Source organism: Ornithorhynchus anatinus, chromosome 4 (genome assembly GCF_004115215.2).
Source record: "Ornithorhynchus anatinus isolate Pmale09 chromosome 4, mOrnAna1.pri.v4, whole genome shotgun sequence".
NCBI lineage: Eukaryota > Metazoa > Chordata > Mammalia > Monotremata > Ornithorhynchidae > Ornithorhynchus > Ornithorhynchus anatinus.
In genome coordinates this window covers 43,648,605-43,778,592 of record NC_041731.1, presented here as the reverse complement: position 1 = coordinate 43,778,592, position 129,988 = coordinate 43,648,605, and the positions used below count along the sequence as shown (strand labels likewise).

The 129,988-nt window shown below is 48.7% G+C and overlaps 3 protein-coding genes and 1 non-coding gene across 10 annotated transcripts; 2 read left to right on the top strand and 2 right to left on the bottom strand.

The window, feature by feature from the left end:
• The first annotated feature begins 14,883 nt into the window (after positions 1 to 14,883).
• Positions 14,884 to 64,026, top strand: LHX6 (LIM homeobox 6). 2 transcript variants are annotated; one of them, XM_029063731.2, is made up of 9 exons: positions 14,884 to 15,033; positions 15,609 to 15,794; positions 16,473 to 16,594; positions 37,113 to 37,333; positions 51,305 to 51,405; positions 51,507 to 51,602; positions 52,121 to 52,295; positions 55,363 to 55,466; positions 61,032 to 64,026. In XM_029063731.2, the coding sequence occupies exons 1-9, from the start codon at positions 14,965 to 14,967 to the stop codon at positions 61,050 to 61,052; spliced, it is 1,095 nt and encodes a 364-aa protein (XP_028919564.1). In that variant the 5' UTR covers positions 14,884 to 14,964; the 3' UTR covers positions 61,053 to 64,026. The 2 variants fall into 2 exon arrangements, with proteins under 2 accessions (XP_028919564.1, XP_039767732.1); XM_039911798.1 differs by lacking the exon at positions 55,363 to 55,466.
• MORN5 (MORN repeat containing 5) lies at positions 61,222 to 99,027 on the bottom strand. Of its 4 annotated transcripts, XM_029063735.2 has the most exons (6): positions 98,927 to 99,026; positions 95,783 to 95,930; positions 93,172 to 93,283; positions 91,693 to 91,824; positions 77,715 to 77,810; positions 67,817 to 67,901 (listed from the first exon to the last, which is right to left on the bottom strand). In XM_029063735.2, the coding sequence occupies exons 1-5, from the start codon at positions 99,001 to 99,003 to the stop codon at positions 77,725 to 77,727; spliced, it is 555 nt and encodes a 184-aa protein (XP_028919568.1). In that variant the 5' UTR covers positions 99,004 to 99,026; the 3' UTR covers positions 67,817 to 67,901; positions 77,715 to 77,724. The 4 variants fall into 4 exon arrangements, with proteins under 4 accessions (XP_028919567.1, XP_028919570.1, XP_028919568.1 ...); XM_029063734.2 differs by lacking the exons at positions 67,817 to 67,901; positions 77,715 to 77,810 and adding an exon at positions 61,222 to 61,328 and having other exon boundaries at positions 98,927 to 99,027; XM_029063737.2 differs by lacking the exon at positions 77,715 to 77,810 and having other exon boundaries at positions 67,699 to 67,901; positions 98,927 to 99,022.
• Positions 99,028 to 99,214: 187 nt separating this feature from the next.
• NDUFA8 (NADH:ubiquinone oxidoreductase subunit A8) lies at positions 99,215 to 108,151 on the top strand. Of its 3 annotated transcripts, none has more exons than XM_029063950.2 (4): positions 99,215 to 99,369; positions 103,357 to 103,520; positions 104,816 to 104,981; positions 107,881 to 108,151. In XM_029063950.2, exons 1-4 carry the CDS (start codon positions 99,319 to 99,321, stop codon positions 108,016 to 108,018), a joined length of 519 nt encoding a protein of 172 aa, XP_028919783.1. In that variant the 5' UTR covers positions 99,215 to 99,318; the 3' UTR covers positions 108,019 to 108,151. The 3 variants fall into 3 exon arrangements, with proteins under 3 accessions (XP_028919783.1, XP_028919782.1, XP_007670800.1); XM_029063949.1 differs by lacking the exon at positions 99,215 to 99,369 and adding an exon at positions 100,343 to 100,364; XM_007672610.3 differs by lacking the exon at positions 99,215 to 99,369 and adding an exon at positions 102,354 to 102,532.
• A 5,571-nt stretch (positions 108,152 to 113,722) lies between these two features.
• On the bottom strand, positions 113,723 to 113,860 carry LOC114811458. The gene has a single exon (XR_003759161.1). It is a non-coding gene; the product is annotated as a small nucleolar RNA SNORA7 (small nucleolar RNA).
• Positions 113,861 to 129,988: the final 16,128 nt, after the last annotated feature.

Here is a 129,988-nt window from a genome sequence, read left to right as displayed (position 1 = left end):
GACGATTGAGACTGTGACACTCACGTGGGACGGGGACTGCGTCCAAACCGATTTGCTTGTATCTGGCCCTCAGCTTAGAACGATGCCTAGCACATAGTAAGGGCTTAACAAATACCACTATTATTATAAGAATGTATACCATTGATTGATTGATTGGTTCCTTCTGAACAATTGAAACCCAGCCTCCTATTAAATTTAAAGACATATTTACCCTCACCCCCAGCCAGTCAGTCAAACCAGTTGTTTCTCCTGCTATCTGCTGTTAACTGCCACGTGGCTACCTGCAAACACTGGCCAACACAGCATATTAAGAGTGTGAGCCCCATGTAGGTCAGGGACTGGATCCAACCTGATTAACTTAGAACATTGCTTGGCACATAGTAAGCACATAACCAAGTACCAAGTACAAGTCCACAAATAAAGGAGATAATGTGACTCCGGTCAAGGAAGCATCCAATTATTCTGATTAGTTTGTTTTTTTCCCAACACTTTTAAGATGGTAGCATTGACTGCCAGCCTTGGTGCTTGTTGGGATAACATTTGTTTGGGAGCTTTCTAGATGTTGAGAGGCGTCGAATATTTTTCCGTGAAAGGCTCCAGGGGGCCTCCTTTTTAGATCAAGCCACAGAAAAGAGAAGAGAGGAGCAGTTTGCTGCCATCCTGGGTGTTGTTCAGAGCCCTAATTCCGGCTCTGCCAAATGTCAACTGGGTGACTTTGGGCAAGTCACTTAACTTCTCTGTGCCTCAGTTACCTCATCTGTAAAATGGGAATTAAGACTGTGAGCCCCATCTGGGACATTCTGATTAACTTGTATCTACCCCAGCGCTTAGAACAGTGTTTGGCACAGAGTAAGTGCTTAACAAATACCATTATTATTATTATTATCATTATCCCCATGTCTGTCCTCAGTCTGAAAGTCTCAGATCCGCTACAGAAAAGGAGGGATGTTATAGAGGAGAATTATTTGGCAGCGGCGTTTGAACAGGCATGCATCCGTAGCAGAGTGGGGATGGGTATGTCTCGAAAGGATTCTTCCTTCCTTGAAAATGAAGGATTTCTCTGTAAATGTCTCTTAAATCCAGTCTGCCCGGACAGATGAAAGTGGGGAATTGAGAGGATTACCTGGGTAATTGGCCACTCCCTGCCACCCCTCCTCCTCTAACTCTCTTCCCATCTAGAAAACCCTGAAATTGTGAGCCCCATTTGGAATAGAAACCCCAGTGCTTTGCACAGCTTGATGATGGTTTCTCCCATCAAGAATGGACATCGTAGGTGGTTCCTTGGTTCAGAAACCTTCTCCTCTGATGGAAAGATGACACTGAGAAGCAGGGTGGCCTAACGGATAGATCACAGACCTGGGAATCAGAGGATCTGGTTTCTAAATCTGGCTCCACCACTTGTCTGCTGTGTGAACTGGGTCGTCACTCATTCATTCATTCATTCAATCGTTTATATTGAGCACTTACTGTGTGCAGAGCACCGTACTAAGTGCTTGGAATGTACAATTCGGCAACAGAGACAATCCCTGCCCAACAATGAGCTCGGTTGCTTCATCTATAAAATAGGGATTGAGACTGTGAGCCCCATGTAGGACAGAGACTGTGTCCAACCTGATTGGCTTGTATCTACCCCAGAATGTAGTACAGAGCCTGGCAGATAGTAATCACTTAACAAATACCCTAAAAGTAGTATGAGCTCATGGAAAGAATTCAGCACTGAGAGGGCAACTGGTTCTAAATCCAGCTCAACCACTCATCTGCTGTGTGACTTTGGGCAATTCATTTTGTTTCTCTGAGCCAATTTCCACATGGGTAAAATGGGTCTAAGATATCTCCTCCCTTCACTTCTTAGATTTTGAGCCCCTTGTGGGACAGGGACTGAGTCCAGTGTGATTATCTGTGTCTACTCCAGTGCTTAATATGACACTCAGGAAGTCCTTAATGTCATTAATACCTTAGCAGACATTATCCTACTTGAAAAGTCTTCTGATTCCCATGGTCAGGCTGTTTCCGTTGGACCAACTCTGGGAAACATAGTCAGCACTTTAAAAATGCCATTACTTCAATTTTGGTGAGATCGCAAGAGGGCTAAATTAACTGGGGATCGTTAACTTACTTATTATCTTCATTTGGCAAGTGTAGGTTTGGTCTCAAAAAAGGATAGGTCAGTCAATCTATCAGTGGCTTTTATTGATAGGAAGCAGTGTCGCTCAGTGGAAAGAGCCCAAGCTTGGGAGTCAGAGGTCATGGGTTCTAATCCCAACCACCATTTGTCAGCTGTGTGACTTTGGGCAAGTTGCTTAACATCTCTGGGCCTCAGTTACCTCATCTGTAAAATGGAGATTGCAACTGTGAGCCCCACGTGGGACAGGGATTGTGTCCAACCTGATCTGCTTGTATCCACCCCAGCGCTTAGTACAGTGCCTGGCACATAGTTCGGCGCTTAACGAATGCCATAATAAATAAATAAATATTGAGCACTTACTTTGTGCAGAGCACTGTAGTAAGCTCTTGGTAGAGTACAATACAACAGAATTAGGCAGACGAGAGAGAAAGAGAGAGAGAATGTGAGTGTATGTGTGTGTTCTTACAAAGACGTTTCTCTTGGAAGAGCTGTGGTTCAATGTCTCAATGAAATTTGCTGCTTGGGGCACAGCCAACATGGGCTCTCTGTCTGCGTGTGAATCTGCTTTCTGACCACAGCTATTTGTTGTTCTCCTGGTGTAAAGACACCCCAAGCCACAGTGAGGTTTCCTGTGGGGTAGAGAGCCTTTGACAGACTGAAGGAGCAGTCACGCCCGGTTCCCACAGGCTGGGATGAGTCGTGGCGAGGGCTCTGCCTCTTCGCCTGGAGCTTGGAGGCTTCTATCGGTTACCATCGCGAAACTGTGCTCCGGTGGAGAGTGTTGAGGCTAAAGATGCACTGGGATCATCCCCTTTGCTTTGAGCATTCTGAATGCGTGTAGGACTACGCGAGGGGTAGCCTGTGGAAAGAGGGCAGGGACAGTCCTCCCTGCTTTCCTCCCGATGAAAAAATGGATCTGGCCCAGCTCCCAAAATGTCAGGGCTTTGGGTGTGGGGCTTGGAGCCCCGCAATGGAAAGTTTAGCTCCCAGTGTGTACGCAACTGAAGTTGCAAGACTGTAAGTTACAGGGGTACGTGGAACCTTAAACCTGGCTTCTCCCTCTTCCCTTCCTTCCCCTTTAAACACACATATACACACACACATCAGAGAGAGAGCGAGAGAGCACCCCGTTACTGATGGATACTTCTAAGGAGTTTCTTCTCGCCTCAACGTCTTCTGGTTAGCGGCCTAAAGAAGCCCTGGTACCTTGTCAAGTTGTTCCTTGACCAAATGTGGTTCTGAGAAATAGAGGCTTTTTATGAGACAACCCACCCACACACCTGACCCACAAGTCCAGTCTTGGAAGAAATCAGATGGTAGAGGGAGAATTGGAACATCGGTGGAAAATTGTCCTTTCCTTCTCCTTGTCCTTTCTCCCAACCTCCCATTTTTCCAGCCCTGTTTCTTCCAGTGCCCAGTGGCATCATCATCAGAGACATCCTCACTACCAGCCTGGCATGGAGGTAAAGGAAGCTTTTGATAGACTACTGTTTTCGAAGATTTATAAATGAGGCCATTTATAAGGGCCAGCTGTATATACAGCCTAGGATAGATTGTCTGAGTGTCGATTTTCTGATTGCCTTGGTGTCCAAACGGATTCTAGGAAAATACTTTTCTAACCTACACCACTCTAATTTCTCTTCCCTCTCCCAGACAACAAGCATGGATAAAAATCAAGTAAGAATCTGGTTGTAAAGAATCAAAAGCAATTATGTTTGGTTATCTGAGCCTCTCTGCTCTGGGCATCACTAACCCCCTCTCCCCCACCCCCACCCCCACCACCATCATGGTTCAGATAATCCTCTCATCCTCTCTCATAAATATTCATTCAATCATATTTATTTATTTATTTGTTCAATCGTATTTATTGAGCATGTACTGTGTGCAGAACGCTGTACTAAGCCCTTGGAAAGTACAATTTGGCAACAGTTAGAGATCATCCCTACCCAACAACAGGCTCACAGTCTAGAAGGGTCTCGGAGGTCCCTGCTCAGTTCCGTGATGAAGGCACCTGGGGACCAACCCGCAACTATAGCGCAGGGGTGGAAAGCTGAGCCGAGGCACAGGCCACAAGGCCGGGGGTGACGGGGCCTCCCAGTGGGGCGGTCTCTGTGTCAGAACCGTTTCTCATTCCGGGAGGAATGCTTGGGCCACCGGCATTGCTGAGAGCGAAGTGGCGAGTGGGTGGGATGCTGCTTGTGCCTGTGTCAATGGATATGGGTTTGAATGGGCAAGAGGTAAATGTGTGCATGTGTATCCGAGTGTGTGTGTCTGCGTGTGGGTTTGGAAGCAGAGGGAGAGTCTGGGGTGTTTGGGTCTGAGAGCGTGTGTCTGGGAAGTGTGCTTCTGGGAGCACACGTCTGTGGAACATGTGTCTGTGGAGTGCGTGTCTAGGAGACATGCATCTGGGCTTGGGGTTGGGAGCGTCGTGGAATGTATGTTTGGGGAACTTGTGTTGGGGGAGTGTGTTTCTGGGGTGTAGGTGTCTGGGGGTGTCTGGGAGTGTGTATTGGGAGGCGTCTGTCTGGGAAGTATTTCAGGGAGCGTGTTTCTGGAGAGCATGTGTCTGGGAGCATATATCTGGGAAGTGTGTGTCTGGGAGTGTGTGTATCTGGGTAGCATGTGCCTGGGAGCGTGTGTCTGGGGAACGTATGTCTGGGGAGCATGTGTCTGGGGAGGAATATGTCTGGGGGGCCTGTGTCTGGGAGTGTGTGTATCGGAGGGGGGGTATATATCTGTGGTGGGGGAATGAGGAAGTCTGGGGAGTTTGAACAGTGTGTGTGTCTGTGTGTACTTGGGCTAGGAATTCTGCTTCTTGACCCCTGGAATAAGTGGTGAATTTCAGCAAGGGCCTCCCTAGAGTTGGACTGTACCTAGGGGGAGTCCCCTACCCCACCTTCCTGGGCCCCGCTGCTCCTGACCCGAGATGGCCGGGGTGGGGAAGAGGGTGGGCTTCTGGAGAGGAGGGGCAAGGAGGGTGAGGACCATGGCTGCCCCTTCCTCAAGTCTGCAGCCCCCCAGGTCCACCTCATTCATTCATTCGATCGTATTTATCGAACACTTACTAAGCACTGTACTAAGCACTTGGGAGAGTACAATATAACAATAAACAGAAACATTCCCTGCCCACAACGAACTTACAGTCTAGATGGGAGGAGACATTCTTATAAATAAAAAATTACACCTATGTACTAAGTGCTGTGGGTCTGGGAGTGGGGGAGAACAAAGGAAGCAAGTCAGGATGACGCAAAAGGGAGTGGGAGAAGAGGAAAAGAGGGCTTAGTCTGGGAAGACCTCTTGGAGGAGATGAGTCTTCAATAGGGCTTTGAAGGCGGGGAGAGTAACTGTCTGTTGGATTTGAGGAAGGAGGGCATTCCAGACCAGACGCAGGAGGGGGATGAGAGGTTGGCAGAGAGAGAGCAGAGGCAGGACCTGGTCAAGGGGTCGGAGGGGAGACGGATGAGATGGAGGTACAGTAAAAAGATTAGCATTAGAGGAGCAAAGTGTGCGGGCTGGGTTGTAGTAAGAGAGTAGTCACCTGAGGGAGGAGGGGCAACGCGACTGAGTGCTTTAAAGCCAATGGTGAGGAGTTTTTGTATGATACGGAGGTGGATGGGCAACCACTGGAGTTTCTTGAGGAGTGGAGAAACATGGCCTGAACGTTTTTGTAGAAAAATTATCTGAGCAGCAAGGTGAAGTATGGACTGGAGTGGAGAGGGACAGGAGGCAGGGAGGTCAGCAAGGAGGCTGATGCAGTAATCCAGGAGGGATAAAATGACCGAATTTATAACCATGGTAGCAGTTAAGACTCAGTCGGGGTTTCCTATCACACATCAAATAGTCTTTTCTCCAGCACACAAAACACAAACACACAAACAGGGCAAAATATATCCATTTTTTGTTTAAATCCTGATTTCAAATTCAGCTGGATGTCAGGAGTTATCGATCAAACCCTGGTAATTATTGAGCCCTTACCGTGTGCAGAGTATTGCATTAAGCACTTGAGAAAGCACAGTACAAGAGAGTTATGCGTAACATCGCTGTCCATAAGAAGCTTACAGCTATAATGAGAGACAGGCATTAAGACAGATAAGGAATAGGGGAAATAGTAGAGTCGAAGGATAAGTACAGAAAAACTGTGGGTCTGGAGTGGGTATCCAAGTGCTTAAACCGTACACAGTCATCTACGTAGTCTACACAGAGGGGAGGGAGGATAACATACGGGATCCATACCACCACACCATCTCGACTCTATGCTCATTATGGGCAGGGAGGGTGACTGCTAATTCTGCTGTATTAAACTCTCCCAAGCATGCAATTCAACGCTCTGTCCACATCTCAGCCGACACGAGAGCAGGCTGGATGGTGGGGCTTATCTAAGGGAGACAGGGAGCATAGAGACGCAGCAGGGCCTAGTGGATAGACTATGGGGCATAGTGGATAGAGCACGGGCCTGGGAGTCAGAAGGTCATGGATTCTGGTCCCGGCCCCGCCGCTTGTCTGCTGTGTGACCTTGGACACGTCACTTAACTACTCTGTACCTCAGATATCTCATCTGTAAAATGGGGATTTAGACTGTGTCCGACCTGATTTGCTTGTAACCACTCCAGCTCTTAGTACAGTGTCTGGCACAGAGTAAGTGCTTGACAAATACCACAATTATTATTATTATTATTAAGGAGAACACCACCCACCCTGCCTATTAATGCTCCTTTCCTTCCCCACTATTCCCCTTCCCTGCCCAAGCCTCCCTCTCGACCTATGCCCATCAACCCATCTGGTTCCCACAGGACGAGTCCAAGGAGAGGGGAGAGTGTCCCCCAATCACAGGGTCCGGATCCACAGCCTTGGCCATGAGAGGTCCAGTCTAGATGGGAAGCTCGACGGTGGGAGTGTGAATATGCCTTCCTGTATCCAACTCCCTGATCATGGGAGTGTGAGTGTGTCTACATTTAAACCCCTGTCTCTCTGAGTGTGAGTGTGCCTGCATCTGCTTCCCTGTTTGTGCAAGGGTGAGTGTGCCTGCATCTGATCCTCTGTCCATGGGAGTGTGAATGTGCCCACATCTTATATGGTGCTCTCTAAAGTGCTTAACACTATGCCCACAGTAAGCTCTCGATAAATATGATTGACTGACTGACTGATCCCCTGCCCATGTTATTGACGGTGCCTGTATCTGGTTCCCTATCCATAGGAGTGTGAGTGTGCCTGCCATGCAATTCCCTGTCCAGGGGAATGTGAGTGTGTCAGCATCTGATCCCCTGTACTTGGGAGTTTGAATGTACCTACATCCAATCCCTTGCCCATGAGGGTGAGTGATAGAGAAGCAGCGTGGCTTAGTGGAAAGAGCATGCGCTTGGGAGTCAGAGGTCATGGGTTCTAATCCCAGCTCCGCCACTGTCAGCTGTGTGACTTTGGGCAAGTCACTTAACTTCTCTTCACCTGAGTTACTTCATCTGAAGCAGTGTGGCTCAGTAGAAAGAGCCCGGGCTTAGGAGTCAGAGGTCATGGGTTTTAGTCCCGGCTCTGCCATCTGTCCGCTGGGTGACTTTGGGCAAGTCACTTAACTTCTCGGTGCCTCAGTTACCTCATCTGGAAAATGGGGATTAAGACTGTGAGCCTCATGTGGGACAACCTGATTAACCTATATCTACCTCAGTGCTTAGAACATTGCTTGGCACATAGTAAGCGCTTAACAAATACCAATATCGTTATTATTATTATTGTTAAAATGGAGATTAAGACTGTGAGCCCCACGTGGGACAACCTGATTACCTTGTATTCCCCCACCAGTGCTTAGAACAGTGCTTGGCACACAGTAAGCACTTAAATACCATTATCATCATCATCATCATTGTGCCTGCCCATGGAAGTGTAGGAATATACATATATCTGATTCTGTCTATGCGAGTGAGTGTGCCTGCATCTGATTCCCAGTCCATGGGAATGGGAGTGTACTTACATCTAATCCCCTATCAATGAAAGTTAGAGTGTACCCACATCTGATCCCCTGTCCACGGGAGCATGTATGTCCCTGTATCTGATCCTCTGTCCATGTGAGTGTGTGTGCCTGCATCTGATTCCCAGTCCACTAAAATGTGTTTGCCTTCATCTTATCAATCGATCCATCAGTTGTATTCATTGAGTGCTCACTGTGTGACGAGCACTGTACTAAGCACTTGAGAGAGTACAATATAAGAATTGGTAGACATGTTCCCTACCCTCCATGATATTATGCTCTAGCGGAGGAGACAGAGATTAATATAAATAAATAAATTATGGCTATGAGTCCTGTGGGGCTGAGGGAAGGCTGAATCAAGGGAGCAAATTGAAGTGCAAGGGAGCCAGAAGGGAGGGGGGGAGGAGGAAATGAAGGCTTAGTCATGGAAGGCCTCTTGGAGGCGATGTGCCTTCAATAAGGCTTTGAAGGTGGGGAGAGTAATTATAATAATTGTCTGTCAGATATGAAGAGAGTGGGTGTTCCAGGCCAGAGGCAGGATGTGGGCAAGAGATTGGCAGAGAGGTAGATGAGACGGTGGTACAGTGAGTAGGTTGGTATTAGATGAGTGAAATGTGATGGCTGGGTTTTAGTAGGAGGGCAGGGAGGTGAGGTAGGAGGGGGCAAGGTGACTGAGTGCTTTAAAGCTGTTGGTAAGGAGTTTCAGTTTGTTGCAGAGGTGGATGGGCAATCACTGAGTTCTTGAGAAGTAGGGAAATATGGACTGAAAGTTTTTATGGAAAAAGGATCCGGGTAGCAGAGTGAAGTATGGATTGGACTGGGGAGAGGCAGGAGGCAGGGAAGTTAGCAAGGAGGCTGATGTGGTAATCAAGGGGGGATAAGGTAAGTGCTTGGTTTATTGTGGTAGCAGTTTGGATGGAGAGGAAAGGGTAGATTTTAGTGTTCAGGAGGTTGACCTGACAGGATTTAGTCAAAGATTGTTTATGTGGGATGAATGAGAGAGATGAGTCAAGGATGATGTCAAAGTTATGGGCTTGTGAGACAGAAAGAATAGTGATGCCATCTACAGTGATGGGAAAGTCGGGGAGGAGAGTTTGTGTGGGAAGATAAGGAGTCCCGTTTTGAACATGTTAAGTTTGAAGTGTCGGTAGGACATCCAAGTAGCGATGTCTTGAAGGCAGGAGGATATGTGAGACTGCACAGAGGGAGCTAGATCAGGGCTGGAGAAGTAGATTTGGGAATCATCCACATAGAGGTTCTAGTTGAAGCCATGTGAGCAAATGAGTTCTCTGAGGGAGTGGGTGTAGATGGAGAATAGAAGGGGACCCAGAACTGAACCTTGAGGGTTACCCACAGTTAGGTGGGTGGGAGGCAGAGGAGGAGCCCTCAGAAGAGACTGAAAATGAGTAGCCAGAGAGATAGGAGGAGAACCAGGAGAGGACAGTGTCAGTGAAACCAAGGTGGAATAATGTTTTCAGGAGGAGATGGAAAGGCAGGTCGAGGAGGATTAGGTTGGAGTAGAGGCCAGTGTATTTGGCAAGAAGGAGATCATTTGTGGCCTTAGAGAGGGAGGTTTCAATGGAGTGAAGGGGATGGAAATCAGATTGGAGGGGGTTTAGGAGAGAATTGGAGGAGAGGAACTTGAGATAGCAGGTGTAGAAAACTCATTCAAGGACTTTGGAGAGGAATGGTAAGAGGGAGATGGGGTGATGCCTTGAGGGAGCTGTGAGATCAAGGGAGAGTTTTTTTAGGATAGGAGAGACGTGAGCATGCTTGATGGCAGTGAGGAAGAAGTCATTGGAAAGTGAACAGTTAAAGATGGAGATGAGGGAGGAAAGAAGGGAGGGAGCAAGTGCTTTGAAAAGGTGCAAAGAGATGGCGTTGGATTTGCAGATGGAGGGGTTGGATGTTGAGAGAAGGCAGGAGATCTCTTGAGATAGTACTGTGAAAGATAGGAGAGTTAAAGAAGAGGCAGGAAGGAGGAGGAACTAGAGAGTGGCAGGGGAGATTTTAGGGAGCTCATGCCTGATGGCCTCAATTTTCTCAGTAAAGTAGGCGGCCAGATCATTAGGGGCAAGAGATAGGAGAAGCGGGGGCAGGGGATAGGGATTTGAGGAGGGAGTTAAACATCTGGAACAACTGGTGAGGGTTGTCATGGGTGTCAGTAAGGATGAAGAAATAATTTTGTGGGTAGAGGAGAGGGCAGACTTAAAGCATGCAAGGAGGAGCTTAAAGTGGATGAGGTCGGCCTGATATCTAGATTTCCACCAGCAGCGCTCCGTGGCTCATGCACCGGAGTGAAGGAAGTGGACTGTGGAGGTGACCCAAGGCTGTGGGTTACGGGTATGGGATCGACAAAGGGATAGGGGAGTGAATGAGATGAGTTCAGTAGAGAGAGTTGTGTTGAGGGCATCAATCTGGTCATCAAGGGAAGTTAGTTTGGGTACCGATACTAAATGGGGCATATTGACTTGAGAAAATAGGATGGGATCAAAACATCAGAGGTCTCTGAGGGGGAATATTTCAGAATTGTGAGAAGGAGATATATGGGATAAAAGGCAAGTGAAGAGGTTGTGGTCAGGGAGAGGGATTTCAGAGTTGGCGAGGGTAGAGGTTGTATTATCATTATCATCATCGATCATATTTATTATAACGATAATAATGGCATTTGTTAAGCTCTTACTATGTACAAAGCACTGCTCTAAGCGCTGGGAGGGGTACAAGGTAATCAGGTTGTCCCACATGGGGCTCACAATCTTAATCCCCATTTTACAGATGAAGTAATTGAGGCACCGAGAAGTGAAGTGACTTGCCCAAAGTCACACAGCTGATAAGTGGTGGAGCCGGGATTAGAACCCATGACCTCTGACTCCCAAGCCCGGGCTCTTTCCACTGAGCCACGCTGTTCCTTATTGAGCCTTTACTATGTGCAGACCACTGTATTAACTGCTTGGGAAAGAACAGTACAACAGAGTTGATAGACACATTCCCTGTCCCTAAAAAGATCACATTCTAGAAGGGGAGACAGACATTAATATGAATTATACAGTAACGAGAGATGATGAGATTGAATGTGTATCTAAATTGGTAAGCGGGCAAGCTGGGGTGGAGCAGAAGGTTAGTGGAGTTGAGGAGCGATAGAAAGTGGGCAGTGGGAGGGTCGTCAGGAACCTCTATGTGGATATTGAACTCCCCAAAGATGGAGATGGAGAAAGAGGAATGGAGATGGAGAAAGAGAGAAGGAATGTGAGAAAGGGATCAAAAATCATTTTTAAAAAAGTTTGAGGTGGGGCCTGGGAGTGGTGGATGACCATGACTAGTATCTGGAGTGGATAGTAGAGGCAGACCCTATGGACTTTGAAGGAAGGGAAAGAGAGGGATGGGGAAGGTTGATTGGTGTGAAAGTGGGATTCCCTGTCCATGGGAGTGAGTGTGCTTGCATCTGATTCTGTATCCATTTGAAAGTGAGTGTGCCTGCAGCTGATCCTCGATCTACATAAGTGTGAGTATGCCTGAATTTGATACCATGTGTATATGAGTGTGAGCTCCTTCCCTGTGTGTAGATGCCTAACTATTTTTAATGGTTAAGCACTTAAGGTGTACCAGGCACCTAACTAAGCACTGCGGTAGATATAAGGTGATTAGGTTGGACACAGTCCCTATCCCACATGGGATTCATAGTCTTATTCCCCATTTTACAGAAAAGTTAAGTGACTCGCCCAGGGTCACACAGCAGACAAGTGGCAGAGCTGGGAGTTGAACCCAGGTCCCCTGACCATGTTAATCTGGGGTGGGGGTGGGGGCGGGGGGAGTATACAGTATATGCAGTATATAGGTTTGAATATACAGTATGTGAAATTCTGTCCATTTTTGTGCATTTCTGAGTTTGTGCTCTTTGTGACTATGCAGATGTAGGAGTGTCTCGAGTATATTCATTCACTCACTCATATATATTGAGCACTTACTGGGTGCAGTGCACTGTGCTAAGTGCTTGGAAGAGTACAATACAACAATAAACAGACAAATTCTCTGCCCACAATGAGCTTACAGTCCAGAGGGGGAGACGGACATTAATATAAAAAAAATACATTCCAGATATGTACATAAGTGCTGGGGGATGGGAGGGGACATTCATTCATTCATTCAATCATATTTACTGAATGCTTACTGTGCGCTAAGCACTGTACTAAGCGCTTGGGAGAGTACGATATGTCAATGAACAGACACATTCCCTGCCCTCAATTCATGCACATGAATGAATATATTTATGTCAGTGGAGTTGTCCCTGTGGGCAGGGAATGTGTCAGTTTAGTGTTGTACTGTACTCTCCCTAGCACTCAGTACAGAGCTCTGCACACGGTAAGAGCTCAAAAATACAATTGACTAGTATGTTTGAATGTATGTCATTGAATAAGTATGTGTGGATGCCAGTATATTATTGCCTGTGGATGTCAAAGTGTTTCTTTGGGTGAGTGTGTCAGTGTTTGCGAATATGCTAATGCATCATCAGGTTTCAATGTCAGTGTGTGTCAAAGAGTGTTAGTGTGTATGTCAGTGTGTCAATATATTTGCCAGTGTATGTGTGTCAGTGTGTGAGGATGGATGTACATGTGTATAATGTGGGAGTGGGTGTGGGCCTGTGGGTGTGTGTCAGCGTGTCTCCTTTCTCTCTGAACAAGGATTGGCCACAAATGACTCATCTTGAACTGAGCGGGATTTGAGCTGCAGCCTAGCCGCAGTTTGGGGGGGTGGGGGGAGGTGGAAGGGGAGGAGGAGGAGGGAGAAGAAGAAGAAGAGAGAGGAAGAAGAGGAAGAAAAAGAGGAGGAGGAGGAGGGAGAAGAAGAGGGAGGAGGAAAAAAAAAGGAGGAGGAGAAGGAGAAAGAGGAGGGAGACAAAGAAGAGGAGGAAGGACAAGAGGAGTAAGGAGAAGAGGGAGGAGGGGAAGGGGAGAAAGGAAAGGGGGGAAGAAGAGGAGGAAAAGGGTCAAGGGGATGAGAAAGAGAGAAAAGGGGGAAGAAGAGGAGTAGAGGGAAGGAGAAAAGGGAAGGGGAGGAAGAAGAAGAAGAGGAGGAAGAGGAGGAGGAAAGAAGGGAAAGACGAGGAGGAGGGTGATCACAAGAAGGAGGAGGGAGAGCCCTAGAAGGAGGAGGGGGAAGAAGGGACAGTGGTGGAGGAAGGGCTGGGGGAGGAGGGAAGAAGAAGAGGAGGAGGAGGAGGGCGAGAAGTTTGTTGGGACCATACTTGTGAGGTCGGGGGTGGGCGGGGGCTCTGCGAAGGGGGCCCTGGCGGGGCTGGCTCTCCTCTCCCATCCTCCTCCTCCTCCTCCTCCTCTCTCCCATCCTCCTCCTCCTCCTCTGCCGTCCGAGGTTTCCCGTCGGTGGTCTCCCGGGGTGTCCGGTTGCGGGGCGCGCCTTGGGCCTCCGGTGGCCGTCCCGTGCGCCTCGGGTGGGCGTCGGCCTGTCCGGCCTGTCCGGACCCCCCCGGGCCCCCCCATGTACTGGAAGCAGGAGAGCGGCGGGCCGGCGCCCGGGGGAGGCCGGCTCCCGTCCGAAGGGCTGGCGGCCGACAAGGTGAGCTGCCCGGTGGCCGGAGCCGGTCCCCGGGCCCTGGGGAAGGGGCCTCCACACCCGGACGGTCCCGTCCCCTCTCCTCCCTCCAGACCCGGGTCGGGTCAGGGCACCTGGGGCGGGGGGGCAGGTCCCCGGGTCCGCAGGGCCGGGGGAGACGAGGAGAGGCCGGACACCGGGGTCCTCGTCGGGGCCCGCGGCTCCGGGAGCGCAATCCGGGACGGGGGAAACCCAGGAGCCCGGGCTGGGCGGGGGAGGGGAAAGGGAAAGGGGGAGGCGGGGAGGGGGGAGAGAAAAAAAGAGGGGAGGGGGGAAAAAAGGCAAACATTATGCAAATGTTTGAGGAATTTCTCAAAAAGCGATTTAGCAAAGACACAAGCAAATCAGGAGGAGGAGAGGTCGGTATTGTCTGAATGAATAGGGTCTTAATAACCGAAAATGCGCCGAGGCTCGGTGGAGATGCCGCGCGATGAATTCCAAAATCGCTGCCCCTTCGGAGCTTTAAATATCAGCTGCGGGCGCATTTGGGGGGTGGGGAGGGGGATGGAGGGGGTGTTTTCTTCTTCTTTTTCTGTTTTTCTTTGCTTTTTCATTTTTCTCCCCCCTCCCTTCCCCCCCTTCTCTCCCCCTCAACGAGTCCTGGACCCCGAGTGAGGTTGGGCTTGAATCGCGGACCATTCGCTGCAGCCGCCACTTTACGGTGGGCTTAGGGGTGGGGGAGGGAGGGGGCTGAGATTTAGATTTTCATTTTTGTTGTTCGCTTTTTTCTTTATTTTTCTCCTTCTTCTTTTTTGCGTGTTATGTGGGGAGGTCGAGAGAGAGAGAGGGGGAGACAGAAAGAGTGTGAGAGAGAGGAGAGAGAAGAGAGTGAAAATTTTCGATTTTTAATTACTACCATTAAAAAATCAAATTTGCAATTCTTTGGGTGGCCTGATGGATTTTTCTGATTGACAGCTGGAATTGACACTCTGGATACCTCTTATCTTGGGCATTTACGACAATTTCTAATTGCAGGTAGTTTGTGGTTTTCAGCGCCTTGGATTGCAAGGGAACTGAGCGATTACTTCAAGAGCCATGGGTTAAGTGCAGGGAGGGAAGGGGGAAAAAAAAATTTTTTTTCAATCCAAATTCAAATTGCTTCATTAGAGAGACACCGCTTTTGTGGGGAAGGGTTTAAATGCCCACTAGAAAGTTCTTATTTATTGTTTTGCGCTGGTTTATATAGGGCGCAGCAAGCGTCGCCGACCACAGCCCCGGCGCAGGCTCCCGGCGCCAGCTCTCCGCTCAGCCTCTCGCTCTCTCCCCAAAGGTGATGGCCCAGCCCGGCCCCGGCTGTAAGGCGAGTTCCCGCTGCCTCGATGGCACCACTCCGTCCAGCATGGTAAGCCCGGCCTCCCCATCCTTCCCACCCGCCTCTCCTCCATCGCGTTTCCGCGGCCCGGTCTCATTTCACTGCGCCCCGGTCCTGAATTCGTTGGGGCCGCGATCCTGATTTCGTTCACTCAACCGTATTTATTGAGCGCTTACTGTGTGCAGAGCACTGTACGAAGCGCTTACTTTCGTCGGGACTCCCATCCTGATTTCGTTGGGGCCCCGGTCCTGATTTCGTTGGGGCCCCGGTCCTCATTTCGTTGGGGTCCCGCCCTGATTTCGTTGGGGTCCCGGTCCTGATTTCGTTGGGACCCTGGCCTGATTTCGTTGGGCCCCCGGCCTGATTTCGAGCGCGCGTCATTGGGCAGGGATGGTCTCTCTCTGTTGCCGAATTTGTCCGTTCCAAGCGCTTAGTCCAGTGCTCTGCACATAATGAGCGCTCAGTAAATACTATTGAGTGAATGGATGAATGATTTCGTTGGGAGGGTCACCGGAGCCGCCCCTCACCCCCGTCCTGAGGGAATCCCGACCGACCTGTCCAGGCGAGGGTGACACTTGGCCCCAGCTGCCCTCCTTCCCTCGCAGGCTCAGCCCGACGGCGAGCCCCTGGCCGGGGCCCTGGACAAGGACGAGGCCCGCTCGTCCCCCAGCACGCCCAGCACCCCGTCCGTCTGCTCGCCGCCCTCCGCCGCCTCCTCCTCCGGGCCGGCCGCCGGCAAGAACATCTGCTCCAGCTGCGGCCTCGAGATCCTCGACCGATACCTGCTCAAGGTGAGAGCCCGGGCCGGGACACCCGGGCCCCGCCGCCCCTCTCCGCTCGCCCCCGTCTCCCCCCTGACAAATAACGCACTTCGGGGTCCCGGATCCCCCGAGCGCAGGGCACAGGGAGTAGGGCTCCGGGCGCAGGGAGCAGGGAGCAGGGCACAGGGCACGGGGCGCAGGGCGCAGAGCGCAAAGCGCAGGGCGCATGGTACAGGGCGCAGAGCACAGGCCCAGGGCACAGGGCTCAGGGCGCAGGGAACAGGACTAATGACAAGAAGCATAGCACAGGCCGCAGCGCGCAGATCACAGGGCTCAGGGCGCAGGGCTCAGGGCACAGGATAGCACAGGATGCAGGGCTGTAGAGCGCAGAGTGCAGATCACAGGGGGCAGGGCACAGGACGCGTGGCTCAGGGCGCAGAGCGCAGAGCGCAGAGCACAGGGGGCAGGGCACAGAGTTCAGGGCACAGGATGCAGGGCACAGGACGCAGAGCGCAGAGCACGGGGGGCAGGGCACAGGGCTCAGGGCGCAGAGCTCAGGGCGCAGGGAGCAGGGAGCAGGGCACGGCACCGTCCGTCCGGCTGGCCGGGGCCGGGGTGAGGGCGCCGGTGGCGGGGAGCCTGAGCCCGGAGACCCCGGGCTTCTCGGCTGCCCCTCCGGCCCCGCTGACCGCGGCTCCCCCCCGGCAGGTGAACAACCTGATCTGGCACGTGCGCTGCCTCGAGTGCTCCGTGTGCCGCACATCGCTGCGCCAGCAGAGCAGCTGCTACATCAAGAACAAGGAGATCTTCTGCAAGGTGGACTATTTCAGGTAGGGCGGCCGAGGGTCCCCGGCGTCCGGGGCGGGAGGGACACGCGTCGCCCCGCGTCCCTCGTCCTACCCGGGTCTCCCCCCCCGCTCCGGGACTTAGGGGAAAAAGCCCGGGCTTGGGGGTCAGAGGTCGTGGGTTCCAATCCCGCCTCCGCCAATTGTCAGCTGGGTGACTTTGGGCAAGTCACTTCGCTTCTCTGGGCCTCCGTTCCCTCATCTGGAAAATGGGGAGGAAGACTGTGAGCCCCACGGGGGACAACCTGATGACCTTGTATCTACCCCAGCGCTTAGAACAGCGCTGGGCACATAGGAAGCGCTTAACAAATACCAGCGCTCAATAAATACTATTGAATGAATGAATGAATGAACCTGCCGGGGGTGACGTCATGCGGCCTTGTGACGCCACCGTGACGTCACGGGGAGGGCGCGATGACAGAGAAGGCACGTGGACCGGTTCTAGGGATTTCCCCCCCAAAGCCGGTCGGCGGGGACCCAGGCGTTCTCGCCCACCGGGGAGGAGGGGGCGGGTGCCAGCTAGAGAAGCAGCTTGGATTAGAGAATGAGGACGGGTTTGGGAGGCAGAGGTCGTGGGGTCTAATCCCGCCTCCGCCACTTGTCAGCTTGGGTGACTTTGGGCAAGTCCCTTTCTCTTCTTTAGGCCTCAGTTTCCCCCGTCTGTAAAATGGAGATTAAGACTGGGAGCCCCACGTGGGACGACCCGATAACCTTGTATCCACCCTAGGGCTCAGAACAGTGCTTGGCACATAGTAACGCGTGGGACGACCCGGTAACTTGGCATCCACCCTAGCGCTCACAACAGTGCTTGGCACGTAGTAAGAGCTTAACAAAAAACCATCATTGCTATTATTATTATTACTGTATAGGCGTCGGGCTCATCGCCGGCGTGCGAGTCCGGTAGGGGAAGCCCGGTGGACCTGGGTCCGGAGCAGGAGGGGAGAGGGTGGGCGGACCTGTTCCCCGGACCTGCCCCGACAGCGCTGCGGCTCCCTCTCCTCCTTCACCGTCCCCACCGGGCCAGGCCCGGTCAGGGTTAGCCTCACCCCTGTCTCCGAGCAGTCCAGCCGCCAGTTCACACAGAATCTCCCCCGGACCATTCTGTCCTCTGCGCCTGGACCCAGGCTTTCCCAAGCCGGGCTGGGGCCCCGTTACTCGGCGGGAGAGACCCCGCAGCCCCTCGCCTCGACCCTCTCCCCTCCCTCTCCCCCGGGGTTCGGGGACAGAGAGGGATTGGAGCTCAGAAAAAGGCGTGGAGGGGCGTGAGCGTGTCTTGGGGACAATGTCCTGAAGGGGGTGAAGGGAGGACTATGCCCTTGGGATAGAAAAGGTGGGAAAGAATACAACCTTGAGCTTCCCTCCACCTCCACCCCACCCTCCTCAAGTAACCTACTGGGCACAGCAGTCCTGACTCCAGGGAGCTGGGAACCTTGTTCCTGGGCTGATTATTGAGTGGCCACTGGGAAAGGATGAGTCTCAGAACTCAGGGCAGACGATCGTTTTTTATTTGTCTCTTGCCTGCTGCCAGCCCAGCTTTGTCCCCAACCCTGCTGACCCCAGCTCAGCTTTGTTGTCCTGTTGTCCCCATCCCTACCGTCCCCAGCTCTGTCTCCAACCCTACTGTCCCCAGCCCCACTGTCTCGTTTACCTTTTCCTATGAACAGGGTCTGCAGGCCAGAATACTTAGAAACCGCAGGGTAGGTTTAGGGGAGACCAAAAGCTGGTTACTTAGGGCTGGCAGAGCCGGGACCTCTGGCCATTTCTCACTCCCATCCCAGAATGGAGACAGTCTTCCTGGGTCTTCTTTAGGATGGGATGATTTTGTGGGCCGGGGGTCTCCAGTGGAGAGATGAGGGGGCTTGGTCTGACCTGGCTCACCCTCTCTTTCTCCCTTCTCTTTTTCTTGTAGGTCAATTTTTTTTGGTGGAGTGTCTCATGCTGCCCAATTCTGAGGGCTTGGGGTTCCCAGAGTCACCCCGCTATCGATTGGATCTTTCTTTGTAAAGCTCAGGGATCAGGGAGTTGACTCAAACCCATTCATTTATGGGTTTTGATCAGAGGGCTTGGCTGTTGGAAACCTCTTCTTGCCCAATTTAAAACAAGCTCCTTTTAAAGTTGGGCACCGCTTGGGACTTTTGAGCAGATAAGTCTCATAAGAGGAGATGGAGCCTGGGAGAGAGGGCACCCGCCTGCTTCTCCTGCTCTCTGACCCTTTTGAAATTCCTATTTCCCCAGCGTTAACCCTCAGAAGCATTAACACTCTGTGAAAGTCCCTCTTGACTGCCAGCCCTGCCTAGGGTTGTTGGATAGGGGAGTGGTGGGAAGAGCGCCCTGCCCCTCTCCTGCTCCCCTGGCCAGAGCTGGGAGGGCCAGGGATCTGATGTTGGCCATGTTTCCAACACGCTGGAAACTTGGATTAATGACTCATGTCAGGCCTTTGTGTATGTTAGGAAGCATGTGGGAGTGCATGCATGTGTGTGCAGGTGTGTGCATATTTCCAACATTCTACGAAACTTGGATTATTGACTGAGGTTGGGCCGCTGTGTGTCAGGGACCATGTGGGAGTGTGTGCATGTGTGTGCATTTGAGCACATTCAGAGGCAGAAGTGAGAAGGGGAGCTGAGCGTAGTTGATTAAATTTGGTATTCCAGGTTCTGGTTCATAGAAATGGTGGTTTAACTGGAACAGATCCTGAGTTGTGGCCGAGGTGAGGGTGAAGGTGGAACTCTGTGGTCTGCTGCAGGTGACTTGTGGCTTCCCCCCCAGGGGAACATGGACCATGGAAGGAGAAAACCTCAGTCCTCCCTTGGGACTGGGACAAGGGAATGCTCTGGTTGGAGATGGAAAAATCCAGGCCAAGGAAGGATTCAGTGATTTAAACTTTTCACATCTGAGATGTGGGCATGGTGCTGGGCATGTGTTGTGGGGTCGGGTTGGTGCGTGGAAGGGGGAATGTCACCTACCTCTGCTGTCCCTACTCTGAGGAGGGGGTTGGAATGTCTGTAGGGCTCAGATAGTTTTCAGGGCTGTGACCCCTTCTCCCCTTCCCCCCTCCCCCACCCCATCACATGTCTGCGGATTTTTGTGGGCAGGGAACATGTCTACCATTTCTGTTCTATTGTACTCGCCTAAATGCTTCGTTCAGTGCTCTGCACACAATAAGCATTCAATAATTTGACTGATTGATTTATCTTTCCATCTGCTCTGCTTTGGAACCTGCCTTTTTGGAGTTAAAGGGTATGACAGGAGATTGAATTGTGGAGTTTAGGCCACTCTCTCTCCATCAATCAATTCATATTTATTGACCGCTTATGGTGTGCCGAGTTGGTAGACAATGTCCTTGCCCTTAATGAGCTTACAGTCTTCGGAGCCCCAAGTCCTCAGATCTTTCTGTAGCCCCCAACTGTCAAGGCTGTGGTATCTCCTCAGGGGCTAGCCAGGGGAAGGCAACAATCTGTGACTGCTTCTGACTCTAAGGTCAGAAAGCGGAGCAGAAAGGGATGAGGCCAGGTGAGATGGGGAATGGGGAGAGTGCCCAAATGTCTGATTTTAATTTTTTTCCACAGGTGTCTCTGTAACTGGCTAGGGACATTGACCCCGGTTTCTGAATCTGGTTATTTTGGTCTTGCAGATAGGTCTTGCACGTGCCCTAGTCCAGGAGCAACGGTTAGCAGGCTAGTTGGGTAGAATGCCAATATAGTTTATGGCTCTCTTGGCGTCTCCCAGGTTGGAGGCGCTTGAGAGCACGATGGTCTTGAGAGAAAAAGGAAATCTGAATGGCTTGTTTCTGGAATGTCTCTGCAGGGTTGACGCAGGGCTTTTCCCTTCTCCCCTACCACTCCCCGGCCTCCCTCCTGGCTCCCAATATTTCTGGTGGGTCCTAGGATCGGGGTTCTGGCTTCAGGGCGTTCCCTCGGGAAGTGTCTTGGGCCCCGTGCACCCTTTTTCTCATGCTGTGACACAGCCCCAGTTTATTGACTTTCAGGGCCTGGTGCTGAGCGTTTTGTGCCAGAGTAGCTTCTCCACGCAGGAAGGAGCAGGGGCAGTCGAGCTGGCTGAGGACTGGATTTTCTTCCTTTGTTCATGTTGCCATTGGGGTTTCTCTCCTGCCAGCCGCTCCGGGTTGTGCACATTTCCAGAGGTGGCAGGTGATGGGCAACGTTTTAGTCATTAAAGTAAACACTGTGGGTTCATTTGATTTGAGCTAGTCGAAACTCTCTCTGCATCACCGGTTAACCAAACCCTCCAGCAAGCGCAGGCTCACTGAGGGAAGACTGGAGAGTTAAGGCCGGGGTTGAACGTGACAGCCGAGCTGAGCATCCCTTTCCCTTTCTCCAACCCAGACGATAGGCACACCATGAGGGAGATTTCCCCAAGAAGCAGAGAGAATATCCACCAGTCATAGCTCGAGCAGGCGAGCCCCTGCTTTGCCCCCTGCATAGCCACACCATCTTTTAGTCATTCGAGTCATCATCGGTTTGACTGTGTTAGGTGGCATCTCACATGCCGGTGAATATATTTTCCTGACAACCAGGTAGCTGTCCAATAACGCTTATGGCAAGCAGGGGAGGTTAAAAAAAATGTAGTCTGAAATTAGCTTCCCAGTGCTGCATTGATTGGAGTTGCATGATAAAATAATGTTACATTGGATTTCCGGTGAACCACAGTAGTGGAAGCACCCCCTCCCCCCTTCTGTGTGTGGGAGGGCTGGACTGAGACAAAGGCATTTATATTTTATTTGGAAAAAATTCTGCGTCCCAGAGTCTTCTGCTCCTGAGCCCCCTTGCCCCGGGGGACCCTGGATCAGCTACAAATTCTGCTCTAAGTACAGTCCACAGCGATACACTCCCAATTGGCCCCCTTTCCTGCCCTCTTGGCATTTTGGGGGAGGGGAGCTTTAAAAATAAGGAATTCAACAAAAAAATGAGTTCCTCTTTTTGCCCTATCCGACCTGAGAACTAGCCACTGATTCACTCACCCACGATTAATATCAGAATAGTGTTAAAGAATGTAGATTCCATGCCTTCTGGAACTTGGGTAATAAGATGGGGATGCAGCCTGGTAAATTTCGGTACTTATTTTCAGGTCTGGATTAAGGGAGCTCCACCAGGAAAGAGCTAGGTTTTGCCTTTTGTTCTGCCGGCTGCTGCCCCACAGGGATTCTCTCCCCTGGGTGGTCACCTCCGGGGGGAAGAGCAGTGGGAGAGAATCAATCAATGGTATTTACTGAGCACTTACTGTGTACAGAGCACTGTACTAAACACTTGGGGGAGTACACTATAACAGAGTTGGTAGATTCCCTGCAGATAGGAGGATGGCACACGGGGGATCAGGAGGAGCTACAGAGAGGCAAGTCTGATGGAGGCTTCTGCTGGGCTAATGCCCAGCTGGTGCTCAGTATAAGAGGAGGTGCATTTGGTTAGGTTGGCGGTTGAGGACAGAGAATGCCGGGGAGAGCAGAGAGAGAGAATCCAGGGAATTGCATAATCTCACTCTTTTGGCGAACTGCACTGGCCGAGGAGCATAACGGCTGGGGACAAATCTTTCTCTTAAAACATTTATTTGAATCAGGCGTTGGCTGGTTTTCTCACCTATTTCATTGGGTTCCATCTCCCCCTTTCTGCCCCCTGCCTCCTGGATCTAACAGACCCTTTCACTAGAATACCCCTCTGCCCCCACCCCATTGTTCCTATTCCCAGGGTAGATTAAACACTAGAGTGGAGGATGAGGGGAGGAGGAAGGGAGACAGGCAGCTCACTGGAGGTCACCGGAGTCCCAGTTTCATATCCAGCCTGGCTCATGCTGTTTCAAGGAGGCTTGCACTATTGAGTTATGTGGGGAGCAAATGCAGGGCTGTAGTTTTATTATAAAGATAAAGATGGCTTGACTTTAAAAAACCACACATCTAATTTGCATTTCATCTGTATATGGCTTGCATGATTATTTACTATTTCTTCAGCCCCCATCTTCCCTCCTCCTCCCACCATGTCTGCTGTATTTAATTGGACTGGGCTCAAATTAGGAAAAAAAAAAACAACAACCAACTTTCATTTGGGCTCAACCTAGGATCACCACGCTGGGATTTACAATCCTAGGCGATGGTGGAAAAGGAATCAAAGGGAGCTCTGCCCTGAGCAGTGAGCTGCCAGGGAGAAGCTGACAGCCTGTTGAAGGGACGTTTACTTTTTTTGACCTGAGTGAGAGAAGATTTCCTCTCCAGTTAATCCACAGTCAAGAATTCCCGAAGGGGCTGAAACGTTCCTGCTAATCAGGTAATATTACTACTACTACTAATAATACTAATTGTGGTATTTGTTAAGTGCTTACTATATGCCAGGTACTGTTCTAAGCCTTGGGGTGTATACAAGCAAATCAGGTTGGACACAGTCCCTGTCCCACATGAGGCTCAGTCTTAATCCCCTTTTTACAGCTGAGGTAACTGAGGCCCAGAATTGAAGTGATTTGCCCAAGGTCACACAGCAGAGTCCGGATTAGAACCCAGGTCCTTCTGACTCCCAGGTGCAGACTCTTTCAGGCCACACTGCTTCTCCTTGCGCCAAGTTGCCCCTTCCCTCACTTCCTGTCCACCCTCACTAATTCCCCCCCACCTCCCACTGGGCTCTGGGATCCTTGAACTGGGCTCCTTGAAATGGATGAGAGGTTTTGATCTTCTGGGAGGTACAGTCTGCCTAGCTTATGCCTTCCACCCTCGATTTCTCAAGATCATCTCGGTTCTGTTTCTTCCTGGGGCTTTCTTTCCTTCCCAGCTTGTCACAGATTCTGCCTTTTCTGAGCCCCACCCTCCCTAACCCTACCTCTCTCCTCCTAGAACCTCAACCCTACCAGTAGGCTGTTCCATGGGGCTAATACAGAAACAAGTTGACCCCTTAGGAGAGTGGCTTGAGGAGATTTTGTCCTAGGGCAGCTTAGAGTTCAAAATCAAGCGTCCTTTCTCCCCTCTCCATCTTCACCCTTAGGTGGCCCACCTCATGGCGGTCTAGTTCATGACGGTTCATCTCAAGGCGATCCATCTCATGACAATCCATATCGTGGCAGTTCGCTTCCTTAGGGCCCGACCTAACCTGTGCCAGACCCCGCTCAGAGCATCCTGGAGAACTACTCCTTGCCCCCTCTAAAATCATCCTCCATTCCCTTCGGCCACTAAGACTCTCTCCACCGATCTGGCCCCTGGCCCCTCCCTGCACTCTCAACATCCGAGGCAGGACTCCTGGGGCTCTGGTACATTAAAGGGGTAAAGCATACCCCCAACCAAGGAAGGCTAGCACCCCGTCCCCCCTTCTTCCCTCCCCTTCCCCAATTAGGGCAGATTTCCAGGCTCCTCCTTTCGCAGATCCCCTCCCCCTTCGAATTCCTTGGGTTGCTCCGCCCCACTATCTCTCCCACCCCCGGGCTCCTTAAAATCCCCTAGTAGGTCGGAGATCCCTCCCCGGGGCTAAGCCCGAGGTAGGCCGTGAGCAGTTCAGGCCGGGACCTCCCAGCCTGCGGAGAGACGGGTCACCCGTTCCGGAGCCCTCTGTAGACGACGCCCCTTGGCCGCAGTCGGGAAGCCGAAGCGGGGAGCAAGACCCCGGCCGTCCCGCCGGGGCTCGGCGAGGCTGAAATCCGGGGGCATCTCGATGGAACCTCGGACAGGCTGCCGTGCTTTTAATAAGAATAACGATGGCATTTGTTCACCGCTCACTATGTGCAAAGCACTGTTCCAAGCGCTGGACCCCATCGGCTGCCGAGACCCCGGTCCCCCCGACACCCCGCACCCTTGTCGGGTCCCAGGCCGCTGCTCACGCCCTCCCGGGGCCCTAGGCCGGACAACAGGTGGAAGCGGGGTTGAATTTTCCGTCCAGAAGCTGCGGCCTCCCGGACAGATCCACAGCCTCGTTGGTTGGGGGAGAAGGTGCCGGGTTCCGGGAGCCTCGGTCCGGGCCAGAAAGTGACGCCCCCTCCCCCGTTCTGCACCGGAGACTGTCACTAGGGATTTTGGTGACCCTGCACCCCCTCTGACGAGGGTGGGGTCGTGGGGGGTCAGCGCACAGAGGAACTATTTGCAGCACTGTCACCCTCTCTCCTTAAACCGCGGGGCCTCTAACTTTCCGGGACCCTCCATCGGAATTGTTCCCCTCGGCTCCCGTTCCATTCCCCTCCCCACCTCCCCCGACCCCCCACGATGCCGGATCGGCTCCAGGGCTCCAGGGCTCCAGGGCTGGGGGTACAACAGCTTAACCCTTCCTCTGCTGGAAAGGGGAACAGGAGAGGTCCAGAGGGCTGGGGAAGGCGGCTGGGGAAAGGGAAATTGAGTCATGTTTCTCCTTCGCTTCATCCCCTCTTTTCCTTCTTTCCATTCTTCTCTCTCTTCTTTCTTCCTTCCTTCTACCCTCCTTTCTACCTTTTCTTCCTCCATTCTTCCCTCTTTTTCCTTCCTTCCTTCTCTCCCCTTTTTCCTTCCTTCCATCCTCCTTTTCTTCCTTCCCTTCCTTCCTCCTTTCTATCTTTCTATCCCCTTTCTATCTTTCCTCCATTCTGCCCTCTCTCTTTCCCTCCTTCCCTTCCTTCCTTTCCTTCCCTCCCTTTCTCTTTTCCTTCCTCCTTTCCTTTCCCTGCCTTTCCTTTTCTTTTCTTTTGTTCCTTCCCTCCTTTCTCCACAGCCGTCACGGACGGTGGCTATTCGCCCCGTTGCCCTCGGCCTGGACGAAAATTCCTCGTCCTCCCTTCCTGGGGGCCGAAGGCGGACGACACTGCCGGCCGCTGGCCTGGTGACCGCAGGGTCCCCAGGGGGATTCATTCATTCATTCATTCATGCATTCATTCAATAGTATTTATTGAGCGCTTACTATGTTCAGAGCACTGTACTAAGCGCTTGGAAAGTACAATTCGGCAACAGATAGAGACAATCCCTGCCCAGTGACGAGCTCACAGACTTCCCGGGGCCCGGGGTGGGCTGCCTTCCTTAGCCGCAGGGTGTGAGGGAGGGGAGGAAGATAAAGGGAGGAGTCTGTCCCCCTCCCTCCAGGGGGTCTTTCCCTCCTCGCCTCCCCCCGACCCAATCACTCCTCTCGGTCGGGGGGTGCATATGTGGGCGAGGTCGCGGCCGCTGAGACGTAGGGGAGGGGCGGGTTATTTCCAGGGGTTGAGGTTTGGGATGGTTTCCCGATTTGGATTTCGTTTCTCTTCCCTGCGCAGTGAGTGGGAAAGGGTCTCGGATGGAGGTGCGGTGCGCCGAGACTTCACACGCCAAGGGCCGGGGGGGAGAGGGAGCTCCTGAGCCTCTATGCCATCCCTTCTCCTGCCCGGGCCGGCCCTGCCCGGCCCAGCCGGGCTCCTGGCTGGAGCCTTTTTTTATTCCCTCCATCCCACTCCGCCTCCACCTTCTCCCCCGGGAGGGCCTTGGGGCTGAGCCGGCGGAGACCGGAGGCCGTCCAGATCCAGGCAGAAAACATTGCGCGGAGCATTGCGGTCCCCTGCGGCAGCAGAGAAGACTCTGCCATCCGCGGAGGCGTTGTCCGGGCGGCTGGGGAGGCGAAGGCGGATTCCCAAATCCCTCTCCGCATCCCCATCGTCCCAGGGTGGGGCGGCGGGCCCTTGTCCCGCCCTGGAGGGGCCTGGGAATGCGAGGGGCTGTGGATTTCGTTCCCTACGGGAATCAGGGACGGATAATGCGGAGACTATCGGGGGCGAAGCGGAGTTTTGGTGACACCTTGACTCGGGCTCTCTCACCTTTCGAGGAGGAGGGCACTGGTCCTGGGCTTTGCCTCAGTTTCCTTGCCGGAAACTCCAGGGGAAATAAAGGGGGAAAGGGAGGGGCCGACCTCGACTCCCCGAATAGGAGGTCGTCTCCGGTTCCGTTTAGTGCGTTGTGGAGAGATGCGGTTTGGAATAGTGCGGGGCGGTTGCGTGCGGTTGCAGATGGAGCGGGTTGGGAAGCTCGTCTCAGTCACTCAATCAGTCAATTGTATTTATTGAGCGCTTACTGTGTGCGGAGCACTATACTAAGCGTTTAGGAGAGTACAATAGTATTTATTGAGCGCTTACTGTGTGCGGAGCACTGTACTAAGCGTTTAGGAGAGTACAATAGAATGATAAAGAGACACGTTCCCTGTCTCGACGCTTTGGGGGCTCGGAGCCAGCCCGAGAGAGTCAGGGCCCTTCCCCGGAGAGTCAACGTCCTTCCCGGGAAAACCAGCGTCCTTCCCGGAAGAGGTAGCGTCCTTCTCGGGAGAGCCAGGGTCCTTCCCGGGAGAGCCAGGGCCCTTCCCGGGAGAACCAGGGTCTTTCCCGAGAGAGCCAGGGTCTTTCCCGAGAGAACCAGGATCCTTCCCGGGAGAACCAGGGTCTTTCCCGAGAGAACCAGGGTCTTTCCCGAGAGAACCAGGATCCTTCCCGGGAGAACCAGGGTCTTTCCCGAGGGAACCAGGGTCCTTCCCGGGAGAACCAAGGTCTTTCCCGAGAGAACCAGGGTCCTTCCTGAGAGACCCAGCGTCCTTCCTGAGAGATCCAGCGTCCTTCCCGGGAGAACCAGCGTCCATCCCGGGAGAACCAGCGTCCATCCCGGGAGATTCCAGGGCGCTTCCCGGGAGAACGGGCTCCCGGGCCTGGAGACCTTCCCCTTCAAGCTCCGGCCGGAGAGGAAGCTGGCTCGGGGGGCGAGAGATTCCACCGAGGGGGGACCCTGGAGGCCCGGGCCCCCTCAAAGTGGTGTCGGGAAGGAGGTACCACCGTGGTTCATTCACCGAAGGCCGGCCGCGCAGCCGAAGCCCCGGCCGGGCCGCACAGGACCGGACACCGGGCTGTGGTCGGAGGGCGGGAGAGGGGGTCCTGGAGTTATTTCGGGGGGTCGTTCTGGGCTGGATCCGGGCTCCACCAGGGGCGGCCCGAGATGTGGGGGCCGAGGCCGGGCCCGATGGGCGAGGGGCATCAGCCAGAGGTCCCCGGAGGCAGCAGAGGGCAGGGGCAGGGGCAGGGGGGATTCCCCCGCGTCCTCCGAGCTGACCCCAGCCCCGGGCCGGAGAGGGCCTGGACGGCTTTACCGCGCTCTCGGGGTCGAGGTCAGCGCCTTCGGATTAAGATCCACATTGGGGTGATCACCCTGGCCGGGGTGGGTGGGGTGGGGAGACCCACAGGACCCGAGACTCCCCCTCCAGATCCTTTGATGTGTTTCTTTAGACTGAGGGCAGCGATTGTCTCTATCCGTTGCCGAATTGTACATTCCAAGCGCTTAGTACAGTGATCTGCACATAGTAAGCGCTCAATAAATACGATTGAATGAATGAATGTTGGAGAGGGGGACAAATGCCGGGGAACTGGGGGGAGGCCAACCCGGACCCGGCCTCCCCGCCTGTCCCACCGTGGGCCTCCTGGGTTTAGTCCCGCGCTCATTTTGCGTGGATTCTGGAGAAAATATATCCGTGGAGTCGCTGTGAATCGGAGACGACTCGACGGCACTTAATAGTAATAATATTTCTAGGTGATTCCAACCGAAGCCATTCACTCTCTTCCGAGTCTGGATGCTCGGTGGAGTCAAAAAAGAAAATGCCCAAACCAGTCGGGCCTCCTGGAAGAGCCAATAACCGAACTTTCCAAGCGCTCGGTAGAGTGCTCTGCGCACAGTGAAGCGCTCAATAAATACGAATGACTGAATGAATAAATGAGTAATTGGGGTCGAGATGTATTTAGGGGAGAGGGGTGTGTGTGCTTGTGTGTGTCTGGGTGAGTGTGCGTGTCGGGGAGGCGGGATTTGAATGAGCCTCATGATTATCCTCCGTTGTCCCCCGGGAGCCAGCCCGGCGTCCCGGTCTCCCCGCATCCAGGGCTTAGAACAGTGCTTTGTACATAGTAAGCGCTTAACACAGACCATCGTTATTATCCCGGTCTCCCGGCCGGTCCTGCCCTAGCGGATCCCGGCGCCGGGGTCTGGACTCGCGGCCGGCTTTTCTCTTTCCATTTTCCGCCCCGCCCCTATCTTCCCTCCTCTTCCCTTTCTTCCCTTTTCATTTCCCTCTGCCTCGCCTGGCGCAGGGATGAGGAGCCGAGCCCCTCTGCCTTCCCCCGCGCCTTTCTCTGTCTTCCCGAGCAGGCCGAGATCATTCCTCGCACCTTCCTTGCCCTCCGGTCACCCCGACCCGGCCCCCGCCTCTGCGGGAAGCCCACCGGGAACCGGGAATTGCGGGACCGCGAAATTCCCTGGCTGGGCCCGTTCCCCGCACCCGAGGCGGTAACTTGCCCCCGAAGCCCATCGCGCCCCTCATAATAATAGTGGTATTTGTTAAGCGCTTACTATGTGCCAAGCACTGTGCTAAACTCTGGGGTAGATATAAAGTCATCAGATTGAACCACGTGGGGCTCAGTCTTAAATCCCCATTTTTACAGATGAGGTGACCGTGGCCCAGAGAATAATAATGCTGGTATTTGTTAAGCGCTTACTATGTGCAGAGCACCGTTCTAAGCGCTGGGATAGATACAGGGTCATCAGGTCGTCCCACGTGAGGCTCACAGTTAATCCCCATTTTACAGATGAGGTAACTGAGGCACAGAGAAGTGAAGCGACTTGCCCCAGGTCACACAGCAGACAAGTGGCGGAGCCGGGATTAGAAGCCCCGTCCCCTGACTCTCAAGCCCGTGTTCTTGCCCCTAGGCCATGCCATGCCGAGAAGCAGCGTGGCTTAGTAGGAAGCGCAGGGGCTTGGGAGTCAGAAGGTTGTGGGTTCTAATCCCGGCTCCTCCACTTGTCCTCTGTGTGACCTTGGGCAAGTCCCTTCACTTCTCTGGTCCTTAGTCATCTCATCTGTAAAAATGGGGATGAAGACTGTGAGCCCCACGTGGGACAACCTGCTTACCTTGTATCTACCCCGGCGCTTAGGACAGTGCTTGGCACATAGTAAGCGCTTAACAAATGCCATCATTATTATCGCGCCGCTTCCCCGCGCTTGGTGGGACACTGCTGCGGGGAGGGAGCAGGGAATGGAAGGCGAGCCGGGGTCCGGTGGGATGGAGGGGCGGCGGCCCTCTCCCTCGTCCACCGCCCTCCCTGGACGCTCAGGGGGCTGGGGGCGGGGCCGCCGCGCTCAGCGGACATCTCCCCTCGACGGCCTCATTGCTGGAATCGAAGCTTCGATTTTTTTTTTCATTTTCTATCGATGATTGACTGACCTTGTGATTTTTTTCGTTAATAATAATAATGGTGGCGTTTACTAAGCGCTCACCGTATGCCAAGCATTGAACTCAGCCCTGGGATAGATACAAGATAAATAGGTTGGACAAAATCGAGCCTCTTCTCCTCGCCCCGCCAGCCCCCACGCAGGACACCTCCAAAAACACGCAAGGAAAATATCTGAAAACGAATTTTTTACTTGCCATAATCGAAAAATCATTTCAACTTTTCTGAAAACCTCTTCGTGTCCCACCCCCTTCCTCCACCGAAGTCTTCTCAGCAGGCGACCTCCCCATGGCCCACCCCCCTTCCGATCTACCCTCTCTCCCCTTCACATCTTGCCCGTGGCAACGTCACTTCTGCGGACCCCTCTGGCATGAGGAAGGCTGACGGACAGAGACCGCGGACCTACAGAGCAGAGACCAGAGAGCAGGGACCAGAGAGCGGGGGATAAAGAACATCAGAGAGCGGGGACTGGAGAGTGGGGACTAATAATAATAATAATGATGATGATGGTATCTGTTAAACACTTACTATGTGCCAGGCACTGTTCTAAGCACTGGGGTGGATACAAGAAAATCGGGGTGGACATAGTCCCTGTCCCACCTGGGGCTCACAGTCTAAATTCCTATTTTACAGATGAGGGAACCGAGGCACAGAGAATAATTAATAATAATAATAATACTTAAGGTATTTGTTAAGCACTTACTATGTGCCAAGCACTATTCTTAGCGCTGGGGTAGATACAAGGTAATCAGATTGTCCCACGTGGGGCTCATAGTCTTAATCTCCATTTTACAAATGAGGTAGGAGACACAGAGAAGTGAAGTGATTTGCCCAAGGTCACACAACAGACAAAATGGCAGGGCCGGGATTAGAACCCAAAACCTTCCTTCTCCCAGGCCCGTGCCCTGTCCGCCACGCAATGGTACTTCAGAGCAAGGACCAGAGAACGGACACCAGAAAGCAGAGACCAAAGAGCGGAAATAGAGGGGTGGGGGGGACCAGAGAGCAGGGACTGGAGTGTGGGGACTACAGAGCGAGTTCCAGAGAAACGGGGGGCAGAGAGCAGGGATCAGAGAGTGAGAACTAGAGTGCAGAGACTGGAGAGTGGGGACTAACGAGAGAGTTCCCGAGAATGGGGACCAGAGACTGGGGACCAGAAAGCAGAGACCAGAGAGTGGAACCTGAGAGGTGGGGCTACAGAGCGAGGACCAGAGAATGGGGCCAGAGAGCGGAGACTGGAGAGCGGAGACCAGAGAGTGGAGACTAGAGAATGGGGACTAAAGTGCAGGGACTGGAGAGAGGGGACTACTGAGCAAGGACTAGAGAACGGTGACCAGAGAGTTGGGGCCAGAGAGCAGAGACCGGAGAGCAGAGACTGGAGACAAGAGACCGGAGAAGAGACCAGAGAGAGAGGACTAGAGAATGGGGATCAAAGAGCAGGGGCTGGAGAGTGGGGACCACAGAGCGAGGACCAGAGAATGGGGACCAGATAGTGGGGACCAAGGGGCAGGGACCAGAAAACGAGGAGCAGAGAGCAGAGACTCACAAAGAGGGGACCAGAGAATGGGAACCAGAGAGAAGGCACCAGAGAGTGGGGATGACAGAGTGATGACCAGAGAGAGGGCACCAGGGAGTGGGGATGACAGAGTAATGACCAGAGACAGGGCACCAGAGACTCACAAAGAGGGGACCAGAGAATGGGAACCAGAGAGAAGGCACCAGAGAGTGGGGATGACAGAGTGATGACCAGAGAGAGGGCACCAGGGAGTGGGGATGACAGAGTAATGACCAGAGACAGGGCACCAGAGAGAGGGGACCAGAGAGCAGAGATGATGTGCTGATGACCAAAGAGAGGGGACAAGAGAGCGGGGACTGCAGAGCGGGGACCAGAGATCAGCAACCCAGAGACCAGGGATCCATAGAGCGGGGACCCATAGAGCGGGGATCCCTAGTGCAGGGACCTATAGAGAGGGGACCAGACAGCAGGGATGAGAGATGGAGGAGGGCAGAGAGAGGCTCAGAGAGGGGGGCCACAAAGTGAGAACAGGAGAGCAGGTTCCAATGGAGACTCCTTCGTGGGTGGCAGAGTAGTAAGGGCATACAGTCATTTGCAAATTTACCTCCCATCCCTACCCCTTTTAAATTTTATTTTCTTGCTCATTTGCATGAACTTGGAATCATTCTGTACTCCTCTCCTATACCAAGACAAATGTCATTTCCTGCCCTTTACGTTTGTCTTGATTTTTTCCCCCTTTGCAAATCCTTGTTAATTTAATTTTTCCCTGACTCTGCTTCACACCCATCCCCTTAGGACTATTTCTAAGGCAGGCACTCCTGAGCATGACAGGAGAGCACTTTTCTAAAGGCGCTGAAGCACCCCAGTACTCCTAAGCAACAGCTTGAGTCTCCTTAATTTAAAGGTGGTTGGGGTCCTCACAGTACCCTTCCAAATTCATCTTTATCTTTCCAAAGGATTTTCCAGAGAAGCAGTGTAGACTAGTGGGTAGAGCATGGGACCGAGAGTCATAAAGACCTGGGTTCTGTTCCTGGTTCCACCAGTTGTCTGCTGTGTGACCTTAGGCAAGTCACCTAAGTTCTCTGTGCCACAGTCCCCGCATCTATAAAATAGGGATTTGGACTGTGAGCCCCATGTGGGGCATGAACCATGTCCAATTTGATTACTTTATGTCTACCCCAGTGCTTAGTACAGTGCCTGGCACATAGAAAGCACTTAACAAATACCATTTTAAAAAAAAGCACTCACTCCAAGATCTTCAAACATACACACACAACAAACCCTAAACCCTGGTCAATTTTCCTTCCTGCAGCAGGGAACAAAATGAATAAAAAATGCACGTAATTTTCTGGAAAACAAAAACAGTCCCAAATGAGTTTCATTGCTCACTGCCACATTGATTTCTCAAAGCCACAAACTCGAGAGCTGATTAGTCGAACCACATGTATCGTCGTGGGGTTTGTCCGGAGGCGTTAAAGAGGGAGAAATGAAATTCTTTGGGCAAAGCATCATATTTTACCCAATTTCCAAGCTGAAATGACCTGGCGTTTCTGGGTTCTGCTGATCTCCCTGAGTCCGGCTCTGAGTGGGCACAGATGACTGGGGGCCGAGTGAGGGGCATGTGGTTTGGGCAACTCCCATTGCCCTGCTTTCTTTAGCTCCCATCTGCTCTGGTCACCCAGCCTTCCCCAAAATGTAGACTAGTTGGAGAGAATTCAGCTTCCCTGGGCACTTCCCCTCACCTCTTCTTCATTTTCTAGTCCTTCTTTGAGTTTTGGGTGGAACAGGAAGTAGGGAACACAAAGGCCTAGTGGAGATTTGGCCAGAAGAAGGATCCTTTGGTCAAGACAGACACTAGTGCCCCCAGGTTTTTTGGCTGTATTATATATATGTATATTCATTTGTTAAATCTGAGCTCATTTGTTCATTCAATCATATTTATTGAGGACTTACTGTGTGTAGAGCACTGTATTAAGCACTTGGGAAAGTACAATACAACAATAAACAGACACATTCCCTAAACACAATGAACTTACAGTGCAGTGTATGCATATCTTTTTATGCCTGTCTCCCATATTAGAATGTGACCTGTGTATCTGTTGGGCTTTTCCAAGTGCTTAATACAGTGCATCGTGCCCAGTGGTGGCTCGCTAAAAATCACTACTTCTACTCACAGAGGGCTTCCCGCCTCCCCAGGAAGACCCTCAGGCTGATGAGAAGCTGCTCACTTGATCTGGGGGCTTGGCAGGACCTGGTGTGGAGGCTTTAGGTCATTTCCCATTTGGGGGAGAAGTCAGAGCAACTACTGGAGGGGTTTTGGTGGGACAAGCTCAAATTTAAAGGTTTTAGAAACCTGTGTTTAAAGTTCCTTTCAGGGAGAAGGGGTCAGATTTGGGAGCATAGGTGCAGAATTCAGTGGTTGTTTATTCTAGGTATACCATATGTACATGGGCACCTCCCCACATACATGCACACATTTGCATGACTGGGATGCTTTTGACTTCAAAGGAGGTAAACTGAGGTCCCAGAGTATTGGGACTGAAGGTTGGAACAGAAGAGGAGCTGGGATACAAGAGTCCCTGGGGCTCCCTACAGAAACAGCTCTTATGGGTCTGGATTCTCTTCCTTTCTCATCTCCTTATTCATCTCCTCCAAAGCCTATCCCTCCCCTCCTTCAAAAGTATGCTCAAAGCTCACTTCTTTCAGGAAGCCTCCCGATTAACTCTGACTGGACTCTAGTCCTTCGATTACTCCTCCCATATCCTTGTTCCCTCTTTTTTTCTCTCTCTCTCTCCATCCCCTTTATCTTTATAATTTTGTTCCTCCTCATTTCTTCCTGGTATACCTTTCCCACAGTCCTTTGCTAATCTAATCCAGGCCCCTTTCCTAGTTCAAAACTATACTGAAAACAGACCTCCTTCCCAAGGGGCCTCCATTCCTGCTGTCTCTGTCCACTCTGAGGACTTTAGCAGTTTTGTCTTTCTGTAAATCTTGTATTTATTTCTGTTATCAGTCAGTCGTATTTATTGAGCACTGCCCACACTGCAGATCACTCTACTAAGTGCTTGGGAGAGTGCAATAAAATAGAGTTGGTAGGCACATTCCCTGCCCCAAGGAGCAAACAGTCTAGAGGGGGAGGATAGTGGAACACTCAAATTTTATGCCCCCCAACACTCACATTTTGTATCTGGTGGCATTTTGCATTTTTAATCGTGGTGATGTGTTTCTGTTCCTGGTGTCTGTGCTCTTTTCAGAGATTATCAGTTTGAAATGGAGGGTTTCCAAAAAGAACAGGTCTGCGTCTCTTCCCCTTCCCATCATATTTCCTTTCCCCTCTCAACTCTACCACACCCCAGCACCAAGTCTGTTCCACATTGGAATCTGTGCTCGAATAAAAGAGCCCCAGAAGTCCCGAGGAAGGGTCATATGGATAGATGTACAAGGGGTGGGGGTGAGCTTTGGGTTCTCTTCCTTCCTGGATCGCATATAGTGCTGAGACTTCTTCCTCTTATGGCTTTCTTGGTTTCTTTGCCTCTGGTCACTAGTGCTTTAAGTCAATTTGCCTTACTGAGCATCCTTACCTGTCCTGCCTTTCCCACAGTGCCTTCCAGGGCCAGGACCCCTCCACCCCCTCTTTTGATGGTATTTCATTCAATCGTATTTACTGAGCACTTATGTGCAGAGCACTGTACTAAGCACAGAGCACGGGCTTTGGAGTCAGGGCTCATGAGTTCGAATCCCAGCTCTGCCACTTGTCAGCTGTGTGACTGTGGGCAAGTCACTTAACTTCTCTGTGCCTCAGTTCCCTCATCTGTAAAATGGGGATTAAGACTGTGAGCCCCACGTGGGACAACCTGATTCCCCTGTGTTTACCCCAGCGCTTAGAACAGTGTTCTGCACATAGTAAGCGCTTAACAAATACCAACATTTATTTTTATTTACTTGGAAAGTACAATTTGGCAACAGATAGAGACAATCCCTACCCAACAACAGGCTCACAGTCTAGAAGGGTGGGGGGGAGACAGACAACAAAACAACTAGGCAGTCATCAATAGCATCAAAATGTTAAGTGCTTACTATGAGTCAAGCACTGTTCTAAGCGCCTAGATAAATACAAATTAATCAGGTCAGGCAGTCCCCTGTCTCACACAGGGCTCATAATCTAAGTAGGAGGGAATACAGATATTTCAACCCCATTTTATTGTTGAAGAAACTGAGGCACAGAGAAATTAAGGGACTTGCCCAAGGTCACACAGCAGGCAAGTGGCAGAGCTGGGATTAGAATCGAGGTCCTCTGACTTCCAGACTCATGCTCTTCCCAAAAGGACATGCTGTTTCCCTCTCTCCTTCTACTCAGCACCAGCAGCATCAGTATAAGTGTGTATAAGCTATGTATTCACCATCAATTGGTCAGGGGCCCCTTCCTATTTCCTTTCCCTTCTCCCAGCAACGGGGACCAGGGGGGTGATTCTGTGTCTGGGTTGGCCTATCTCCACCATTAGATATGTCTGCTAAGTCCACTGTACTCTTCCAAGCGCTTAGAACAGTGCTCTGCACACAGTCAGCGTTCAAAAAATACCATTGATTGATTAGACCATCAGCTCCTTGAAGGCAGTTATCAGGTCTTCTCTTTTCTCTGTGTCCTGCTCCCATCTCCTAATTAACCAATGAATCAATCAGTAAATTTAATAAACATCTACTGTGTGCAGAGTATTGTACTGGCATTTGTTGGGGGTCAGTATAGTAGAGCTGGAAGACATAATCCTGCCCTCATGGAGTTTACAGTTTAATAGGGGAGACAAGAACAAAATAAATTTTAGCAACACAGGAGAATGGAGAGATGGGTATGTGGATGAATAAATGCTTAGATGGAGAAAGTGTCGTGTCTACCAACTCTGTTATTATTGTACTCTCCCAAGTGCTTAGTACAATGCTCTGCACATAGCACGTGTTCTATAAATACCACTGAATCAGTCAATCACACTTATTGAGCACTTAATATGTGCAGAGCACTATACTAAGGACTTGGGACAATACAATAGTATAATAGAGTTGATAAACTCCCTGCCCACAGTGAGCTTACAGTCTAGAAGACGAGCAGCTTGATTGTTAGGAGAGTTATGTAAGTTGATATGTTCAGAAGTCCTGTGTGGGGTTGTGAGTGTATAAGTTTCTGATACAAAAGTACTGAGGTGATATTTGAAAGATGTGATCTGGGGAGAAGAAAATGAACAAGAGAATCCCTCTTAGAGGAGATGGGATTACAGTTTAGTGTTTAGTGTCTGTGCTGGGTCTCCTATCATCTTGCCAGCCTCTCGAGGGCAGGGACATATTATTGTTATTATTAATAATTAATAATATAATTAGTAATAATAATAATGGTATCTGTAAAGCTCTTACTCTCTGCCAGGCATGGTATTAAGCACTGGGGGAGATAGAAGGTTGTTAGGTTGGACACAATCCCTGTCCCACATGGGGCTCACAATCTTAAACCCCATTTGACAGATGAGGTAATTGAGGCACAGAGTCGTGAAGTGTCTTGTCTGAGGTCACAAAGCAGTCAAGTGGCAGACCTGAGATTAGAACTCAGGCCCTTCTGATACCCAGGCCCGATCTTCTTCACCCTCTGTCCCTCCCCTCAGTGCCCAGTACAGAATCACTCCTGGGGAGGCTCAGAACAGATCGCTTACTGACTGTCTCTGCTCCCCCCAGGATCTGCTTCTCTGCCATTAATTGAGGGGTTAGTAGGGGAATGAAAAAGCAGAATTTTCCTCAGTCATCCCAGCGTTCCTCAGCTCAACCCCCTTCCTTTTGTCTTGCAGTCGGTTTGGTACTAAGTGTGCCCGGTGTGGCCGGCAGATCTACGCCAGCGACTGGGTGCGGAGAGCTCGGGGCAACGCTTACCACCTGGCCTGTTTCGCTTGCTTCTCCTGCAAGCGCCAGCTGTCCACCGGAGAGGAGTTTGGGCTGGTGGAGGAGAAGGTGCTCTGTCGGATCCATTATGACACCATGATCGAGAACCTCAAACGAGCAGCTGAGAATGGTATGTAGAGGCCCCTACCCTTTACCACTGCCCCACTGCCATGTGGAGAGGACCTCTTCCTTCTCCAAGTTTGTCCTTCTCTACGGCCCTAACGAGGCAGGGAGCACCTGGCATTGCCATGGCATCTGAACAGGATAAACTTCCCTGGATCTCCCTTCCTCAGTGCCAGAACCTATAGCCATCCCCATTGAATTGTCTGGAGTTTCAGGCTCCAAGAGACCTTCAGAGGTCATCTTGTCCCAACCCCTGTTTCCAGGCAAGGACTTTTCTTTTTCCATAACCCACCATCTGCTAGATTCCCCGTTCCCTGGAAATAACTCCCCCTGTTTCTCTTGGCTGCTGACATACTGAGAATGATGGTTCTTTAGGCCCCCGGATCTCTGGCCATGACTATCTCCCCACAGCATCTATGCTTTTTGGGTCACTCCAGGGGCTCTCTCCATTCTGCTCTTCCCCTTGGCAGGACTTATTCTCAGAGAAAGCAGGGGAGGTTGGAGAGGCCTCAGGGAGGACTGGAGAGGCCCAGGGAGGCCTTTGGATAGCTCTCCCAGCTCCAGGAAGCCTTCCTCCTCAAGGTTGACTGGGGTCCCCCTGCAGTGCTTCCCTGCCCTTTATCACCAGTCTCACTGGCCTCTCTTTGTGGCATCAGGGTCAGGAAGCAGTAGGGATTCTGAGGGGATGACTCATAAATCTAGAAGGTGGGAAAGCTGGCCGGCTGACAAGTCCCTTCCCATAACTTTCCACCGGCCCGGCCCTTGCAAGGATCAGGCTGGTCATTTCCCGGCCGGGCCAGACCCCTGGATGGGTCTCTGGGTTCCTGTAAATGAGATTGGGAAGGGAGACGGGTGGAGGGCGGAGGGCCGGGGGGGAGGAGGAGGAAGGGAGCATCTGCTTTCCCTATTAGTGGACCGGCTCCCCTCCCCCGACCCACCCAGCCTCCTGGGACAATCCAGGCCAGGGGAGGTCAACTCCTCCATGGAGCAGCTCCCTTCCCCTTGAACCGGGTCCAGCTCCACCTTCCTGCATGACAATGGCACAATCAACACGGGGGTGGGGGAGAGACTGGGATGGAGGTGGTGGTGGTGGTGGTGGGGGAGTGGGGCCCATTAGCAGTCCTCTTCTCAGCTGAGGGTGGGTAGAGCAGGTCCGCCACGTGAAGGTAACAGCAAATTCCAGCTCAGGGGTTAGGGATGGGATTGGGGGCCTGGGCTAGGGCTCTGGGCTGGGGCTGGGGCTGCGGTTCTGGATTGAAGTTAGGGCTGAGAACAAGGTTGGTTGGCGGAGATGGGGAGCTGGCCTGAGATCTGGAGATCTGGTATTTGTTAAGCACTTCTTATATGCCAGGCATTGTACTGAGCTCTGGAGTAGATACAAAGTAATCGGATTGGACACAGTCCCTGTCCCTCATAGGATTCCCAGTCTTAATCCCCTTTTTACAGATGAGATAATTGAGGCCCAGAGAAGTGAAGTGACTTTGCCCAAGGTAACACAGCAGACAAGTAGTACTGCTGGGATTAGAATTCAGGTTATACTCACTCCTAGGCCTGGGCTTTATTCACTAGGCCACTTCGGAAAGCATGGGGATGGGGTTGGAAGGAGGAGAGGGAGTGATCTGGAGAAGGAAAGAGTGAGAGAAAGACAGAGACAGAAAGGGTGAGGGTGACAGAGAAGGGGCTTTTCTCTCTATGGTTCTCCCCTCCCCCTGCCACTGCAGCGTCCCCAGAAGCTTCCACAGCTGGACTCGTCCCTCATTGAGACCTCTCCACCCCTTCCCCTGGGGTGCCAGAACCATGAGAGTTCTGGACCTCGGGCAGGGGCAGAATCAATCTTTTACTTGGGCTCCTTGGGTTAGGCAGGTCCCTCCGACCCCAGGGCCCCCCCAGCCCCGGAACCATCAGCTGAACCCTTGATGGCTCTCTGGGTCTGCCCCCAAGACAAAGGGGTACAGTAGGTGGCTGGGTGGAAGGGACCTGGGGATAGGGGCTCTGGGGGCTGTGTCTGATCTTGTTATGCGGTACTTACCACTATGTTGAGCACAGGGCTTGGCACATAGTAAGCACTTGACAAATACCACAGAGATTATTAATGTTGGTATTTGTTAAGCGTTTACTATGTGCAGAGCACTATTCTAAGCGCTGGGGTAGATACAGGGTCATCAGGTTGTTCCACGTGAGGCTCACAGTCAATCCCCATTTTACAGATGAGGTAACTGAGGCACAGAGAAGTGAAGTGACTTGCCCACAGTCACACAGCTGCCAAGTGGCAGAGCCGGGAGTCGAACCCATGTCCTCTGACTCCAAAGCCCAGGCTCTTTCCACTGAGCCACGCTGTTTGGGTGACTGTGGCAATGGTCTCAGCTCCCTCAGGGGATCCTGGAGGATTCTTGGCTCCCTCGCCTCCCCCAGCCCCAGTCTTAATCCCCATTTTACAGATGAGATAACTGAGGCACAGAGAAGTGAAGTGACTTGCCCGAGGTAACACAGCAGACAAGTGGTGCTGCTGGGATTAGAACCTGGGTCTTACTGATTCCTAGATCACTAGGCCACGTTGGGACTTCAGAGATCATGGGGATGGGGTTGGAAGGAAGAGAGGGAGTGACCCGGAGAAGAGTAAGAGAAAGAGATGGAGAAAGTGAGGGAGACAGAGAAGGGTCCCACCCCCACCTCCAAGCCATCTCAGGCACTCATGCATGGACGATTGGGCTTCCTTTTGGTCTCCGAGTCCTCCCCGGTTCCAGGGGAGCGATGTGTGTCAGCCCCAGCTTGAGAATAAGGTGAGAGAGGCGGGGGTCTTCCTGGGAGGAAGGCTGGGGCTGGAGGCCCTGTCTGGGTCAGGCGTGAAGCAGCCAAGCTCGGGGTTAGCTCTTTGGCCCTCAGGAGGGGGTCACCGGGCGGCAGAGCCGGGGCCTTTCCTGATCGGCCGCACAGACGGGTCCCGGCGGTTTCCTTTCCTCCCGTGACTGGGATGATGGATGACGACGGGGCTGAGGGAGAGGGCTGGGGAAGGGGCCGGACTATGGGTGGGCTGGGTGCCAGGAACTCCTGGATCTACACCCACTCCTCACCTCCCTCTACTCACTTCCCATCCTAATCCCCGGGCCCTCTTGGACCTGGGAGCCCGTTCCGAAGGCGCTGAGGGCTGCTGCCCTCTCGTGTTTCCAGCTGGTGGGGAAAGTGGCAGGGAGGCAAAGTTTTCATCTCCACAGCCTTGCTTACCCATCCAGACCTCCGACAACGTCTGAGCACTTCCAGGGGTTGCTGAAAAAGCCATACAGCAGATACTTTTGGCCTAGTAGCTCTGTAACTTGCCTGCCATTCCCAAACTCCACCCTACACTCTCCCCTTAAAATCCTGACCCCTTTTGGGCCCTACTCTTCTCTGCTAGCTCTGTTTTCCTTGCTCTGGGGACCATTGTTTCTGCCCAACCCTCAGATAATAAATATGGAATTTGTTAAGCGCTTACTATGTGCAGAGCACTGTTCTAAGCGCTGGGGTAGATACAGGGTAATCAGATTGTCCCACGTGGGGCTCACATTTTTTAATCCCCATTTTTACAGATGAGGTAACTGAGGCCCAGAGAAGTGAAGTGACTTGCCCAAGGTCACACAGAAGACAAGTGGCGGAGCTGGGATTAGAACCCACGACCTCCGACTCCCAAGCCCGGTCTCTTTCCACTGAGCCACGCTGCTACTCTCAGATGGGAAACTGAGACCCAGAATGGTCCCAGGAATAGGGCCGAATTCCATGGCGGGATTTGAATTTGACCTCAGATTCACAGCTCGTTGCTTCAGTTTCCCTATCAAGAAGCTGAAGAACAGTACCTAGTACTCCCCGCATTGAAACAGCTTGGCCTGTTGGATAGGCCTGGGAGTCAGAAGGAGCGGGGTGTTAATTCTGTCTCTTTCACTTGTCTGCTATTTTACTTTGGGCAAGTTACTTAATTTCTCTGTGCCTCAGTTCCCTCATCTGAAAATGGGGATTAACACTGTGAGTCCTATGTGGGACAGAGGCTATGTCCAACCTAATAATGTTGGTATTTGTTAAGCGCTTACTATGTGCAGAGCACTGTTCTAAGCGCTGGGGTAGACACAAGGGAATCAGGTTGTCCCACATGGGGCTCACAGTCTTAATCCCCATTTTACAGATGAGGTAACCGAGGCACAGAGAAGTTAAGTGACTTGCCCACAGTCACACAGCTGACAAGTGGCGGAGGCAGGATTCGAACCCATGACCTCTTACTCCAAAGCCTGTGCTCTTTCCACTGAGCCACGTCAACCTGATTATCTTGTATCTACCCCAGTGCTTAGTAGAGTGCCTGGCACATATAAAGTGCTTAACAAATACCATTATTATTATTACTGGTGGGAGGGTGAAAGGGGATGGTCACGACCTGGGCGTTACTGTGCAAACTGCTACGTAGAGTTGGCCTGGGAGTAGCTGCCGTTAGCAAATAATTGGAAGAGAGGGTGAGGGGCCTAGGATGAAGAGACAACTCCAGCCCTGGGTGCCGGGACCTGTCTCCCACAGCTGTGGAAACTGCTCCTGCCCCTGGGCGAGAAGATTCATTCGATAGTATTTATTGAGCACTTACTATGTGCAGAGCACTGTACTAAGCGCTTGGAATGTACAAATCGGTAACAGATAGAGACAGTCCCTGCCCTTTGATGGGTTTACAGTCTAATCCTGAAGGTGAGGCAGAGTTGGAGGCAGAAGGAGTTAGAGCTGGGTTGGGAGCTAGACTCAGGGGGTGAGATCAGAGTTGGGGCAGCAGGGATGGTGGGTGGAGGGATGGTCCCTGAGGGCTCAGCCCTCTGGGCGAGCTAGTCAGTGAGGGGGTGAGCCAGTTTTCCCAGACCATCCTGGGGTCACAGCCAGTGCTGGTGAGTGGTGGCTGTGCCATCAGAACCGACAGGGCTGAAGCTTCCCTGCCCTGCAGGGAGAGAGCAGGGGGAGGGGATTAGGAAGCCCTAATGGAGCAGCCTGCTCCGTGACCCCCTGCCCCAGCCTGGTCTGTGGGGAAGGGGGAGAGGAAGGAAACTGGGAGAACATGGCAGAGAAGGATTGCAGATGGCTCCGCACTGGAGGACCCTTCAGTTTTGGAGGGCTGACCGACCTCGGGGGAGTCACGGAATCATCGACTCCTTGGGCTGGAAGCGATGTGATAATAATGGTATTTGTTAAGCGCTTACTATGTGCCAAGCACTGTAGTAGATATAAGATAATCAAGCAGCATGGCCTGATAGAAAGAGCACGGGCCTTGGAGTCAGAGGACCTGGGTTCTAATTCTGGCTCTGCCGCTTGTCTGCTGTTTGAGCTGGGCAAGTCATTGGACTCCTCTCTGACTCAGTTACCTCATTTGTACAATGGAGATTAAATCCCCCTTCATCAGATTTAGACCCACATGGGACAGGGACTGTATCCAACCTGTTGATCTTGCATCTACCCTAGTGCTTAGTGTAATGCCTAGCACATAGTAAGTGCTTCACAAATATCATTTGAAAAAAAAAAGACAGTTCCTTTCCACATGGACTCACAGTCTAAAGGGGAGGGAGAAGGGATACTTAATCCTTATTTTACAGATAAGGAAACTGTGTCCCAGAGACATTAAATGACTGGCCCAAGGTCACACAGCAGGCAAGTGGCAGAGCTGGGATTAAAACCCAGGTCTCTTGACTCCCGTGCCCGTGCCCCTTGGGCTAGGACTTGCTGCTTTTAGATGTTAGGTGGTCATCTAGTCCAGCTCCCTACCTCTGGACAGGACAACCCCTAAATGACCCAGGCAAATATCAATCAGTGCCCTGAGAGGGACTGCTAAGATGTCACCTGCAGCAGTTGGAGCTGAGATACTTGGAAATACAGAATCTCTTTGCCTGGTCCTGGACTCTCCGACTCCCACCTAAGACAGTTGCCTGCCAAGGAGGAAAGTGAGAAAGAAGGAGGATGAGGAGGAAGGGATGAAGGAAACTGATTAAAGTCAAACCCACTGTCTGCAGTTCCTTCCGCCATCCCCCCTTCCTGACCCACCCCCCGCCATTCTCTTCCCGCCACCTGCCACTTAGCACTCCATTCCCCAGGGTGGGGAAACCAGTGTTTACGCTACAGAAGTGGATTGGGGGTGGGGGTGGTGCACACTCAGGATGGGCAGGGCCTCACAAAGGAGCCATTAGAAGGGGAATAAAATCCGTGTGGTTTCTGTTTATGATCCCTAGACAAGAGGGGGAAAACAGGTCTGGTCAGGCGGAGGTGGTGGTGGTGCGAGGGGGCTGGTGGCCAGCTGGGAGTGTCCCCGGATGTTCATCCAGACACCAGATTCTGCCTCGACCCTGGCACCGTAGCTGGGTCCCAGGATCAGTCGCTGGGCTACTCCTTGTGAGAGATGGGGGGCGGCTGGGGGCCCAACATGGGCTGGAGATGCGCTTCCCGGAGACGAGTGGATGTTTCTGACCTTCGCGGGCTGGCAGCCAGTTCTCAGGTGGCTGGGGCCCTTTCTCCGGGAAGCCTAGTGGAAGGAGCCCGGGCCTGGGAGTCAAGAGGACCTGGATTCTAATCCCAGCAAGTCACTTCACTTCTCTGTGAAGCGGGCATTAAGACGCTGACCCCCATGTGGTAGAGAGACTGTGTCCAACCTGATTATCCTGTACCTACTCCAGTGCTTAGTACAATGCCTGGTACATATTAAGCACTCAGCAAATACCAGTTAAAAAAAAAAGGATGCCTTGTGCTTGGCTTGGCTTCTCTTTAGAATCAGGAGTTTTCAATAGGGGCCATGGAGGGAAGGGGGTGGGGGTGGGGTTGGCAGTAGGTCTGGGAGCCCCTGCTGGTCTGTGGAGCAGTAGAGACCTCTGGAGATCTCAGAGCTGAAGTCAACTACTCTAAAGATGTAGGGCCTTGGATTGTAGGTGGGAGGCAGCTAGGCCTAGTGGATAGAGCCTGTACCTAGGAGTCAGAAGGACCTGGCTTCTAATCCTGCCTCCTCTGTATGCCGTGTGACCTTGGCAAGCCACTTACCTTCTCTGTATCTCAGTTACCTCATCTGTAAAATGGGATTTAAGACTGTGAATCCCATGTGGGACATGGACTGTATCCAACCTGGCTAGCTTTTATCTACCCCACTGCTTAGTACAGTGCCTAGCATACAGTAAGGGCTTAACAAATACTATTATGAAAAAAACGTGTTGTCGGTGTGGTGGATTTGGCGACTTGGGTGATGGATCCGTTTGAAGGGGATGTTATGCAACAATGTGGGTGGAGATCTGGGGGATGATAGTGGTCTTTGGGGTGGTTGTGACGGTTATGGCAGCAGATGTGTTGGCTGAGGTTGTTGATGATCTGGTTGCCTACACGGTGGTTATAGTTGTAGCTGCGGTGGTTGTGGTTATTGTGGTTATAATTATGATGGCAATGGGGGTGATTATAGTTAGGGAGGTTATGGTTGTGGTGGTTAGAGTCATGATTGTGGTGGATCTAGTTGTAGTTGTGGTGGCTGTGGTTGGGATGGTCGTGACTATAACGACCCCTTTGCTGTCTTCCCTTGGTCATCGCCTGCCATGCACCTCACCCTCACCCTCACCCTCGCCTCAACCCCACTCATCTCACTCCTCGGCCTACGTGGCATCACTGAGTCTCCCCTTCTTGGGGGCTCTGAGAGGGGGAGTAGACCACCCTCTGGAGGAGTGCTCCCATCCAAGTCTCTCCCTCCCCGCTGCCTAGAACTCTCTCTCCTTTTTGTATCCCTCCAGACTGTAAGCTCCTTTTGACAAGGATTGTGTCTACCAACTCTGTTGTATTGTCCCAAGCTCTTAGTACAGTGATCTCCGCACAGTGAGTGCTCAGTGAATACATCTAACTGACTGATTGATTAGAAACTCGGCCCAAGTCACTCATGTGTGCTCTTGATGAGGGGGTATTGGTCATCCCGGTGAGAAACTCCTGGGTTAGTGTGACCTGGACACAGGGATGCTCTGGGACTGGTGTTTGGGCCCAGGACAGTCGGGATCAGGGGGTCAAGGCTGGGGACCCAAGGCCTGTATGAGTTGGGGTAAGGCTTGGTGTCTGCTTCCTCGGGTAGGTGAGCAAGAACTGCTGAGGCCCTCAGATTTTGCAAACTGGAATGCGTTTCATTTTGGGGTGCAATTTGGATTTCCCAGGGGGAACCTTGGGTTGCGCTGGAGGAGCTGGTGCAGTTTGGGACAGGGAAAGGTGCCTAGAGTCCTGGAATTTCCTCTCTTCTGGCAAGCCCTGGCAAGGCAACTCGGGGGGCAGGAGAGACTGCTGGGCTAGGGCACAGAGAGGGAGAAGGGGAAGGATCTGGGTAGGGGGGAGCTAGGAGGGGAGAATGACTGAGGGGGTTAATCATGAAGCTGTTCCTTCTCTCTGAGCAAACTCCCTTAAGTTGCCCCTGCTACAAAAACAAACCGAGGCGGCTGAAGGCCGAATCCCATCCATCATCTCACAAGAACCCGTCAAGCCATGTGAGAAAATGCTTCAACTTAGGCCAAGAGCACCCCTGGGGGCCCAGCCCACAGAGCCCATTATGGGAGGGTCAGGGCAATGCGATTTCACAGGACCAGCCTCCGCAGGCCCTGGGATCGGAGGCCCCAGGTCCATCCACGCTGCCCCCCGGAGCCCTGGACGGTCTCTGGCCCCTCTGGCTGCAAAGCCTCACCCTGTGTGGGAGAGGCCCAGGGGTTCGGCCAGCTTAGGCTGTGCTGGCTCCGTCGCTCTGGCACAGAGCTCCTTGCCGCAGGGCGTCTCTCTTTCAATCGGGTACCCAATCTACTCCTTCCCACCTTGTTTCAGTACCCATGACCTTGGGGAGAGCTTGGGGTCTCTGGGGCAAGAGTGGAGCAGGGCCCCAGGGGTATAAGGGGAGGGAAGGCAGTGTGACAGGCGCTCTCTTCCATGGAAGCTTAAACCGAGCTCTGCAGTCTCCAATCTCTGTCTCTGAATTCCTCTCAATCTCTGTCTCTCTATCTCTGTACCCTTCTCAGTCTCTTTCTCTCTCTCTCTCTCTCTGTATCCCTCTCACTCTCTCTCTGTTGCCGTATTTCTTTCAATCTCTGTCTTTGTATCCTTCTCAATCTCCCTCACTCTCTCTCTGTAGCCGTCTCAATTTCTCTGTCTCAGTTTCTCTTTCAATCTTTCTGTCTCTGTATCCTTCTCAATCTCTCTGCCTCTCTATCAGTTTCAATCTGTCTGTGTCTCTATCCCTCTCAATCTCTCTGCCTATCTTTCTCAGTCTGTCTTGGAATCTCTCTCTAAATTGCTCTGTCTATGTCTCTTTGCCTCTGTAGCCCTCTCAATCTCTATGTCTCTCTATCTCTCTCAATCTGTTTTTCTTCTTTCCTCTCACCCAACGTTTTCCCCCAGCTGATGCAGCCTCTGACATTTCCTATCACCCCCCAGGTGGCTGCGGGGTTCCAGAGTCAGAAAAAAGGAATAGAAATTGAGGCTCACAGCAGTATCCTCGAGGGAGAGAAGGTGCAAGCTGATGCTGTATGACCCTACACTGTTAGTGCCCCAGTTCCCAAGACCTTCCCAATCTATAGCTGTTCGACCAACAGCAGAACACCCAGGATGGGGACAGGTCCTTTGCACGGACCTGAGCATCTCCTTTCTTCTCTTCTTTGGGTTCTGCCATGGAATTTCCACAGTATGGGGAATTCAGCTTCTTCACCTTTGATCTCATCAGTTGACCTCACTGGCAGCCCTGGGCCCACCTGAGTCCAGAATCCAGAGGCCTGAGAATGACTCTGGGGAGACCCAGGGTGGCAGCCATTTGAACTGGAGGTGTCTATCTTTCTGGGAGACTGAGCAGTCTGAGCTCCTCTGACCCAGGCAGCTGCTGTCAGATGGAGGGTCTCTTCAGGCTTTATCTGGATCTGTTGTTAGGGAGTTGAAAGGATCGGTGGGTGTTAGGGGCAGCTGCATCTCTGGGCTGAAAAGTCAACAGCTGGGCATGGGGTTGGGAACCCTGGCCTGCATAAGAACCAGCTGGGCCAAAACTGGCTGGGCTAGGACTCGCCGGGCTAGGACTGGTCGTGCCAACGCTGACTCTACTGGGACCAGCCGTGCTAGGACCAGCTCTGCCGGCTGGACCCTTACTTGTTAACTTGTATTTGGGCACATTGCCCAGGACTTGGCAGAGCACAGCTGGAAGAGATGCTTCCTCTGTAGCTTAGTGTGGCTAAGTGCTCAGGGGCAGGTACCTGGCTGCAGGTAGTAGGGGCTGGGATTCCCAAGGAGTGAGCCAGCAGGGGATCCTTTTTAACTGAGGGAATGGTGTTGGGGGGAGACTTCTGGGTCTGCCTCTGACTTGGTAAACGGTCTATTGGGTATTTCATTTATATTGATACCTACCCACCTGGCTTCACGGACTCCATCCTCTCCTTGTTCTCCTCTTATCTTTCTGGCCGTTCATTCTCGATCTCCTTCACGGGCTCCATCTCCCCCTCCCATCTACTAAGTGTAGGGGTTTCTCAAGGGTCAGTTCTTGGCCCTCTTCTGTTCTCCATCTATACTTACCCCCTTGGTGAATTCATTCGCTCTCACTGCTTCAACTATCATCTCTACACAGAAGATACCCAAATCTACATCTTCTCCCCTGTTCTCTCCCCCTCCCTCCAGGCTCATATCTCCTGCTGCTTCCAGGACAGCTCCACCTGGATGTCTGCCCACCACCTAAAACTCAACATGTCTAAAATTGAGCTCCTTATCTTCCCTCCCAAACCCTGTCTTCTCCCTGACTTCCCTGTCACTGTGGACGGCACAACCACCCTTCCTGTCTCACAGGCCCGTGACCTTGGTGTCGTCCTTGACCCAGCTTTCTCATTCACCCCACACATCCAATCTGTCACCAACAGCTGCCAGTCTCACCTTCACGATATTGCCAAGATCCACCCTTTCCTCTTCATCCAAACTGCTATCGTGCTGGTACAAGCTCTCATAATATCCCGACTGGATTATTGTGTCAGCCTCTTCTCTGATCTCCCTTCCTCCTGTCTCTCCCCACTCCAGTCTATTCTTCATTCTGCTGCCTGGATCATCTTCCTACAGAAATGCTTTGGGCATGTCATTCCCCTCCTCAAAAACCTCCAGTGGTTGCCTCCGCACGAAACAAAACTCCTCACTCTGAGCTTCAAAACTCTCCATCACCTTGCCCCTCCTACCTCACCTCCCTTTTCTCTTGCTACTGCCCACCCCGCACGCTCCGCTCCTCTGCCACTCACCTCCTCACGGTCCCCCGTTCACGCCTATCCTGCCATTAACCCCTGGGCCACATCCTCCCACTGTCCTGGAATGCCCTCCGTCTTCACAACCTCCAAATTAACTCTTTTCCCCTCTTCAAAGCCCTCCTGAGCATTCACCTCCTCCAGGAGGTCTTCCCAGATTGAGCCTCCCTTTCCCTCTTCTCCCCTTCCCATCTCCCCCACCCTCTGCTCTTCCCCCTTCCCCTCTCCTCAGCACTGTGCTCATTTGCATAAATTATGTATTACCTTATTTATTTTGTTAATGAGGTGTATATCTCCTTGATTCTATTTACCTGGTTGATGTTTTTCTTGTCTTGTTCTGTTTTGCTATGCAGTCTGTCTCCCCCGTTTAGACTGTGAGCCCATTATTGGACAGGGATCATCTCTGTCTGTTGCCAAATTGTACATTCCAAGTGCTTAGTACAATGCTCTGCACATAGTAAGCACTCAATAAATACTATTGAATGAATGAATACCCATACTCTCCCTGACCACACATGTGCATTTACACACCGACATTTATATTTACACAATAAACTTATTCATTCATTCATTCAATAGTAGTTATTGCGTGCTTACTATGTGCAGAGCACTGTACTAAGCGCTTGGAATGTACAAATCGGTAACAGAGACAGTCCCTGCCCTTTGATGGGCTTACACACACACACCCCTATAACATTTTATCTCTTGTTTCCAAAGATAACGCTAATGACAGGGATATCCTTTCTTATGTGCATATGTGATGAGCAGACAGATGTATGCCCTTAATTTTCTGATCTTTCCAAAGTCTCTGCTCAAGGCTGGGAATTCCTCTCCCACCTGTCTCATGCCAGGCTGCTTTTCCAGGGCAGTCACCTTCTAAAAGCTTTCTTCTCTATCATTTTATTTTGACAAAAACTTTGTTTTTAAAATTATTTTTCTGCCTTTCCTATTGCGAATCTTCTTTCGTTCACCATAGAAAATACACACACACACACACACACACACACGTCCACTTATTTGCATACAAATGTTCATAACACACAATGACAAATATTTTTTGAGTTTCCATAAGGTGCCTAGCTCTGTAGCAGTCCTTGGCGGAAACAAGACATATGTACACCCTCCTAAACTACTACACTCCTGGGCTAATTCGTAAGACAGTTTTCCTGGTTGGGGGGGATTCCAGAGCATCATTCAAAAATGTTTATTCCCAAACTTCCCACCATTCAGGGCACAGGCAGGGGGGATTGAGTGTGTGCTGGTTGGGAGTGGGGAGAAAGAAAGAGAGAGAGAGAGTGAGAATGAATAGCTGCCTCTCTCCTTTTCTGCTGTAGAGCCTAGGTTGGAAGGTCTTGGGACAGGCAGAGGGGTTTTGCTACATTCTTTTCTGGAGAAGACCAGCTTGCCATTCCAAATGCTCTACTGAGTCATGGAGGCCCTTTTCTGGCAGTCATAGCTGTAGTGGGGGTCAGTCCTCATCTGCCCCTTCCACTCCCCCTATGCTGACGTCAGAGAGACCTCTGCTTCTGGCCCAAGACCATTTCCTTTAGAGAAGCAGCATGGCCTAATGGAAAAAGCATAAGCCTGAGAGTCAGGAGATGGGTTCTAAATTCAGCTCTGCCACTCGCTTGCTGTTTGACCTTGGGAAAGTCACTTGACATTTCTGGGGCTTCATTTTCCTCATCTGTAAAATAGGGATTCAATCCCTGTTTTCCTTCCCCCTCAGCTGTGAGCCCTGTGTGGGACAGGCTATAGATTTGAGTGTTTTGTATCTAACCCAGCAGTTGGCACAAAGTAAGTGCTCAACAAATGTCGTTATTTGTATTATTATAATTATTAACGACTGTGGGTATTGATTCACCCTTAGTTAGCCCTGGGTATGAGGGTAGGGCTGGAGAAGTTAGAGAGGAGGGGAGTCCTTGGCAGTGAGAGACTGAAGAGCTGGCTTCTCCACAGCCGCAGCACAAGTTGGCATGAACAGAGAATAAATCCACATGGGGAAGGTCCCAGGAAACCCTCTGACTGCAGTCCCAGGGGCCAGTTGATCACCTGCCCCTGTTCATTTCTAGATCAACACCATTTTGAGTAACTGGTAAAGCTCACATTATCAGTTCCACCTGGTCCAGAAAGGCAAACCCTTTTGTTTCCATTATCCGAACTTTAACCAACAGGTCCCAGGGTAGCGGGATAATTGGCTTTCTACTGCAAGCACAATGAGGCCTCCTATCCCTGCTTTCTCTTGCCTTTTCCTTCCGGTGGGCGTCCCTCAGTGCAAACATAAGCACCGGGGAGAGGAAAGGGCGGAAGTCAGGTCACACTCCTCGGCGGATGGTGTGGCCCTAGGCTAATGGGCCCCTGGGGAGGGCCAGAGGGATGGAAGTGGCATGTGCACGTGTTTATGGGCATACTTGAGTTTTCTACGAGCTTCTCCCCATTCACACTGTGAGTTTCTTGTGGGCAATGAATGCATTTCATGCTTCCCTTCAAGTTTCTGAACAGGTATAACCCTCTTCCAAACAATCAATCAATCGACAACATTTATTGAGCCCTTACTGTGTGCAGAGCACTGTAGACCAAGCACTTGGGAGAGCACCATAAAACAGAATTGGTAGAACACGTTCCCTGCCCACAACAAGGACAAGATTACAGTCCAAGTGCTTAGTACAGTGTGCTGCCCTTGGTAGGTGCTCAAAAAATGCCATTACTATTACTGGGAGTAAAGCCCTGCTATCTTGTCCTAGGTAACGGCATCACGTTAGAAGGGGCGGTGCCGTCTGAACAAGACAGCCAGCCAAAGCCAGCCAAGAGGGCACGCACATCCTTCACGGCAGAACAACTGCAGGTAACTCTGGGAGCCGGTGTGGTGGTGACAGTGGGAGCCTGGGGGAGCACGGACGGGGCTTTCCCTCTTGACCCGCTCCCTCTCTCCGTCGGTCCTCCCAGGTAATGCAGGCACAGTTTGCCCAGGACAACAACCCTGACGCACAGACGCTCCAGAAGCTTGCAGACATGACGGGGCTCAGTCGGAGAGTTATCCAGGTGAGGAGGTTGTGGGGGCTCGGAGGGGGGAAGGAAAGGGAAGGTAAGCTTGTGATGGGACCAGGAAGTTTCTCTGCAGACAGATCCCCTCTGGGGCCTAACTCCCTGGTCAGGGGTCTGTCTGCCCTGGGCCAGGAAAGTTGGCCCATTCCTCCCCTCCACACTGGTTGGAGTGAAGGAATTTCAGCTTCGAAATGGAAATGGACAATTTGAGCTCCACCCTTCCCTCAGCTCTGGGAAGGCAGGGCAGCCAGAGACCAGTTTGTGAGAGGGCAGCTGGGAGTCAGAGGAGGAAGAGGCCCCTGGCCACACCCTGCCCACCTCCTGCAGGGAAAGGGCCAGAATCCTGGAGAATTTCCTGGCAATTCACACACAGGGGCAAGGGAGGGAGCACCAGTGTCTGGGAAACTCATTTTCAGCCCAAACCAGGTGGTTGAGTTTTTTTCCTTTGTGTGTTCATCGTGCGCGTGTGTGTGCACGCGTGCGCATGCACATGTATGGTTGGATGTGTGTTTCAGGTCTGGTTTCAAAATTGCCGAGCCCGCCATAAAAAGCACACGCCCCAGCACACGGTGCCTCCTTCAGGAGCCCCGCCGTCCCGCCTCCCCTCCTCCCTGTCCGACGACATCCACTACTCTCCGTTCAGTAGCCCCGAGCGGGCCCGGATGGTGACCCTGCATGGATACATAGAAAGTAAGTGGCTGCCCCGATCAGGTTCGGTCCCACAGGAGGCACCGTGGGGAGATGGGGATGGTGGTTGGGATGAGGAAGAATCTCTTTTGGCCCAGGGACCAGGAGCGAGAGATGCTGACCAGCCCTCCTACTATGGGGTACCTGCTATCTCTGCCCATACAGGGGGTTGGCACCAGGCTTGCGTTACCATCTCTGTGCCAAGGGGTGTATATCAAGTCAGGAAGCAGAATGAGTTTCACTATCCACATGCAGTGAGCAGGTGAAGGCCAGGGGAACAACCAGAATAGCAGCAGAGAAAGGGAATAAGATCGGAGAAGCAAGGAAGCAGATCAGTCACTCAGTCTATGAGTCTGGTATTTATTGTGCACTGACTGTGTGCTGAGCACTGTACTAAGCACTCGAGAGAGTAAAATAAATTCATCGACTTGGTCCCTGCCCTCAAGGAGCTTATAGTCAATGAGAAGTGGCACAGTGCGGTTGGAATCCAGCCAAGCCGTTGGGGTATGGTAAAGGGTAGGGCAGAGAGGTAGAAATGAGACCTGGAATGCTGTGGTCCTCCTGTCGGGGGCCTCTTTCCTGCTCTCTGAAATCAGCTTCCAGGACAGGTTTAGCTATGGAGTCGAGGGATGAGGGGAGCGTGCAGGTTGGAGAAGTCCCTGGAGCTGGGGAGAGCAGTTGGCCCGGCACAGGAAAGTGCCATTTCCCCGGCACGAAAGCAGAAGCCCTGAAAGTCATCTTGGGATGTATGGCCCCTCAACCCGCTGAGTCCTGGTTTTTGTGTCTCTTCCTTGGGGCAGGAGAATGGCTCTCTCTCCTCAAGGGCCTCAGTGCCTTCTTGCTCCAGGAGCTGCCTCCCACTTTCTCTGATTTCCTCCTTTCCCTTCTGCTTCAGCTAGATGCAGACTTCCCTTCCTACAGCCACGCATACGCCTGGAAAACATATGATGCTTCCACCCTGGGGCCCAGATTTCTGCAGTCTGGGTCCCAGCGTCATTCTTCCCCCTCACCCCCTGTGGTCTGCCACCTGCCCCTTGCCCTCTACCTCTGCAGGGGCACAGAGAGAGGAAAGCATGAACCCCCGGCCCTAGGGGGCTAGGGGCGGGGGCTGAGGAAGTCTCCATTTCCTGCTTAGCAGCCTGACTGACCGTGAACTCTGGACAATAGGAGCTAGAAAGATTGCTGCTGTCTGTCTGCAGGGTGTCCTTCTCAAAATGGGCCCCTGGGCCCTCTGTGCTTCTGGAAAAAAAGTCCCCTCCTCCCCTCAGCCCCTGGCCCAAGGTCACTCGGACCTGCACGACCAAGAGCACCTGAAAATTCCATCCCTAGGATCCAGCAGGGCTTGCTGGAGACGTTTTGGGGGCTAGCAGGACTCCGCAGTAGAAGCTTGAAGGCAGGGAGTTGGCAGTCTGGGAAGGGGCTGGGTGTGAGCCCTGGGGTGAGGGAGAGGGTAGATCCCCTTGTAGTGTAGGCAGAATCTAGAGGCAAATCCACTTCAGTAGGAGAAGGGTGAGATAATGTGACCCAGCTGGCTTTGTAGACCCTTTATTTTGCCTGTCCTTGTCTTGTGTAGGCCGAGTGATCTAGTAACATCAGCTGAGGGGGTGGCATGGCCTAGTGGAAAGCGCATGACACTGGGAATCAGAGAACCTGGGTTCTAATCCCAGGTCTGCCAAATACTTGCCAAGTGACCTTGGGCAAGTCACTTAACTTCTCTGTGCCTCAGTTCCCTCAACTGTTAAATGGGGCTTGAATACCTGTTCTCCCTCCTATTTAGACCGTGAGCCCCATGTGGACAGGGACTTTGCCCAGCCGAATTAACTTGGACCGACCCCAGTGCTTAGAACAGTGTATGACCCATAGTAAGTGGTTCACAGATACCATAAAAAAACGAAAATTTCAGCTTGGCCATGCAGTTGAAATACATCTGCACGAAACTCAAAATCCAATAGCCTCCAGGCAGATCTTTCTGATCCCAGTCCCCCACTGGTTTTCAAATTGGGTTTGTGTTTCTTTGGATGGTCTGAGCCTGGGGGGCCCCAGTTACATGGACAGGCACCCTTATCTTCTGAGAAATCCTTTGCTAGCACAGCCTGCTAGTCACATCCAGTCCATCTCTTTAGCAGTTCTGTGGTGAGGAGACCATTCTCTGTAGGAGGTGGAAAGATAATTATGGGTTGGAATATCTGTGCCCATTGTGTGAGGTGATAACTGGTGTGTTCTTGGGAACTGCAGTTCTCCCCTAGAGAATGCATTTTGTAGACAGTGTATTTAACCCAACTTTGCAAGCAATTATGGAAACTCTCTGGTAGCTAGCTGCCCATCCCCCCTCCCCCCCCACCAATCCTGCACCCCCTCCACCAGGAGGTATACAGACAGCAAAACCAATGGAATCTGAATTCTTCCCAGAGGCTCAGTGCAAGATTGGTTTAAGTTTGCTCTTGGTCAGAGCCCTCTCAGGGTGCTTGTGAGATTTTTCCTTTGGCAGTGAGTAATTTTGGATGGGAGAATTAATAAAGCTCAGCAAATTGGAAGTGAAATTAGACGTGTCTTCCCATAGGGAGGCCTGATTAAACTCAGCGCCATTTCACTCATCAGTACTTTTAGACAAGGCTGGCTCTAAATGGGTTTCCCTGTTCCTTTCTGCCGTGGCTAGTGACATGAAAGCAGGTCTTCCAAGGAATTAAGATGTTAGCCCCGAGCCTGGGGGATGACTCCAAAGGGACCCTAAAACATCGAAAGGTCAGAGATTAAGGGGAAGCAGATTTGAGGTCTAGCAGAGTGGATTAGGATAACTACATGAGGAAGAACTTTTTGATGGTGAGAGGCACTGGGTGAGGGTGGCATTTCTTTCCCTGGAGATTTCTTTCCCTGGAGACCTTTAAGAAGGGATAGACCTATTTGGGTCAGGTCCAGTCTTGTTCGGAGGCAGGGGGCTGGACTAGCCGATCGGGGGATGACCACTTGGGATCCTCAGCCCCTCCCCAGGGTAAACAGACACAGGATGATTGATACTTTGAGTCCAGCCCAGCAAATGACCCAGCGGCTGAAGCCCTGTTCTCATCCACAGGTCAGGTACAGTGTGGGCAGGTGCACTGTAGACTCCCTTACACTGCTCCGCCAGTGCATCTCAAAGCTGACGTGGAAGGACCACTATCTAATAGGGGTGAGAAGGTAAATCCAGCGGCTTCTCAGCAGCTTCCCAGCAGCTTCCCAGCGGCTTCCGGGGAAGGCGGTGTGTCTTTTGAGTAGGTGGCACTCGGCAGGCACGTGGGCATTAGGATTTCAGGACCCACCCCTGCCCTAACCAGGAGCATGACCACCCTGGGCTCTGAGGATGACCTGGTCTCCCTCTGCCCCAGCAGACTCTCCTCATCTCTGCCCAAAGTCCAGACCTCCTGCCATCTGTTGGGGCTGGGATGGAGGCTGGGACCTGAGAGTGTAGTAATCTTGCAAGGGCCATCGTCCTGGAGGGGCTCAGATGTAGTAGCTCTGCCTCTCCCCGTCCCTGAGTAATTATTGATATGACCCTTCTGGTTGTTGTTTGATGTTTCAAAGGCCTGGATTTATCCTATCCCAATCCATTATCACTATTATTGAACATTATTATTTTTATCCTTTATTTTCATCTCCCCGATCAATAACACCAAGCCCTGACTTTTTCCCTTTAACTGTGGTATGGGTTATTTTTTAAAAATCTCCTATTTAGGTGACAGTTACACAGCTCTCTTGCCTTCTGAATTCTCAGTGGTGAAAGACTTCTAGAAAACAGTCAGTTCCCTTATAATGGGGGGTTTACGTCCCTGACATGTTATAGGATGTGTGCCTTGATCGGTAACGCACCTTTGTGCACAACTGTTTCATCCAGCATCACATCGTAATTCTATCTACCCAGAAGCAGGTTGTCGGAAGAATGTCCCTAATTCTCCAACAGCATTCTAACCAAAATACATTCTTCACAAAGCGTCGCCTTGTAGAAAGAGCACAAGACTGAGAGTCAGGAGACCTGAGGTCCAATTCCAGCTCCACCACTTGCCTTAGGCAAGTGATTTACATTTCTGTGCCTCAGTTTCCTCATTTGTAAAATGAGGATAAAATACCGGTTTTTTATGGTATTTTAAAAGTGTTTATTGTGTTCCAGGCACTATACTAAGTGTTGGGGTCAATACAAGATAATTGGGTTGGACACAGTCCTTTCCCACATAGGGCAACCGGTCTTAATCCCGATTTTACAAATGAGGTAACTCAGGCACAGAGAAGTTAAGTGACTTGCCCAAGGTCACAGCAGAAAAGTAGCAGATCTGGGATTAAAACTCAGGTCCTCTGACCCTGGCACATGCTCTTTCATTAGGGCATGCTCTTTCTCTCACTCGTTCAGACAGTGGGACAGAGAGTGTGTCCGATCTGAAGATAGCCCACATAATAAGTGCGTAACAAATATCACTCCCTATTATTGTAGTGAAAACATGTTATGGAAGGATGGACTGCAGATGGAACCAGCCCAGTCCCTGAGATGATAAAGATAAGGATGACGATTATGATGACTGCTTTTGTATCTTATGCTTACACCCTTAGGTCTTGTTCTGACAATTGTGAGGAAGAGTAGGGAAGACAGGTCCCATCGAGCAAATCAACTGTCCCTTCCTACCCAAGACTGGTTTAGTTCAGAGTCTTTTGGAACCCTGGCTGTATCTGAAACAACAATTTGAAGGAGATTTATTATTTTGGCAACTCTTGATATCCTAACAGCAATCCTGTGGTGATTGTTACCATGTCACCTCTTTCTTGTTTGTCCTCCTCCCTTATTCCAGCTTTAAAGACACTATAGCTAAATTCCTGACAGGAAGAAAAGGATTGTCCTCATTTTAGGTTTTTCTGACCTCTAGAAAGGTCCCAACTTGAGTTTCTATGGGGTCTGGTCAGGAAGGTTTCTGAAATAAACAGAACCATCCTCATCTCTCAAGTCCTTCTGACACTCACGGGATGCTTCTTCAATCAATCGTATTTATTGAGCATTTTATAAAGTGCTTGTGAGAGTACAGTATAACCGAGTTGGTTTTCTTGAGCAATTTTTTCTTTCTTTCTCCCCTTTCCCCACCTCCTGGGCAAAGTGAACATCTTTCTTCCCTCTGGGGCTATTCCAAAAGGCTCTTCCTCTTTCTCCAGCTTTGTGCCCATATTCACCTACCTAAGTGCCCTTTCTGGAGTCATAATCAGTCAATCAATCATCGTATTTATTGAACACTTACTATGTGAAGAGCACTGTACTAAGTGCTTGGGAGAGTATAACAGAGTTGTTATTAATAATAATAATAATAATAATACTAGTAATAATAATACTTGTGGGATTTGTTAAGCGCTTACTATATGCCAAGCACTGGGGTAGAGACAAGATAATCAGGTCCCATTTGGGACTCACTTTCTAAGTAGGACGAAGAGCAGGGATTGAATCCCTATTTTGCAGATAAGGGAACTGAGGCCCAGAGAAGTTAAGTGACCTGCCCGGGGTCTCACAGCAGGCACGTGGTGGAGCCGGGATTAGAATCCAGGTTGTCTGACTCCCAGGCCCATGCTCTTTCCACAAGACCACACTGTTAGACAAGTTCCCTGCCGACAAGGACCTTACAGTCTCCAACGCAGCTCCCTCCTAGCTCCAGGGTTGCTGCATCTCCTTGAGGCCCCGCCGCAGGAGGTGCTGGGAATCCCCAAAGCCTGCAGTACTAACTCTCTGTCCTCCAGAAGAGGATCCTGCTCCCCAAACAATGGGCCTTTCCTGCTTGGGGGGCTGGAAACCTGGGCCTTGCTCTTCCAAATTGAGTGTTCTGTTGGGGGTTCACTGCAGATCAATTGGACTTCTATTCAAGCCATTCTGCCCCTCCACCAACCTTGCCAAAGTCCTTTGGACCAATCCCCTAGGACAGGTACCACTTTATGCCTCCTTAAGCCACTCTTCAGGGTTGGACTGGCCAAAATGGAAAATATTTGAAAGGCGGTACACTTTTTTGCTCTAGTCTGCAAGGCCTACTTAGGATAGAGTAGACATCTTCCTGATTCTTTTTTCTTCTCTCTTTTCAGGGGGTCCAGTTTCCTTGGGCTCTGACCTCTGCAATTAATGCACAACCTCTTTTGCTGATCACTTCCAGGGCTGAAGTTGAGCCCTGCTCTTGGTCTTTAGTTGTCTGAATCAGAGGGGACCAAACAAGTTTTCTCCCTCTGATTTATAAATTCAGGGGAAGAACAGACACACATCTATCCTGGGTAGTTTATTTGTTCACCTGCTTGGAGGCAGGTGTCTGGAACAGATGATCTCTTGAGGTCTTGTTCAGCAATAGAATTCTAGAATTCTAAGTTCACTCTTTACATTCTGAATCCCTCTCTACTAAGTAGTCCATACCTTCTCCTGAATCTATGAGGGGGTGGATATTTTCAGTTTATAATATTCTCTGGGTTTCCAAGAAAATTATGATGGTGTTTTTGCTTCTTGGCTCTCTGGAGAGGTAATTTTCTTTTCTTTTCTCCCCCCTTCCATTAGGCCAGTTGGTAGAGTTGGCCTAACCCATATGTAAAAGACCCAGCCTTGCTTCTGGGCCTGAGAATGAGATCCCTGGGTAGGATCAGAGCTGGCTGGGAAGGATCTGCTCACTAAACATCCTTACTCTGCCCCTTCAAAATTCCTGTGGACGTCTTTCCTGAGTCAGTCACCTGCATTTTGGCTCCTGGTTTTAGATTTAGAAATGCGAGCTCCTGGGGGGAAGGAGGGGAGCGGGGGGAAGCTGGGTTAGGGGAGGATTTCCATTGTGGAGACCATCTGCAAAGGGTTTTGGTTCAAAGATTTCCAATTTTTCTGGAAAGGGAAAAACACTTCTTCCTTGACCACGTAGATGCCTCTGAGTTTTCTTGCTTGCCCTGGAGTGAGCCAATCCACACAGAAGGTCTGCTTGGATGCCCTAAGGCGAGCCTGTCCACACACAGCTTTCCTTCTAGCTTCCCTTCTCTAGCTGCCACCTGTCACAGAACTGTGCCTCAGACCCTCATCTTCCCTGTCTGGGGTTCCAGCTCCCCACCACGTCTGGCCCCCCAAGTGACACTTGCCTGTCTCTCTTTCTCCAGCTATGATTCCAGCTACAAAACTTGGTTCTTTTAAAAGTCTGACACACACAGGCTCTTCCCCATTACTGGGGCTTCTCTGCAGTCAGGCTGACCATCTCTTTGTTCACCTCCTTTCTTTCCCTCCTCCTTTCCCACCCATCACAGGGCCTGGCACTGACCCTGGGTGGAGGGGCAGGGGGAGGGAAGGGTTGATTCCCAAAGGCTTTCCCACCTGCAGTTGATCCAGAGCTGGTTTCTTCTGGAAGTGGGGAGTGAGGAGGGTGGGGATGTCCTAGTAAAGGGGTCTCCCTCATGATTTCTGACTTCTCCATTCCAGTAGAGAAAAGCACCATAAAACTGCTGCCTTTCCTCCCACCACTGAGGGTCCTCCTCCTGACTTGCTCCCACGTGCTCTAGGACTCCTCCATCACCGCCGAGACTATTTTAGCTATTTGTTTGGGTTGTGTTTTAATGTTTCATCATTCCTGTTGTGTCTGTCTTCAGTCCCTTCTTCCTACTTGAATTTTTAGATTGAGAAGCAGCCTGGCCTAGTGGAAAGAGCACAGGCCTGGAGGTCAGAGGATCTGGAGTCTAAACCTGACTCCACCACTTGTCTGCTGTGTGACCTTGAGCAAGTCACTTGACTTCTCTGTGACTCAGTTATCTCATTTGTAAAATGGAGATTAAGACTGTGAGTCCCATGTGCCCAAACTGGGTCTAACCTGATAATCTTGTATCTACTCCAATGCTTAGTACAGTTCCTGACACATAGTAGGCTCTTCACAAATACTATTTTTTTTTTAAAAAAAAGAGCGCCATGAGAGACCCAGACCATCTTAATTTCCACTTGGATATTTTTCTCCTAGAGCTTAGTAGAGAGCTCTGCACACAGTAAGCCAAGAGCCCCATGAGGTACAGGGACCATGCTCATTTCCATCTGCATATTTTCTCCTAGTGCTTAGTATAGGGCTCTGCACACAGTAAACACTTAACAAATACTACTAATATTGCTAGTACTAGTGAAGGCCACTGATCTCCCCAGGGGCTAGAATTCCCATAGAGACAGTTTCCCAGAAGACAGGTAATTCCAAAACCATCCAAGTTGGTAAATGTGAGCTGTCACCTGATGTAGGAATGAGGGTAAAATAGTGATGCTCCCAGACTACTAAACAGGGCATCTCATCAGGGTGGGAAGGGCTCATTGTCTTTGGAGGATTGACCTAAACTGATGACTGTGCTGCTCTCCTCTTTGAGAGCCTCCATCAACTGGGTTTAGTGAGAGACTGTGGGGAGGGGTCTTTTGGGGAAAGGGCCTGAGTTTCTTTTCTCCCTGCAACCTAATCTCACCTCACCAACACCAGTATGACCTAGTTTCTTTTCCTCACTGGCTATATCACCTGAGTATGAAGCTCCTAAGCCGTTGGTCTTTATCATTTCATACAGTGCTGAATTTCAGCTGGATTATTTTAAAAAGCAGAAAGTTCTCTTCCCAGATTTTTCTCCTGTTGGGAACACATCAAATTGGCTGGAGCCACAACAGGAGAAGTTCTTCTTTGGACCAACCTGATGTCCTGGGATGGGTGGGTTGGGTGTTTGACTTGGGTTTCCTGCCTGTGCCTAACCTTCCTTTCTGTTTTCCCCCAATACCAGGTCATCCTTTTTCAGTATTGACTGCACAAACTCTCCCTCATCTGTCCATGGTGATTCCACAGCTGCCCCTCAGCCACTGAGATTCAATATCTGGTCCAAGACCACAGCGCTCCGCCGCAAACCTCTCCATTCGCTCCCATCGACCCACATCTCCCGGTCATCTTTACCCAGTCTGGGGACCCCTCCCATACAAGTGCTCGCTTGTCTACTGCAGCCCCAGAGGCCACAGCGTATCTCCCAGGAGGTGTCCGGATCTGGAACACAATAGAGGCCAGTGAGTCTTCCCATTCAGAGCTCCTGAAATTTGGAAACAAAAATGAAAAAAATTAAAAGGGATCTTTTTTTTAATTGAACCAGGAGTAATTTTCAACTTAAGTTAATTAGAATAAAGAAAGAAAGAATGAAATTGTCTGCCACTGATAATCACCCAATTTTTCTTCCCTATTGGCCTTTGTCTCCTATTTCCTTGGAACCATCTTTGAATGCTGAATAGTTGACAACACAAAATGTTATCCATTCAGTTCCCTTTGTGTGGGAAACTATACAGTTTTAGTGGGAAACTCCCCAAAGAAACCCACGTTCTAATTTTATCATTTCCATCTGTTTGGTTACATCAAGTTTAATTCAGAGAAACAAGTGATTCTGATCAACTCTTAGAGCCCACCTAGGACGGAGGTACTGAGCTATCCCAGATGGAACTCTGAGTACCAAAGACCCAGGGCGACATACTAGGGAAGGATTTTTCTGCCTCTGTTCAACTGGGCCCATATCCTCTTCCTGGTTCCTGGGAAGGAGCCTCTAGAAAGCTCAGTACGGACAGGGCGTGGTCCTCAGACCACACACAGTGAGACTCCAAGCCGACAGGGGAAGATGCTTGAGCCACTAGGGAAAGAGAGCCCAAAAGGATACTCTGCTGGAAAAGCCCATTTTAACGACAAAAACTCCAACCTCCCTCTGAATTTTTATGACCCGTGCACAGAGTTCGGAGCCAAACGGTATCTTATAAGAGCGATGACATTACTATTTTGACAGGTGTGGAATGTGATGAGAGGGTAGGCGCGGACCTGGGGACAGTGGCCTTCATTGTGAGTGTCTAGCACAAGTGAGGGAGCCAGAAAGGACTCCATATTGACAGTTCAGTCAAGCAAATGTAGAGGTGGAGCTCTGAGCCCACCAGTCCCAGCCCCAGCCAGCCATTTCTTCCAGAGAGCCTTGCTGGCGAGAATGTTTCTGGAGGTACTAAGTACGAGTGCTGTGGGGAAAATAGGGGTGGGGGGGCAGCATTATCAGAGAAGGCCCCAACATCTGTCAGCAGAGTTCATCCCCCTCATGCTCTACCTCCCTTCCTGTGGTGAATATAGCTGGGAACACATCCTTGGCAGGTTTTAACCCTGTGAGTGGATGGGTCTGGGGGTTTGGACTGAGAGGAAAGAGGCAGCGGCAGCAAGACAGTAGATGGTGGGGCTGAGGGTGGTCCATGGTGGTCCATGGGATGCTCAGTGTTCAGGAAAGGGAGGCTGCACTGGTTGCCTTGAGAGACCGCTCAGGAGATGCCTTGGGAGACAGAGGAAGGGCAACAGCGACCAGCTCTATCTCCTTTCTCCCCTTGCTCACCTTCCTCTTTATTTCGGTTATGGCTATTGTCTCAGAGGAAGGGGTGGGATGTCCAACAGAGACTAGAAGGACGAAGTCCCCAGATATAATGTTCCCCAGAAGGAACCACCAGTTGAGCTGAAGCTTTCTCTGCCTGGTCAACTAGGGGGCTAGCAATTTATTTGGTCAGTTTTCGGGCAGCCATACAAAGTGAGATTCAGTGGTTGCTCACTCAGTGAGAGGGCTGGTAAAAAGTCCGTCCCAGGAGTAGAAGCATAATGGGCCCAGCCAGGAATGGAATTCTGAGTCCGGGGACACAGGAGACGATTCTGAACCAGCTGGAGGGGTGTGGGGTGACCCCCTTTTCCCTTCTGAACGGGTAGAGAGCTAAGGCCCTGGCCCACACTCGCTCAGAAGAGCTCATTCCTAAGGAGGGAAGCCAAGAGCAGCTTTGCTAATTCAATTTAGAGCTTTTCAGTCTTCATTCAGTCCCGAACGGTCACCAGATGAGAAGTTCAGCTTCTACGGTCTTGGGTCGACGGTGATTAATGTGGACGGAAAACGCTCAATTGTACCACGAATGTAAGGAACTCTCTTAATTTATTCTATTAATGATATAAATACTTTGTTCCCTGTTGTCTTTCCCCTCCGGGGCTGCCACTGAACAAAACTTAATCTCAGGTCATCCCCATTCAGCTCCCATCAGTGGTTTGGGGTTGGGGTTTTTCTTTTCCTGTCTCCCTTTTTTCTGTTTATTCTGCTATTGTCAAAATGAATTCCTCGGAGCCACCCACAGAGGATTTTTCTGACTTTTCTGAAGCAGGTTTAAGCTTCTCCGGGTGCTCCTGCCAGAAATGGCCCAAGGAATGTCCCAAAGGCAAGGGGGAAGGGGTGGGAAACCCTTAAGAGGGGAACCCTGTTCCTTTCCCCTTAGAATCCAGCAGGAAGCCCAGTGTGAAGGTCTGATGGAGTGGGGGTCCCAGGCCTGCATCCCAAACTCTCTCTGCTGAATTTTGGCTCCCGATGGTTAAATCACTGCGGAGGGGGTGGGAGGGACGGCAAACCCTGCACTTTGTCATCATGAGCCCCAATCCCCGATTCCAACTCGAGCCTTTTCCCAGAGTTTTATGGTCATGTAGTCGGAGCTTGCTGCAGTTCAAACATATCCCAGTTACAATGGTTAGAGCAGACTGGGAACGAACAGGCAGTCAAGACTAATATTTATTTAAAAACAAAACAAAAGGACAAAAACCCACAAAAAAACACAAAAATTGTAAGCACTTTTTTTGTAAAACCAATGTCTGTTTTGTTACATACTTTTAATGTTGTGCTTTGTAAATGTCTTATTTGTGTAATAAATAAAGTCAATGCAAGTAGAGTGCTGGCACTTACATCAAGAAAATGATGTAATTCCATTTTTTCTTGCCTTCTGACTGATGGAGCAGGCCTCCATGCCCCCTGGTTTTGTCTCTGATTGTTTGGTTAATCACCGGCTGCCAGAGAGTTCAGCGAATATTCCTGGCAAATTGGTATAATTTACCAGTTAGCAAACTGGTCATTAAAGAACAGCTATGGCGTTCCTTGTTATAATTACCCCATCAGTGCCGTCTGTTCGCCAAGCCTCAAGAAAAAGAAGGAAGTAATTCACCCCGACGGGTAACTAGTGATTCATCGGGGGAGGGTGGCATACACGTGGATCGGGAGGCAGGAGTTTTTCATCGGAGGAACGGAGTGGTAATATTGAGTTTGGGGAATTCCCACAGGTAGCAGTACCCACTGGCTCTCAGCTTTAGTTCACTGCCACGTAGCCAAGCCCACCCCACCCCACCCCCTGAGCCCCCTTCCCTCTCCCCCCAACAGATGGGTCAGAGATGGAAGGAGGGTGGTGTGTCACGAGGGGGATCGGGGTGATCGTGTACAGTCCCCAGGCCTGGAAGAGAACGCATCATCAGGAGTGGTTGTGTACCCTACTCTGGGGGGCTGGGATTTGGCCTGTACCCTACTCTGGGGGGCTGGGATTCGGCCACATACTGAGCCTGACTCAACAACCCCTAAGGCAAGGGGCTGGGTGAGGTCACCCCTAAGTGTCCTTTCCTGCCCTAGGGTTCGTAGTTTCTGTTTCTTTCATGTCTACCCTATCTTGCTTAGAGAAGCAGCGTGGCTCAGTGGAAAGAGCACGGGCTTGGGAGTCAGAGGTCATGGGTTCGAATCCCTGCTCTGCCACTTGTCAGCTGTGTGACTGTGGGCAAGTCACTTAACTTCTCTGAGTCTCAGTTACCTCATCTGGAAAATGAGGATTAAGACTGTAAGCCGCATGTGGGACAACCTGATTACCCTGTGTCTACCCCAGCGCTTAGAACAGTGCTTTGCACATAGTAAGCGCTTAACAAATACCAACATTATTATTGTTGGCCTTGGCCTAGTATCTCTTATCCAGTCTCCGGGACTTCCCCTATTAATAAATTAATTCATTCAGTTGTATCTATTGAGCGCTTACTGTGTGCCGAGCACTGTACTAAGCACTTGAAAAGTACAATTCGGTAACAGATAGAGACAATCCCTACCTAACAATGGGCTCACAGTCTAGAAGGTGGAGACAGACAACAAACAAAACAAGTAGACAGGCATCAATACCATCAAAATAGTTAAATAGAATTAGAGATATATTCACATCATTAATATAATCAATAGAATAATAAGTATGTATAAATATACATAAGTACTGTGAGGTGGGGAGGGGGGTAGAGCAGAAGGAGGGAGTAGAGGTCATGGGGAGGGGAGGAGGAGCAGAAGAAAAGGGGGAATCACTCTGGGAAGGCTTCCTGGAGGAGGCGTGATTTCAGTAGGGATTTGAAGGGGGGAAGAGAGCTAGTTTGGCGGATGTGAGGAGGGAGGGCATTCCAGAACAGAAGTAGGAAGTGGGCCGGGGTCGATGGCAGGACAGGCAAGAATGAGACACAGTGAGGAGGTGAGTGGCAGAGGAGCAGAGTGTGTGGGCTGGGCTGTAGAAGGAAAGAAGGGAGGTGAGGCAGGAGAGGGCAAAGGTGATGGAGAGCTTTGAAGCCAAAAGGAGTTTTTGCTTCATATGACGGTTGATAGGCAACCAGTGGAGATTTTTAAGGAGAGGGATGATATGCCCAGAGTGTTTCTGTAGAAGGATAATCCAGGCAGCAGAGTGAAATATAGACTGAAGCGGGGAGAGTCAAGAGGTTGTAGAACATCTCCCAGTGCTCTTTCTGCCCCTACACCCTAAAACCACATCCTCATTCACCAATCAATATTCCCTTTCTTGATCTGAGAACTGGAACATGGATAGCAGACTTCTCCCTCTCAGGTGACAGCTTCCATCTGAGAAGCACTGTGGCCCACTGGAAAGAGCATGGGCCTGAGAGTCAGAGAACCTGGATTCTAATCCTGGTTTGGCTACTTGTCTGCTCTGTGACCTAGGCAAGTCACTTCGCTTCTCTGTGCCTCAGTTCCCTCACCTTCAAAATGAGAATTCAATACCTATTCTCCCTCCTATTAGACTGTGAACCCCGTGTGCAACTGATTATCTTGTAACTACCCCAGCAGTTAGTGTTTGACGTGAGAGCTTAACGAATATTATTATTATTATTATTGGAAAGCCATACCAAGAAGCCCACAGTTGTTTCCGATGGGTCGTCCTCATCTCCTCTCCACCTTACCCCATTCCCTAACAGTTCCCGCTCTGCCCCAGCCCTGAACCCCCTGTACCTGCCCCATCTGTCAAAGCTCCCATCCTCCTACCCCTTTGACTGGTTCATCCAAGGTTCATCTGACCTGGAATGCTGCCTCTGAAAACAACCATGGGATGTTTTGAGGAATAGCAGGATGGTGAGTGTCTTTTGCGTTCACCTATCTACTACCCTTAACTTTTTCCTCATCATCAATAGCTTCCCCCCCAGTAGCCTATTGTCTCTCAATCTCTCATTCATAAATTTATTAAACCTTTCTTGAACCCACTGATATTTTTGGCTTGACCAACTTGCTCTGGTAACAAATTCCAAAGCGGGGGAAAAATGATTTCTTTTCTTTTATCTTGAATCTGCCATCTTCTAGTCTTACCTCGTCTGGGGCTTGTAAGAATCATCTTGATTTTTTTCAAGTTCACAGCCTTAATCTTTCTTTCTTCTGCTTTCTTTCTTTGCTCTTTCAAAGCAGCTCTACCTCACTGCTGATCCCAGGAAAACAGTGCTGTAGGTTGGAGTGCTTACACAGGTGTAAGGTACTCTCCTAGTCTTCTGAGCCATCCTCTCTCCCCGACCCACCAAGCCATAGCCCAGGCCCATCCCCAGATCTGTCAGTCCCCCACAGAGAGATCAAAGGTAGAGACACTACCCCTGTCCAGGGAAGTGAAAGGGAAGACTCGGTTTCAAAAATCCGACTTTGGTTTGCCCTGTCCCTAGGAAACCATTATTCATTTTCAGGAAGCCTCTGCAGAATTGAAGTCAGGCAGGATGACATAGGATGTCACCATCTAATATGATGTCAAGGGCCCAGAACAGTGGTCTGTGTAGAGTTTGGGTTCAGTGTTGTCACTGTTGATGATGATGATGATGATGATGATGAAGAAGATGTAATAGCCTTCTGGGATTGAGACAGAGGGAGGGAATGGGAAATGGAGAGTTGGGGAGAAGAATCTGGGATTATATTTTTCTGGCTCTGTAACTCATCACAATGACAGGAATTCCTCCCCACCAACCTGGAATCTTCCTCACTCCATATGCCGGACAAGAGAGGCTGCTCTATCTCAGCCCCTCAGGGAGAAAGGTGATAGGAACTCCTTCTCATCACCAGCATCTCCTCTACTCTGAGTGGACCCTAACAAGGGAGGCTGCTCTATCTCAGCCCCTCAGGGCTGTAGGAAGTGGGGAACAAACAGAGGTGGGGAGGTAGGGGAAGCAAAGATGGACATTCAACTCCCCAGGAGTCTCTTAAACCTGTGAGGCTCAGTATGACAATGATGGACCTGTCTGAACTGGGACCCAAATAGTAGGTCTCTCTCTCAACTGGCAGTCTCAGCCTGGGTATTGGAAAGCCACACCAGGGAGACTGCAGTCGAAAGGTATGCGTTTATTTCTGGTGGATCCTGAAAATAATCAGCCTCCAGGCATAAGGGCAGGAACAAAGTCAATCTTCTGAAGCTGGAACTCAGAATCTGGAAGAAGCCGCCTGGTCAAAGTTTGGGCTTGTAGCCGATGATCTCATCCCAACCTTTCCGGCAGGTCCGGGTGATCCACTCATGCTCATCATCATCTTCAGTAGGAGAAAAAGACTGTCATGCAGAGCGGCCAAAAGATCTGAAACACTGTTTTAATTCATCATGTCCCCATATGCCCCTTCACCCCCGCCCCAACCCATTCCCTAATCCAGGAGGAAAGTTTCCAGTAGTCAGGGTCTGTGGACTCTACATTTGGGATCAGCTGGGACCAGACGGTCTAAGTGCTTTTTCCCCAGTTCAGTGGCGGGCCATTTTCACCCTGTCCTCCCACTTTTGCCCCTCAGAGCTGGTCTCTGGCCTGCCAATCAGAGGAGTTCCAGAGACAACCAATGACGGCATAGAGGGAAGCTTCACTCCCAGGAACTGGTGTTTGCCTTTGGCCCTCTGCTCCACTGAGAGAGAATTATCAGCCTGGAAGATGGAGAAGATGTGATGGATCCCTATGGGAACACCCTGCTTCCCTTAATCAATGCTATTTACTGAGCGCTTACTGTGTGCAGAGCACTAAACAAAGTGCTTGGGAAAATATAATACAATAGAGTTAGTAGATATGATCCCTGCCCACGAGGAGTTTGCAGTCTACAGGGGGAGATAGACATTAAAATAAATTACAGATCAGGGAAACAGTAGAGTGTAAGGCTACGGACATAAATGCCGTGGGACTGGGGTGAATATACAAGTGCTTAAGGGGATACACAGCAAAGTGCATAATCACCACATCGCCAAGATCCGCCCTTTCCTCTCTATCCAAACTGCTACCATGTTAGTACTCATCCTATCCCACCTAGATTACTGCATCAGCCTCCCTTCTGACCCCCCAACCTCCTGCCTCTCCCCACTTCTGTCCACACTTCATTCCGCTGCCCGGATAATCTTTCTACAGAAATGCTCAGGGCATGTCACCCCCGTCCTCAAAAATCTCCAGTGGTTGCCTATCCACCTCTCTATCAAACAAAAACTCCACACTATTGGCTTTAAAGCTCTCCATCACCTTGCCCACTCCTACCTCACCCTCCTTCTCTCCTAGATCCCAGCCCGCTTACTCTGCTCCAACATTTTCACTGTGCCTCGATCTCACCTGTCTCACCGCCGACCCCCAGCCCACTTTCTACCTCTTGCCTGGAATGCCCTCCCTCTTCAAATTCACCGGACAATCACTCCTCCCCCCCTTCAAAGCCCTACTGAAAGTGTACTTCCTCCAAGAGGTCTTCCCAGACTAAACCTCACTTTTCCTCATCTCCCACTCCCTTCTGCGTCACCCTTTACACTTCCCCCACCCTTTACACTTCCCCCCTCTCCCCACCCCACATATGTATATATGTGTATATCTATAATTGTATTTATTTATATTGATGCCTGTTTAGTTGTATTGATGTCTGTCTCCCCCCTTCTAGACTGTGATCCCTTTGTGGGCAGGGAATATCTCTAAAGCTGTATTGTACTTTCCAAGTGCTTAGGACAGTGGTCTGCACTCAGTAAGTGCTCAATAAATACGATCGAATGAGTGAACGAATGAATTGACAGCGGGGGACGGTGGATAGGGAAAATGAGGGCTTAGTCGGGGAAGGCTTTTTGAGGAGATATGATTTCAGGAGGGTTTTGAAGGAAGGGAGAGTGGTGAAGTCTGATGGATATGAAGGGGGGAGGGAGTTCCAGGCCCGAGGGAGGATGTGGACTGGGGAAAGTGATGGGATAGATGAGATTGAGGTATGGAGAGTAGTTGGTGTTGTCTGAGGGAAATGTGTGGAGTGGGTTGTAGTAGTAGATCAGTGAGAAAAGGTAATAGGGATAGAACAGATTGAGTGCCTTAAAACTGATGGTAAAGAGGCTCTATTTAATGCAGAGGTGGATGGGACTGGTGGATTTTGAGGAGTGGGAAGACATGGACTGAATGGTTTTTCAGAAAAATTATCTGGCAGCAGAGTGAAACAGCGTGACTCAGTGGGTAGAACACGGCCCTGAGAGTCAGAAGGACCTGGGTTCTAATTCCAGCTCTGCTACTTGTCTACTGTGTGAACTTGAGCAAGTCATTAAACTTCTCTGGGCCTCAGTTCCCTCATCTGTAAAATGGGGATTAAGACTGTGAGCCCCATTTGTGGCAGATACTATGTCCTACCTGACATGGTTTTGGACCTGTGTCCATCCTGGCTTTCCTTTCTAAAAAGAAGATGGAGGATCTTTGGCTCCCCCTTTCTGGGAGGGGGCAATTTCTCCGGGTGGGCTGACTGACTTGGCTTAGGTCACAACCCATGGTCTCAGCTCCTTGTAGAGGGATGACATTTGGAGAAATCTTTGTAGCTACGCATCTGTCTTTGCCCAGGAGACACTGGAGTCCTCCACCTGCTATGAAGTACATCATGGGACAGATAGATCTGCCTATATTAATGTCTGTCTCCCCCTCTAGATGGTAAGCTTGTTGTGGGCAGGGAATGTGGCTGCTTATTGTTGCATTGTACTCTCCTAAATGCTTAGTATAGTACTCTGCACACAGTATGCACTCAATAAACACGACTGACTAACTGATTTCCCCAACCACAGCTCATTGAGGCTGTGGGGTAAGAGGTAGAACCAAGAGGGAGGTGGGGGTAAGGAGGAGGGGAGAGGGGCTTAGGCAGATGGGGAATGGGGAAGATAGTATGGGGTTGGCCAAATACTGTGATTTGCTTTCCCATCTCTGTTGTAGCAATTCCCATGGACTATTTCTGACACTTCCCATTCCCTCTCACAAACTGAATCAAGCCCCAGAAAAAGCTAAGTTCTCCCTTGACACTGTTCCTTTTTATGGGGTAACCAGTTTCTGCAAGTATCTCTTCTCACAGCTCTGTCCCCCAATTTCCCTATCATTCAAGTCCTCGAGAACTCCCGGAACTTTTAAACTATGACCGTTTACAAGTCCAGTGGATTTCTGGGGTCCCTGGCCACTTAGTTAATACTCATCTTTATTATTTAATAGCAAAGATCAGATATCAGATACTGGGGCTAAGACATGGGCAACCAGCATGTCCAAAAACCTAGGATGCTTGGAATTAGGGGCAGCATGTCTGTAAGACATGGGACCACACACAAGTCTTCTGGCTAATAATAACAATAATAATAATAGTATTACTTATTGAGTTCTTTTTATGTGTCATGCACTGTGCTAAGTGTCAGATAGATACAAGATTACCAAGTTGGACACAGTCCTGTCCCATGTTGGACTCACAGTCTAAGTAGGAGGAAGAACTGGTCTTGAATCTCCATTTTATAAAGATGAGGAAACTGCGGTACAGAGAACTTAAGTGACTTGCATGCCCAAGATCACATAGCAGACAAGAGGCAAAAACAGGATTACAACCCAGGTCTTCTAACTCTCAGGCCCATGCTCATTCCACTAGACCATGCTGCTTCACCTGAGATTAAGAAACTGAGGCAAATATTTTAAAGTGGTCTAGAGGAAAGAGCAAAGGCCTGGTAAACAGGAGACCTGGATCCTAATTCTAGATCTGGCCTGCTGTGTGAACTTGGACATGTTGCTTAACCTCTCTGTGCCTGTTACCTCATCTGTAAAATGGAGAGAAGATATCTGCTCTTCCTGTCTCTTAGATGAGGGACAGAAATGTATGTCTAATCTGATTATCTTGTACCTATGCACTTGGCACTAAAAAAAAATCATTATTATTATTATTGTTGTTGTTATCACCAGGGGTATAGTGTTGGTGCAGCTAGGTTGTGAGCATTCCAATATGGTGGGTACAGTGTGGAACTTCTGGCCAAAGTGGACAGTTGATGTGGGCAGCCTTTCTAGGAAGTCCTGGTTGGGGACTTCAGTTCCAGATGAAGAGAGTACAGACAAATCAGAGGACTAGAAATTCGCCGAGAGGACAGAGGAGAAGGTATCTAAGATCATGACAGGAAGTAGCAGCCCTTCCTTTCTGTTTGCCTGTCTGACCCTTTCCTCTCCATGCAAGTAAAGCTTGGACTCAGCCCAATAGATGTCCTGAGGCCATGCTGAGGTTAAATTCCTGAGGTTAAATTCCTGCTTCTGGTTTACTGAATACAGTATAGTGGAATGCCATAGCTGAAGGAATCAAGGGCTATTCTGACCACCACCAAACTAAAAGCTTTTATTCATCATTAAAGAAGCTTTTTGGCTTCATGTGCTCTTCCAGAGCCTCGAATGTCTGCATAAGCTTTTTCTCCACATATTCATTCATTCATTCAATAGTATTTACTGAGCGCTTACTATGTGCAGAGCACTGTACTAAGCGCTTGGAATGTATAATTCGGCAACAGATAGAGACAATCCCTGCCCATTGATGGGCTCACAGTCTAATTGGGGGAGACAGATAGCAGTGCAAAACAGAACAAAACAAAAACAAGACAACATTGTCAAGATAAATAGAATCAAGGGGATGTACACCTCATTAACAAAATAAATAGGGTCATAAATAATATATACAAATGAGCACAGTGCTGAGGGGAGGGGAAGGGGGAAAGGGGAGGAGCAGAGGGTGGAGGGGGAGCAGAGGGAAAGGGGGAGCTCAGTCTGGGAAGGCCTCTTGGAGGAGGTGAGCCCTTAGTAGGGCTTTGAAGAGGGGAAGAGAGTTAGTTTGGCAGGTGTGAGGAGGGAATGCATTCCAGGACAGTGGTAGAACATGGGCCAGGGATCGACGGCAGGATAGGGAGGAACAGGGTACATTGAGGAGGTGAGTGGTAGAGGACCGGAGTGTACGGGGTGGGCAGTAGAAAGAGAGAAGGGAGGTGCTGTTTCATGCGGAGGTTGATAGACAACCACTGGAGGTTTTTGAGGAGAGGAGTGACATGCCCAGAGCATTTCTATAGGAGGATGACCCAGGCAGCAGAATGAAGAATAGACTGGAGTGGGGAGAGTCAGGAGGAAGGGAGATCTGAGAGGAGGCTGACACAATAATCCAGTCGGGATATTGTGAGAGCTTGTACAAGCACGATAGCAGTTTGGATGGAGAGGAAAGGGCGGATCTTGGCGATATGGTAAAGGTGAGAATGGCAGGTGTTGGTGATGGCTTGGATGTGTGGGGTGAATGAGAGAGCTGAGTCAAGGATGACACCAAGGTTGCGGGCCTGTGAGACGGGAAGGATGGTCGTGCCATCCACAGTGACAGGGAAGTCAGGGAGAGGACTGAGTTTAGGAGGGAAGATAAGGAGCTCAGTTTTAGATGGCTATGAGGCTTCAAAGCAACCAATCTCATCGCCATTCGACCAGGGTATTTTGTCTGATTTCCATTGCCGGCAAGATTCCAGGTGGGATCCTCCTGGAAACTTGCCTGAATCCCAATCTGGCTTTAGATCCAAATTCGGCACAGCAGAATAGCTGCCAAATAGATATCGGAAAAGTGCAGAGAGCAACACCAAGCAACTCCATACTCTTTTCACTGGCCTTATCCAGACATTGGATACCCTTGACAGCAGACCATGGCCCTCAAAACTGCTAAGCAAATTCAGCTGCTCTAAGAAATTCACCAAGATCCTGAGACCCATCCATGATGGTAGGGTTGGTTAAATCAAACTTGCAAATGTCCAGTCAGACCCTTTGCCCATCACCGTAAGAGTGAAGTGCATTTGTGCGGGAGGTTCAATCCTGTTCAGCCTATTCTAAGCTGCCATATCACTAGTGTTCTAGAGATGGAATCTGAACGTTTCCAATCTGCTAAAACACTCTTCCAATTCACAAGACTCTGAGCATCGCTGTCATCGTCGTAGTAGTAGTATATATTGAGCACTCATTGGTGGAATAAAAATAATAATGATAACAGAGGTATTTGCTAAGTCTTGCTATGTGGCAAGCACTGTCCTAAGCGCTGGGGTAGATAATTAGGTCCCACATGGGGTTCATAGTCTAAGTAGGAGGGAGAATGAATCCCATTTTGCAGATGAAGGAACTGAGGCACAGAGAAGTTTAAGTAACTTGCCCAAGGTCACACAGAGGGTAAGTGATAGAGCCTGGATTAAAACCCAGGTTCTCTGACTCTCAGACCAATAGTCTTTCCACTAGGCCATGCTGCTTCTCTCAGTGCATTGTACTTAGTGCTTGGAAAGCACAAAAACAAAGTGTCACATTTCCTGTTCACAAGGAGCTTACCCTCTAATGGGGTGATAGACATCAAAATATTTACAAATAGAATAACAAGATAAATAATTACATGTACAGTTGAATCAGTGTATACACAGAAGTGCTGAGAATGGGAATAAATAAGGTCATAAGTGCTAGAGCTGGCTATACAACTTAGAGTGCTGGGAAGTCTTAGGAGAAGGCTTGCTGGAAGAGGTGGGATTTTAGGAGGACTTTGAAACTGGGGGACAGTTGTGGTCTGTTGGATTTGGGGAGGGAGGGAGTCCCAACTTGGGAGAACAGTGCGAAAGCAGGGACACAGACGGTAAAGATGAGTGAGAGATAGAGTTCACATGTTACCTTAGAAGGAACAAAGAAAGCAAGCTGGGAAATAGCGGGTGAAAAGAGCAGAAAGGCCAGAGTGGAGCACGTTTCTGCAGAACCTTGGAGCTGGTTGTGAAGAGTTTTTTGTCTGACATGGAGCGACAAGGGAAACCAGTGGAAGGCTTTGAGAAAGGAGAAATGTGAGGCAAAAAACAGTGCAAGGACATGGTTCGTGCAGCAATATGTAATGTAGATTAGAGGGGGTGGAGGCAGGGGTCCCACGGAGGAAGCTAATGTAATAGTCTAGCCAAGATGTGATTAGAGCTTGTTCTAGGGTGGAAGCTGTTTGCGTGGAGAGGAGGGGCTGAACTGGGAGATGCTGTTTAGGAAGAATCACTGAAAGTCTTTGAGATAGGCATCCAGGAAATGCAATGTGCTGATGACTGTGTTCTTGAGGCATATACCCAGGAAGCTGTGGAAAATCATCATGAATTGTTTGGCTGATTTGGCACAGTGCAGTGGACTGACAATAAACATGAAGAAAACTGAATTTACGTATCAGTCTACATCAGGGAAATCCTCTATGTGACCAAAGATCTGCATTGGCACTACAGAATTTAGTGTCTTTGCCCAAATCTGCTATCTACACAGAAGAGATGAACGCCAACACACAGAGAAGCAGCATTACCTCGTGGAAAGAGCATGGCCCTGGGAGTCAGAAGACCTAGGTTCTAATCCCTGCTCTGCCAAATGCTTTCTGTGCAACCTTGGGCAAACCACTTAACTTCTCTTGGCCTCAGTTCTCCTGGTCTTCTTCTTACCAAGACTGTGAGTTCCATGTATGACAGGGACTATATCCAACCTAATTATCTTTTATCTACTCCAGCACCTAGAACAGTGTTTGTCACATAGTAAATGCTTAACAAACACTATAAAAAAGATGGACAAAGTAGAAAACAGAATTTAAAGCCCATCTTGGAGCACCAAACTCTATACCACGTTGAAGCATTATTAAGCTTTCATACGGCTGTAAAATCTGGAACTCCTCCAGGAGTAGGAACTCTTTTTCTCATCTCTCCCCTCTGTGTCCTGGCTTTCATGCTGGGTCACCCTCCCTCCCCAGATCCATCCATCATTCCTCAACATCAAATGCCTGGACAAAATGATCAAATGATAGGGTCTACCTGTGCTGAGGCGATGCTCGCGGCAACTCAGCTTCATTGAGTGGGACATGAGAGGAGAATCGATGATAACAGGAAACCCAAGCTGCCGATGCATTAGGTATCTGTTAAGCACTTACTACATGTCAAGTATGGTTCCAAGTGATCCTGTACATTACGAGTTAATCAGATCAGAATGGTGAACAAAAAGGGGAGGATCTTACAGTAGCAGGGTCAGTTAATGCCACCCTCACCTCTGGAGGACAAGCCCACCTAACTGCCAAATGGGCCAGTCAGATCACAGATGGGACTGGCATAAAACTCATCCTATGTAGGCCTTTCCCAGTCCAGAATGACGCTGGAGGGAGGTATGGAGGAGAATGTGCCAGACACCTTCCTCTACTGAAACCACTGCTCACAAAGGGACACTGACATTTCCAGTAATGGAATAGTCCACTTCCCTGAAAACTCTATGGACTTTGACTCTCAAAAGAGTCTCTTCAGAACCGAGGCTTGTTTCCGAGGAGTGCCAGTATTTGATAATGCTTCTGGCAAGGCCGGGTGTCAGTGCACACAAGAACCCCAATTGAGGTCACTTGTGATGCTCAAGTCTCCATTGTTTCTCCTTTCCTCCTTTAGTGAAAGAGACTGTCGCTGGCAGTGAGTGCTGGAAATCATTCACAGACACAAAGCACTGCTTCCTTGGGGAATGAGCATTGATTTGCCACAAGATTCACTGAGCGAGGCAGTCACCGGAGAGCTGCACTATGAATGGAAAGGAGAGCCTGGATGGTCAGAGCTAGCGTGAGAGAGCGAGGTGGGGCCCCCGGCCGATGGTTTGGCCTACCAGGGTCAGGTCACACTGGCAGGAAAAGAAAAATCCCTCCAAGTCACCAGGCCGAGAAAAGGCCGTGTTGAATCCTCATGTGCCTCCTCAAGGAAGGAGGCATATCCAGCTTCAATCTATCAATCAGTCAATCATACTTATTGAGAGCTTAATGTCTGTAGAGCACTGTACTAAGCACTTGGGAGAGTACAATATAACAGAGTTGGTAGATGCATTTCCTGACCACAGTGAGCTCAGTGTCACCCGCGTCTTCAAGGAATGGTGATTAGAAACTTTTAGGAGAAGCAGTGTGGTCTAGTGGAAAGAGCAAGAGCCTGGGAATCTGCTGACTTGGGTTCAAATCCAGTCTCCACCTTGTGCCTGGTGTTGGAGAAGCAGTGTGGCTTAGTGGAAAGAGCTCGGGCTTTGGAGTCAGAGGTCATGGGTTCGAATCCTGCCTCTGCCACTTGTCAACTGTGTGACTGTGGGTGACTCATTTAAGTTCTCGGTGCCTTCGTTACCTCATCTGTAAAATGGGGATTAACTGTGAGCCTCATGTGGGACAACCTGATTACCCTGTATCTGCCCCAGCACTTAGAACAGTGCTCTGCACATAGTAAGCACTTAACAAATACCAACATTATTATTATTAACCTTGGACAAGTCAGTTACCTCCTCTAAAAAATGGGGTTTCAATGCCTGTTTTCCCTCCTACTTAGACTGTGAACCCCATGTGAGAACCCATCTTAAATCTACTCCAGTACTAAGAACAGTGCTCGGGAACATAGTAAGCACTAAACAAATACCATTATTATTATTATTATTCAGGGAGCTTAGCGCTTGACAAGTACTCCAGAGTCCTTTTTTTAATGGCATCAGTTAAGCACTTATTATGTATCAGGTACCGTACTAAGCTCTGGAGTAGATCCAAGCCAATCAGGTTGGACACAGTTCCTGTCCCACATGGGGCTCACAGTCTTAATCCCTATTTTACAGAGGAGGTAACCGAGGCCCAGAGAATTGAAGTGACTTGCCTAGGGTCACACAGCAGACAAGTGACAGAGCCGGAATTAGAACCCGGGTCCGTCTGCCTCCCCGAGCCCTCATTCTATCCACTAGGCCATGTTACTTTCATGCACCGTTCTTGGCTGGGCAACGCGGACCCACTGAGTCCAGAGGTAAGAGTTGACCCAAGGATATGCAGATTTACCAGCCCTACTAGTCTTTTCTCTGGAAATGGGAAACAGCCACGGGGATGGCACTCTGGGCCTCGGTCCCCCATCCGGCTGTGATAGGTGCTTTGAAATCCTTGAATGCGAGAGACATGACGAAGCCCAGCAGGGCAGTGAGGGAGCTTGGGAAGCAATGGGATGCTAGAAAACTCTCCACCGGCCGGGACCTCGGGAGGCTCATTGCAGAGAGTGGCCCAGACACGTTAGAGCATAAAGAGTTAAGCTCTGGTTAAACATACTTTTGCCACACTAAAAGAAGACTGGTTGATAATTACAGTACTGTAGTTTTCGGGCTATTTGAATCAGTGCAGCTGCAACCTCTTCAGTAGTAACCCCTGAAACAAGACAAACTGGGTTTATTGTACTGAACGAGTCTTAAAACCCCTCCCTGATTGTTAGTAATTGGCAGCAATGGACTTAACAGCCTCTTGACTACCCTTTTTACACTCTACCTGACTGTGCAGCTAACAATTTAAATCACAGATGCCTCTCCTCCTTTGTAGCAGCTGCTTGTTAACTATACAGTCCCCCTTTTCTGTCTCCGCCGGCTTCCATCACCCTGCCACACCAGGGTGAGGCTGGAGAATCACATTTCATCAATATTTAAAATGGAATTAAACCTTGAGGTTTGATTAATGCTACCAGATAGCGAGTTGTAATTACTATTTTGAAAATGGCAATTGTTTGAATATGTTAATATGATTGTCTAAGCACATCTTCACCTTCTCCAGTAATTTTCCCTTTGGAAAAAAAAAGATTAAAAAAATACAAACTCCTTAATCAATTGTAAATTATTACCCTTCGCACAATTAAGGAGAACGTGGCTCTTCCAACAGAATGGAGGAGAGCAAGAACAATTTCTATCCTACCACATTTATCTGGACAAAGTTTATTTGCTTCTCATCCCAGGATTTGTGGCTTAGAGGATTATCTGTCACAAGTTTTACTGATCCCTAGAAATGTCTTGGGCGTTGAGGTGAGGGCAAGCCCTGGTTCCCTTTTTTAGAGGATGGTATTGAGGAAAAACCAAAGAAATTGCCCTGGTCAGTGCGTTTGCCTAAATGATTGCCTCCCTGGGGTTTCCTGAAAGGGGCAGCGTTTGCTCATATTCATTCAGAGTCAGAATCCTAAAAAGAAATAGGAGTCTGACTGGATGAGGTCCTGCTCTGCACACAGTAAGCGCTTAATAAATATGATTGACTGAATGGAGACAATGATGTCAATCAAGCAGCATGGCCAAGTGGATAGAGCATAGGCCTGGAAATCAGACTCACCTGGATCTAATCCTAGCTCCCCCACTTATCTGCGGTGTGACCTTGAGCTAGTCACTTGACTTCTCTGTGCCTCAGCTATTTCATCTGTGAAGTGGGGATCAAGACTGGGAGCCCCATGAAGTATATGGACTGTATCCAACCTGATCTTGTTTGTATCTTGTATCTTGTTTTTATCTTGTATCTTGTCTTATGCTGTCGATTCGTCTCTGACCCATCGTGATGCAGTGGACATATGTCTCCCAGAACTCCCCTCCTCCATCTGCAATTGTTCTGGTAGTGTATCCATAGACTTTTCTTGGTAAAAATATCGAAGCGGTATTCCATTGCCTCCCTCCGCACAGTAAACTTTAGTCTCTGCCCTCGACTCTCTCCCATGCTGCTGCTGCCCAGCACAGGTGAATTTTGACTTGTAGTAGATTGCCTTCCACTTGCTAGCCACTGCCCAAGCTAGGAATGGAAGGGGTATGCCTCTACTTGACTCTCCGCCTGTAGTTGAGACTGGTAGAGTATTGGAAACCTTCCAGGAGCTACCCTGCGTGGGGAGATATCTACCCCAGCCTTTAGTACAGCGCCTGGCTCATAGTAAGTGCTTAACAGATACCATTAAAATAAATATAGGTCTAGATGGCATCTGAACTCTCATTTGCTTCGGTTTCTGTGAAGATGGATATTTCCACTGTGGAGCATAGAGTGGTGGTGGGAGATGTTGGGGCTGTCTCTTGTGGAGTAGCCCCCCTGAAACTTTCCCAAGCAGCCTGGGAAGTTAAGCCTCAAGCTCTGCTGAGAGAGGAGTGCCCTGATTAGAAAATTGTCCTTTTTTTCACCACAGATGGAGTGTTTAGAAAGTGAGTTGTATCAGTGAGCAGGTTTTAGCCTTCTAATCTGGGCTAACTATATGCTCCTTGTGCCTCTGGAAAAGCAGTTAAGAGATCTGCATCCCCTTGGCCAATTCTGGGGAAAGGAGGAGTAATCAAAAGGTTATAATTGGATTGTGCCCTGACCCCCACTATCCTGCATCCCCTCACCATACCTCTCCTAGGAAATACTGACACAAAGAAGTCCCTCATTTGTGGAATAATCCCTCTGTTCCTTCCTGCCGTCCCACTCCTCTTTTATCAATCACAGATTAAAGCTTCAAGAAGCTTTCCCAGATTCCTCCTGACCACTCTCCAATATGCCACACAATTCCTGGCCCATTCTCCCCATTCATTTTTGACTTAACCAAATTCATATATATGCCCCGATTTCTGTGGCTTGTTTGTGCATCTATTTTGTCCACCTGATCAGATTGAAAACTCCTTAAGGGCAGAGACAGAAAGGTACACTCCAAATGCACTCAGTGAAAACTGGATTGATCCCAAACCTTGGGTAATAGCATAAACCAGGTAACGGCTGGAAGAACTTCCTCTTCTGGGGCTGTTTCAGGAGTTGTGGGGGAAAATTTTCTAGCTGCCTATTGGCCACTACTGGGATCTTCAGTGGAGGTCTCTGCAGTACAGATTTGCTCTGCCTGAGTCTACCAAGACTCAACCGAACTCATTGCCTGCCCATTTCATAATCGATGGTCCTCTGAGGATCCAGTCAAAATGCAAATTACTGGTCCCTACTGTCTCCACACTGCTCTTCATTTTAATATCTCTAGAAGCCGGACTAAAAGTCAGTAGCTTGGAAATCCAACAGGAGAGATAAATCAACAAAATAAACTTATCCAGCAATTAGACTAGGAAGGATCAAGGCCCCTGCTATTCTGTTTCCTAAAAGTGGACCCAGAATTACAGGGAGCTAAAACCCAGCACAGGCTCCGGCATTCTTGGAGCTCTGGGAGGTGCAGGTTTTATGTTCGATATTACTGGCACCACCTACCGGTTCCCATTACCAGGCTTTAATTCCATAATTGCTCCACCATTACTGCACGGGCTACTGTAACCGTCAGCCGTCATCCGTCTGTTTGCAATAGTTCTGTCTGTTTAGGCACTCTCTCTGAGTCTCATGGGACTTCAGGGTGCAATGGTTTGGAAAAAAAAAGGAAAATATTCGTACGTAAATTGAGGATTATAATCCAAATTCCAGGTAATGGTTTTCATATGAAGCCAGTTAAGGCAAGTCTGGGCAGAGGTGTTCAATGGAAAGAGGACTGAATTTGGGAAGGTAAACAAAGGCTTAGGAGATCCAGAATCTCTCACCTCTGCTACATGAGGTGAAAATCACTTTGAAGCACTGGTTCACCTTTTGGCCATAACATTTCCAAGGTATTCATTTCTTGATGTTCAGATCAAGCTTTTGAATGGTCTATAAGCAACAGGATTTTTTTATGGCATTTCTTAAGCACTTACTATATTCCAGGCACTGTAGTAAGCACTGGGGTAGATACAAGATAATCAGTTTGGACACAGTCCATGTCCCGCATTTTATAGATGAGATAACTGAGGCACAGAGAAGCTAAAGTACTTGCCCAAGGTCACACAGCTATTCTCAACCTTATTCTAACCTACATCTATTCTGCAGCTATTCTACATCTGAAATAGAGTTTATCATTCACCAGACCTGTTCAGGGAGAAGTTTCCATTTTGCATCCAATAAGAAGTCATTACTCCAAATGGGGGAATCTTTTGTGAGAGGTGTACGCTTATCACGGGCAGGGAACGTTTCTACCAACTCTGTTGTAGTGTACTCTCCCAAGTGCTTAGTTCAGCACTCTGCACACAGTAAGTGTTCATTAAATACCACTGATGATAAAGTGTAAATCCTATGAGAATGCGTTTCCTTGGAGAAGTTTCCCTAGCACTCAATAAATAAAATTGAATGAATGAATGAATCTGGGGCTTTCCTCAGTGAAGGTCAGGAAGATTGAGGACATCACTTTTCACTTTTTAGTTTTCCACATCCCCTTTTCCAACCTCCAGCTTACTTTTCTCCAAGGGATTCAAAGAGACAAGGACCTGACAACTTTTCAAACTTGGTGCCTGCCATCTACTCCGCTGGAGTATGTGCCAGAGAGAACATAGTCATGATGCAGGGAATGTCGAGCCTTCCAAAAATCAAATGGACAGAAGCCATGCTTGGAGAGGAAGGGAAAGTGAATGCAGAGCCAGAAAAGCCAAAGAAATTCTTGGAGAGTCTAGCAGACCAGAAAAATTAGGGAGGCAGGGCTTCGCAAATACACCTATCCAGACCAAGATCCCAAGGCAGTTGGAAACAACAAGAGTTGCCCATCAATAATACGAATCTCAACTCTTCAGTCTCCTCTTGTACTTACGTATGTTTATTCATGCCTATCTTCAGGCCCTGCGCATATACGCATACTCAACTGGACATTCAACTTTTTTTATTCTACTCAATTATTTCCCCTATCCCTCATCTACTTTAATGTCTATCTCCCCTGGAGACTGTAAGCTTCTTGTGGACATAGAACATGTCTAGAGACTCTTTTTTATTGTACTTTTCGAAGTGCTTTGCATGCAGTAAGCCCTCAAGAAATGCCACTGATTGATTGATTCTAATACCACTGCTTGTGAATATTTCTGTATCAGTTTCCCTTATTAGAGTGTCAGCTCAAAGAGGGCCGGGTATGGGTTGGTGCTTTTGTTATACTTCCAAAGCATTTATTACAGTGCACTGGATTCAGTAGGTGCTCAATAAGTACCATTACTAATGCTATTAATATTATAGGATGTTTGGAAATTTATTGTTTTCAAACCACTAGCAATGAGAGTATTCTCTCTAACCCCATTATTAATTGGATCACTTCCATAGAGATGTCTCTTCTGAATTACAGTCTCCCCCTAAAAATAGAATTGTGTCATTCATTCCCCCACCTTTTATTTCCCCTTTTTCTGCTCTCCACGTGAGTGATTATTTGATGCATAAGTGATGCTTTCTACTTGGAGTTGCCATTTTGGGCAGCTCGCAAAGCTGCTGGGATGCTTTCAATCTATATGAGTCAATAATACAATACGCTACAGTCAGAAAGGTGATTAGTAGGATGATCTCAGAATAAATACTGGAAAGCTCAGATACTGTAATTTAGAAAGCAGATACTTAAGTGGGACTTACCTTGCGGGTCTCTAATTGGCAATAGGGTTGACAAGGTTGGAAAGGGAGGGCAAAAAGTATGTCCTTCCACCTTGAAATCACTCCATTCTACTTCCGTCCCAGTACTGTCACTCATTCAATCAGTCAATTTACTGATCAACTGTAATAATAATGTTGGTATTTGTTAAGTGCTTACTGTGCAGAACACTGTTCTAAGTGCTGGGGTAGATACAGGGTAATCAGGTTGTCCCACGTGAGGCTCACAGTTAACCCCCATTTTACAGATGAGGTAACTGAGGCACAGAGAAGTTAAGCGACTTGCCCACAGTCACATAGCTGACAAGTGGCAGAGCCGGAAGTCGAACCCATAACCTCTGACTCCGAAGCCCAGGCTCTTTCCACTGAGCCATGCTGCTTCCCCTGAGCAGTTACTGTGTGCAGAGTCCTGTACCAAGATCTTGGGAGAGGAGAACAGAACAGAGTTGGTAGATATATTCCCTCATCACGACATCCCTAAAAGGCTCCAAAGTGGACTGTCCATTCACCCAAGAAACTTGCTTTTGAACAAACCATAGTCCCACCATAAGCCCTCACTTCCCACTTCCACCACTGCCGGCTGATGGAAGCACAGTAGCAAAGATGTTTTAGGATTCTTGGCTCAGCAAAATTTGGAATTTGGACTTTCTATAATGAGATCCCTGTTCTCTGTGGCTTTCTGATCCCACCTAAGGGACCAATGCTTCGGAGAAAGATAATGTCTGAATCATTTGGCTTAGACTCTCCCCTGCTTTGGTGCATACTGATGGACGTTCAGGAGCTAAATCTGGAAACACATCTCCTGACTGCAGACCAACTGCAAAGGGGAAATAGACAGAGAGGAAGCTAAGGCCCAATTCTGAACCCAGTTTTCAAGCTCATGGGGTTATCAGAGCCAATTCAAGCTCGGAGGAATCCTTGGGAAGTCAGGCACTCTCTTCCCAGTTGTGGGGAACGTTTGAAGAGAAGGCTTTTGTGGAGAATCCTACCTACAGGAAATGGGGAAATGAAAGCTTTCCACTTTGGCTTGGGCCATGATGAGCTACAGGCCTCAGAGCCTGGGCAAAAGGCTCATGATGTGGTTGGGCTTTAAAGGACCTGGGCTTCAGGCACCAGAAAGAGTTACAATCCCCAAATGACTGACATCATCAGCAGATACTACCTCTTTTGAAAGGGTTATTTATGGACTGAGGGTTGATGAGGCATTTGAAAAGATTTGGGGGTAATTACCCTTAATATGGCGGCAAATCAGGGGATTAACTTTTAACCCTTCCTCTCCTAACCTTCCTTTCATACCTCTTAGGAAGGATGTTCGACCTGTATTCTAGATTCATACATCTATCTAGTATGTATCTGTGCTTAACCTCACCAGTTGTAGTTGTCTGCAAAGTAATTGTGGTAATCCTACCTCTCCCATTAACGATAACGAGAGATCCTCAAATGAAAGGCGCGATTATTAATATTCAAAGAAAGAGCCCACGTAGCTATTTTAACACATACAACTAACAATGGATCAAATTTGCTTTGTAGAAGAGACAGAGGCTTAGCAACCTAAATTAGTTGTTGTAAAAGCTGAAATTCTTCCCCAAAAGGTCTCCAAACCATTCTCGAAGAATATCCTGATTATCAATAATGCCTTAAGCTTTACATGAACATTACTCCCTTTGTTGTCTGAAATGTAGAATCAACCACATCTGGCAAATGTCCTAGAGCTAAAAATCTTTCCTACAGCATGTAATTCCAAATGGTTAAATATATAACGACAAATAGTGATAGTGCTGCTCTTCAAAATAGCTCCAACTTCACTTCAATAAGAACAATGCCTTTAACTTCATTTGAATCTTAAAAATATCTCAGGGAAGTGAAGATTTGGAAGAAAAGCCCATTCATGTTCAAACCTGTTGGCTCGGAGCAGTATTTAAATTCAGTATCATGGTGTTTACATAAAATGTAGGAACAGCGGAATGGAATCACTGGGCATGGAAATGCAGTAGAGAGTATGTGGGGAGAATGTGCTAGGTACCTATGGGTATTAAGGGGTGAAAACTTTCTGGTCACTGATGGCGAAGACAGCAGTCAGAAGAAGACCACATTCCTAAAGTGATTAATGTCCTGTCAGACACGAGAGATCACCTCCTACCTTAGACAACCAGTTAGTCAAAACAGCTAAGAGCTGTTGTCCCCCCGTGAACACACTGATCGACTCGTATGATCCACTTTATTCCTCCAGCTTGAGCATATTTTAAATTCAGCCTGCTGCCAGATGGGCAGTTTGGACCTGAGGAGCTCTTGGATTCAAGTGACTTTTTGTTCTCAATCCCAAGTCTCAAGGGAGCTATAAACATCGGTGAAAATCCAGACCAATTCAGCCCATTTTGGCGGGTAATATCTCTTTTTGAGTCACTTTCAGGTCACCTATTCTCTGTATCTAAATCTCTTCTTTCTCGTTACTGACCCATGGCCCATGTCCTCCCGCTGGACTGGAACTACCGCCCCCCCCCCCCCAATCTCCCTTTATATCCAACAGATCACCATGTACATAGACCCAAAGCCCTACTAAAATCACATCTCTTCCAAGCAGTCTTCCCCTACTAATCCCTCATTCCCTCTACTCCCTCTCCCTTCTGTATTGCCTATCCACTTGAGCTGTACCCTTTAAGAATGTAATTTATGTACATTCCTGTAATTCATTTTAATGTCCATCTCCCCCTCTAGACAATAAGCTCCTTGTGGGCAGGGAACGTGTCCACCAACTAACGTGTCTACCAACTCTACTGTCTTGTACTTTCCCACATGCTTAGTACAGTGCCTCAGCACACAGTCAGTGCTCAATAAATTCCTTCAATTTGCTGACTGACTGACGATGAAAAATAGGTATATGTTTGATAGTTTGCAACCATTGTATTTTTATTAAGAAGGGAAGTAAACATTTTTCTCTTTCATCCCGTCTCTACCTGGGGATCAGCAAAAGCTTTTTTGAAGAAATAAGCTGAGGAATATGGGTAGAGTGGTGATGATTTAACTTCAGAACTGGGGCCATCCTAAGAAACGCTTCATTAAAATATTCATCTCAGACCTGTGGTATGCCGTGTTTCCAGCCAGAACACTTTGTAGAGGGCCACCAGTGATGCAGACACATACGATGACTCTAATAACTTTTGGAAGTCAGTAGGACTGGAGATTCTCCCTTTCAGGATGGTGACCATTTCTACCAACTCTGTCGTGTTGTACTCTCCCTAGTGCTTAGCGCAGTGCTCTGCACATAGTAAGTGCTCAATAAATACCACTGATTAAAGATGAGGGTTGTAGGGCAGGTGTTAGAGATAAGGCACCTCTCCGCAGCCATTTCTTGCCTTATCTTCATGCCACTTTTTAACAGCATATAGATGAACACTGGACATTTGATATATGCCCCACCTTCAACCCCACAGCACCTATGTACATATCTTTAAATTATATATTATAAATTACTTATTTATATCAATGTCTGTCTCCCTCTCTAGCTTGTAAGGTCACTGTGGGCAGGAAATGTGTCTGCTGACTCTGTTGTATTGTGCTCTTCACTTTTGAAGATGATGCTATGTCAGGTGATATCCTATCCATAAGCGTGAACATGGTCGAAAAGACTGAAGCACAATTGACATTCTCTTCCATATCATAAGCCCATAAAAGACAGTGCTCTCCTGTGCTAATGTGTTTGCCTCATTTGGGGCCTGTCTAATAATAAATATTTGTAATAATAATAATAATTGCGGTATTTGTTAAGTGTTTACTATGAAGTGCTGTATTAAGCACTGGGGTAATACAAGATTTTCAGGCCAGACAGGGTCCCTGTGCCATGTGGGGCTCACAATCTAAGGTGGAAGGAACCATTTTACTGATGAGGAAACTGAGGCATAGACAAGTTTAAATGACTTGCCCAAGGTCACAAAGCAGGCAAGAGGCAGAGCCAGAATTAGGACCTCTGACTCCCAGGCTCAAGCTCTTTCCATTAGACCACACTGCTTCTCTTGTTTTGGAGTTTGAACTTTCCTCTTAGATAGCCTGATCTTCACCAAACTTTGCCTAAGGAGAGCAATTGTTTTCCTGTTTCCCCTCAGCAGAGGGATCTCTTTGCTGTGGTGGTCTCCCAGTAGTCCACTATTATGTTGCACTGTTTGAGACTAGGCTTCACCATCTTTAAATAGTTTCTTCTGCCCTCGCTCTTCAGTTCACCGTTCAATGATTGCTTGGGTATTGGGCTTCTATAAATTGTATATTACAAATTCTATATTAACGTCTGCCTCCCCTTCTAGAATGTAAGCTCCTTGTGGGCAGGGAAGTGTCTTTCAACTCTGTTGCACTGTGCTCTCCCAAGCGTTCAGTACATACAGTGCCCTGTACACAGTAATCACTCAATCAATACCATTGATTGATCGATATTCTGCTGTCATCCACTTTCCTGGAATGCCTTTCTCAGCTATGTTGCTGTGAACACCGCCTCAGTGATGCTGAACTGACTGCATTCCAGCATCTCTTTGCTGGTGCTCTTGTCTCATCATGTGTTGCATACTGGGCTTTCACCAAAGCTTCTTTGTTTACTATTTGTCAAGATATAATAATAATAATGGTATTTGCTAAGCACTTACTATGTTCCAGGCACTGTACTAAGTGCTGGGGTGGATACAAGCAAATCAGGTTGGACACAGTCCCTGTCCCCCGTGGAGCTCACAGTCTCAATCCCCTTTTTACAGATGAGGTAACTGAGGCACAGAGAAGGGAAGTGACTTGTCCTAGGTCACAGAGCAGACAGGTAGCCGAGCTGGGATTAGAACCCATGACCTTCTGACTCCCAGGACTGTGCTCTATCCACTAAGCCATGGTGCTCTCCCAAAAACAGGGACTTAGGGCCACCTTAGTTTTAGCCATTACCAGCTTGCATTGTCATAATGAAACCTTGATGGCGGAAAAAAAAATCTAGCTTTGTAACTGCAGAATAAAATGGTAATTTCGGATTTATGACTAGTACAGGTTGAAGCAGTTTACTCTAGAAGTCCTTGCCAGAGTGATTTCAAACAATCTTATTTATTGAACGACTATTGAGTGCAGAGCCCTGCACTTAAGTGAGTCCTAGATAACAGTTGCTAGCCATGTTCCCTACTCACAATGAGCTTACAGTCTGGGGGGAGAAAGACAGTAAAATAAATGAATGAATTATGGATAGGTTCATAAGGGATGTGGTTCTGAAGGGGGGGTGGATATCAAGTGCTTAAAGGTTATAGATCCAAGTGCATAGGGAATGCAGAAGGGAGAAGAAGTAGGGGAAATGAGAACTTAGTTGGGGAAGTCCTCTTGGAGGAGGTGTAATTTTAATACACCTAAATTAAATTAAAAGTTTAATTTTAATACATAGAGAAGCAGTGTCGCTTAGTGGAAAGAGCACAGGTTTGGGAGTCTGGGCAAGTCACTTCATTTCTCTGTGCCTCAGTTACCTCATCTGGAAAATGGGGATTAAGACTGTGAGCCCCATGTGGGACAACCTGATTACTTTGTATCTACCCCAGTGCTTAGAACAGTGCTTGGCACATAATAAGCACTTAACAAATACCATCATTATTATTATTATTATTATATTTAGAAGGGGACCCAGAACTCAGCCTCCAGGGATTCCCACTGTTAGAGGGTGAGAGGCAGAGGAGGAGGAGCGGGTGAAAGAAACTGAGAAGGAATTACTGGAAAGATAGGAGGAGCACCAGGAGAGGACAATGTCACTGAAGCCAAGGTTGGATAATGTCTCAAGGAGAAGAAGGCAGTTCACAGTGTTGAAGGCAGCTAAGAGGTTGAGGAAGATTGGGATGTAATAGAGGCTGTCAGATTTGGCAAGAAGAAGGCCATTGGTAAATTTAGAGCTGGCAGTGTCTGTGGAGTGAAGGGGAAAGAAGCCAGATGGGAGAGGGTAAAGGAGAGAATTGGAGGAGAGGAAGTGAAGGTACCTCATGTTGACAACTTGCTCAAGGTATTTGGAGAGGAACGGTAGAAGGGAGATGGGGTAGTAACTGAAGGGAGCTGTGGGATCAAGGGAGGTTTTTTTCAGGTCATGAGCTCGTTTGAAAGCAGTGGGGAAGAATCCAATGGAAACGAATGGTTGAAGAAGGTGGTCAGGGAGGGAAGAGGGGAGTGGACAAATGTTTTGATAAGATGCGAAGCGATGGGGTCGGAGACACAGGTGGAGGGCTGGGATAGCAGCAGGGCATACTGGAAAGAGCATGGGCCTGGGAGTCAGAAGGTCATGTGTTCTAATCCCGGCTCCACCATTTGTCTGCTGTGTGACTTTGGGCAAGTCACTTGACTTCCCTGTGTCTCAGTTACCTCACCTGTAAAATGGGGATTAGGACTGTGAGCCCTCTGTGGGATAGGGACTGTGTCCAACCCAATTTGCTTGTACCCACCCCAGCACTTAGTACAGGGCCTGGCACATAGTAAGCTCTTAAATACCATAATTATTATTATTATTATTATTGAGAGGAGGAGGGAGATCTCCTCTTGAGATACTGCTGGGTAAGATGGGAGAATCAAAGGACGAGGGAGGGACTGGAGGGGAGTTGGGGAGATTTTAGGGAGATCACGCCTGATGGTTTCAATTTTATCCATAAAGTACTTGGTCAGGTCATTAGGAGAAAGTGATAGGGGAGGAAGATGGAGGGAAAGGGGTTTGAGGAGAGAGTTAAACGTCTGGAACAATTGGGGTAGACAATGGGCATGGGAGTCAATAAGGATGAAAAAGTATCATTGCAGGGAGGAGAGGGCAGAATTAAAGCAGATGAGGAGGAGCTTGAGATGGACAAGGTCAGTCTGGGGTCTGAAAATCCTCCAGCAGCTCTCCGCTTCGGGACCTCTGCTCAAAGAGAAAGGATTTAGGACCTGCTGATATTGCACTCTTTGAGGACTTGATGTGAGATTCAAACCACTTCTCAACTACCAGAAATGGCCTGTCCTAGTGGGCAGCCTACCTGCTGAAATGAACAGGAAATGCAAACCCTTATTACTGTTCTTTCTCCCAAATATCTAAAGTCCCTGGAAATTCCCATTCCCATGTTTGTATCAGTCACAACTGGACAACAATATGCCTGAAATTGGCAGCTTCAACCAGGTTCCTCAAGGGCACTGCTTTTCCTTGATTCCCCCGGAGAAAGTCCAGTAAGAGGATGTGCAGGCTGTTTTTCTCCTTTAATGGAAACAGAAGCTCAGAGGTCCTGAAGGGAAAAGCCCTATTTCAGCTCTGCCCAATCAGAGCCAAGGTCACAAGGAAGACATCTGAAATCCCCGGGAATTGATGGAAACTCAGTGGCAATGCAGCAATGCAATGCAAGGGGTCAAAGGGGAGACCCCTTTCCTCTTTTCCCCCCTGGAACTGGGAGGCTACCCATGGAATGGGGAGAAAGGCAGGGAACCAGTGGTTCTGGGAGACCACTCCCTGAGGAAAGGAAGATGGTGTCACTTTGGGAAACCCGTCAGGCTGTTGGAAGCCCTTCCTGAATGCTTCCTACCATCTGCTTTTGATGCTTTCAAGACTTGGCCGGAGGCCTGGTTGTTTTCCTACTCCTTCCTGCCCAACCTATAAAGTTGTCCTTCTGGATCGGTTCCCTGTCATTCCAACTTCTTTCCATAATCTTGAGCCTAACACCCCGTGGTTTTTTTTCAGGGGACGGCCCTGGCCTTGGGCCCTGCAGCTTTCCTCTTGGGGACCACAAAAGGGACGCTGATGCTGAACAAGTGTTGGATCTTCGAACATCCTGCTGTCCTTGGAAGCCAGGTCCGATCCAAACAGATTCTCCCTGTTCACATGGGCAGAGAGAACTTTGCTCTTGGGGAAAGTTCTCCCAGGAATGTTTGTTCCCAGAAATGAGGCAAGCAGCAGTTACAAAACCCTTTCTACCTGATCTCTCTGGGAGACCACAGCTGGATACTGACCCAAATTACTCACTATTGATGAGGGCTTTTGCTTGGCCCTGAGCCTAAAATGTGGCAAAGGAGAGTTCAAAGCCTTCTTCTTTGACAAAGAGCTCAATGGGATTTTTAGGCGTTGCCTTTTGTACTAATCGGTGACGGTTCCTGTGTTTTTGGAAAGCGTTTGGCTTATCTTACTCATCGCTAGGTCCGCTGCATTCCAGTATTTTGGACTGGTGCCATCTGCAATCATCTCAATCAGTTTGCATTTAGGGCGTTTGCAGTGGGCCAAGCAGGGTGGGAGGGGGAGAAAGGAGGGGGAGCGTAACATTTTATAGCAGATGGCAACTCCAATTTATTTGTCCTTCCCTTTCCTCTCTCTGCGAATGCACAGCGGCAGATCTGAAGTTCAGAGAGGAGACACCGGGAGGAGTCATTTCTGAAAAGGGACACAGAGCTGAACATCACCCAGCAAAGGAGAATCATAAAAGTAACCATTGTGGTGTTTGTTAAGTGCTGATTATGTACCAAGCGTTGTGCTAAGTGCTGGGGTGGATATGAGAGAATCAGATTGGACAAAATCTTTCTACACTGAGGCTATGCAGAGGTCTCTCTGGGGCCAGCTTAGAAACCATTTTGATTAGCAAAAGGCAGACAAAGCATTCAAATATCTCCCTTGCAGGCAGCCTCGCAGATAGCCATGTACTGACACTCCCTGGAGCTGTATCGATTTCTGGCAGTCGAGGAGTAAGGCCTGTTGGTCTTATTGATTTTCTTCTCTGTGCTGTATAAGTTTGTTAGTGGAAAGTGGAGGGAAGAAAAATATTTGAGTGAGTTGATATTTTTTTTCATCTTTATAGTCAAGGCACTGCCTTCCTCACCCACCCATTTACACATATTCCTGTTGATGTTGATGACGAAGAAAAATGGAGAGTACAAATTACCATACCTGCATTTCTCAGAAACCTGAAGCTGTAGTCTGTGATCACTCTGGTGTCTGGATTGTAGAACCCATCCCCACAGTCATAACAGCCCGTAGGGATATTTCGAGGGGGGTCCAAGTTTGTGAGCTGACAGATACCTTAAAAGAACACAAAGGATAATTTGCTACCATAAAACGAAGCCAGATTTCTGGCAGGATGTGCCATTCAGCACTCCAACCACTATTAGAATAAAAATTCCCATTCTAGGATCGCAGCAGGACCAATTTGCGTCCTGCAGAGAAGGTCATCTAACATAGAGTCCTGATTTGTATCAGCGCCAAGACTGAACTGTGGCAGGCGAGCTAAGGTAAGTTTCTTTCCACCTCTCAGTCTCCTCTTCTTTGCCACCTCCCTTAGGCCCAAGGAGCAGACGGGCTAATTTTATCCTGCTGGATTTTCTGAAATAGTGCCTGCAGGTCTTTAAACATGAGGATTCTACGTCCTTCCTCTTGGGGGACTATAAGAGGGCTCCAGGAAGCCACCAAGGCAGGTGACCATTGGGGTTTAGTGATGGGACCCAATATCTGGGGAACAGATAGGTAAAAAAATGATCTCACTCTCTTATCATATGGCGTGTGGGAACGTGAAAGAAGGGACCAGGTAATCCAGGGGGTGCCAATCTGTGTCTGGAATCTGAACTGTATTTCTGACTGTGTCGTACTTCTGCAGTGCTGACAAGAGGTCAGTCAAGACTGAGGGACGAGGCATCACCCTGCAACTTCCAGGACTTGAATGGAAGCAGCAGGATCTAGCATCTCCAGGCAGAGTATCTTGAAAGCAAGTGGGTTTGTGATGCTTTTTTTTCTTGAATTTGCCAATCATTTTCATGAAGACGGGGGGCAGGTTGAAGAGCGGGGGCAGGTTGTTTAATCCATCACTCCCAGTTCCTCTATCTCTGGAGAAGAGTAATATTTGCCATTTTTCATTCTTTTTTTAAAATATTTGTTAAGCACTGACTAAGTGCCAGGCACTGTACTAAACGCTGGGGTAGATGATAAGCAAATCAGGTTGGACACAGTCCATGTCCCACATGGGGTTTACAGTTTAAATTCCCAATTTACAGATGAGGGAACTGAACCCCGGCGAAGTTAAGTGACTCGCCCAACGTCTCACAGTAGACATGTGGTAGAGCTGGGATTAGAACCCAGGTCCTCTGACTCCCAGGCCCAGGCTCCTTCCAGTAGGCCACACTGCTTCTGAACAGCTGCCAGAGCTGTTGGTGGGAATTATCGTCCATGAGATTTGTAAGCAGCTCTGTAGGTGTTACATAGAGAAAACCTCATTGTCAGGAGCTGCCGAAGCTGTGTCATTTTCCATCCACATAGTTTAGCACCCCAGGGGATAATCATTCTCTCCTTCGCTCGGAACATCACACACATCTATTGAGAAAGCTCTTTTGTTTTAATCTCAGTTTCTATATTCAAGAAAAAAAAGGGACCCAGTACCTGCTGGCTTCAGCCCGCCACAGATCTCAGTGTAAAACCTTCTATCATAGCTGTCGCAGTAATGCCATTTCTCAGGTTTATATTCCAGACCATCAGCAAAGGTGTATTGCCCCTGAAACGTAAGTGACACGTGATCAATGGAGCTGAGATCTGAAATGGGAAACATGTATCTTTGCAAAGGTCAAGGGCTGAGGAAGAGAGAGGGAGAGCTGATTAAAATTATGTTTGCATTTAGGTCACAGCTGCCTGGAACCCAAAACTCTACATTCAAAACTGGAAATTGTCTAGGGATGGAGGGACTTTATTATTATTATTATGATAATCATTAGTATTACTAATGATAATCATAAAACAACACCAAAAATATTGACGTTCTTACTATGTGCCAGGCATTGAATAAAGGATTGGGGTAGTTTCATTCATTCATTCATTCATTCAATCGTATTTATTAAGCACTTTCTTTGTGCAGAGCACTGTACTAAGCTCTTGGGAAGTACAATTCGGCAGCATATAGAAACAATCCCTACCCAACAGTGGGTAGATTCAAGATAATCAGGTCAGACACAGACCCTGTACCAATGGGGCTCATAGCCTAGGGGGACAAGAGAACAGGTATATAATCTCCATTTTACTGATGAGAAAACCTAGGCACAGAGTGACTTTCTCCAGGTCAAATAGCAGGAAGATGGTGGAGCCTGGATTAGAACCCAGTCATCTGACTCCCAGGCCTGTGCTCTTTCCACTAGGCCATCCTGCTTTCACTTTAGAGAAAGACTGTCACTTAATAGCTTGGTTTAACAATCTCTGGAGGTAGAGCCCCGGGTTAGATGCTGAGGAGAGTTATCAATCAATCGACAGTTTGTATTGCGCACTTCTTGTGTGCGGAGCACCAAGCTCTTGGGAAAGTACAATACAACAGAGGTTGTAGATATGATCTCTGCCCAACACAACAGAGGTTGTAGACATGATCTCTGCCCACAAGGAGCTGACAGTTTAAAGGAATGGGTTTTAAAACCACTGAGGATAATTAGAAGCACAGAGATGGCTAAAATAACTGGTACCTAAGGTCTAAAGAGTTTCAGTCATTCATTCATTCATTAGTATCTATTGAGTGCTTACTATTTGCAGAGCACTGTACTAAGCGCTTGGAATGTACGATTCAGCAACATATAGAGACAATCCCTGCCCAATGACGGGCTCACAGCCTAAACAGGGGAGAGTCAGACAGCAAACCAAAACAGAACAAAACCAAACAACACAACATCATCAAAATTAATAGAATCAAGGAGATATACACCTCATTAACAAAATAAATAGGGTAATAAATAACATTCATTCAATAGTATTTATTGAGCACTTACTATGTGCAGAGCACTGTACTAAGCGCTTGGAATGAACAAGTCAGCAACAGATAGAGACAGTCCCTGCCGTTTGACGGGCTTACAGTCTAATCGGGGGAGACGGACAGACAAGAACAATGGCAATAAATAGAGTCAAGGGGAAGAACATCTCATAAAAACAATGGCAACTAAATAGAATCATTAACAAAATAAATAGGGTAATAGAAATATATACAGTTGAGCGGACGAGTACTGTGCTGTGGGGATGGGAAGGGAGAGGGGGAGGAGCAGAGGGAAAGGGGGAAAAGAGGGTTTAGCTGCGGAGAGGTAAAGGGGGGTGGCAGAGGGAGTAGAGGGAGAAGAGGAGCTCAGTCTGGGAAGGCCTCATGGAGGAGGTGAGTTTTAAGTAGGGTAATACAAATGAGCATAGTGCTGAGGGGAGGGGAAGGGGGAAGAGCAGAGGGTGGGAGGGGAGGGAGAGGGGAAGGGGAGCAGAGGGAAAGTGGAAGGGGAGTAGAGGGAAAGGGGGGGCTCAGTCTGGGAAGGCCTCCTGGAGGATGTGAGCTCTCAGTAGGGTTTTGAAGAGGGGAAGGGAGTTAGTTTGGCAGATGTGAGGAGGGAGGGTGTTCCCGGACAGCGGTAGGACATGGGCCAGGGGTCAATGGCGGGATAGGCGTGAACGGGGGACAGTGAGGAGGTGAGCGTTAGAGGAGTGGAGTGTATGGAGTGGACAGTAGAAAGAGAGAAGGGAGGTGACGTAGGAGGGGGCAAGGTGATGGAGAGCTTTGAAGCCCAGAGGGAGGAGTTTTTGTTTCGTGCTGACTAGGCAACCACTGGAGGTTTTTGAGGAGGGGAGTGACATGCCCAGAGCGTTTCTGTAGGAAGATGATCCGGGCAGCAGAATGAAGAATAGACTGGAGTGGGGAGAGACAGGAGGAAGGGAGATCAGAGAGAAGGCTGACACAATAATCCAGTCGGGATATTATGAGAGCTTGTACCAGCACGATAGCAGTTTGGATGGAGAGGAAAGGGAGGATCTTGGCGATATTGTGAAAAGGTGAGACCGGCAGGTGTTGGTGACGGATTGGATGTGTGGGGTGAATGAGAGAGCTGAGTCAAGGACGACACCAAGGTTGCGGGCACGTGTGGAAGAAGTGAACAGGGAGAGATGTGGATGAAAGAGAGTTGGATGTTCGTCTGCTCAAAGTATCGATTTAAAGGGATCAGTCTCGGATCAGGCTGAGAAACAGAAGAATAACGATATACAGTACCTCTACGACTAAGCCAGAATCCCAAATTCCTTCATACTTGTTTCCATTAGGAAAAAACAAGGTTCCTTTGCCGTGAAACATCCCGTCCTTCATTTCACCTTCGTATCTTGTTTCAGTTGGGAGAAAGTATTTGCTTTCCCCCTCCATCCTGTAATGAGCAACATTTGCTGGATACAGCGGAATTTGTTAGCTTTCCCCACTGCAAAGCTAAACCCTCCACAGGGACTGGGCTAGGGAGTAAACCCTTGACAGGACGTATTACTCTTCCCAGAGGGATCCTAGGGGAGGGGTGATGGCGAACTATACCTTATTAGTGTTTGAGGGCCATATAGCAAAGGCCAAGGCAGGAGTTATGCAAAGGCTCCTGCAGGTCTGGAGTCACAGGTAAGGGTGATCCCACTTCCCAGGCTGTCAGCCCACCACGTGGATGCAGATGCCATGCACTTTCGGAAAAGCAGCATGACACAGTTGTTAGAGCACGGGCCTGGGAGTCAGAAAGTCATGGATTCTAATCCCGACTCTTGTCTGCTAGGTGACCTTTGGTAAGTCACTTCACTTTGCTGTGGCTCAGTTAACTCACCCGCAAAATGGGCATTGAGACTGTGAGCCCTAGGTGGGACAGGGACGGTGTTCCCCCCCGATTTGCTAGTATCCACCCCAGCACAGTGCCTGGCACATAGTAAGCACTTAACAAATACCATGATTGTTATTATTATTATTATTTCAGTGCTTGCTCTGAACCAGCAGAGCAGGATGGAAATTGTGTCAAATTGTCTTGGAACTTCAAGGGCTAGTATTGCTACCTAGAAGCTTTGATGGGATAAATTTCAGGATAGGATTTCGTGCCGAGGGGAAGGTTGTGACTTAGTGATGCTCAGAGGGGGCTGAAGGCTAATGGTACACTATGTCTACAAGGGCAGGGCTTCATTTCACTTCATGGCTTAGTGGATGGAGCAAGGGATTCAGAAGGTCATGGGTTCGAATCCCGACCCCACCATTTGTCGGCTGTGTGTGACCTTGGGCAAGTCACTTCACTTCTCTGGGCCTCAGTTACCTTCTCTGTAACTCACCTCCTCCAAGAGGCCTTCCCAGACTGGGCCCTCCCCTCCCTCTGCCCCTTCTCCCCTCCCCATTGCCCCTACTCCCTCCCTCTGCTCTACCCCCTTCCCCTCCCCACAGCACTTGTATATATTTCTATTTATTATTTGTTACTCTATTACTATTACTTTGTTACTCTATTAATTTTATTAATGACATGCATGTATCTATGATTCTATTTATCTATTTTGATGGTCTTGATGCCTGACTGTTTCGTTTGGCTGTCTGTCTCCCCCTTTTAGATTGTGTGCCCGTTGATGGGCAGGGATGGTCTCTGTCTGTTGCCAAACTGGACACTCCAAGCACTCAGTCCGGTGCTCTGCACACAGCAAGCTCTCGGTAAATATGATTGAATGAATGAATAAAATGGGGATCAAGACTTGTGAGCCCCACATGGTGCAGGCCCTGTGTCCAACCCGGTTTGCTTGTATCCACCCCAGTGTTTAGAACTGTGTGAGAACAGTGGAGAAGCAGCGTGACTCAGTGGAAAGAGCCCGGGCTAGGGAGGCAGAGGTCATGGGTTCAAATCCCGGCTCTGCCGCTTGTCAGCTGTGTGACTTTGGGCAAGTCACTTTACTTCTCTGGGCCTCAGTGACCTCATCTGTAAAATGGAGATTAAGACTGTGAACCTCATGTGGGACAACCTGATTACCCTGTTTTTAACCCAGCCCTTAGAACAGTGCTCTGCACATAGTAAGCGCTTAACAAATACCAACATTATTTATTTATTCTCTGGGCCTCAGTGGCCTCATCTGTAAAATGGGGACGAAGATTGTAAGCCCCACGTGGGATAACCTGATGACCTTGTATTTCCCTTCCCCTTCCCCCCTTAGCACTTAGAACAGTGCTTTGCACATAGTAAGCGCTTAACAAATGCCTACCTCTCCTCCCTTCTCTCTTTCCACTGCCCACCCCGCACGGTCCGCTCCTCTGCCGCCCACCTCTTCACCGTCCCCCGTTCTCGCCTATCCCGCCGTCGACCCCTGGGCCACGTCCTCCAGCGGTCCTGGAACGCCCTCCCTCCTCACCTCCGCCAAACTAATGCTCTTCCCCTCTTCAAAGTCCTACTGAGAGCTCACCTCCTCCAAGAAGCCTTCCCAGACTGAGCTTCCCCTTTTCCCTCTGCTCCCTCTGCTGCCTCTCTGCCCCCACTTCACCTCCCCTCAGCTAAGCCCCCTTCCCCACTTTCCCTCTGCTCCTCCTCCTCCCCCTTCCCCTCCCCTCAGCACTGTGCTCATTTGTATATATTTTTATTACCCTATTTATTTTGTTAATGAGGTATCCATCCCTTTGATCCTATTTATCGTGATTAAGTTGTCTTGTTTTTTGTCCGTCTGTCTCCCCCGATTAGACTGTAAGCCCGTCAAGGGGCAGGGACTGTCTCTATCTGTTACCGATTTGTACATTCCAAGCGCTTAGTACAGTGCTCTGCACATAGTGAGCGCTCAATAAATACTACTGAATGAATGGTCTCTCTCCGTTGCCAAACTGTCCATTCCAAGCGCTTAGTCCAGCGTTCTGCACATAATAAGCGCTCAATCAATATGACTGAATGAATGAATCATCATCACCAACAGTGCCTGGCACTTAACTGTGGGCAAGTCACTTCACTTCTCTGTGCCTCAGTTCCCTCATCTGTAAAATGGGGATGAAGACTGTGAGCCCTACGTGGGACAACCTGATTCCCCTGTTTCTCCCCCAGCGCTTAGAAGAGAAGTAGCGTGGCACAGTGGAAAAAGCACGGGCTTTGGAGTCACAGATCGTGAGTTCGAATCCCAGCTCTGCCACTTGTCAGCTGTGTGACTGGGGGGGGCAACATCTCTGTGCCTCAGTTACCTCATCTGTAAAATGGGGATTAAGACTGTGAGCCCCACGTGGGAGACATCCTGATTCCCCTTAACAAATACCAACGTTATTATTACATTAGTAACAGTGATGGGCACATAGTAAGCGCTTAACAAATACCAACATTATTATTAAGCGTTATTATTATTATTCAGGATTATGATCATGACTAACGATGAGGGGACCCCGGGGACCTCTCACCTCCCGTGGATGCGGTTCCCGAGGAACGTACTGCCCGTGTACTGCATGGGATCCAGCGCGTCCCCCACCGTCGCCATGGCAACGGAGCCCTAGCCCCGCCCCCCGGGGAAGCCGCTCTCCCTCCGGGCCCCGCGCCGCACTGCGCTTGCGCCGCCGCTCCGCCCGGCGGGGGCCCCCCTCCCTCCGCGGCCACTGCGCTTGCGCCACCGCTCCGCCCGGCGGGGGCCCCCTCCCTCCGCGGCCACTGCGCTTGCGCCGCCGCTCGGCCCGGCGGGGGCCCCCCCCGCCCTCCGCGGCCACTGCGCCTGCGTCGGCCGGGCCCCATCTCGTTGCTCGGAAGGGGAGTTCAAGGAGACAGGGCGTCCGGCGCCAGGGAGCCGGGCCTCGCCGCCATGCCGGGGGTGGTGGACCTGCCGACCCTTCCGGAGCTGGACGTGAAGGAGGTGAGGCCCGGGCAGGCCTCTGTCGGGAGAGAGGGAGGGAGAGGGCGGACAGGCCGGGGTCACCCTCTCTGCCGGGCCTGGCTGGTCCTTTTTCACATTACCCAGAGGCCTCTAGGCCTCCCTGCCCCAGCAGCCCAGACAATCCTAACCCAAAATAAATGGGGCTGTTTGTTAAGCTCTTACTCTGTGCCAAGCGCTGTTCTAAGCCCTGGGGGGATCCAAGCCGATCAGGTTGTCCCCACGTGGGGCTCCCCGTTTTAATCCCCTTTTTAAAAATAAATGGGGGTATTTGTTAAGCTCTTACTCTGTGCAAAGCGCCGTTCTAAACCCTGGGGGGATACAAGGTGATCAGGTTGTCCCCACGTGGGGGCCCCCGTTTTAATCCCCTTTTTAAAAATAAATGGGGGTATTTGTTAAGCGCTTACTATGTGCAAAGCGCTGTTCTAAACCCTGGGGGGATACAAGGTGATCAGGTTGTCCCCACATGGGGGTCCCCGTTTTAATCCCCTTTTTAAAAATAAATGGGGGTATTTGTTAAGCGCTTACTATGTGCAAAGCAATGTCCTCAGCGCTGGGGGATACAAGGTGATCAGGTTGTCCCCACGTGGGGCTCCCCGTTTTAATCCCCTTTTTAAAAATAAATGGGGGTATTTGTTAAGCGCTTACTATGTGCAAAGCGCTGTTCTAAGTGCCGGGGGATACAAGGTGATCAGGTTGTCCCATATGGGGCTCACAGTTTTAATCCCCGTTTTACAGATGAGGGAACTGAGGCACAGAGAAGTGAAGTGACTGGCCCAAAGTCACACAGCTGGCAAGCGGCGGAGCTGGGATTCGAACCTATGACCTCTGACTCCCAAGCCCAGGCTCTTTTCCACTGTACCACGCTGCTTCTCTACAGGTTTTACAGATTCTCATTTTACAGATGAGGAAACTGAGGCACAGGGAAGCGACTCGCCCAAGGGCACACAGCTGACTAACGGCGGAGAATAAGGATGGTGGGTGTCAAGGGCAAGCTTTCGGCCTAGCACTGGGCGAAGCGCTGGGGGAGATGGACTCAATGTTGGTGTTTGTTAAGCGCCTAATAAGAATGAATCCTAATAATTATGGTATTCATTCAGTAGTATTTATTGAGTGCTTACTATGTGCAGAGCACTGTACTAAGCGCTTGGACTGTACAGTTCGGCAACAGATAGAGACAATCTCTGCCCATTGACGGGCTTACAGTCTAAATGGTGAAGGGCGTACTCCCTGCCAAACACTGTTCTAAGTGCTGGGGTAGATAGACTAATAATGTTGGTGTTTGTTAAGCGCCTAATAAGAATGAATCATAATAAGTATGGTATGTGTGAAGGGTGCACTCTCTGCCAAGCACTGTTCTAAGCGCTGAGGTAATAATAATAATAATGTTGGTATTTGATAAGCGCTTACTATGTGCAGAGCGCACTGTTCCAAGCGCTTGGGTAGATACAGAGTCATCAGGTTCTCCCACATGGGGCTCCCAGTCTTCATCCCCATTTTCCAGATGAGGCCCAGAAAAGTGAAGGGACTTGCCCAAAGTCACCCAGCTGACAAGTGGCGGAGGTGGGGTTAGAACCCACGACCTTTGACACCCAAATGCGGGCTCTTGCCACTGAGCCACGCCAGGGGAATCAGGTTGACCCTCGTGGGGCTCCCCGTCTTAATCCCCATTTTACAGATGAAGTGTCTCAGGCTCAGAGCGGTTAAGCGGCTGGCCCAAGGTCACGCGGTGACAAGTGGCGGATTAGAACCCACGACCTCCGACTCCCAAGCCCAGGTTCTTGCCACTAAACCAAGCTGGCCTCTCCAAAACCATCCCCAGGGCCTTCCATGCCAGCAATCCCCCTCTCCTAGAGTCACCCCGTACCCCATTTCCACGCCCCCTTCCCTCCCCACCCCATGGTCCCGCGGCCCTCAGACCCTTTTTATGGTATTTAAGTGCTTACTATGTGTGCCAGGCACTTTACTAAGCGCTGGGAAAGATTAGGGTGCACATAGTCCATGTCCCACATGGGGCGCGCAGCTTTAGTCCCCATTTTGCAGATGGGAAAATTGAGGCAAAGAGAAATGAAATGACTTGCCCAAGGTCACACAGCAGACAAGTGGCAGAGCCGGAATTAGAGCCCAGGTCTTTCTCCCCATCGAGTTTCCCCTGCTCTGTCCTCTCCTTGTGGCCTCCACCACCTTTCGCATTGCAAGAAATAAACTTTTCCCCCCTTCCGAGAGATGGGAGTCAGAGGTCATTGGGTTCTACTTCTGGCTCCGCTGCTTGTCATTCGTTCATTCAATAGTATTTATTGAGCGCTTACTATGTGCAGAGCACTGTACTGAGTGCTTGGAATATACAGTCTGGCAACAGAGACAATCCCTGCCCATTGATGGGCATACGGTCTAATCGGGGGAGACAGGCGGACAAAAGCAAGACAACTTAATCACGATAAATAGAATCAAGGGGATGTACACATTAACAAAATAAATAAATAGGTCAGCTGTGTGACTTTGGGCAAGTCTCTTAATTTCTCTGTGCCTCAGTTACCTCATGTAAAATGGGGATTAAGGGATGAGCTCCCATGTGGGACAACATGATCACCTTGTATCCCTGCCTGCGCTTAGAGCACTGCTTTGCAAATCGTAAGCATTTAACAAATGCCATCATTATTAAATGCCTCCCCCTCTCCTTTCAAGCAGAATCCTTTTTCCTGAAATCCTCTGCCGACCAAGGTGCCTGAGTCCTTCCACTTTTTCCAGCATCCCTGCCAGCTGTCTCCTTAGTGAAGGACCTGGTAATAATAATTGTGGTACTTGTTAAATGCTTACTGTGTGACAAGTAGTGGGGTAAATATAAATTAATCCGGTTGGACACAGTCCCTGACCCCCAGTGGGGCTCACAGTCTTAATCCTCATTTTACAGATGAGGTACCTGAAGCCCAGAGAAGTGAAGTGACTTGCCCAAGGTCACACAGCAGACAAGTGACAGAGAGCTAGTGCTTTATCCGCTAAGCCACACTGCCTCATCCCTTCCATCCTCTTCATTCCCTGACCAATCTCAGTGGACTTGAGGTCAGGCCTAGACTGATGGCTTGGAGTTCAGTGACTTCCCACCTGTGACCCCAAGACGCCTCTGGTGATGAAGGCGACCCCCCAGGTGGGAACCTCGGGGTACGGTTTACCCTCGCTTACTGTCTTTCTGATGTGGGGTGTTAGTAGAGACTCCACACTCAAAAGAACTCAACCATTGCTGCAAGGGAGGTGGCGTCTAGGAAACGTCAGGGTTTTTTGGTCCATTTCTGGCTTCACTTTAATTCTTGGCTGCTGTATGTTCTAGTGAAAGGACAGACAGTTATAGGTGGATATTGTTGTGTAGTAGACACCTGTCTGGGGCGCTGAATGCTCTCAGACCTAGAGACGGGGATGCTAAGCTGTCTCCTTTTTAGTTCCATTGATATATCTGCATTTCAGTTTCTCGGTCTGTAAGATGATAACCCATCTAGCCAAGAATAATGCTAGTATTTGTGATGTACCAAGCCCTGGGTTGGATGTAAGGTAACCAGATAGGACAGAGGCCCTGTCCCGCACAGGGCTTACAGTCTTAATAGAGAGCGAAAGCCCACATTTTATCCCCATTTTACTTTCCTCAACTAAGGGACAAAACATTTAAGTGGTTAGCCCAAGGTCATATGCAAGCAGATGGCAGAATCAGGACTAAAACCCTGATCTCCTGACACTTCACTCACTAGGCCTCACTGCCCAATTTGTAAGTCATTCAGGACAACGGTGTTAAAACTTGAGATTAGTTAATGGTATTTATCAAGAACTTGCAGTATGCTAAGCGCTGTGCTGTGTACCGGGGTAGATATTAAAAAAATCAGATGAGACACCATCCCTACCCCACAACAGGCTCACAGTCTTAAGTTCAGAGAGTATTGCTTCTGTCGCATTTATATGATTTTTCTAACATTTTCCCTGCAGGTGAAAGTAAGTTCCGCCGTGTTAAAAGCTGCAGCTCATCACTATGGCTCTCAGTGCGACAAACCAAATAAGGAGTTTATGCTTTGCCGCTGGGAGGAGAAAGACCCGAGGCGATGTTTACAAGAAGGAAAACTGGTCAATGAATGTGCTTTGGATTTTTTCAGGTAAAACCTTTTTTGGTTAAACACTTTTCCATTTGGGCAGTTTATCAGGGTTAGTGAGTCAGGACAAAGTTTAAAAGGAGGTAGCACTTAGTCGAACTGAGCATGTGCATTAGCCCTTTTAGAGAGAGGCTACTTATTATGATCCAGGGAATTTGGGTTTAAAACAGTCAGATTAGTAAGAAGAAGTGGGAGTGTTATAAATATCATTTTCCCTAATTTTAATTTGAGTAGGTGGGTCAAGTTTCCTATGGCCACTTACATGTTTTACCTGTAGGTGAGACCTAGTGGAAGAGAACTAGCTGGGAACCAGGTGTCCTGACTTTGCCACTTGTTCATACAGAATCCTTGGGTGCTGAGACCGCACAGCCTGAGTGGGTTTGTTGCCATGGGCTGCCCCTTTCCCGGGATATTCCAATCCCAGTTCTGCCACTTGTATGCCTTACGATCTTAGCCAAGTCACTTCACTTTTCTGGTCCTCAGTTACCTCATCGGTAAAATGGAGATTAGGAGCGTGAGCTCCATGTGGGACAGGGACTCTGTCCAACCTGATTAACTTGTATCTACCCCAGTGCTTAGAACAATATATAGTAAGCTCTTAAGAAGTACAATACTAGTAATAATAACTAATAATGTTGGTATTTGTTAAGCGCTTACTCCGTGCAGAGCACTGTTCTAAGCGCTGAGGTAGATACAGGGAAATGAGGTTGTCCCACGTGAGGCTCACAGTCTTCATCCCCATTTTACAGATGAGGGAACTGAGGCACAGAGAAGTGAAGTGACTTGCCCACAGTCCACACAGCTGACAAGGGGCAGAGTCGGGATTCGAACCCATGACCCCTGACTCCCAAGCCCGGGCTCTGTCCACTGAGCCACGCTGAGAGGATCCAGTTTGAATAGCATTCTTCCTTTAAGTGAACTTTTCTGTGTGGAAAGGATAAAAATGGTGATGGTACGGTACCGGTTTCTCTCCTGCAGGCAGTATACATATTAGTAAAGATCTGCTTGCACTGTCAGAATTTTCCTACCTTGCTAGGATTTCTTCTAACACTTGTGCTGACATTGGTTTGCCAGAGTGATTGTCAGCACGAGATGATCCATACAGAAATCCCCATCAGCCTTGGAGGCTTTTTTTCTCTACCTCCTGTTCTTGCCACCTCTCAATGTCTTTCTTATGACGAGGCTATCTCATTAGGGGACATTTTAGTGACGTGCTTTGACATTGGTGCCTATTTGATGGTTATTTCTGAACGATCTTGTTTTCACCTGATTAACTGACTCTAATTCCCTACTTACAGGAAGATAAAGCTGCACTGTGCCGAACCCTTTGCTGAGTACTGGTCTTGTATTGATTATACCAACTTGCAAGAGCTTCGTCGATGCCGCAAGCAGCAGGCCGCTTTTGACAACTGCGTGCTGGACAAGCTGGGATGGGTGAGACCAGATCTTGGACAGCTGTCAAAGGTAGCGGACTTGCTCTTTGAACTATTCTTCCAACTACAGGGCATGAAGTAATGAAGAGAGTCCTGGACAGAGTCAGGAAAGGGGACTGAGATTCCAGGGTCTTTCTATCTTTATGTTTGAGTCTTTACAATTGCCTCATGACCGGAGTGGGGAAAAATGCATGAAGTGTGTTATTCTGGTCTCTGTGTGGTGCATTTGGCATCTCTCAAAGAATAGGCATAATTTCCATTCTCCCAGCTTTAATCCCTTCTTAAATGCTTTTGTGTTTCTGACTTGAGTGCAGTTAATTGGGGCCACTTTGTGACGTTTCCGCACACCCCTCTGTTGCGTGTCTCAGCCTTTTTGTTTTCTTCCTTGTCTGAGTTTATTTTCACTGGTTATAAAGTTTAGCTTTCTGATATCCCTCTTATGTTAGATAACTAGCTGGGGCTCCATGTTTTTAAGTTGGGAAGTTAGTAGAATAATTGTGGTATTTAAGTGCTTACTATGTGCCGGGCACTGTACTAAGCGCTGGGGTGGATACAAACAAATCAAGTTGGACACAGTTTCTGTCCCAAGGCTCACAGTGTCAATCTTTACAGATTAGGTAACTGAGGCACAGAGAAGTGAAGTGACTTGTCCAGGGTCACCTAGCAGAGAAGTCATGGGGCCGGCACTAGAACCCATGACCTTTTGACTCCCAGGACTATGTTCTATCCAAATGGATATTAGTTAAAAATCAGATTCCCTTGGAGGAAAATTTAAGAAGCGCTTTACTGTATAGAAATGAATCATAGCATATTGGAGGGCCATTAGAATGATGATGATATTTGTTAAGCTCTTTCTATGTGTCAAGCGCTATTCTAAGTGCTGGGGTAGATACAAGCTAATCAGGTTGGACACAGTCCCTGTTCTACATGGGGCTCACAGTCTGCCTTGCTGCAGGCAGCATGCTGCAGACAGCATAGACCACTCAGAAAAAGTGGCTCATCAGGAGAATGGAGTAGCTTCCAAATGAGAATGGACTAAGCATATTAGGATTCTTCAGTTTGAAAGGACGAAGACTGAGAAGAGATGTAATTGAAAACTGCAGAATCATAAAAGGTATGGACAGGGCCGATGTGGAATTGTCGTTTCCCAAGATGAGGAGGCTCCCATTTAAAGTTGAAGGTGTCAGCTCCAAAACAAATGGTATGAAATAGTTCTTCAACCAGTAGTTGGTAAACGTATGGAATATTTGCCCACAGGAAATTTGGAAGCCCACAATGTCAGCAAAAAGGCATTTGGAAAACTGAGTGGCTGAGAAATACCTGATGTGTTATCAGAGAAAATGGAAACGGGAAGGGGATGTTAGCGGGCACATTCCTAGGCATTGGGGTGGATATTAAGGAGGGCCCCTACCACAACATTCCTCCAATGACCCCGTTGCCATTGTGGAAGACAAAAATCAGGCTGAGTGGTCCTTTGGTCCAACCCAGTAGTATTCTTGCATTGTAATGATTCTTTGAGAGATGCAGGGAAGAAAATTCCACAACCTCCCAAGGCCTGTTCCAGGATCTAACAGTCTGTCCAGTTAATGTCATCCCACCGTATGACATTGTTTTATGCATAACTTGTGGGTAGTTATTTTGGGGTTCGTTAAGAGCTGTGTGCCACACACCGTACTAAGCCGTACACACCGTTTTGGGAAATATACAGAGCAAAGTCCCTGCCCCACCTGGGGCCCAGTGAATACATGTGACTATTTAAAATGTGCCAACATTAGAAAAAAGAGTAGGTAGAGATCTTCCAGGGCCAGTTTGTGGGTATTTGAGATGGGAGAGGGTGGGTTCATTTATTGGAAGTTTTTTCCATCCCTAAGTATCTGTGGATATTGTGTGTTAATCTGTTCTAAAGACTCTTTTTGAATCTATTTCCCCAACTATGGTGTTTAATAAGTAGAGTTAAACTGAATTACCTCCAGATGGGGGATAAATGGTGGGAGCAAATAAATCCTTAGTAAAAAGATGATGGAAATTTAGTTTCCATGAGACTCTTCAATGTCGTTTTGAAAGATGGAAAATAGTATGTGCCATACTGTTTTCATCTAAAGAATTTATAGCCAGTGAGACTTTTTAATGTACTATCACCGGGAGCTTTTCCACAAGTATGGTAAAAATTCCCAGTGGACAGATCAAACCTACTAATCACCAGCCTTTCAGGATTTCAGAACAGTTCGTAGTTTCTGGCCAAGCCATCCCCACCAAACTCGAAGGTCACTCGTTTTTTTAAAGTGGACGTGTATAAGAGGCTTGAGCGAGTTGATTGCTTCTGAGATCACCACCAGGCTTCCTTTCTTTAGTTCTGTTTTCCCCAAGCTGATGATTAGAGCAGCTGGAGGGAGATTGCTAGAGGTTGGTTGTTGTGTAATAATACCGTCTCATGTTTATATAGAGCCTTTCTTTCTGTAATTTAAAGGGCTTCATAGATTTAGTCCTCCCAATGTGCCTCTAAGCAAGGTAGAAACCAGGAGGTATGATCCTATTTAATTTAAATCATGGCTCTAAAAAGGTTTTCCTTGAGGAAGCTATAGTATGTTAATTTGAATGTCTTGGGCCGGTATTTTTCAACATCTCAAAGGAAGAGGAAGTATCTTTGTTAGGTATTTTGCAGGGTCCCGTGCAAGACATGGTGTGCTCCCAATAAAATGTTTTATGGCATTGAGTTGTTCATTTGTGCCTCCATTTATGTGGGGAATAGACCTTTACGGTTTATCTCTGTTGCTTTAATTTTTTTCCCTTATGTAAACCTGTGCGATTTGTCTGCAGATTTAATGGTTTTCCTTTTTTGTCTTTGAAAATCTCTGTGTTTTCTTGGCTAAATATTGATTCCTACCCAAGTGCTACCGAAAACTCCAAAATCTGCTCTCTTCATCCCCCAGGTCACAAAAGTGAAGACAGATCGACCTTTGCCTGAGAACCCCTATCACTCTAGGCCAAGGCCTGAGCCGGATCCAGTGGTAGATGGAAACATGAAGCCAGCTAGATATGGCAGCCGCTTCTTTTTCTGGAGCTGGTAAAGAAAGGGCCAGTTTGAAAATTTAACTCTGTTGCAAGCTCAAGCTCAAGAAATTAGTAATGAGAAATCTTGCATAGACCTGTTTATGTTCTCCAGGATAATAAAAAAAAAATTAAAAAAATCTACTAAATTTATGTGGCTTGACAGTTATTCTGTTCACATTTCCTAGCTATTCCGGGGCATGGCGATTTAGGAAGATTTAAAGGAAATGGTTTTGTTATGTTTTATATAACCTCTGGCCTTTAAAGACAAATTCCCTTTCTGCTTTTAGCTTCTTGTGGTAGGGCTGATCCTATATCTACCCAGGTTTTCAGAGTCTTCTCCAAAATGTTGTTTGGACATTTCTTGAAAGTAAACTGCTTCGTCATCGCGATGAAGTCGAGAAGTAGAGGCGTGGTGAAAGTCAAGTTAAGTACTCTGACTTTTTCCAGGAGTAGCTGCTACTATGCATGACTGTCCGACATTGTTCTTAACCCACTTGGCCCCTCTGGTCAATCATTTCCTAGTATTTGGACTCTAACTTTCTCCCTTCCTGTCCAACCTCTCAGCCTGGCTTCTGACTTGGAGGCTTTCTTACAGAATCAAAGGACTGGAGATGTCCTCAGTAGAAGGAAGACATCCTAGCACCTCTGATGCTTTTTATTTTGGCCCCTTGAGCAATAGATTATGAGATTGGCCAAATTAGTTTTGAAGTCTCCGAAAGCACTGGGTTTCCATCCTCTGAACATTCCACTTTTCCGCTATTACTTGCCAGATGTTTTTTCCTGATAGAGGAGAGAGATATAGTCAAGTTTACAATTCAAAAACTCCAGAACTCTGAATGTCTGAGAGTTAGGGTGTGTTCCCTTAACTTCTCAAGAGGCTGAAGATAGAGATGACAATGTTTACCTCCTGGTCAGGTTGAATATAAATATTTATACAATTTCTCCCTTTCAAAGCACACCAAGTTATTGTGAGGTGGTTTTTTTTTTTCTGGTTTCCTCTCAGTACTCTTATGTTTCCCTTGCAGCCTTTTAAATCCTCCCAATCCAGAATTTACACCCTTTAGATACCTACATCTTGATAGACTGTTATCTTTATATTCTCCTGTTACACCTCTGGTTATTTGTAGATATATGGGTAGGCAGCTACCTGGCAAAAGTGTGTGTGTGTTTAAGCTAAAAAATCAGATGCCTAGTGTCATAGCAATTCTTCAAAATAGGAAGAAGCAATTTTCCTCTGCGCCGAGCAAGACCTTTAGAAGTGCTTAGCTCTAAGATCTCATTCCTTGCACAGTCATCTCAGATGAGTATTTCTAATCCTTAAGCTGACAGTGGAACAACTTGGCTATAGAATGGAGCCCACTGATGCCATCTTTTCCTCAAAGGCCCTAAATTAAGGGAAACATTATTCTTGTACTCCATAGTATCCAAGGGACACCATTTATCCTGGCTGGATAGAGAAATCATGGTTATAGAATCATATGATGCATCAAGGAGCATCCATGTTTTTATATGACAATGTTGACAGTACAGTTAATCTGTACTGCAGAAGAGTAAAGATCCTTTAAAGATTGAGTCTTGAGTTTACTGTTGGTCATTCAGTTCCTAGTTGATGTCATGGCTCAGTGAAAAGAGCCCGGGCTGGGGAGTCAGAGGTGGTGGGTTCTAATCCCGGCTCTGCCACTCTGCTGTGTGACCTTGGTCAAGTCACTTAACTTCTCTGTGCCTCAGTTACCTCATCTGGAAAAATGGGGATTAAAAAATGTGAGCCCCATGAGGGACAATCTGATTATCCTGTATCTACCCCAGCGCTTAGTGCTTAACACATAGTGCTTAACAAATACCTTAATTATTATTAATGAGCTCATGACATTGCCATGTTGGCCTCTACATTGCCATGTTGAAGCATCCTTTTTTTTAAAAAAACCTGAATTTAAGAGGAAGAAACAACACCTTTCATTTGCCCTGTACTAACATCACTTGCCCTGTTCCTAACATCTTCCCACCCCCTGCAAACAACCACAAAACATCAATCACAGCCTGGAAAAAAAGGGGTGGTAAGAGGCCTTTCAGACTGAACGTTTGTCAGATTTGGTTTTTATTTTGTAACACTGAAGTAGAAACAAAAACTCCAATTGTAACTCCTAATGAAGTTTCTTTGTGACCTACTTTTTGAGCCTGTTAGGAATTGGGAGTAGCAAATTCTGAACAGCCGACTGAAGAGTGCGGCAGTTGAATGACTCATGAAATCGTACATTGCTGTAACTTTTCCCCAAGTTGGACTGCAGTTCCCTCCCCAAAGCATTACTTTTGAATTTGTTCAACAAAGAAACCAGCCTTGGCTTTCCTGTACAGTTGACTAAATTACATCATGTCTTAGCACTTCTGGTGTGGAGGTGGCTCGCTTTTGTCCGAGTAATTAAAGATACAATTTCTGGATTAGTTCACGGTGAATGAGCTCCTTAAATTCAGCAGGCAAAAAGGTCGTAAGGCAGAGAGGGGTCTGACAATCTCAGCAAGTGCAGACACTGGAAATGAAAGAGAAAAGGATTCCAAGGCTATTCTAAAAAGGGTAGAAAATCAAACATTACAAAGGGTCTGAATGAAGCAAGTTGTTTCAGGATGTCACATAAGATCATCTTGCCTCTGTAGCAGTGTTAATTTGCTGAAATATCTAAAAATTCTCTGTGGACAGGAGATGCATTTCCATCTTTTGTACTTGGTTCAAACAGAATTAGATGTAATTCTATCATAAGATCTGTCAAACTCCTAAGGCCAAAAGTTGAGTTTCATGCTATAGTTATATCTTCATATCCTCTATTTGGATGCCCAAATAAGTGTTGGGTTTTTTGTGGGGAGGGCGGTGGTGGAGGAGAGGGAGTTGGAGAAATAATAATCTCCCTAACTATTATTTTGGCAGGGTTTAAAGTAAGACATTAGCCTAGCAAAATAACCAGGCATTCTGCTTCCTGTTTTAATTTGGGTGGGGGAAAACCCACAGGCAGTATGCTAGTAGGCACTTCATTGCAGGCTTGGTGAAAGTCTTGTACAAGAATTGCAGCAGGTAAAAACTGAAAAGGTCAGATTAGGGTATGGTAATAAGGAAATATAATTACAAGATGGTATTCCTTTAATTTGATAGTTTAATGCAAATGAATCAAGCATGCCCTTTCTGGAAAGCTTGCTTTAATGAATTCATCTCTCCTCCAGTTAAAAGTGTTTTAAACTGCAAAGAAAAATGGTAATACATTACCGTCGATCGGCGTTATGAGTTGAAGAGAAGACATGACTCATATTTGATTAGAGTGTTTTTTTAAAAAAAGCCCTCAGCATTAAAAAAAACATTCCAGGTAGTGTTTGACCATCTCTATGATTTTACAGAATCTTTGGAATTTAGTAATAGCTTGATTTAAGATTTTCAGCAAAACCCATTGAATAGTGTTAGGAAAATACTTGAAATGTAGGTAACTGCCATTTGTATTTCTTCAATAAAAATGAATGTGTATATTGCGTCTGATGGGTTGACTTAGTTTAATTGTTCCCATGGCATCTCTGGCCAGTAAAGATGAAAAATGCCTTGAATGGAGCTGGATTTTGAACAAGAGAGTCCCTGGATTTCCTACAAGAGTAGATGGTGAGATTGGTATTAAGTTTCCAGGATTAACTCTAAGAAGGCAGTAGATAAATTATTTGAATTTAGCTTCATTTGGGGAATTTGGATGAGTTGGGGACAGGGCATTATGAAGTTGAGAACCAGTGTAGCCTAGTGGATCTGGCCCGGGAGTCAGAAGGACCTGGGTTCTAATCTGAGCTCTGCCACTAGTTTGCCGTGAGCTTGGGCAAGTTACTTAATTTCTCTGTGCCTGTTACCTTATTTGTAAAATGGGGATTAAGACTGTGAGCCCCATGTGGGACAGGGACTGTACAACCTGATTAACTCGTATCTACCCCAGCGCTTAGAACAGTGCTTGAAACATAGTAAGCTCTTAACAAATACCATTACTATTATTATTATTGTTATTATGAAGTTAGGCCAAGGTGAGAAATTCATTATCTACTTGGTTGGGGAAACTTGGGATGTGGATGGTAGAAGATGGAAGGACTTCAGGGGTCGTTTTTAAGTCCACTTCAAGTGGTTCTCTTGTGACCCTCCCTGGCATAGATCATAAACTCCTCAAGGGTAGATACTGTATCCATCAACTTAGCGTGCCAAACTCCTCCTAGCGTTTAGTACAGTGTTCCGTATATGATAAATGCTTAATAAATACCATTGATCGATCTCTGGTCAGGAAAGGTGAAGGGGCCAGAAGTGGAGCTGGATTTTGTCCAAGGGGCACTCCCAATCCATTGAGAGAGAGAGAGACCCTCCATCCCTGAGCTACATTGAGAAATACCGGTTGGGCAGCCTCTGTATCCTATTAGTAGTCCTTCATCCTTTTGACAGCCTCCAAAGGATTAAGGTTCAAGGTAGGGACTATCCTTTGACCTTTATTACAGTGCTTTAGTCAATCGGCATTCATATGGAGCTGTAGGGTTTTGAGGGGGAAATTTTAGAACAAGTCAGTGTCAAATTTGAGTTAAAACCATAAAGCCATCTTCAAGGAATTTATCTTGACATTTCTTTGGCAGATAGAGAGCAGACACATGAAAATTCAACACAGAGGTCTTTTGCTGGCAGCAAGGAAAGCATTTTGTTATAGTCTGAGCTCTCCATTTTGCCAGAGCTTGTAATCACGTGCATGAAATTAACAATTAGTGTCAGAAAATTGCAGACCCATGTCATGGTTGCTTGCCACACGGGAAGTAATAAGTAGAACCTGCTGCGGGACTTGAGGAATTGGCAAAGAGGGGGAAAGCTAAGGTTCTGATGTGACTCCTTGATCTCCATCTTTTAGGGGAAGAGGTCACCGTTGGAACTATGGAAGCCTTTGGTTTCCCGGTGATAGGGCACAATCCCTTTTGGGTGTCATGATGCTTTTTGAGGATCCTTCTCCCCCAACAAAAAAGGAAGAACATCAGCTGGCCAGTAAAGGGGCCATTTTCAGTGGGGCCTCGTCCATTTATCGAGAGGCTTGACATTCTTGACCTTTGGTTAGCATCTGCCTAGAACACCTCTCAAGGAAGCGGTTTGGATGAGAGTAAAGAAAGGACTAGTGTTTGTGAATGCCCTAGTGGGTATAAAATGCAATTCTTGCCTTTGGGACTTGGCAATTCTATTTGGAGGACAAACTAAAATAAATTGAACAACAAAAGAACATGGTTCTGCCTAGTCATATATATACTTATGATTATAGTAATATATATTATATATATAATTATATTTTTAATAAATTGAAAATAGATATGGACCTCATTGTCTAATCTGCTAGAAAAAGATCCTTTGGCCTTAGAGCAAAGAAATTTGTCTGTTTAGAGGTCAGAAATATTGACTCTATCTTGGCTTTTACTGTTGCATCATTTCTGACCCATAGCAACTCCATGGACACATCTCTCTCAGAAATAATAATAATGATGACATTTGTTAAGCGCTTACTATGCACAAAGCACTGTTTTAAGCACTGGGAGTCCCACTTTCCGTCTGCAATCGTTCTGGTAGTGTATCCATAGAGTTTTCTTGGTAAAAATACAGGAGTGATTTACCATTGCCTCCTTCCACACAGTCAACTCAAGTCTCCACCCTCAACTCTCTCCTGTTCCACTGCTGCCCAACACAGGTAAGTTTTGACTTGTAGTAAATTGTCTTCCACTCTCTAGCCACTGCCCAAGCTAGGAATGGAATGGATATGCCTCTGCTTGAAGCTCCCTCCTGTAGCCGAGATTGGTAGAGTACTGGAAACTCTCCAGGTGTGACCCTGCGAGGGGATTGAGGAACTACGAAGGGAGATTTAGGGGTTTAGACTAGCTTTTGATTGTTATTAATTCAATGGCAGCAGCCATTAGCACTTCATAATGTTCACAGAGTTGCTCAGTCATTTTATTAGTATCTAGACAAGACTTTTCCCAAAAGCTTTTGTCTCTCTTATGGAAGTCGCCCCCGGTCTGGCTGCACTCCACTCAAGGGAAGAGTTGGCCACAGTGGCTAGAAGACACTGCTGAGGAGCAACTTGAATTAAGCAAAGGAGACACAGTTAGGGCTTTGGTGACTGGAGAGGGAAGCTTTAGGGAGAACTTTCTAGCCAGAAAGATGGTGAGTGGTTAGGCTTTAGGAAGAACTTTCTGACCAGAGAGAAAGTTAGAAACCAAGACCAGGGATGACGGAAGGCTGAAGGGTTTCCGGGTTTCCTTCCTGGGGATTATCTTTATTCAGGACTGAAGAGTTCTCCACCATTTTGGGCTGGTTGCTTGAAGGATAGTGAGGGATGGACCAGGAGGATTCTAAAGAATCGATCAATGGTATTGTATTTATTGAGCACTTACTGGGTGCAGAGCACTTTACTAAGTGCTTGGGAGAGTAATCCTTGGGAAGCAGCATGGCAAATGGAAAGAGAACGAGCCTGGAAAACAGAGGACCTGTTTTCTATTCCTAGCTCTACCCTTAACTTCTGTGCGACCTTGGTTAAGTCACTTAACTTCTCTGTGCCTCAGTGCCCTCATCTTCAAAAGAGGGATTCAAAACCTGTTCTTCCCTTCTAATTAGGCTGTGAGCTCCATATGGGACCCAATTATCTTGTATCTCCCCTAGCGCTTAGTACAGTGCTTAGTGCATGGGAATCGCTTAACAAACATCACAATTATTAATTCAATTGAGTTCGTAGATGTGATCCCTGCCCACGGGAGCTTACAGTTTAGAGGAAGAGGCAGATATTAAAATAAATTACAGATAAGGGAAATGGGAGAGTAGAAGGATATATATGAACACAAGTGCTGTAGGGTGGGGATAGGATGAATGTGAGGTACTTCAGGGATATACTTCCAAGTTCATAGGTGAATCCTACCTCTTTTAGTTCCAAAGTAGGGCAGGGGGAGGGGCTTCTGGTCCTGGTCAATAAGTCTCTCCGAGGACCGACTTTCCTAGAATTAGAGGTGGGAGACAGAAAGAGGATGTGCTTAGGTTGCAATTTTCCAGGGAAGGGGCCTACAAACGTAACTTACAAATAAATCCAGTGAATAACTTTGCTCTGTCTAACCCAGAAATGTCAGAGAGATTCCCGTGACCCCACCCCCCTTTATTTTTTTAAATGATATTTGTTAAGCGCTCACTATGTGCCGGGCACTATACGAAGCGTTGGGGTAGACACAAGCTAATCAGGTTGGACACCGTCCATTTGTACATATGGGGCTCACAGTCTTAATCCACATTTTACAGATGAGGTAAATGAGGCACAGAGAAGTAAAATGGTCACATAGCAGCAGAGAAGTGACCGGGCAGAGGTTAGAAACAGGTCCTCTGATGCCCTGGCCCATGTTCTAGCCACGGGATCTCGCTGCTCCTCACACGCCTTCTGAGGAATGAGAGGCACGATCATTAACCGATACGGCTGTAAGTGGAAAGGAATTTTAATTTTAATTATTTGACAAAATACCCATTCAAATCTTAAATCCTAAAGATTCAATTTTGTTGGGTTTTATTTTTTTATTTTTTGGTGGGTGTGGAATTAAGGAGGGTGTTAATGACAGATACAGGCTCCCTCTTGTGGCTGCTGGCAACTCCGCTTCTCTGTTTCCCAGCCAAAATTTGGGTGTAAACCCCCAATTTTCCCTGTCTTTTGGAATGGCTGTGGTAAGACAGGGAACAGGTGGCTCAGAGTTGGCTCAGAGAGCAAAGGGTAGTAAAAAGGAAAAGTGTTGAATATGAATTATCATATTACCTCCAGGAATACTCCTGCCATCCCAAATAAATTTTGTCTACAGAACATCTTCTTGATCAAGAGCTACACGAGGGCTGGAAGACTTTTTGGGACCAGTGGAGGTAGGGAGAGGTGACATCTTCTAAGCACCCACTGGAAAACATAAATATATTCTCTAACTTTGACTCTAAAGTGGAACACTTTAGTGATTTCAAGCTTGGAGTCCTGATGGGGATCAATCAATCAATCAATCAATTGTATTTATTGAGCTCTTTCTGTGTGCAGAGCATTGTACTAAGCACTTGGGAGACTACAAGACAACAGAGTCGATAGACATGTTCCCTGCCCACATATGAAGTCTCGGAAGCAGAAGCCCTGAACATTGAATCCACAGGGAAGGCAAGTCGGGAAGATGGAAAGGCAGAGGGAGGAGGAAGACAGTTGGTGTCCAAGTCACAGGCAGGGTGGTGGAAGGGCTTAGAGAGGTGAGAGAGGAGAGTGTGGTGGCCTGGTCTCGTGAAGGCTGAGGCCTTGGAGAATGTCTCACCATTTGAAACCAATAGATGGGTATGCAGGAAATGGGGAAACTCTCCAATTACAAAGGAAAGGAAGTCGTTTGAATTTTCCAGTCCACTGAGCAGGCTTCAGCTCACTGAGGGAGGGGAGAAGATGGAGCCAACCATTTCCTGGGCAAGAATTGTGCCCCCAGCTACCACACACTGCGGCTAGGAGTGCCATGGCAGGGCAACCATGAGGAGAGGAGACTGAGATTCAGGGAAAATTCTCCCCAGAAGGATTCCTCGTTTCCTGTCCACGGTGCCTCTGTGATAGAGGTGCCCGGAAGGCGGGCCACTACATAGCCTCAGGTCAGCTCTGCTGTCTTGACTCTCGGGGCAGTTTCCTGTGGGTCCTAAGTGTATTAGGCCTGCCCACAAGTGGCAGAGTTAAGGATGGGCCAGGGTCTAGGGTGCACAGACTTCAGGGGGCTCCCTTTCCCCAGCAGATCCCTTCCTGCTGCTGCTGTCGTGTGAGTTGTGTTCCTGGGAGAAGTGAGGTGACTATTGGGCCTACCAGAATGAAGACCTGCCGGGTCCAGGGGTGGGAGAGGGTTTAGAGCTGCCAAGTCCTGATTTTCTCTCAGAGGGAGGAACGGCCAGGCTAAACAGCAGGAGCCGTCTGTTCTGGACAATAGCCTGTTCTGCCCTGCTCCACCACTCAGTGTGTGCAAGCCCTTCTGGCTTTCAGCATCTTGCTCGTGTCCCCTCCTTCCCTTCCCCCGACCCAACCAAACCTGTGGCCCTGGGCGAGAAGGGAGGAGGACAGGCAAGACTTTCCCTGGGGCTGTCTGTCCTCCTCCCCCTCACCCCGCAGGTGTGGTCTGACTTGGCCGTGGCTTTCAGGAAGTCCTCCGACAGATGGTCCCAACCCTGGGTGGGGGGACGGGGTCTGGCCCAAGCAGCGGTGGCCGGCACTTGGGGGCCAAAAGGAGGAAGCTGTGGGTCACCCTCTGTTAACTCTGCTCGAGAGCAGGAAGCACATTTTGGCAAAGGAAAGAAATACAATACACTGCAAAAACCTTTAAGTGAGATGGCTTGTGGGGAGAGAGGGAGGGAAGGAGAGAGAGAGAGAGAAAGAGAGAAAAAAGATGTCCAGGCTCGCAAGAGCCCCTGTTGCCCCACACCCATTTTATTTTACAGGGGGAAGAGCACTGATTTGAAATATCAAATATGTAAATCAACTCTAAGCTCAAAGTTCTTTCACAATTTTCCTGTTATTTTATCTTCCCACTGCCCTGGGAGTTAGGGAGGCCTGGGATGGAGTCTTCCTATTTTCCAGATAGGGAAATTGAGGCCCAGAGAGGTTAAGGACAGAGGAAGAGGCAGACTAGGCACCAGGTATCCTGGCCCCCACAAAAATAATCATAATTATGGTATTTATTAAGTGCTTACTATGTGTCAAGCAAAGTGGGAAATCTAGAACAATACAGTTCCTGTCCCATTCGATACAATCTGAGGAAGACAAGCAGGTATTTAATCCCCACTTCACAGATGAAGAAACCGAGGCACCAAGAAGATAAGTTACTTGCTCAAGGTCAAACAGCAGACAAGCGGCAGAGTCAAGATTAGGACCCAGGTCTCCTGACTCCTGACTGTTTCTACTAAGCCACATTGCTTCTCACCCGCAACTCTCCTCTTGCCTCTTTGGCTGGTTCTGTGTTCCGAGCCTGAGGATGCTGTAAGGCCTGGGAAGGAGGAGGGGAGATGGTGTTCGTTTCGAGCTGATTGAGCACTTCCATTGTGCTAAGTGCTGGGAAAGATACAGGATAATTGGATCAGCCTCAGGCCCCATCCAACACAGCTTCTGATCTACCCTTCTTTCACCTGCATCCATTGACCACTGTGGGCCTCAGGAGGACTGCTTTGCCCAGGCTGCTTGAATTCATCTTGTCCTCCCTCTGGGAAGCGGGGCGGGGGCAGGCCCACCCCACCAGCCAGGCTGAAATCATGAGCAGTGCCAATGCCCTGGGATTTTCCTTCGCACTACTTTTTTTTAATGTTATTAGCACTGTACTGAGCCCAGGGGAAGATAAAAGCTCATCAGATCGGACACAGTCTTTGTATCTATTATTATCTTGCATCTACCCCAGCACTTAGTATGGTGTTGGGCACATAGTAAATGCTTAACAAATACCGTTAAAAAAATCGTAGCCGGTGAAAGCCTCCCCACTGAAGCCCGACCTTCTAGGGGCAGGGAACAGCAGCCTCTCTGGTCACAGGGCTGGGGATGCCAGAGGGACGCTCTCAGTGCACTGGGACAACCAAGGAGAATCAAGACCGACTCCGAGTGGGGCGGCCCTTCCCCCAGCCCAGCCAGACGAGGGCCTCTCCTCTGCTGGGGTCGGGGCGGGTGGGATTCCCACCGCCTTCTGCTGCTGGGACGCATCAATTGTCCTCTGGATTCTTGGTAAGTTTTTTAAAAGAAAAAACAGAAAACAAAAACAAAGCAAAAACCTCCCTCCTCTGCGGGTGAGAAATGTTTTGGAAAGAAGAAACACACCCGTCAGCCACTGTTTGTGAACTTGCTGCGGGAGAGGGGCAGGGGTGGCTGCTGGCAGGTTGGCAGTAGCTGTGAGGGTGGGGAGGGTCTGTAGATGGCCTCTGGTGGGATCTCTCTTTGGGGAGAATTCTATTTGCTTGCCTCCCCCCTGAGAGGGGGCCCAAGGGAGGGCCTCAAGGAGGGAAGGGGGAGGGCAGAACTCTTCCTATGCCCATAATAAATCACACTTAACTATGGGCAAGAGACTTCAGGGAGCAGAAGACAGAGAGGCCCCTCCTTTCCTCCTTCCCCTCCATCTACTAAGTGGATCTGGGAAGGCCTGTGCTGTGGGCAGGGATTGTGTCTGCTTATTGTTATATTGTACTCTCCCAAGTGCTTAGTACAGTGCTCTGCACCCAGTAAGCACTCAATAAATATTATTGAATGAATGAATGAGTTTCTCTGAAGGGGTTGGAGGCCCTCTCTCTGATGGCCTTGGCATCTCCTTGCTCCCTCTCCAAATTTCCACCTCTAGACTGTAAACTCATAAACTCTGTTGTACTGAACTCTCACAAGAACTTAATACACTTCTCTGTACATAGTCAAGTGCTCAATAAACCACTGATTGATTGTTGGGACCTCTTTAATGGTATTAGTTAAGTGCTTATTATGTGTCAAACACTATTCTAAGTGCTGGTGTAGATACAAATGAATCAGGTTGGACACAGTCCCTGTTCCTCATGGGGTTCACAGTCTAAATATTTGGCTTCCTTCCTCTTTCTCCTCTCACTCTTCTCAGCATCCTTTAGGGGGCAGGTTTTGTGAGAAGCAAGAGGAAACAGAATTAAATCCTGGAACCAGCAATGGAGTCCCTGTCCCTGGAGACCTTCCAGTATAAAAAACACACACATACCCCTCACATGCACTCTCTTGCTCTCACTCTCTCATCTACCAGTCCCAGGTGGTTTAGTCATTCTCTTGGCTGGAGGCAGGGGACTGGACCAGATGCTGCCTTGAGGGGTCCTTTTAGCTCTTGGATGAGTTTCAAGGTGGCTCATTACCTGTTCTCCCTCCCACTTAAACTGGGAATCCCATGTGGGACAGGGACTGTGCCCAAGATGATTATCTTTGTATGTACCCCAGTGCTTAGTAGTGTGCTTGGCACTGAATAAGCTCTTAAATACCATCACCATGATCATCCTCAAAGTTTCTGTGGTAGATGGCTTGAAATGGTGCTGGAGTTGGAAATGGAAAGGATCTCTGTTCTGGGAGGCCCCACCCCCACCAATATGCAAATGATGGAAGAGAATTTCAGTCAGGGCTCCTCAGGGTCAGGCAAACCCACTTCCAACCCTTCTTGGGCAAACAAGTCCCTGCCCCCAAGGCACATAGTCAACATTAGATGCTGCTGATAACTTTGCCAATAACAGCTGGGAAGAGTTGGAATCAACTGTAATGAGAAAAGAATAGTTAAGGAACTGGAGGCAAGATAATTCCATCCCACTGCCCATTTTTCCAAGAAGGGGAAAATCCCAGGTGATTAACTTTGCCTCCACACAAGCCCAGGACTCCCTAGGTCACTGGTGATGTCTGAGGAGCAACCAGTTCTTAGGGCTTAGAGAGGAGGGGACTGTTTAGCTGCTGATGGGCCATGAGTGGGTGAATCTCCTCTTATTGGGAAGATGGAGGTAACGGGGCCAAGGGGGCAAACAAAGGGGGTTCGCTGGCAAAACAAATTGGTGAGCAGAAATAAATCGGAGCCCTGTTTTTCCCTTTGAGAGACCTTTTTTCCATTTACTCTGAAACATGCGTCTTAATAGTGCTAAAGTGTTCTGTGGCCTTTAAATAAACAGCCGTGGAGTGTAGCCCAGGAGAATGAGGAAGAATGCAATGGCCTTTTGAGCTGCGAGCAGACACACATGTCAGCAATTTGGCTGCCTTGTGTATTTTGGCTTTTAAAAAAGCATTTCAAAGTAAACGAACGAAGGAAAAATCTTATCCCACTGGCAGCTGGGCCCGAGTAAATTACTTTCAGCTGATGCACCCTGTGCTCAGCCTGGGTTGGGTAATATCGAATGCTCCATCCAGTGATGGAGCAGACAACCCCAGGGACAGGGAAACAGAGAGAGAGAACTGGAGATGTCATGGTGGCCTCTTTCCTCAGTATTTCTTGTTCTTCCAAGTGCCCTAGCAAGGAATCAGTGTGGTCGGGTGGAAAGACCTTGGGCCTGGGAGTCAGGGGACCTGGGTTCTAATCCAGACCCTGCCTTGTGCCTGCTCTTGTGACCTTAGGTAAGTCACTTAACTTTTCTGAGCCTCAGTTTCCTCATCTGTAAAATGGGTCTTTGATATATGTTCTCCCTCCCCCTTAAGTGTGTGAGCCCCATAGAAGACAGGGACTATGTTTAACCTATTCTTGTGCTAAGCATTGTGTCTCAGGGCAGATTTTCCCCTTGGGTTTCCTAGACCAGGTTGTTGCACTCAGTCTCCTAGGAGGTTGTTGAGGTTTTGCGTGGGGATCCAAGGAGGGTGCAGAAGGGTCAGTTGAAAAACAGTAGAAAGCCAATGATATCAATCAGTTGTATTTATTGAGCACTTACTGTGTGCAGAGCACTGTACTGAGCACTTGGGAGAATACAGTTTAGCAGAGTTGATAAGCACATTCCCTACCCACAAGGGTCTCTCACACTGGATTTCCAAATCTCCAGTGACCAAAACTGAGGATGGTCCTGAAAACTGAGGAAAATATTCAGAATCAAGTTTGGTTAGCCAAAAGCATGACTCTCAGCACGTTCGATTTTCTGCACCCACTGCTTGGTGATACTGCCTTTGGAAGATTGGGAAATTCCAGGCCGAGGGATTTTTCAGGCTGAGCCTTATCCTAGGAACCAGACCTTTCAAGGAGCCACAGTCATGGTTTTTCAAATGGCCTCACCTTCTGCCAGGTGAAGGGAGAGTCTACTCCATTCCAGGTATGGACTCTCTCTTCATTCTATCCAAACAGGCCCAGACACCTGCCCAACCCCTCACTCCTGCAGACCAAACACTGACAGAGAGAACAGGGAGTCTCTGCTAAGCAAATCAATCATTTGTATTTATTGGCGCTTCTTGTATGCAGAGCTGTACTAAGCACTGTACTAAGCACTCGAGAAAGTACGACACAACAATATGACACGTTCCCTGACCACATTGAGTTTACAGTTTAGAGGGGGAGACAGACATTAATATAAATAAATAAGATATGTACATAAGTGCTGTGGGGCTAAGGGAGGGGGTGAATAAAAAGTGCAAATTCAAGAAAGGATGGTTTCATTATCACCTGTCTAGAGATAGGTGACTGGTCCAGGTCCTCATTTTGAAGGACAGTGATTAGTAAATCAAGAATGATACTTAGCAATTAATTCATTAATGCATACAGATTTTGGGGTTTTAGGTGAGTTGTGGATATGCGAAGAAGAAGTAAGCTCCAGGGTGACCCAGGTTAAACCTACACGATTAAATTACCCTGATAATTCAGACCTAAAAATGCAGCTAATTAAAAAATGAGTTCGGAATCCACATAGCTAGATATTGAGGCTAAAATATACTCTTAGTCCCAGAAGTAGGTGGTTTAGTGGAGAAGCAGTGTTGCTTAGTGGATAAAGCACTATCGGAAGTCAGAAGGACCTCGGTTCTAATCCCAGTTCTGCTACTTTACTGTGTGACCTTGGGCAAGTAATTTAACTTCTCAGTGCCTTTGAGATTAAGATGGGGTGAGCCCTATTGGGGACAGGGACTATACCCAACCTGATTACCTTGCATCTACCCCGGGATTTAGTAAAGTGCCTGCACATAGTAAGCCCTTAACAAATGCCCCTAAAAAATTTGATAATTCACTTGCATTTTCCAAGTTTTCTGTCCCTGCTTGGCAGAAGGTTCTACCTGTCATGGTGCTGAATGCACCTGGGATCCACAGCAATGAATTCCCGTTGCCCGCTGAGGTCAGAGAACAAAGCTTTCCCTGGCTTGACAGAGGGAGACCCCAGCCCAAGGCCCTGGTTTGAGCGCCATGCAACAATCAGCTTGGCCTTGTGGATAGAGCAGAGGCCTCCGAGTCAGAAGGCCCTGGTTTCTAATCTTTGCTCACCCACTTGTCTGCTGTATGACCTTGGACCAATCACTTCACTGTGCCTCAGTTACCTCATCTTTAAAATGGGGATTGAGACTGTGAGCCCCATGAGAGACAGAGACTGTGTACACTTGACTTGCTTATATCCACCCTGCGTTTAGTACAGTATCTGGCACATAGTAAGTGCTTAACAATGATCAGTTAATCAGTGGTATTTACTGAACACTTACTGTGAGCAGAGGTCACCATACTAAGCCTTTGGGAGCATCCAGTTTAATAGCTTTCAGAGACCTGATCGAACCCCTTAAGGAGTTTACAATCTAGTGGGTGAGACAAACATTAAAATAAATTACAAATAGGGAAGCAGTGTGGTGTAGTGGAAAGAGCACAAGCCTGGGAGTCAGAGGACCTGGGTTCTAAGCCCAGCTCTGCCACTTGCCTGCTGAGTGACCTTGGACAAGTCACTTAACTTCTCTGTGCCTCAGAGAAGTTTCATCTGTAAAATTAAGACATTGAGCCCCTTATGGCACAGGTACAGTGCCTTGCACATAGTTAGCACTTAACAAATATCACCACAAAAAAAAAAATAGGGGAAGTGACAGAGAAAAACCATATGTACCTGTTCTCCCTCCTACTTTAGACTGTTAGCCCCATGATGGACCTGATTAATTTCTACCTATCCCAGTACTTTGTGCAGTGCTTGGCTTCACAGTAAATGATTAATCATTATTATTATTATTATTTTCCCTACCTCTACCCCCTCTTCATATCTGACAGATAATTACACTTCTCATATTCAAATCTTTGTTGAAAGTATATCTCCTCCAAGAGGCCTTTCCTGATAAGCCCTCATTTTTCATTTCTTACTCTTTTTCGCATCAATCTGATTTGCTCTCTTTATTCTCCTCTCCCTCAGCACCACAACACTTATATACATATCCATAATTTATTTATTTGTATTAATGTCTGTCTCTCCCTCTAGACTCTAAGTTTGTTGTGGGCAGGGAATGTGTCTACCAACCCTGTTATATTGTACTCTCCCAAGTGCTTAGTTCAGTGTGCTGCACACAGTAATGATTGATTTTGAGAGCTCATCCAGAACCCAATCACTCTCCTCCTGGGATAGAGAACTCTGGGTGAATGGCCAAAGTCAACCAGGTCCTTGGTTGCCAACTCTGATGCCATTCGTGCCCCTGGCAGAACTTCCTTGTAAATAGTGCTTGAGAATGTGGGATTGGATTATTGGGTTTATTATTCTGGGCAGTGGAAGGTTGGGTTTGTTTTAAGCCAGAGGGAGACTGCTCCATGGACGCTCTTCCTCTTCCTCTGCCCCAGCTCCCTCTTCCCCTTCCCCTGGTTGATGCCGGAGTTGCAATCCGGGTTGGGATGTCTATCTTCCTGTCTGGTCTTTAATAAGATGTTGCCTCGGTGGTCGGGGATCTGGGACAGAAGTCATCCTGGAATGAAGGTGAGTGCAAATGTACATGTTCCTATGTGTTCTGGGGTGAAAAAAAATCAGGCAGTGGGCCCAAAAGGAAATTAAGGAACAGGCCCAAAGGAATGCTCTACTTTGGCTCTCTGTTGCACTTTGGGCAGATTTTCTTGGGCTCCACTTTAGTGGCCAAACTCTGAAAAGGGCATGGTTGTCTTCCACTAGCATGACTGCTCCTGATCCCCGGGTGGTATGGGCCCAGGGCTACTCCAAGGCACGGGCCAGTAAAATGGTGGCTGAGATTTGAGTGTCGAGCTTTTCCTCCCATGTCAGGTGGGAAACCGCTATCTAGAAGGCTGAAGCAAAAGACTATGGAATGGCTGATAGAAGCTGGGAGAGGGCTGAGGCGGGGGGGGGGGGGTGGGTGTGGGTGTGTGTGTCCCCCAAATCCCTATGGGAGAACTTTCAACCAAGCTCTCATCCTTGGGAGCTGACTTTTCTTGTCAGTCAGTGAATCACTCGGTAGATGATAATTACTGAGCATTTAGTAGCCTGCTAAGCACTTGAGAGAGTACAACAGAAGCAAAATGCATTTTCCCTGTGCTCAAGGAGCTCAATAATCTTATCTCCAGGAGAGCCTCTGGAGCAGGGAAAGGGTGATTTTGCTCTCTCAGGGTCCTTTGGAGCAGGTTCCTTCAGGAATCCCAGGAACCACAGAGGGTCCAGGTTTCCATTTTTTTCTCTGGATCAGAGTCCCATCTCTCTGGGGAAAATCAGTTAATCGGTGGTATGTACTGAGTGCTTACTCTGTGCAGAGCACTATATTAACTGCGGTGGAGAGAACAATACAATTTTAGATTGAGCACCATGAGGGGGTCAGGGACCTTTCACACTCCCCAACAGATTTTAGTACACTCCTTTGCACAGTAAGCCCTTAATAAATACCATTACTACTAGAGTAGTAAGTGCTTAATACAGTGCTTTGCACACAGTAAACGCTCAATAAATATGATTAAACCAATAAGAGGGCATGATCCCTGCTCAAACGGAACTTACAGTCCGGAGGAGAGCTTATAGTCTAGAGGGCAAAGGCACCCCAAGGAGAGGTCAGATTGAAGCCCTTTGTCCCTGGCCAAGAGGCGGAGGGAAGCTGGAGAAGTTTGTTACCGGTCGGGGACTATGCGGGTATTTCTGCTGAAGGTACTGATTGGCCGGCATCTGGTGGGGAAGATGGGGGTCATGGAAATGAGAGATTCTAGATGAGCAAAGTGAAGATAATGGCATAAAGGAAAGGACCTGGATTATGACTCTTGTTTAGCAAACTAAACAAAGAATTACGTAGAAAGCGACTCAGATAGTCGGTTTAGATGTCCCTGTGGTGATTACGGGAAGAGAAATATGTAAATGTTTCTGTGTCCGTTGCCATAGTTACCCCATGAATTACCACTCATGTTACATGGTATTCTAAAGGGAGAGAGACATACCTGAGGGTCAGGATTTGCATCTCCTGACTCCTTTGCTCCCAAATTAAGCAGCCAGCATCAGCTATGATCACTTCAATCATGATAGAAATTGGCATCTAGGTGTGCGTGAGTGTCTGTGTATGTGTTTCGGAGTGGCTGTGTATGTGTTCATGAGTGAATGTGGATCTGAGTAATGGCAAAGGGGTTTTGTGTGGGGGAATTATTGTGTCAGTGTGAGGGTGTAAGCGTGAGTGTGGGTGTGTGTTTGAATGCTGGTCTTGGGGTGTCTGGGACTGTATGTAAGGGTGGATATGGCAGATGGAGAAATGCGGCCTTTCCAGGTTAAGGAATCCTTTTGGGGAGGAGGGGCCAGCATAGGATCCTCCTGAAGTTGCTCTGTCCTGCCTTGGAGCTAAAGAGCAGAGGCTCTCCAGGCTGAAGGAAATTGTAAGGTTGATTTATTCCTTCCCCAGTCTTAATGCAGGACCGCTTCTAAACTGTCCCAGAAAATCTCCAGAGAAGGAGATCCCAAACATATGCCGCCTTCACTTCCCTTCCTCCTGTCCCCAGGAAAACATCCCAGAATATTACAGCCCAGGCATCACCAAGTTCCTCCTGAGGGCTAGCCTCATTCCTCCTTATGGCACTTCCATTTCATTTCCTCTTATTCTGTGCTCAAGCAGTAGTCCTTCAGCGATTAAAAATGGTTACTAGGGGAAGTGAGCAAGTTTGCCCTGGGTGGTCTGCTCCAAGGCTTGGGAGGTGCAGGGGGATGGCGGCAGGATGGCCTGTGTCTTTGACTCTGAAGGGAGGAGCGAGAGAGAGAGGGAAAAATAGAGAAATAAAAGCAACCAAGACCCGTTTTTGGAACTGTTTCAACAGACCCTGAGAATAATCAGGCAGCTTGGTTTTGAAATGATTTTGAAATTGCCTTCAGTCGAGATTAAGTCGGTCTGAGAGTCACAGTGCTGTGGGCCATGCTTTGGCTAGGATTAGAGAAGAATAAACAGTCTTGAACGAGGAGTGGGAATCGTACACAAAGTTGGAGTGAAAGGGAGGTTGAGGATGTTTGGTATGTGTAAGTGGGTGGGAGTGCTACGGGGTGGGTTTGTGTTTCTGTGCATTATTCATTCATTCATTCAATAGTATTTATTGAGCGCTTACTATGTGCAGAGCACTGTACTAAGCGCTTGGGATGAACAAGTCGGCAACAGATAGAGACAGTCCCTGCCGTTTGACGGGCTTACAGTCTAATCGGGGGAGACGGACAGACAAGAACAATGGCACTAAACAGCGTCAAGGGGAAGAATGTCTCGTAAAAACAATGGCAACTAAATAGAATCAAGGCGATGTACAATTCATTAACAAAATAAATAGGGTAACGAAAATATATACAGTTGAGCGGACGAGTACAGTGCTGTGGGGATGGGAAGGGAGAGGTGGAGGAGCAGAGGGAAAAGGGGAAAATGAGGCTTTAGCTGCGGAGAGGTAAAGGGGGGATGGCAGAGGGAGTAGAGGGGGAAGAGGAGCTCAGTCTGGGAAGGCCTCTTGGAGGAGGTGATTTTTAAGTAAGGTTTTGAAGAGGGAAAGAGAATCAGTTTGGCGGAGGTGAGGAGGGAGGGCGTTCCAGGACCGCGGGAGGACGTGACCCAGGGGTCGACGGCGGGATAGGCGAGACCGAGGGACGGCGAGGAGGTGTGACCACCTATTTCAGAATGTAGTTGCTAGTGTGTGAGGGGGTGGGAACATGGGGGGTTGTGTGTGAGATGATGTTTGTGGGTATTGACATATGTGTGAAGGTGTGTGTTCACGCAGGGTGTCTGTGGATGGGTGTGTGGTGTATGGTGCATTTGTGGGAATCCTTGAGAATAAAAATATGAGTGTGTGTGTGTAATAATAATGGTGATGGTATTTGTTAAGCACGTATTATGTGCAGAGCACTGTTCTAAGCTCTGGGGGGGATACAAGGTGACCAGGTTGTCTCACTTGGGGCTCACAGTCTTAATCCCCGTTTTACAGATGAGGTAACTGAGGCACAGAGAAGTGAAATGACTGCCCAAAATCACACAGTTGACAAGCGGCGGAGCGGGATTAGAACCCACGACCTCTGACTCTCAAACCCGGGCTCTTTCCACTAAGCCGTGCTGCTTCTTCGCTTTTCTCAAGTACTTTACGAGGTGCTGTCTGAGGAGGGCAGAATACGGGGATCACGGAAGTTGGATGGATGGTGCCTGTACCAGGGTCTCCTGGAGATGGGACGGAGGTTTTTGTGCCACTCCTGAACTCCATCCAGCCCAGGGAGAATCCCCCAATTCCAGGCCCGAGGCTCAGAGTTGGCACTCTCCATATGGCGGCTGTGGCCTCTTGGGCTGTGCCAGGGTCCCAGAAATCTATCCCAAATGGGGACATCTCTGGCTGCTCCAGACCAAGCCAGAGAGGCAGGGCCCACGAGCTGGTGATTCTGCCTGCTCCTTGCCAACTCCCAAAGCAGGTTGGGCAGCTCCCACCTTCCCCCAGTTTCCCAGGACTCTCAGCCAAAGGACTGTCGACCTAGCACCCCAGGCACGCCTCCTCCTCCTCCTCCTCTTCTCCTCCCCCAACCCCCACCACACGCACACAGGCATTTTCCCAGCTGCCTCTTGTTGACATCTCTCTGAGCCTCTTCCTGGCAGCTCTGGGGCAGCGCTCTCGTGCTGTGGCCTGGAACTGAAGGGTGTGGGTATGTGTGGGGAAGCCCCTTTGGGGTTGTGGGCTCCCAGGGCCTCTCAAGGCAAAGAGGATGTAGGAAGGGTTCTGGTTCTTGGAGTGACTGGAACAGAAATGGTTTGCATTGCTGCTCCCCATGAGTTGCCCTGGAGAAACTTCTGAGTCAAATTTTTGTGTCGAGGCCAGTGCCTTTTGTCTCTCTGTCCACCCGCTGCCGCCTCTTGGCTATTTACTGTGGCTGTGGCCTGAACAGATAGACATGAAAGCATGAGCATAGGCATCCTGGGTCAGACCCGTGGCCACCCAGCTCAGGGTTCTGTCTCTGAAAGGGACACAGGAGACTTGGAGGACCTACGGATGGTTGGCTCCTCGGCTTTGATCCTCATGGCTAGGGATGGATGGCTCAACCTCCCTAACTTTCTCTCTTTGTTCTTTGTTAAGGAGAATTCCACAGTGGGTTACTCTTCATCAGTCAATCAATCAATCAATCAGTGCTATCTCTTGAGTGTTTACTGTGTGCAGAACACTGTACTAAGCTTCTGGGAGAATACAATACCACAGAGTTGGTGCTAAAGGAAAACGTCCCTAAATAGAGTCCTTCTACTAACCCTTTATGGGCCCTTCCTCAGTGAAATTAACTAAACCCTACTGGATCACCAACTATCAGCTAGAAAGCCGCTGTGGTCTAGCTGAGAGCCCATGGGTTTAGGACTCCCACCTCTGCCACTGGCTGTTGTGGGACCTTGGGCAAGTTGCTTAGTCTTAATCTAAACGGTTTTCATTTCCTCCTCCGTAAAATGGGATAATAATGCCTGCCTCTTCCTTTCTCATAAGGGATACTTGAAGAAATCAAAATGCTATAGAAATTCAGTATGGACTAATAGAAAGAGCATGGGACCGGGAGGTGACCTGGGTTCTAGTCCTTGCTCTGCCACTTGTCTGCTGTGACTGTGGTCGTCACTTAATAATAATAATTGTGGTATTTGTTAAGCACTTACTGTGTGCCAGACACTATACAAAGTGTTGGGGTGGAATCGGGTTGGACACAGTCCCTGTCCCACATGGAGCGCACAGTTTCAATCCCTATTTTACAGATGAGGTAACTGAGGCCCAGAGAAGTGAAGTGACTTGCCCAAGGTCACACAGCAGACAAGGGGTGGAGTCAGGATTAGAATCCATGACCTTCCCACTCCCAGGCCTGTGCTCTATCCACTATGCCATGAAAATTTCTTAATTTCTAACACTTAATTTCCCTTTGCCTTATTTTCCGCATCTGTCAAAGAGGGATAAAATGTCTGCCTTCCCTTAGTCTGTGGCTTCAATGGGAAAAGAGGACTGTGTCTGATTTGATTAACTTGTGATCAACCACAATGCTTGGCACATAGTAAGCATCTAATAAATACCATTAAAAACAAAAAATAAAATCAGGGCCTGGCTCTGAATCTAATTTCAGATTCC

Coding starts and splice junctions, on each gene's coding strand:
- LHX6 (XM_029063731.2), top strand. CDS start 14,965: ATGGCCCAGCCCGGCCCCGGCTGTAAGGCGAGTTCCCGCTGCCTCGAT. Junction 37,334..51,304: donor CAAACGAGCAGCTGAGAATG/GTATGTAGAGGC, acceptor ATCTTGTCCTAG/GTAACGGCATCACGTTAGAA. Junction 55,467..61,031: donor TATCTAATAGGGGTGAGAAG/GTAAATCCAGCG, acceptor CCCCAATACCAG/GTCATCCTTTTTCAGTATTG.
- MORN5 (XM_029063734.2), bottom strand. CDS start 99,003: ATGGCGACGGTGGGGGACGCGCTGGATCCCATGCAGTACACGGGCAGT. Junction 93,284..95,782: donor ATTCTGGCTTAGTCGTAGAG/GTACTGTATATC, acceptor CTTACGTTTCAG/GGGCAATACACCTTTGCTGA. Junction 91,825..93,171: donor TGGCGGGCTGAAGCCAGCAG/GTACTGGGTCCC, acceptor TGTTCTTTTAAG/GTATCTGTCAGCTCACAAAC.
- NDUFA8 (XM_029063950.2), top strand. CDS start 99,319: ATGCCGGGGGTGGTGGACCTGCCGACCCTTCCGGAGCTGGACGTGAAG. Junction 99,370..103,356: donor CGGAGCTGGACGTGAAGGAG/GTGAGGCCCGGG, acceptor TTTTCCCTGCAG/GTGAAAGTAAGTTCCGCCGT. Junction 104,982..107,880: donor ATCTTGGACAGCTGTCAAAG/GTAGCGGACTTG, acceptor TTCATCCCCCAG/GTCACAAAAGTGAAGACAGA.